At 42.1% G+C, this 115,171-nt stretch overlaps 3 protein-coding genes across 4 annotated transcripts in view; all 3 read left to right on the top strand.

The window, feature by feature from the left end:
- Positions 1–13,947, top strand: part of sycp2l (synaptonemal complex protein 2-like) — a 34,776-nt gene extending 20,829 nt beyond the window's left edge. The window contains exons 25-33 of the mRNA XM_070435673.1: positions 4,449–4,525; positions 4,953–5,007; positions 5,328–5,441; positions 10,028–10,137; positions 11,681–11,775; positions 11,967–12,066; positions 12,403–12,461; positions 12,587–12,659; positions 13,307–13,947. Coding sequence (XP_070291774.1) covers positions 4,449–4,525; positions 4,953–5,007; positions 5,328–5,441; positions 10,028–10,137; positions 11,681–11,775; positions 11,967–12,066; positions 12,403–12,461; positions 12,587–12,659; positions 13,307–13,321 — 698 coding nt within the window. The 3' untranslated portion in view covers positions 13,322–13,947. The remainder of the gene's footprint in view (positions 1–4,448; positions 4,526–4,952; positions 5,008–5,327; positions 5,442–10,027; positions 10,138–11,680; positions 11,776–11,966; positions 12,067–12,402; positions 12,462–12,586; positions 12,660–13,306) is intronic.
- A 19,190-nt stretch (positions 13,948–33,137) lies between these two features.
- LOC111953575 (guanine nucleotide-binding protein G(olf) subunit alpha) lies at positions 33,138–91,022 on the top strand. 2 transcript variants are annotated; one of them, XM_023972949.2, is made up of 12 exons: positions 33,138–33,678; positions 48,588–48,660; positions 49,831–49,885; positions 50,036–50,155; positions 61,216–61,313; positions 78,876–78,930; positions 79,174–79,247; positions 86,740–86,798; positions 89,008–89,128; positions 89,645–89,775; positions 90,302–90,369; positions 90,496–91,022. In XM_023972949.2, exons 1-12 carry the CDS (start codon positions 33,237–33,239, stop codon positions 90,640–90,642), a joined length of 1,443 nt encoding a protein of 480 aa, XP_023828717.1. In that variant the 5' UTR covers positions 33,138–33,236; the 3' UTR covers positions 90,643–91,022. The 2 variants fall into 2 exon arrangements, with proteins under 2 accessions (XP_023828717.1, XP_023828718.1); XM_023972950.2 differs by lacking the exon at positions 33,138–33,678 and adding an exon at positions 48,056–48,357.
- A 7,852-nt stretch (positions 91,023–98,874) lies between these two features.
- impa2 (inositol monophosphatase 2) lies at positions 98,875–104,499 on the top strand. Its single transcript, XM_023973195.2, has 8 exons — positions 98,875–99,086; positions 100,002–100,135; positions 100,917–101,021; positions 101,206–101,251; positions 101,335–101,443; positions 102,615–102,723; positions 103,201–103,352; positions 104,272–104,499. Exons 1-8 carry the CDS (start codon positions 99,009–99,011, stop codon positions 104,400–104,402), a joined length of 864 nt encoding a protein of 287 aa, XP_023828963.1. The 5' UTR covers positions 98,875–99,008; the 3' UTR covers positions 104,403–104,499.
- The last annotated feature ends 10,672 nt before the right edge of the window (positions 104,500–115,171 follow it).

Here is a 115,171-nt window from a genome sequence, read left to right as displayed (position 1 = left end):
ACACAATGAATGGTCTCAGGATGCTTTACTGTTGGCATGACACAGGACTGATGGTAGGCTCACCTTGTCTTCCCGGACAAGCTTTTTCCCGGATGCCTCAAACAATCGGAAAGGGGATTCATCTCTTCTTCACAACAGAAATCAGATCACTGGTCATTTTCCGGTCACAACTTGCAGACTTGTTTACGTGTTGCTGTGCGTTTTGTTGCCAACCTTACTTTGCTACCTGACAACTTTACGGTTTTTACTTTTCAATTACTGTTTATATTTTTAGTTTTTCCCTCACTCAACTTTTTCACTCCGGACTCTTTATCTGGACATGGTTCAATCAGGACTTCCAACAGCCGAAGCTAAGTAGTAACATTAACATGATGCCTTCTAATTGCAGTCGCTGTACTCATATATACAGGAGAACGATCGCCTTACGGCGAGGATAGCTGTGCTGCAAGCCCAGCATCAGACGCAATCGTTAGGCAAGGGTCATTTCAGTGTAGGGAAGGATGAAACAGCGTCTGTGCCACCAGTAAGTACAGATAGTAACGTTAGTACAAATCCCCTCGCACGGTCCCCGCAGCCGGACAACTTTCTCATGGCTTCTGGAGGGAAATGCTGTAGGAATGCTCAACCGGTGTCGCTCATTCAGCCAACAAACTTTCAACCGGTTTTCCTCATTAAGCAGCGAGTCGGAGTCTGAGGCCGAGCCTTCTCTGGCTCTACTGCTCCCGTTACGGGGTCTGAGACGCCGAAGCTTTCCATCATTAGCTCTGACAATTGAAAACCTAGTCATTGGCGACTCCATTACCCGCAGTATTAGATTTAAAACGAATCATCCAGCGATCATAAACTGTTTACCAGGGGGCAGGGCTACCAACGTTAAGGCTAATCTGAAGATGGTGCTGGCTAAAGCTAAAACTGGAGAGTATAGAGATATTGTTATCCACGTCGGCACCAACGATGTTGGATGAAAGTCAGGGTCACCAAGCGCAACATAGCTTCAGCCTGTAAATCAGCTAGAAAGTGTGTCGGCATCGAGGAATTGTCTCTGGCCCCCTCCCCAGTTAGGGGGAGTGATGAGCTCTACAGCAGAGTCTCACAACTCAATCGCTGGTTGAAAACTGTTTTCTGCCCCTCCCAAAATATAGAATTTGGTAGATAATTGTCCCTCTTTCTGGACTCACCACAACAGGACCAAGCCTGACCTGCTGAGGAGTGACGGACTCCATCCTAGCTGGAGTGGTGCTCTCATCTTATCTACAACATAGACAGGGCCTAAACTCCTCTAGCTCCACAATGAAATAGGTGCAGTCAGGCAGCAGGCTTGTTAGCCAGCCTGCCAGCTTAGTGGAGTCTGCCACTAGCACAGTCAGTGTAGTCAGCTCAGCTATCCCATTGAGACCGTGTCTGTGCCTCGACATAGGTTGGGCAAAACTAAACATGGCGGTGTTCACCTTAGCATCTCACTAGAATAAAGACCTCCTCCATTCCTGCCATTATTGAAAGAGATCGTGATACCTCACATCTCAATAGGGCTACTTAATGTTAGATCCCTCACTTCAAAGGCACTTATAGTCAATGAACTAATCACTGATCATGATCTTGATGTGATTGGCTGACTGAAACATGGCTTAAGCCTGATGAATTTACTTTGTTAAATGAGGCCTCACCTCCTGGTTACACTGTGACCAATATCCCCCGTGCATCCCGCAAAGGCGGAGGGTTTGCTAACATTTACGATAGCAAATTTCAATTTACAAACGCCCCCCCCGACGTTTTTCGTCTTTGAGCTTCTAGTCAATGAAATCTATGCAGCCTACTCAATCACTTTTTATAGCTACTGTTTACAGGCCTCCTGGGCCATATACAGCGTTCCTCACTGAGTTCCCTGAATTCCTATCGGACCTTGTAGTCATAGCAGATAATATTCACATTTTTGGTGATTTTAATATTCACATGGAAAAGTCCACAGACCCACTCCAAAAGGCTTTCGGAGCCATCATCGACTCAGTGGGTTTTGTCCAAATATCTCTGGACCTACTCACTGTCAGTCATACTCTGGACCTAGTTTTGTCCCATGGAATAAATCTTGTGGATCTTAATGTTTTTCCTCATAGTCCAGGATTATCGGCCCACCATTTTATTACGTTTGTAATCGCAACAAATAATCTGCTCAGACCCCAACCACAGGGATCATCAAAAGTTGTGCTATAAATTCTCAGACAACCCAAAGATTCCTTGATGCCCTTCCAGACTCCTCTGCCCTACCCAAGGACGTCAGAGGACAAAAATCAGTTAACCGCCTAAGGTTAGGAACTCAATTGAGGAACTCAATTTAACCTTGAGGAACTGAATTAAAAGATTCAGGCAAGCAATACAGTGCCTTCGGAAAGTATTCAGACCCCTTTTTCCACATTTTGTTACGTTACAGCCTTACTCTAAAATTGAATAAATAAGTAAAAATCCTCAGCAATCTACACAGAATACCCCATAATGACAAAGTGAAAACACGTTTTTAGAAAACAGAAATACCTTTGTTACAGAAGTATTCAGACCCTTTGCTATGAGACTCGAAATTGAGCTCAGGTGCATCCTGTTTCCATTATCATCCTTGAGTTAACCCACTGTTCCCCGGTAGGCCGTCATTGTAAATAAGAATTTGTTCTTAACTGACTTGCCTAGTTAAATAAATGTTACATTTTWAAAAATATATTTTTTATCTACAACTTGATTGCATTCCACCTCTACCCAAATCAGGTCCAATCAATTGAATTTACCAGAGACCCACCTGTTAATATAAGGTCCCACAGTTGACAGTGCCAGAAGGTCAGAACAAAAACCAAGCCATGAGGTCGAAGGAATTGTACGTAGATCTCCGAGACAAGATTGTGTCGGGGCGAAGACCTGGGGAAGGGTACCAAAACATTTCTGAAGGTCCCCGAAAACACAGTGGCCTCCGCCAAGACTCTGGCCAGGCGGCCAGCCCTATGAAAACTAGCAATTGGGAAGAAGGGCCTTGGTCAGGGAAATGACCAAGAACCCGATGGTCACTCTGACAGAGCTCCAGAGTTCCTCTGTGGAGATGGGAGAACTTTCCAGAAGGACAACATTTACATTACATTTACATTTAAGTCATTTAGCAGACGCTCTTATCCAGAGCGACTTACAAGTTCTGGAGCACTCCACCAGTCAGGCATTTATGGTAGAGTGGCTAGATGGAAGCCACTCCTCAGTAAAAGACACATGAGAGCCCGCTTGGAGTTTGCCAAAAGGCACCTAAAGCATCTGACTATGAGAAACAAGATTTTCTGGTCTGATGAAACCAAGATTTAACTCTTTGGCCTGAATGCCAAGCATCACGTCTGGAGGAAACCTGGCACCATCCCCACGGTGAAGCGCGTTGGTAGCATGCTGTGGGGTTGTTTTTCAGGGACTGGGAGACTGGTCAGGATCAAGGGAAAGATGAACTGAGCAAAGTACAGAGATCCTTGATGAAAACCTGCTCAGGACCTCAGACTGGGGTGTAGGTTCACCTTCCAACAGGACAACGACCCTAAGCACACAGCCAAGACAACACAGGAGTGGCTTCGGGACAAGTCTCTGAATGTCCTTGAGTGGCCCAGCCAGAGCCCGGACTTGAACCAGATCTAACATCTCCTTAGAGACCTGAAAATAGCTGTGCAGCGACGCTCCCATCCAACATGACACTGTTTGAGAGGGTCTGCAGAGAAGAATGGAAGAAACTCCCCAAATGCAGGTGTGCCAAGCTTGTAGGATCATACCCAATAATTGATGCTGTAATCACTGCCAAAGGTGCTTCAACAAAGTACAGAGTAAAGTGTTTCAATACATATGTAAATGTGATATTTCAGTGATTTTTTTTTTTTAATTATTATTTTTTAGCAAAAATGTCTCTGTTCTTGCTTTGATGTTATGGGTATTGTGTGTAGATTGACACAAAAAACAACGATTTAGTACATTTTAGAATAGGCTGTAGCATTACAAAATCTGGAAAAAGTCAAGGGGTCTGAATACTTTACGAAGGCATTCATCGGAACAAGGCTGCATCTGAAATGGTACCCTATTCAATATAGTACAGTTGACCAGGGCTCATAAGGGCAATGTTAACTATGTTTGAATTGATTTTATTTTTGTCATTTAGCAGACACTTTTTTTATCCAGTGTGACTTACAGGAGCATTCGGGTTAAGTGCCTTTCTCAAGCTTGGCACATCGGCAGATTTGTTTTCACACCTGCCACCCACATCGCACATTGTGGTATACAGACATGTTTCTCATGGATAATGGGGCTATATTTAGACCTGTAGCTGATGTGAAACCTGTATGGGATTTTCCCTTCAATACAGGTATACAGCGTGTCAAAATAAAAGTCCCATACAGGTCTCACATCACATACAGGTGTCACATTAGCTAACAACATTGCATTCCTTGTAGGCTTCCAAGATGTGACTGGGGAGGACTGGGATGAATCTGTGTTTCACCGGGAGGAACAAGATGAATCTACACCTACTGTAAGGTACTCCGTAGTACTTGCCTGGTGCCAGATCTGTTTGTGATCTTTAGCCAACGCCATAGACTATGACCATAAGCATTGGCACAACAGCACAAACAGATCTGGCACCAGACTCATGATACATCCCAATAACACATGTTTCACCTCTCCAATAGGAGAATCCCTCTCCTATTCCTAAGTCTTCTCTTGGAAGATTTACTAACAGAGAACCTCCATTTGTACCCTGGTGCTAGTTATTCTATTGTTTTGTTGGGTGTTTASTGTACTGTTGTTTCTAAGTAATGTRTTATAACATGTATAGATTTTAATAATATACACATAATCTGTCATAATGCTCCTGCACCTAAATATAAACAGTACTGGCACACAAAATGAGTACCAGCACCTATTTCAGTCCAGGTCATAATGTAAAATTATTATTTCAGGACCATGTTCCCAATCAGGAGGCTGGAATTCATAGGAAGAGGCCTTGGGCCTCAGGTATGTCTCTGAAGTCTCTCTGCAATGACTTGACATGTACTGTTGACCAATCTGGTCTCTTAAAAATTCTAAAAGAGCATCTGTTTTCAAATACTTACCGTGGTCGTATTCATTAGGCATCAAACTGAATTTAAAGTATTAACTGGGAGGGACTACCTGAACTTGTCCTATAACAAAAGTTTGTTCGTTTTCAGTTGCAAAATGTTTTAATATGATAGAACACTTGATAAAACATGGCCCTCAGTGAAGGATAAATTACCATAAAGGTGTGGACTGGAGCTGACCATGGTCAATGGCCATGTTGTGGTCATATTACTCAGCAGAGCGTGCTGACTCGGGAGGTGCAGCGGAGAAGAAGAGTGTGCCGCTAGAAAGTGATCCAAGGCAAAGACCCAGGGCCTTCTTTCCCTCAGAACCTCTCGAGGAGGCTGCTGGTAATACATACATACCAGTACAGATTGAAGTTGGAAGTTTACATACACTTAGGTTGGAGTCATTAACTTTTTCTCAACCCTCCACAATTTCTTGTTAAAACAAACTATAGTTTTGGCAAGTTGGTTAGGCATCTGCTTTGTGCATTGACACAAGAACCCACAAGTAATGTGGTCCCGTGTGGCTCAGTTGGTAGAGCATGGCGCTTGCAACGCCAGGGTTGTGGGTTCATTCCCCACGGGGGACCAGGATGAATATTGTATGAACTTTCCAATTTGTAAGTCGCTCTGGATAAGAGCGTCTGCTAAATGACTTAAATGTAATGTAAATGTAAATGTAATGTAATTTTTCCAACAATTGTTTACAGACAGATTATTTCATTTATAATTCAATGTATCACAATTCCAGTGGGTCAGAAGTTTACATACACTAAGTTGACTGTGCCTTTAAACAGCTTGGAAAATTCCAGAAAATATGTCAATGCTTTAGAAGCTTCTGATAGGCTAATTGACATCATTTGAGTCAATTGGAGGTGTACCTGTGGATGTATTTCAAGACCTACCTTCAAACTCCGTATCCATGGGAGCAATTTCCAAATGCCTGAAGGTACCACGTTCATGTGTACAAACAATAGTACGCAAGTATAAACACCATGGGACCACGCAGCCGTCATACCGCTCAGGAAGGAGACGCATTCTGTCTCCTAGAGATGAACGTACTTTGGTGTAAAAAGTGCAAATCAATCCCAGAACAACAGCAAAGGCCTTGTGACGATGCTAGAGGAAACCGGTACAAAAGTATCTATATCCACAGTAAAATGAGTCTTATATCGACATACCTGAAAGGCCGCTCAGCAAGGAAGAAGCCACTGCTTCCAAATCCGCCATAAAAAAGCCAGACTACGGTTTGCAACTGCACATGGGGACAAAGATCGTACATTTTGGAGAAATGTCCTCTGGTCTGATGAAACAAAAATAGAACTGTTTGGCCATATGACCGTTATGTTTGGAGGAAAAGGGGGAGGCTTGCAAGCCGAAGAATACCATCCCAACCGTGAAGCACGGGGGTGGCAGCATCATGTCGTGGGGGTGCTTTGCAAACCTGACTCAGTTACACCAGCTCTGTCAGGGGAATGGGCCAAAATTCACCCAACTTATTGTGGAAGGCAACCCAAAACGTTTGACCCAAGTTAAGCAATGCTACCAAATACTAATTGAGTGTACAGTCGTGGCCAAAATTTGAAAATGACACACGAATCTTCAAAGTCTGCTGCCTCAGTTTGTATGATGGCAATTTGCATATACTCCAGAATGTTATGAGTGATCAGATTAATTGCAAAGTCCCTCTTCCATGCAAATGAACTGAATCCCCAAAAAACATTTCACTGCATTTCGGCCTGCCACAAAGAACCACCTGTCATCATCATGTCAGTGATTCTCTCGTTAACACAGGTGTGAATGTTGACGAGGACAAGGCTAGGAGATCACTCTGTCATGCTGATTGAGTTCGAATAACAGACTGGAAGCTTCAAAAGGAGGGTGGTGCTTGGAATCATTGTTCTAACTCTGTCAACCGTGGTTACCTGCAAGGAAACACGTGCCGTTGTCATTGCTTTGCACAAAAAGGGCCTCACAGGCAAGGATATTGCTGCCAGTAAGATTGCACCTAAATCAACCATTTATCGGCTCAGCAAGCGCCAAGAAGACTTTTGGAGGATGGCCTGGTGTCAAGAAGGGCAGTAAAGAAGCCACTTCTCTCCAGGAAAAACATCAGGGACAGACTGATATTCTGCAAAAGGTACAGGGATTGGACTGCTGAGAACTGGGGTAAAGTCTTTACCTCTGAATCCTCTTTCCAATTGTTTGGTTCATCCGGGGAAAAAAGCTTGTCCGGAGAAGACGAGGTGAGCGCTACCATCAGTCCTGTGTCATGCCAACAGTAAAGCATCCTGAAACCATGTGTGGGGTTGCTTCTCAGCCAAGGGAGTGGGCACACTCACAATTTTGCCTAAGAACACAGCCATGAATAAAGCATGGTACCAACACATCCTCCGAGAGAAACTTCTCCCAACCATCCAGGAACAGTTTGGTGACGAACAATGCCTTTTTCCAGCATGATGGATCACCTTGCCATAAGGCAAAAGTGATAACTAAGTGGCTCGGGGAACAAAACATCAATATTTTGGGTCCATGGCCAGGAAACTCCCCAGACCTTAATCCCAYTGAGAACTTGTGGTCAATCCTCAAGAGGTGGGTGGACAAACAAAAACCCACATTCTGCCAAACTCCAAGCATTGATTATGCAAGAATGGGCTGCCATCAGTCAGGATGTGGCCCAGAAGTTAATTGACCGCATGCCAGGGCGGATTGCAGAGGTCTTGAAAAAGAAGGGTCAACACTGCAAATATTGACTCTYTGCATCAACTTCATGTAATTGTCAATAAAAGCCTTTGACACTTATGAAATGCTTGTAATCATACTTCAGTATTCCATAGWAACATCTGACAAAAATATSTAAAGACACTGAAGCAGCAAACTTTGTGGAAATAAATATGTGTCATTCTTATAACTTTTGGCCACGATTTGTATTTAAACTTCTGACCCACTGGGCTGAAATTAAGCTGAAATTAATCATTCTCTCKACTATTATTCTGACATTTCATTCTTAAAATAAAGTTGTGTTCCTAACTGACGGAATTTTTACTASGATTAAATGTCAGGAATTGTGAAACACCTTAGCCAAATACATTTAAACTCAGTTCATGTAAACTTCYGACTTCAACTGTGCATACGTACGTACAAGTCAAAAGTTTGGGCACACCTACTCATTTCAAGGGTTTTTCTTTATTTTTACTATTTTCTACATTGTAGAATAATAGTGAAGACATCAAAACTATGAAATAACACACATGGAATCATGTAGTAACCAAAGAAGTATTAAACAAATCAAAATGTTTTATATTTAAGATTCTTCTCGAAGCCACCCTTTGCCTTGATGACAGCTTTGCACACTCTTGGTATTCTCTCAACCAGCTTCATGAGGAATGCTTTTCCAACAGTCTTGAAAGAGTTCCCACATGTTGAGCACTTGTTGGCTGCATTTCCTTCACTCTGCGTTCCAAMTCATCCCAAACCATCTCAATTGGGTTGAGGTCGGGTGATTGGAGGCCAGGTCATCTGATGCAGCACTCCATCACTCTCCTTGGTCAAAAAGCCCTTACACAGCCTGATGGTGTGTTTTGAGTCATTGTCCTGTTGAAAAGCAAATGATAGTCCCACTAAGCGCAAACAAGATGGGATGRCGTATTGCTACAGAATGCTGTGGTAGCCGTGCTGGTTAAGTGTGCCTTTTGAATTCTAAATAAATCAGTGTCACCAGCAAAGCACCATCACACCACCACCTCCATGCTTCATGGTGGGAACCACACGTGGAGAGCATCCGTTCACCTACTCTCTCACAAAGACAGTGGTGTGAACCAAAAATCTCAAATTTGGACTCATCAGACCAAAGGACAGATTTCCACCGGTCTAATGTCCATTGCTCGTGTTTCTTGGCCCAAGCAAGTCTCTTCTTATTGGTGTCCTTTAGTGCCAGTAGACCATGAAGGCCTGATTTCACGCAGTCTCCTCTGAACAGTTGATGTCTGTTATTTGAACTCTGAAGCATTTATTTGGGCTGAAACCTGAGGTGCAGTTAATTGCCGATTTCACACCTTTTATTTGAAATGCATTCCAGGTGACTATCCCATGAAGCTGGTTGAGAGAATGCCAAGAGTGTGCAAAGCTGCCATCAAGGCAAAGGGTGGCTACTTTGAAGAATTTTAAATATATTTTGACTTGTAAACACTCATTTGGTTMCTACATGATTCCATATGTATTATTTAATTGTTTTGATGTCTTAACTATTATTCTACAATGTAGAAAATTGTTAAAAAAAAAAAAAAAAACTTGAATGAGTAGTGTATTCAAACTTCTGACTGGTACTGTACATACATACAGTGCATTCAGAAAGTATTCAAACCTTTGACTTTTTCCACATTTTGTTATGTTACAGTATTATTCTGAAATTGATGAGGAAAAACATTTAATCTATCTAAAACAACCTTATTTACATAAGTATTCAGACCCTTTGATATGGTACTTGAATTTAAGGTTAGGTGCATCCTGTTTCCATTGATCATCCTTGAGATGTTTCTACATCTTGATTGTGGTCCCCMTGTGGTAAATTCAATTGATTGGACATGATTTGGAAAGGCACACACCTGTCTTTATAAGGTCCCACAGTTGACAGTGCATGTCAGAGCAAAGACCAAGCCATGAGGTCGAAGGAGTTGTCCGTAGAATATTTGTATAAATTAGACTTCTGTATTTCATTTYCCCAAAATTTGCTAATGTTTAAAGAAAACAACATGTTTTCACTTCATCATTATGGGGTGTAGATGGGTGAGATTTTATTTATCCAGTTTTAAATTCAGGCTGTAACACATCAATGTGAAATAAGTCGAAGGGTAAGAATATTTTCTGAATGCACTGTATGCTACTGGTTGTGCAGGCGTTCATTCCAACCCCATCTGTTTCATGCTTTCCAGAATCAATGAGCAGAGTGCTGAATGAGGAGGTGGAGTCTGAGATGGAGATGGGCTCTGGAGTCATCGCTGCTTTCCAGACCTTCAAGAGCCAGCTGAGAGCACACTTCTCGGTGATCACATCACACAGACTTGTGCAACAAACTCAGCAAAAAAAGAAACGTCCTCTCACTGTCAACTGCTTTTATTTTCAGCAAACTTAACATGTGTAAATATTTGTATGAACATAAGGTTCAACAACTGAGACATGAACTGAACAAGTTCCACAGACATGTGACTAACATAAATGGAATAATGTGTCCCTGAACAAAAAAGGGGGGGGGGTCAAAATCAAAAGTAACAGTCAGTATCTGGTGTGGCCACCAGCTGCATTAAGTACTGCAGTGCATCTCCTTCTCATGGACTGCACCAGATTTGCCAGTTCTTGCTGTGAGATGTTACCCCACTCTTCCACCAAGGCACCTACAAGTTCCCGGACATGTCTGGGGGGAATGGCCCTAGCCCTCACCCTCCGATCTAACAGGTCCCAGACGTGCTCAATGGGATTGAGATCCGGGCTCTTCACTGGCCATGGCAGAACACTGACATTCCTGTCTGACACTGACATTCTTGAGTACAGGCCTTGGTGTAACGCTCATTCCTTCGACAATAAACTCAAATCTGACCATCACCCTCTTGAGACAAAACCGTGACTCGTCAGTGAATAGTCCTTTTTGCTAGTCCTGTCTGGTCCAGTGACGGTGGGTTTGTGCCCATAGGCGACGTTGTTGCCAGTGAGGATCTGCCTTACAACAGGCCTACAAGCCCTCAGTCCAGCCTCTCTCAGCCTATTGCGGACAGTCTGAGCACTGATGGAGGGATTATGCGTTCCTGGTGTAACTCGGGCAGTTATTGTTGCCATCCTGTGATGTTTGGATCTACCGATCCTGTTCAGGTGTTGTTACCCATGGTCTGCCACTGCGAGGACGATCAGCTGTCGATCCTGTAGCTCTGTCTTAGGCGTCTCACAGTACGGACATTGCAATTTATTGCCCTGGCCACGTCTGCAGTCCTCATGCCTCCTTGCAGCATGGTAAGGCACGTTCACACAGATGAGCAGGGACCCTGGGCATCTTTCTTTTGGTGTTTTTCAGAGTCAGTAGAAGGGGCTCTTTAGTGTCCTAAGTTTTCATAACTGTGACCTTAATTGCCTACCGTCTGTAAGCTGTTAGTGTCTCAATGACCGTTCCACAGGTGCATGTTCATTAATTGTTTATGGTTCATTGAACAAGCATGGGAAACAGTGTTTAAACCCTTTACAATGAAGATCTGTGAAGTTATTTGGATTATTTTGAATTATCTTTGAAAGACAGGKTCCTGAAAAAGGGACATTTCTTTTTTTGCTGAGTTTACAATCATGGTCCCTACTGTTACCCTGGTCCTGGAGAGCTCCAGCTTGATCCATTCTAATCTCCAACCCAGAATTATCTTGCGTGCGCTGACCAGCTACTGCCACCAGAGACCAGCCCGGCACTAACACACGATTCCTCCAATCGCTTATCCATCAAGACCTTTAAAACTAGACACTAGGAAACATTTGACCATGGAGCTATTTGATAAAGGTTGCTACCATTCATGTTTCAGATGACTAATCCCCCTTTCCTATTGTTCCTACAGTCCAGATACAAGAAGATTGAAGCCCGCTCCCTGCAGTCTCTGATGGACTGTCAGAAAAACGTCACCTCTCTCCTGGGTGCTGTCCACGACAGCAGGTAAAAACCATCACCTGGACCAGTCTTAAATAATAATGGATTCATTAATAATTGATGTAGTCATTTAGATGACTCAAGTCACTTTCCACTTGGGAACTCGCCTCATCCATTCTTGTCTTATGATTGTTGGAAGGTTCCGCAGAGGTTGGTTGAGGATGTGGTTTACAGTGACATTCTTCCTGTTTGTGCAGGCTGGTCCACCTGGAGCGCTTCCAGGCCACCGTAGTCCAGGAGCTGGGCCGCCTGGAGAATGACTGCATCTCGCTCAAAGAGATCGAGGGGGAAACTGTGGTCTGTCTTCTGTCTCTCTGGCTAGCACACCATTCTCATTGAAACGCGTTACTTAATTTGATGTTACCATTACTAAAACCTGGGCCGTGTGTTTGTTAGGGCAAGCAAAGGAAAAGATTTGTAACAGAATTACATGTCTTATGGACGGGTGGTTCAACTTCTGTTTTCTGCCTTCCGGTGCCTAATGAACACGACCCAGGCTGCCTTATGTTCACTAGGGTTCACTCTTGCTTCTACTACACCATAATGCTTTCTGGCCCACTCCTAGGAGTTAGGGTTTGGTTCAAAATGATTCAAAGGGTTCACATTGTTTTGTTAACTCCTTTCATTTTTCAGAACTTTTGGCAGAGCGAGTCTCAGTCCGTGCGGTCGTTCTGTGACCGACAGCAGCAGAGGTAAGCAAGCACTAAACGGCAACTGACCTAACCTCAATGTAGGGATATAGTACATGTTACATCACATGTATCTAATAATAATAGCCATGTCAGATTGAAAGTCATGCTCTCCCATGTCCTTCCAGGTTAGAGTCACTAGGAGAGCCCAGAGATGGCTGGAGCAGCATGTCACAGAGGGAGGAGGCTGCAGCACCACCGGTACACTTCTGACCCACACAATGTATACCATGCATCACATGGCACGTCCCGTGGAATAGTCTGTCCACCCTGCCCTTGGACATCATTCTTGTATTTTCAAATGGCAAATGAGATATTGTATTATAACCTATAAACGCAGACACGGGTCACCCATCTATTGTTTTTTTTGGGGGACGATGTCTGTGAAAACAAGAGTTAAAACACTATGTACACTGTAAATCTAGCCAGGGTGAAGCAGGAGAACCCGTCATCTCTGTAGCCGTGCTCTTGGTTGTGGTGTGAATCATGGTCACAGAGTTACTGTGTTGGTGGACTTCGGATGTACTCGGGCTCCCCCAGGATGAGCTACAGCCCACACTGAACCAAGCAGAACTGAGCCAGCAGCAGCACTTCGTAACCCACCGGACTCCTAGAGTATCAAAGACAATATTCCCAGCCTGAGCACAGTCAGTGTAGAATATGGCTGTTTTGGATTTCTAGGTCTGGCAGGATGCCTGTAACAATATTCAACATGGGATTACGTTGGCGTAAAGGGATAGGTCACTTTTTGAAGTTGGGAGATTCTGCATGTGGCTAAATAACCAGACTTTTAAAAGTCTCTCTTTTTACAATTACAATAAAGATGACTTCTCTCTTCCTCTCCTCAGGAACCTCCAAAGTAGAACGCTGGTGACAAAGGAAATAGAAGCTAAGRCTCTCCAGTTCCTGATGAAACCAACACCACTTTGGACCTTTATACTGACATTGAACCATGAGTGACGTCGTACAGACACGTAATGGCTGATAGACCGTGAACAAAGTTCTCACACAGGCAATGACCTACCTTGCTCATTTATTTTTTTCTGCCATTGTTCAAAATACACTCAATTAGAGCTAATACATGAATAGCTGAAGGATAATAATAGGCTGATGAATTTCAGGGACTTGGTTAGACATCAGAGAGCAAGGCAGACCATGCGTGTTTATTTTTTTAATTAACTTTTGTCATGTTTGTCGATAGCCACTCAAAGACATTCAGTGATTGATTGAGAAATGCAATGTATGAAGTCTACGAAAGTCATCAGGAAAGCCTGTAAAATATAATTTTTCTAAAGAACCAGTCAAATGTTTACTATGTTTTGCACCCATAAACTTGCATTCAAATACAGTGGGATATATCAGGTAGGTTTAGCAGTGTTTCTAAAGCATCTTTAGTTTAACAATGATTTGAGTGAATGCTCTGGAGGGATATTTTTAGTGAGTACATACCGGAGGCTATATTCAATAAAGGCATAGTTGTGGCCAAATATATATTGGCACTTTTCTTAAATAATTCCCTCTAAAATAAGTTAATAACTTTTGCAATGTTCAACCCAGTGATATTGGATTTAACATTCCAGAAACAATTTTTTTGTGAACTTGTTTATAAAAAAAAGTGTTTAGAAAATACAGGCAAATGGCATGGACAAAATGATTGCCACTCCGGAGCTAGTACTTGATTGCACAGTCTTTGGCCAAGATAACGGCAGACAAATGCTTCTTGTAGCTATCAATAAGCTTGCTGCACCTTTTCTACTGACAATTTGGCCCACTTTTCAGCAGCAAATGGCTCTAATTTGTCAATGTTTGAGGGGTGCCCTCCWCCAACTGCTGTTTTTAGATCTCTCGTAGGTTTTGGATGTGATTCAAATCTGGACTTGTCACTGGCCACTTCACAACAGTCAAGCATCTCTTTTCCATTCCTGGGTGCTTTTTGTGTGTTTGGGGTTGTTGTCGTGCTGGAAGATCCACAACCATTAATGGAGACCCTGTTTTTGGCTACTGGGTTGAACATTGGACTCCAACACCTAATCTGCTGATTTCATGATGCCTTGTGCACATTCAAGGCCCCCAGTACCAAAAGCAAAGTAACCCTGCAGCATTATCAAACCCCGTCTTTGATTGTACGGAGGCTGTTCTTTTAATTGAATACTTAATTTGGTCGTCAGTAAACAGCGCTGATCTGTATTGCCATAGAACTCATTTTGTTTCTTTGGTCCACATAACAATGAAGTGTTTAGTAGTTTTTGTGTAGTTAAAGCAGGCTTTCTTGTCTCCATCAGCAGTGTGGTCTTCCTATGTTTACCATCAACCAAATAAAGCGTTCAAAGAAAAGAACACCTTTCCTACAATTTATTAGAACGAGGTTTGATAATGCTGTGAGGTTGCTTTGGTGCTGGGGTCCTAAATGTGTGCAAGACCTCGTGAAATCTCCAGTTTGAGTTCAACGTTCAACCAAGTGTCCAAAAATGCTCTTTGAGCAGGACAACCTAAAACACAAACAAAAATCTCCCTGGAATGGTTCAAGAAGAAACACTGGACTGTTCTGGAGTGGCCAGTGAAGAGTCCAGGACATGGTTTCCCAAAAGCATCTTCAGGTTAAGTTCATTATAGAATTGATGGTTCTAACGACTTGAGCCTTAAAATGCAAATGATAACCGGGCTCAGATTCCAATCCATAAAATCTAAGATGGCAGCATGTCAATGTTTGACTGTGACTATTAGATTTTTAACCTAATAACCTATTAGTTTATGGTGGAGCAAATCTACAATTTCCTTGTGTTGTGCAAACGATTTAGTTTTGCTGGTGTGAAGCTCGCGGGTCTCCAAATCGGATACACTTTTTTGACATTTATTTTTCGCTATTTGCACTTGTTTACTTGACGTTTACCAAAGTAACCCTCTCTGGCTGGCCTGGGTTCTATCCTCAGATTTACATTAGCGGAGTATCTCGTCCAAGCGGCTCCTCTTCGCTCTCTGCCTGGCTGTCAGAGGCAGCTCAACAACCCCCAATCTACTCACGCGCACACACTCACATACAGACTGATACATGCACACAGTCCCTCCTTACCTTTCATTGGTCACCATTTCTTACATCGCTCAGAGAAAATGACAATTTTCGTGGTATTGCTTTATGCACTAAAATGCGGTACTACRGGATATTTCTTAACGTAGCTCTTTATTAGCTACGTTAAGAATGTTCACGTATCTCCAACCATGATCAACTGCCCATGACCTAACCATCTGGGTGGTCTTAACCAATCATAGCACAGTATGATACGGCGGTAAAATGCATCTAATTATAATTCAGTATGTTTACACATATGAATATTACAGCACTGACTTTACTGAACTCTGGAGAAAACATTGTCGCTGGGTGAGTACATCTGACAATGTGCTCTCCCGTCCATTAGACATTTTGTCTGCGGGAACTCGCTCTTTTTCACTCGGTCCACTTGTCCAAGTGCCGATGCATTTGTGGCATGATGTGACCAGTACGAACTTGTCACAACCAAAGTCTAATGGTTTTAAATGACTGTTTTGTATTGTCTGGAAACTCGTAGAATTCACTTGCAGTAGGTCTCTTAAAAAAGAGAAGCCGTGCAAGGTTATTAGAGGTGCCTAGTTATTTTGTTGATATCAGGTAACGTGCAACCTGGCCCTTATATGCAATGTCTCCAAACCCCCTCTGATTTTAAATCTAGATCTGGTTTTGGTAATTTTAATTTAAATGTACGCAGCCGGTTGTAAAAATGGGGTTAGGATTTGGCCAAAATCAACAGATGCTGATGTAATTGTGTTTTCTGAAACCTGGCTCATAAAGTTTGTTCTTGATAAGGATATTTGAAATGTTCACACTGATCGAGTTAAGGTGGGGGTGCGGCTATATATGTAAAGACTACATTCCTTGTAAGYGTGCCAAAGTCTGAAACTATTTGTAAACCGTTGGAATTTCTTGTTTTGAACCTTGAGGTTTCAAAAGGTCTGTTATTGACCCACCTCCTGCTATCGGTGATGCATTTTCTTCTCTGATGCACCTTATGTCTAAACGTGTTTACAGTGAAATTATCTTGATAGGTGAGCTCAACTGGTGTTGGTTAAAACCGGTGTCTGATTTGAAAATGTATTGTAATTCTATGAATGTTACCCAGTTGATTAGCTCACCCACCCGCCCAAATCTCAAATGTCCAGAGAAATCTACCCTGATTGATTTGATATTGACAAATGTTCCACATAAATATTCTGCGGTTGGTGTTTTTTGTAATGACCATTGTGCAGTTGTTGCTGTTCCTAAGGTTCCTAAAACAAACCCACGCTTTATTCGTAAAATACRTTTTTAGATTTTTAATGATCAGGCTTTCTTTCATGATTTTGTTTTATTTTGACTGGAGAAAGATTGAGCTTATTCCTGACGTGGAAACTGCCTGGAAGTTCTTTTCATGAAGGTTTTTTCCCCAAATAGTAAACAAACATGCCCCATTCCGCAGGTTCTGAGTTAAAAGGCAGGATAATCCATGGTTTTCTTCTGAGCTGTCTTGCATTATTCACTAACGTAATCTAGCCTGGGCTAAAGCAAGGAAATCATGTTCTGATTGGCTTCTTTTTAAGCAGCTGTGAAACAAGTGTTATGTTCTTCTCATGAAGGCCAAGTCTGAATATTTTATGTCTGTTACCACTGATAACCTGAATGACCCTAAAGTTTTGGGAGGCTATTAAATCGATCTGGTAACAGTAATGTTAATGAATTACCGTCATGTGTATTGAAGGACTCTGTTGCTGTATATGACAGCTGAATTGTTTCAATGAGCACTTTGTATCATTTGGTAGGCTGCTTAATTCAGTATCCTCTGGCTCTGTACAACCCTGTGTGCATGAACCAGTGAGAGTTGGTCAAACTTTTTGCTATTCTTAGTGCCCTGAAATCCTTAGATCAGAGAAAGCCTGCAGGTCCTGATCATCTTGATCCCTGCATTTTAAAACTGGCAGCTGATTTCACAGCTGAACCACTTACGTATTTGTTCAATCTAACCCTGGAATGTAATGAAATTCCAAAGATCTGGAAATCAGCATTTGCCCTACCACTTTTAAAGGGGGGAGATCCAACTCTTTTAAATAATTATAGTCCAATCTCAAAGCTGTCACCCCTGGCGCAAATTCTTGAAATGTTTGTTAGTGAACAGCTAATTGTTTTTATATACTATAATTTATCAATGTACCAATCGGGCTTCAGGAAGAAGCATAGCACAATTACAGCAGCCATTAAGGTTTAAATTATATCACTGAAGCCCTTGACAAAAAACAGCACTGTCTCACTTTTTATTGATCTCTCTAAGGCTTTTGATACAGTTGATCATGCTATACTGAGGCATGGTTTGCTAACTGCCTGATAGAACTCAGTGCACTCAATTTGATGGGCTCATGTCTGTTAAATGGTCTGTCTAATGGTGTGCACCAGGGCTCTGTACTTCACTATTTATATAAATAATTAAGACAAATTTGCAAAATGCGCAACTTAACTTCTTTGCTGATGATACTGCTCTTTGTTGTGCCTCGTCTCTCTCTGCAAAATGCGCAACTTAACTTCTTTGCTGATGATACTGCTCTTTGTTGTGCCTCGTCTCTCTCTCAAGCTTTCAAGAACTTGCAAACTGCTTTTTATACTGTTCAACATACCTTGTCAGTTAAAGCTTATCCTCAATACTGACTAAACTAATGGTATTTTCTAAAGCAAGAAATAGATCTCTGAACCTTTCACCTATTACTACCTGTCAGGGTAATGAGATTGAGACTGTAACCTGATATTTATATCTTGGAATTTTAATTGATGACTGCCTCTTTTTAAATAAGGCCTGAAGTAATTCATGGACACTAACTGACCATCATATCATACAACTCATTCCCTTAGAAGTTGGATGAGGTACATTAGCAGCATGAGCATGTACAGGTAACTGCCAAACTAGAGGAAACACTATCATAGTGTCTTAATAGGTCGTTGGGCCACTACGAGCTGGCAGAACAGTTTCAATGCGCCTTGCCATAGATCAGGGATCGTCAACTATATAGATTTAGCTGTGGGACAATTATTTTTCTTGAGTGGATGGTCGGGCGTCAGGAACATAATTCTTCAGAGTTCAAGTAACAGACACATCTCAACATCAACTGTTCAGAGGAGACTCAGGCCTTCAAGGTCAAATTGCTGCAAAGAAACCACTACTAAAAGGACACCAATAATAAKAAGAGACTTGCTTGGGCCAAGAAACACGAGCAATGGACATTAGACCGGTGGAAATATGTCCTTTGTTCTGATGAGTCCAWATGTGAAGTTTTTGGTTCCAACCGCTGTGTCTTTGTGAGACGCAGAGTAAGAGAACGGATGATCTCCGCATGTGTGGTTCTCACAGTGAGGCATGGAGGAGGAGGTGTGATGGTGCTTTACTTGTGACACCATTTGTGATTTATTTAGAATTCAAAGCCCACTTAACCAGAATGGCTACCACAGCATTCTGCAGCGATACGCCATCCCATCTGGTTTGCACTTAGTTGGGGACTATTATCTGTTTTTCAACAGGACAATGACCAAACACACCTTTTTTAAGCTGTGTAAGGGCTATTTGACCAAGAAGGAGAGTGAAGAGGGCTTCATCAGATGACTTGGCCTCCACAATCACCCGACCTCAACCCAATTGAGATGGCTTGGCATGAGTTGGACCGCAGAGTGAAGGAAAAGCAGCCAACAATTGCTCAGCATATGTGGGAACTCTTTCAAGACTGTTGGAAAAGCATTCCTCATGGTTGAGAGAATGCCAAGAGTCTGCAAAGCTGTCATCAGGCAAAGGGTGGCTTCGAGAAGAATCTCAAATATMAWATATATTTTGATTTGTTTTTTGTTACTACATTATTCCATTTAAGTTATTTCATAGTTTTGATGTCTTCACTATTATTCTACAATGTAGAAAATAGTAAAAATAAAGAAAAACCCTTGAATGAGTAGGTGTGTCCAAACTTTTGACTGGTACTGTATATATTCTTTTGTAATTTTTACCCCCTTTTTCTCCCCAATTTTCGCGATTACGATCTCGTCTCATCACTGCAAGTCCCCAAAGGGCTCGGGAGAGGCGAAGGTCGAGTCATGCTTTCTCCGAAACATGACCCGCCAAGCCGCGCTACTTAACACCTGCTCGCTTAACCTGGAAGCCAGCTGCACCAATGTGTCGGAGGAAACCCTGTTCAACTGACGACCGAAGTCAGCCTGCAGGCTAGAGCTCGATGAGCCAAGTAAAGCCCTCCCGGCCAAACCCTCCCCAAACMCGGACCATGCTGGGCCAATTGTGCACCGCCATATGGGACTACCGGTCACGGCAGGTTGTGACGTAACTAGGTATCGAACCCCAGGCTGTAGTGATTCCACAACATTGTGATGCAGTGCCCTAGACCGCTGCGCCACTTGGGTGGCCCTGGCATACACTACCGATCAAATGTTTTAGAACACCTACTCATTCAAGGGTTTTTCTTTATTTTTTCTGTTTTCTACATTGTATAATAATAGTGAAGACATCAAAACTGTCATAACACATATAGAATTATGTAATAACCAAGAAAAGGGTTAAACAAATCAAAATTGATTTGAGATTCTTCAAAGAGCCACCCTTTGCCTTGATGACAGATTTGCACACTCTTGGGAATGTCATAATTTGGTGTTTTGTTGATGGTGGAAAACGCTGTGTCAGGCGCCACTCCAGAATCGGCAAGTCTGATATCGCGAGCTTACATAAATGATTTGCTATACTGTGTCTGTGTAGCGAATCATTTATGTAAGTTTGCAAGATCAGGCTGGTTGTACGAGGCTAAACAAAGGGCTTTAACATAATTTACTTGAGTCATGGAGAACTGGTTCATACAAGCTCCATAGTTTCAACTCATATTGAACTCGTATATATGACGCTTTATATGTGAGTGCAGGCTACATCAAATTTTATTGGTCACATACACATGGTTAGCAAATGTTAATGTGAGTGTAGCGAAATGCTTGTGCTTCTAGTTCCGATAGTGCAGTAATATCTAACAATTCCCCAACAACTGCCTAATATATACAAATCTAAAGGGGTGAATGAGTATGTACATATAAGTATATGGATGAGCGATGGCAGAGTGGCATAGGCAAGGTGCAATAGATGGTATAAAATACAGTATATACATGTGATATGAGTAATGTAAGATATGTAAACATTATTAAAGTGCCATTATTTAAAGTGGCATTGTTTAAAGTGACTAGTGATCCATTTATTAAAGTGTCCAGTGATTGGGTCTCAATGTAGGCAGCAGTCTCTCTGAGTTAGTGATTGCTGTTTAGCAGTCTGATGGCCTTGAGATAGAAGCTGCTTTTCAATCTCTCGGTCCCAGCTTTGATGCACCTGTACTGACCTCGCCTTCTGGATGATAGCGGTGTGAACAGGCAGTGGCTCAGGTGGTTATCATCCTAGATTATATTTTTGGCCTTCCTGTGACAWCAGGTGCTGTAGGTGTCATGGGGGGCAGGTAGTTTTCCCCCAGTGATGCGTTGTGCAGACTGCACCACCCTCTGGAGAGCTTTGCGGTTGAGGGCGGTGCAGTTGCCGCATCAGGCTGTGATACAGCCCAACAGGATGCTCTCGATTGTGCATCTGTAAAAGTTTGTCAGGGTTTTGGGTGACAAGCCAAATTTCTTCAGCCTCCTGAGGTTGAAGAGGCGCTATTGCGCCTTCTTCACTACACTGTCTGTGTGGGTGAACCATTTGTTTGTCTGTGATGTGTATGCCCAGGAACTTAACTTTCCACCTTCTCCACTGCTGTCCCTTCGATGTGGATAGGGGGGTGCTCCTTCCTGAAGTCCACGATCATCTCCTTTGTTTTGTTGACATTGGGGATCAGGCCCACTACTGTTGTGTCGTCTACAAACTTGATGATTGAGTTGGAGGTGTGCATGGCCACGCAGTCATGGGTGAACAGGGAGTACATGAGAGGGCTGAGCACACACCCTTGTGGGGCCCCAGTGTTGAGGGTCAGCGAAGTGGAGATGTTGTTTCCTACCTTCACCACCTGGGGGCGGCCCGTCAAAGTCCAGGACCCAGTTGCACAGGGTGGGGTTGAGACCCAGGGCATCCAGCTTGATGATGAGCTTGGAGGGTACTATGGTGTTGAATGCTGAGCTGTAGTCAATGAACAGCATTCTTACATAGGTATTCTTTTTTCCCAGATGGGATAGGTCAGTGGGCAGTGTGATGGCGATATGCGTCATCTGTGGACCTGTTGGGGCGGTATGCAAACTGAAGTGGGTCTAGGGTGGCCGGTAAGGAGGCGGTGATATGATCCTTGACTAGCCTCTCAAAGCACTTCATGATGACAGAAGTAAGTGATACGGGGTGATAGTCATTTAGTTCCGTTATCTTTGCCTTCTTGGGTACGGGAACAATGGTAGTCATCTTGAAGCATGTGGGGACAACAGACTGTGATAGGGAGCGATTTAATATGTCCGTAAACACACCAACCAGCTGGTCTGTGCATGCTCTGAGGACGCGGCTAGGGATGCCATCTGGGCCAGCGGCCTTGCGAGGGTTAAGTTAACCCTTTTAGGTTCTAGATAGAAAAAAAGGTGCTAAGAGTGTAGTTAAGAAATGCAATATGTTGTACCCACTGTGACTATTAAAACCTACCCTAACCAGAAACCGTCTTATTGGAGAAGTCTAGGTAATTCCTGTTTGTCTTTTTCTTCCGTTTGATCCCTAATTAACATGACCCAGGGTATCAAGGCACTCAATAGCCCCAACTCATCCATAGAAATCTCTCTTCAGGCGATTTGTCTTTGAACAACTTACCTCAACAAGCATATAGAGGGAGAGCATGAATACAGAGAAGTTGTACACTAGTAAAACACCCTTGAGTGAGTACGATGGCCTGTTCCTCATGTATTTTGGTSCCAGGTATACTATGAGGAGGTAGATGATGGTGAAGGAGAGGGTGGGGAGGTACGAGTCCAACAGAAGCCATCCTCGTACTCTGGAGTCTAAGGAAAGGAAAGAGAACACAGTGAACGATCGCCGCTTGCCACACCCTAATCTGTTTCACCTGTCTTTGTGCTTGTCTCCACCCCCCTCCAGGTGTTGCCCATCTTCCTCATTATCCCCAGTGTATTTATACCTGTGTTCTCTGTCTGTTGCCAGTTCGTTTTGTTTCGTCAAGCCTACCAGCGTTTTTTCCCGTGCTGATGTCTGTCTCGTGCCTGTTTTCTAGCTCTCCCGGTTTTTGACCATTCTGCCTGCCCCGACCCTGAGCCTGCCTGCAGTTCTGTACCTTGTCACACCACCCTGGACTACTGACTTCTGCCTGTCGTTTACCTGCCCCCCTTTTTTTGTAAATGTTGTTTCATTGAAACTGTCTGCATCTGGGTCTTCTCCTGAGCCTTGACACCGCTGGTATCATCATCCAATCACATCTCATTATTACTCCATTGAAACCGTGACTGCTCAACGTGTCATAGGCAATAAGATCTGATATTAAACTCTATTTGAACTGATTATAAACATATATAGTCTGTTGTTAATATGATTTTTATATGATTAGAGTCCCTTATAGTAGCCTAGTTAAATGGTTTATAACTAAATACAAGATAATGCTATAAAGGATAACAAGACTGTTGACGAATTGTTAACAAACTGAAATGTAAATAGACTAGTGTTTATACATGATCAGAAACGTCCTACACATGATCTATGATCCAGATAATGTACATTCAAATCAGTTTATTGAATTTCACTATGTCCTTGTCTATGAACTTAATGGTTCATAAACTGAATATGAGAAGAATCTATAAAGAATAACAAGACTGTTGACTAATTGTTAATATAAATAGAGTATGTCACCATGTTCTTGAACTAATGGGGTGTGAACAAGCTGCTTTGCAAGCTGTCACTGCTTTCATTTTCATAGTTAAGGGTGTTGTTTTTCTACTATGGGGTGGCATTTCTTTTCCATTCCAGCTTCGGCTTGACTCTGGCCAATGGATCTTGTGAAGCTGAGTAGAGGCTATGACTAGAAACTAATTACCATCACAACTTTAGGGCAGCACTTCTATCGTAACTTACCTTGAACCTGTTATGTGCAGATAGGTAGTTACAGATTACGTCTGTATCAAAAGTTATAAGTATTCCATAAGTGTATGTATTTACTAATCTATTAGAGTTATGACATAGGCTATTACACCTTAATTACACAGGTGTAAATCCTAATAGGCTTACTTAACAAGGTGATAAGGCACCGCTGTGGAGATTCCTAGTATTCAGAAGGGCCATTCTGATGACATACAGTTTCCTGGATCTAGACTGCTACTCTCCTGCATGTGGTGAGCCTTGAAGGACTCTGTAATGTCAGTCACACGTCAGCTGATGCTACGCTGTAGTCTGAGCAGACTTATTTTTTCAAAAAACATATTTGTAGTTTTTCAACAGCCATATTTGCCGTCTTCATTGGGAAGTACATACCTCTCGCTCCAAACACAGTACAAAAGCGTGTTTAACCGCTGGTCCAAACTTTCTAAATGGTTCTGAAAGCAAAAAAAAAATGAAGTCACTTGCAATAAATGTGTGTGTGCGTATGTGCCACCGTGTGTCCGGTTTTCTATGGCATTTATCAAAATAATGCACATTACATCATAGAACCCATTTTCATGTAAACAGTCTGATTTTAGATGACACATCAAGGTCCTCAAATGCATGGGATAAACGCCTAAAAAGTGGTCTATGTCACATTCAATGATGACTCCTGTTCTTTAAGCGTCTTTGGGTTTTAGCAAAGCACTATATAAATACTATGTATTATCAAGCAATGGACAACATGGACTCCTTAGCCATGCAGGAGAAGGAAGTCCTTCCTTCCTGTCTGACCTCCCACTCCTCTCCTCCGCTCTCCTCTCATTTCTTCTCCTACCATCTCCTCCACTTTACTTTCCTCTCCTCCACTCTCCTACCCTTTCCTCCACTCCTCTCCTTACCTTTCCCCTCCTACCCTCTCTTTTCCTCTCCTCTCCTACCCTCTCTTTTCCTCTCCTACCCTCTCCTTTCCTACCCTCTCCTACCCTTTTCTATCCTCTCCTCGCCTCTCCTCTGCACTCCTATGCTTTCCTCTCTACTCCATTCTTGTCTACTCCTCTCCTCCTCTTTCCTCTGGTCCAGGAAGCTGGCCAGACTAGGCCTACACTCTGGACAAGTGACCTTCAATTATCCATTGATCTATGGCCCCCAGCGCTGACATGAACATAATCAGGTTAAAACACCTGCTTATTTCCATGAAAACGATCTCCCACGTGTAAGTGAAGTGTTATCAGAACAATGCATTCCACCTCCTGTGGGGAGATGACCCAACAGACCAAAGCTGTTATGGGGTGATGGATTTCTGATACAGAGGTGAGGAGTACAACTTGTGGCCTGTCCTCGGCTCTTTGGTGTCACCATATTGACAACTCCTGTCMTGTCCTGTCCAGCAGCACTTAGTGTCTCTTATCTCATTAAACTAAGCTGAGAGGTAAAACTATCCCTTAGGCCTATAGACAGACAGACAGACAGRCAGGCAGGCAGGACTGGCCACTTAGATAGAGAGCCATCAATGAGAGTCAGAGCACATCATTAATTTTACTTTCTCTGAATAACCATCTTTCATATTGTTGATAAGCCATAACACCGTTCTGCAAGAACTATTGAGCATTTTGTGAAGAAAACAACTGGGTTATTCAAATAATATATCAATGAGAAATGTCATCTCAGCACCCAGAAACAAATCAGCTGTGCAGTCACGAGGAGATAGGAGAAAAGTAACTTTTTCATACATTTTGGCACACATACCTGTGGTATTGGCCTGAAATACATAGCTTGTTGTGAAGTAGGTCTAGGTATGAAACTTTTCCATATGGTATCCTCTTTTGCTCTCAGATTCTTTACATTGTCACCTGGCTGTCTTGTCTACTGTCTTTTTTTGACCTGGCTTAGCTTCAGGCAGGTACTCTAAGCTATAACTACTCAAATTTGGTTCAGATTGTCAGTGTCTCTCCCTACACTAAGTGCAGTGTCTCCTTAAGAATTCCCCCATGGACATTGACAAGGTTATAGTTAGCCCAATTTGTTCCTTTGTATTTTTAATCAAGGAATGAAATGGTGGTATGTATTGGTAAGAACCTGAATTGGTGGTCACATCAGAAGGGCCAGGATTTAGGATTAGCTGTGACTGGAAGGACAGGAAGCATTTTAGTGTGCATCTCAGTAGCCCAGAGCAGCGTTGTAATTCCTGATATTCCAGCTCCTGGCTGACGGCATCTACAGTATGAAGTCACTCTGACTCTTGTTTAAGATGTTTAATAACTCATTCAGATGGATTTGGAAGTATTGTTGTGTTTGAACAGGGTTTGTTGTCAATGGTCAACCAGGCCATAACCAACAAAAATGTAGATTCCTTTAAACAATGTAATTGGTTCTTGCTGATAGAAGCACTCAACTAAAAGTGACCAACAAGCAATATATTGCAAGGCATTAACAAAGTACAAAAGACAAAAAATAAATAAAGGTCTGAATGATAAAAAAAAACCTATTAAATGTTTTCATCATCAGCTTATATCTGACAGAAGACTAGTTCTTGACAGTGAGCACACTGCACAGATTAATAGGCTACATGCCTCATCAAAATACATATGATCTATGCGCCATGCAATAATAGCAGGCTACAACATACAGGTCTTTCAAATCAAATATGAATAGGCTAATATATTTTTTATATGTTCAGCCATCTACAGTAAACAAAATCAGTGCCAATGTAATAAACATGTAGCTAAGTATTGATTCGAGTTTGCAATTTGCACTTCCTATTACCTGCTTCCCATTGCACTGACCCTCTTTCAATTCAAATGGGAGGTCCACATTCCTTGCTGTGACATTCAACTTTTCCAAGGGTTAAAAAGAGATACTGACTCTAGTTCAAGTCAGACAATACTTCCACCTATTCAACGCACATTTAGACAAGCACAAGAATCCAGAGCAACCAAATCCCTTACACTCTCACATCAACAAGGGGTACTGTATCTTCCCTRGAATATGTGGTAAGTCTGTGCCAAACATCACTTTACGCCTAAACATTTCCAATAGATGCCGACAGTAGGCTATAGCCTATAGGCTAGTGTGCTTACCATCTCTTTTTGCTGGGTGTAAGAAGACGAGTATTTGGTACAGCRGAGGTCAAATAGCGTTAAGATTGTGAGGCACGTTACCCTGAAGAGAGACAGATAAGCTAGAGGAAACAGAAGGTGCGCTGTCCGGGGTATCTCGGGATCCGCCTTTATAGCTCGCTGTGGCACGCTTCCACAGACCCTACAAAGTATGGCCCGTCATATGCCGGTCTGTGTAGCCACGACAAGGCGGTTGGGGGATGCTGAAATGACCGATAGGGACTGTGACCAATCAAGGCGCACGCCAGCGTGGGCGCGGTTCCAGCAGCGGCGGCAAGGCAATCTAATCATACATTGGAGGCTGCGGGTGTTGAACATGACGGAACAGAGGGGATGGATGGGACGRCATTGTTTTTGTATTGACGACGATGATGCTACTGAATCGGTGTGGGAATCGGTGTGTGTGAGAGAGAACCACTGGATGGATGACACCTGAGCATAGGCTGCGGGCAGGAARAAAGCAACCTTATTGACCCGACAAAGACAGGACACTTTGCGGGATCAACCTACTATGCTCATTTTCTGCTATGTGGGATGTGAACGGCTGTATCTCCCCTGTAATGCAAATAGTGCATTCAGATGGCCTTATCCAGCAATGTAATAGAATATATTTTTTCAGTGCATTCAGGCAGCTTAGCGTTCATACCTCCAAATGCATTTCAGACTGTTTTTGACTGCTCGGGGAATGAGTGGAATATGAAAAATTAATGGAGAAAACATGATGATGATGTGGGCTATTTTTGCAGTAGGAATATTTTTTCTAAATTCTCTTGCACACACACACACACACACACACACACACACACACACACACACACACACAACATGGCCATCATATCCCTTTGATGGTGTTATCGCTGTATGAATGTTCCTCAAAGACCAATATGCAAACTATTTACCTTCTCCTTTGTATAAACATACAATTTCCTGTGTTTATGTGACCATTACAACACCCTCCACTCTGCAAGAGAACACCTGCAAACTTGCTCTATGTGTACACCATTGCATGGCTTAATACCTTCCTTTGGGATTCATTTGAATAGGCAAACTTCCCAAACATGGAATCTTTACCCATGACACACAAAATGTCCATTGACCAATGCATCCAACTTCAAGGTGTGGTTGTTGATTTGAAAACACTTTGCATAGTGCCAAGTGTTGCCATAAACCCATTCTCAATGCTGTCAGTCAGTGTAGTTCTACCCCGACAAGACAATTACCAAGGTTTATAATATATTAGCCTAATATGATTGGTATTAGTATATATGTTTAGAGTTTATGATTTATTTATGAAATACAAGACTAAACATAATGGAGAGTGCATGAGAAAAAATTTACGAGAAAGTATGTTCCACTAGGGCAGGGCTCTCCAGCCCTGGTCAGGGATAACTAACTTCCTGTAGGTTTTCACTCCAAGCCTAATCTACCACACCTGATTCTAATATGTAGCTGGTTGATAAACGGAATCAGGTTAGTTACAAATTGGGCTGGAGCGAAAGCCTACAGGGCGGTAGCTCTCCAGGAATAGGGTTGGAGGAACCTGCCCTAGGGCCTATGCACGGAGGCAAGATCTTCATTTGCTGTCTTTTGTTGCTGAAAATGATCCTGCACTGCAGGAAATGCAGATGAGCGTTGTAATTTACATAAATGAACTGAAAACCCACACTCACACACTGTTGTATTAACAGTATTGCACTGTTCATGTAGTCTACTTTTGGCCGGGTAATAGCCTAACCACCAAAAAAAGCAACATTGTGGCCTAAACGTTCAAATCCTGTTGGTGTAGGATTATTTTGCTGTGACAATATAGGTCAAATTAAGATCCCACACCTGTAAATGCTGCAGTGCAGGCTGGGCTGAATTGTGTGCGAGCTGATCATAATGATCTGAACGATCTGGGGGAGCATATGATCTGTAGCTTTGGTGGTGCTGCCACCCTGTGGATATGCAGCTGAAGGTCTTGTGGTGGTTACCAGTTGACAGTCACATGCATTGGAAGTGAGGTGTTTGGAATTAAACTGTTGTCGGTCAACTTAGCCTGGTCCCTGGTCCGTTTGTGCTTTTGTATACTCCGCTGTCATTGTCAAGCCAAACATGTTAATTGACTACAGCTCAGCATTCAACACCACAGTGCCCTCCAAGCTAATCACAAAGCTAAGGCCACTGGGACTGAACGCCTCCCTCTGCAACTGGATCCTGGACTTCATGTTTGGCCGCCCTCAAGTGGTGAGGGTAGGCAACAACACATCCGCCACGCTGACCCTAAACATGTGGCCTCTCAGGGGTGCGTGCCCCCTCTACTCCCTGTTCACCCACGACTGCATGGCAGCGCACGACTCCAACACCATCATTAAGTTTGCTGACAGCACGACGGTGGTAGGTCTGATCACCAATGACGATGAGACAGCCTATAGGGAGGAGATCAGAGACCTGGCAGTGTGGTGCCAGGACAACAACCTTTCCCGCAATGACAGCAAGACAAAGGAGCCGGTCGTGAATTACAGGAAACGGAGGGCCATTCACATCGATGGGGCTGTAGTGGAGCTTGTCGAGAGCTTCAAGTTCCTTGGTGTCTACATCATTTAGGATCTATCATGGTCCACACACACCAACATAGTCGTGAAGAGGGCATAACATGGCATATTTCCCCTCAAGAGGCTGAAAAGATTTGGCATGTGCCCTCAGATAGCTGCACCATTGAGAATATTTTGGCTGGGTGTATCACCGCTTGGTATGGCATCTGCTTGGCATCCGACCGCAAGGCGCTAAAGAGGTTAGTGCGTATGGCCCTGTACATCACTGGGACCAAGCTCCCTGCCATCCAGGGCCTCTATACCAGGCTGTGTCAAAGACTCCAGCCACCCAAATCATAAACTGTTTTCTCTGCTGTTGCATGGCAACCGGTACCGATGCACCAAATCTGGAATTAACAGGACCCTGAACCGCTTCTACCTCCAAGACTGCTAAATAGTTAGTTAAATATTTTGATGTACAATATGCAGAAATCACCCCTCCATTTCATGGTTGCTAAAATTCGAATAGTTTGCCTAGTTTGTGACAAAACAAGCAATGTAAAGTGTCGAGAATCATTGTACCATCTAAATCGCTGTGAAATATATTTTCAATAAGCAAACATATTGTATTTTCAGCTGTTTAAAGCTTGTGTACAAAACCGAAAGTAAAAGAAGCAAAAACGAAACTTAAGAACTGGAAGCATAGAAATAGCGCACATAGAACAGATCTACAGCTTCTTAGACTTGCGCACAACGAGAATGACAGATCGGGTCGCCCAAAAAGTTACATATTGCAGCTTTAATCAAAAAGCTACCTGGACTATCGGCATTGACCCATTTTGCACTAACTTTTTTGACTCATCACATACGCTGATGCTGCTGTTTATTATGTATCCTGTCGCCTAGCCACTTTATTCATAGTGATGTGTACATATCTACCTCAATTGCCTCGTACCCCCATGTATATAGCCAAGTTCTCATTACTCATTGTGTATTTATTATTACTTTTATTATTAGGTTTTATTATTTTTCCATTATTGCTCTCTGCATTGTTGAAAAGGGCCCCCAAGTAAGCATTTCATGTGACAAATACAATTTTATTTTATTTGAGTTGGCAGGAGAGCAGAAACAGACTGGCACCCAGGCTAATGTAAACTCTCATGAGTAATTCATTTTTGTTTACTTTTGACAGTTATTGTCCTCCATTGCGTTCAATGTGTTGCTTACAAGAAGAAGTGTGCCTTGACTTGCAGAAACTAGGCTTGCATGTACAAAATTTCTCCACAAGGTGACAACAATGTATCGTTTTAGAGCATGCACCTGTGATGGCCTCACCACAGACACAGCATAGCCATTCCATGGGAATCCCTTTATGACCTTTGTACTGTGACACACCTCACTCTCTGCACTGCACTGGCCCATCCATACAACATTGTTTATTTCCCAAGATATGAGTTATGGTTACCAATCAACAGGACTGTATACTGTCTAGTCATGGAACTGTTTCGATAAGGAAGCTACCGTGCCTTCGGGAGGTATTCATACCCCTTGACTTATTCCAAATTTTGTTGTGCTCAAAGGGATATTCAATGTCTGCTTTTTTGTGTGCCCTTCTTTGCGAGGCAAGGGAAAACCTCCCTGGTCTTTGTGGTTGAATCTGTGTTTGAAATTCACTGCTTGACTGAGGGACCTTACAGATAATTATATGTGTGGGGTATAAAGATGAGGCAGTCATTAAACAATTGTGCTAAACACTCTTATGCACACAGAGTGAGTCCATGCAACTGTGACTTCTTCAGAATTATTTTACTCCTGAACTTAGTTATGCTTACCATAACAAAGGGGTTGAATATTTATTGACTCTCAACATTTTGGTTTTTCATTTTTAATTCATTTGTAAAAAAATTGAAAAACATAATTCCACTTTAACATGATGAAATATTGTGTGTAGGCCAGTGACAAATCTAAATTTCCTTWAAAAAATTATTCAAGCTGTAACACAACAAAATGTGTGTGATGGCCCCATGGACTCAGTTGATTATTCTTTCTGAAGTAACACAAGATATCTAGAAAGATGACGTTTATTTTTCTTAGTGATATGATATCATCATAGTCTTATAAAACACCCCCAATTAATGTATGGTCTTATGTGGATAATGCATTGGTGCCAACCTCTCACTTATTTTCTGAGTGCTTAAATTGCATATCCAAAGAGATCAATCACCCCGATGAAGGCTTTAATACCAAAATGTTTTTTAAGTTAATAAAGAAGGACTTTATATTTAATTTCAATTGTCCAATTTTTGGAACATTCAGTTTATTATTCAATTCATACACCTTGGTTGGACTGTGAGGTAGAGGCAGTATACTTTCCCCATTGCTACACAGACCGACTGAGTAGAACATCTATTCTCAGAGCTGTGGGTGTCACACCTCTACCAGGCAATACCAATCTCTTTGGCTCCAAGTTGCTCTTCTTATCTGTTCAAGAGTCTACTGCCCTGCGTTACACAACTAGTTGCACACACTGTAAAGAGTCAAGGTAGTACATATGTGGGATCATAATTTGACCTATTTTGTCACAGCAAAATAATCCTGCAGCAACAGGATTTAAATATTTAGTCCATAATATTGCTTTATTGGTGGTTAAGCTAATAGCTGGCCAAAATTATAGGCTACTTTAGGTGCAGGAAAATTCTCAGCAACAAAAGTGTGATCAGATTAAGATCCTGCACCTGTAGACAGAACATTCTGGATATCTCCTTTGGGGAAAGTTCACAGACAATTCAGGCAATCAACACCTATCAGTATTTGGTGCTGACACAATGTTTTATTACCCCTGCATTGTAGAGTCTACTTCAGCCCTGTGGTATCAAATAGGCTTTATTGGTGAACTGCCCAATAAATGTTGAGATCACCATTCAAGGCTGACAGCCTGTGCTGGGCTGGAACCTTTGGTCATTGCTGCTGTAGGAATGGTGTAGACCTACACAGGAATCTACACTCATATGTGTAGTGAGAAGTGCCATTTTAGTTTTCTGGTAACATTTTACTTTAAGCTGACATGTATAATGCATTGGGATGCTGTTATCTGCATTGTAAAACTTGTCATAAGCATGCATGATCCCCATAATGTCTTAAATATCACCTCATAATGTGTTAAATAACATCTATTTTCAGATTTCTATCTTTGGGCAAGGTACAAATGGAAACTAAACCAGCAACCATAGAGCTGATGGTAGGACCCTCATCCAAGATAGCCTACCAATAACTGCCATTGTGCCCTTGAGCAAGGCACCCTACACTTTATCCTGAAATGTGTGTGTGGTTGGGTATTGTGACAGCAAAATTATAAATTTCCATTGAAAAATGGGCAGTAAAGTATATATTCWGTTTTATTATAAATGACCTATTATTTCAGCATATAATAAGATCATATGGGCTCATACAAATAACAAGTAATAAATCATATCTCTTGATAAAGTGTTACCAAAATATTTAGGTTAGGCTATTGTAGGAGAGAATTTGAAAACAATTCTAACAACTGAGCTTTTACTTTGTCCTGGCACACGAATAGTTAAAGTCCATGACTACACCAGTAGTGAATTTAACGCTGACGCCTCACCATGAGGGGGATGCACATACTACTGGCGCCCCTAGAGAGTGTTCTGGTATAAGAATTCGAGAGCCAGTCCTGGGCGCACACTCTCCCTTGTGTATTTTTTAGGTTGTACTTTAGATTTATTTACGGTAAGGTGGACCAGCGGTGGCCACTGTTACAATCAGGTTATCCACCAACTACAGGCTGGCATTGACAGACGGGACAAAATGCAAAATGGCTCACATGRTGGCAAGTCCAGAACCGTGATTAGATCCCCTCTGCAGTTTGAATTCAACAAGCATCCCAGGACAGGGGAAATGCCACAATGAGTACAGGCGAGCAGGTAGGCCTACCATCTCTCTAGGAATTTTGCGCTTTTCACCTGAAAATTTCCCTTCCATTTTACTAACGGAACAAACCCCACAATGGGACTGTGCTACAGCCTGCGTCTTAGTCTTGACGAATCCAGTGACACCGAGAAACCGGCGGACTGCTCTGTATCGTTACGTTCCAAGGACCTTGACCACGAGGATACAGAGGCATATAATGACATGACACTGCTCAGTGGTTGTTGGTGTCGCCGCGGGGGCCCTAGCAAAGGCAAGCCGAATGCACGAGATGCCSGTAGAGGGGACACGACTAAAGGCGTGCCCATACAGAATGGGGACAATGTTGGAGCTGACCGCAGCCAGCGGCAACATYTGCTGCAGAAGAAGCTCAGCAAACAGAAACAGAAAACCTTGGACAAAAAGTTATCGGAGGAGAAGGAGGTCAAAAAACAGGCGAAGAAAGTCAGTAAACATATTGACCGAACTCTGAAGGAGCAGAAACGGGAATACGAGCAGACGCATCGTCTGCTTTTACTCGGTAGGTGTGTGAGATAGATGGCTGGGACTAATACATTGACCAGCCCAGGCTATGTTATCCTTCTACAAACCAATGAGATGTATGTCAGGTCATGAATAGGCTATAGGCTAACTTATTTAATCTATTCACTAGCTTTATCAAAATAAATACATTAAATGAAATAGGCTATGTCCGCTAGGTTCGAGAACCCCTCATACCTCAACCTTGTATTCCCGCGCTATGAAAAAAACGGCCAGTGTAATTAACCCTCTACTGCGCACATTTCTTTTCTTCTGGAAAAATATATATTCCATCCTATTTTAATTTAATGTATCAAAAGTAATAAAATACTTTTACCCCCCCACACCCAKAATTAGTTTTGCTGTGCCATAAGGGTACTAAAAAAACAAAGAACATCTTGATATTTTAATATCTAAATTCAAGTTGGGCATAAACTAGTATTTCACYTCCTCTCAATCCTGATTCTGGGGCCCATTCTTCCTTGCTGCCACTGTAGTCAAGCTCACTGTTCTTACTATCAGAGGATATGAGCCTCCTAACTGCTTTATTAGGGTCCTATCAACCATAGAATGTCCCTGTGTCCACTGCCTGTGAATGTCAGTGGATATGTTGGCAAAAACATTGACCAAGGCCATAATTTTACATCAAATTGCTTTCAAATGGTATTTCATCGAGCATGATATTTCCCTGAAATGTAGCCTAACTGCACAATGTTGCTCTGAATATATATATATATATATATATATATATATATATATATATATATATATATATATATATATATATGTGTGTTCAAAACCTATCAAATATGCTTCTTTAGAGGTTACTACACAGCTTGACAATAGAAAATGTGTACTTATCTCTAATTAAACATGTAATATAATGAAATGTGTTGTACCCTTCACTCACACCATGCTCTAACATTGCTCTGCTTCCTGAAAGAAGGTCCCTGCCCCAATTGATACATCATACCAACTTCTGCACCTCATTGGATTGTTTACAGACATTTCATCACATATTGTCATGTGTAGGATATTTTTATATGGTGGGTGGGTGGGTGAGGGGAAAAAAGGTTTTCTGTTGCCTGAGGGCGATGATGTGCAGTAGAGGGCTAATGCACGRCATACTTCCAACACGCGTCATGATGGTCCCTGAGGGCTATGGTCTAGTTGTCCTCTACCAATTCATTCAGCTGTAATATTTCATATATATTTGCATTAATGAATGGACATTGGTCATTAGGCCTGACAATATAGCCTACCAGTGATTAATACAGTCACAGGAGTATGGACAATAGTGCATTGATAACAGAATATTAAGTAGGCTACTGGTTCTCATTCCAGGTTGAAGCATTATATGTGCAAAATGTCCTTGAAAATGCACTTGGACTATAGGACAACAGATAAGCAATGGGTTAATCATTATAGCACAATGCCGTACAAGACACACAGAAGATTTTAAAGGGACACTTCACCCCAAACCTTCAAATGATATTTTCAGTCACTAAAGGAAATTCTACCCTAGGCTAATGCATGTATGCTAACATATGTAWTCCACATTTTGTTGTGTTACAGCCTGAATTCAAAATTGATTAAATATATTGTTTTCTCTCACCCATCTACACACAGTGCCTCATAGTGACAAAGTTAAAACATGTTTTTAGACATTTTTGCWAATGTATTGGAAATGAAATACAGATCTCTAATTTACATAATTATTCACACCCCTGTGGCAATACTTTGTAGAAGCACCTTTAGCAGCGATTACAGCTTTGAGTCGTCTTGGGTTTGGGGATTTTCTCCTATTCTTCCATGGAGATTTTCTCAAGCTCTGTTAAGTTAGATGGGGAGCAGTTGTGAACAGCAATCTTCAAGTCTTTCTACAGATTTTCAATGGGATTCAAGTCTGGGCTTTGGCTGGGCCACTCAAGGACTTTCACATTCTTGTTCTGAAGCCATTCCAGCATTGCTTTGGCTGTATGCTTGGGGTCATTGTCCTGTTGGAAAGTAAATCTTCGCCCCCAGTCTAAGGTTGTTTGTTCTCATCAAGGATTTGTGTGTATTTTGCGCCATTCATTGTTCCTTCTATCTTTACCAGTCTCCCAGTCCCTGCCACTGAAAAGTATCTCCAGAGCATGATGCTGCCACCACCATGCTTCACGGTAGGGATGGTGTTAGACAGGTGATGAGCTGTGCCTGGTTTTCTCCAGACAACGCTTTGCATTCAGGCAAAAGAGTAACATTTTTGTCTCATTATAAGGCAAAAGTTGATGTGGTCTGATCTCAAAATCTTTCACGTGCCTTTTTTGCAAACTCTAGGTGTGCTCTCGTGCCTATTTCTCAGGAGTGGCTTCCATTTGGCCACAGTCCCATGAAGCCCAGATTGGTTTAGTGCTATAGAGACTGTTGTCCTTCTGGCAGATTCTCCCATCTCAGCCAAGCAACTCTGTAGTTTTGCCTGAGAGGTCATTGGGTTCTTGGTCACCTCCCTGACCAAGGTCCCTCTTGCCTTGATACAATTGAGACATGGATTGTGTATTTATTCCATTCAGAGGGTGAATGGGCAAGACAAAAGATTTAAGTGCCTATGAACGGGTTATGGTAGTAGGTGCCGGTAGTAGGTGCCGGCACACTGGTTTGAGTGTGTCAAGAACTGCAACACTGCTGGGTTTTTCATGCTCAACAGTTTCCCATTTGTATCAAGAATGGTTCACCACCCAAAGAACGTCCAGCCAACGACAGACCAGTGGACAAAAACAGGTAATTGATGAAAGATGACAAAGGAGGCTGACACGAATTGTGCAGAGCAACAGACGGCTACAGTTAGTCAACTGACAGTCCAGTACAACAAAGACCCATAAAAGAATGCACAACCCGTCGTGCCTTGACACAAATGGGGTATGGCAGCCAACGACCTTAGAGTTCCACTTCTTTCAGCAAAAAACAAGAAACTGTGGTTATAGTGGGCTAATGAACGAAAACACTGGACACTGGAGAATTGGAAAAACATTGCCTGGTCTGGTGAATCCTGGCTCTTGCTGTTTCACGCTGATGGGAGAAAACCACATGAGTACATGCATCCATCATGCAGCGTGTCAACATTGCAGGCTTGTGGTGGTGTTATGGTGTGGGGTGTGTTCAAATTGGAGCAACGTTTGAGTGCCACAGTATATCGGAACATCATTTACCAATCAGGTGCATCCCATCATGACAGCAGGGTATCCATTTGCAAATAGATTTATTTCAGCAGAATAATGCCCCATGMCACAAGACTAGGATGGTCCAGGAATGGTTTCACAAACATGACAGTAGAGTCCATGCCCCGACGAATTGAGGCTGTTCTGMGGGCRAACTCAATATTAGGAAGGTGCTCCTTATGTTTTTACTGTCAGTATATATGACTCATCACAATTCTATCTCAGAGATCTACAGACAGTTCCTRGGACTTCATGGTATAGTTTCTGTTCTGAAATCAATCAATAAATCAAATGTATTTATAAAGCCCTTTTTTTACATCAGCCGATGACACAAAGTGCTATACACTAAAATGCAGATGCACTGTCAACTGTGGAACCTTATGTAGACAGGTGTGTTTCTTTCTAAATCGTGTCCAAAGAATTGAATTAGCCACAGGTTGATTCCAATCAAGTTGTAGCGACATCTCAAGGATGATCAAAGGAAATTGGATGCACCTGTGTGAATACTGTAAATGAGATATTTCTGTATTTAATTTTCAATAAATTAGCTAAAATTTCTAAAAATCTGCTTTCACTTTGTCATTATGGGGTATTGTGTGTAGCTGGATTAGAAAAACAAATATGTAACCCATTTTGAATTCAGGCTGAACACAACAAAATGTGGAATAAGTCAAGGGGTATGAATACTTTCTGAAAGCACTACATGSTACCCTGAAGTTGTGGCACACAGGCGTGAAGCACACCAATGGCAATATGCAGTCACTAGTCATTCGTTAGTGACAGTTATAGCCTACCTCACATCCCAACTCATCATGAAACCTCTGATGTGACATGAGGTCATGTGTGTCAGACTATTTCAGGCAAAGAAGAACAGAAGAACAGATTTTTTTTCAAGGCTAGCCTACCACATGCATCCACAGGGATGGCCTACGTTCATCCAGGACCATTTATTCCAAATCAAGCATGGAATCAGTGTTGTCTAACCATGTCATAATGACAGCCCCTAGGTTACCTAGCCTGGCCCCAGATCTGTTTGTGATGTCTTGCCWTGGCGTGACAATTATCATATAGCTGTTGCAAGACTGCGGTAACAGATCTGGGACCAGGCTATGTGTAAACGTCACAGTGGTAGTATCTCAGCATTCCAAGAACTAGCTTATCAAATACCAAGAAGCACACATCAAGTGCTGCTTAACTAGCTGTGGCAATAGGCTAGTGCATGTGACCTGCTAGTGTCCTGGAACATGGCAATTGGTCAGTCAGTCAGTTCCCCTTATGACCTCAGATGGAGTCTGGATTTTAAATTAGGGTAGCAATCTGTATTTACTGTTTTTGAATAAAAAATTGAGAGCTGGCAGTGAATATTAGAAAATACTTTGCTGACTATAAAACTCACATGGGCTATTGAAAAATGAGCTATACCATGATACAGTCATCTGTAGCTCAGTTGGTAGTGCATGGTGCTTGTTATGCCAGGGTTGTGGGTTCAATTCCTTGGACAACCCATATGTAAAATCTATGCTTATGACTGTAAGTTGCTTTGGATAAAAGCATATTCTAAATGGTTTATATTATTATATACTGTATATATTATACAGTGCATTTGGCAGGTATTCAGACCCCTTGACTTTTTCCCCATTTTACAGCCTTATTCTAAAATGGATTACATTTTTTTTTGACACACCATGACACACAATACCCCATAATGACAAAGCGAAAACAGGTTTTAGAAATGTTTCCAGATTTATTAAAAATAAAAAACAGAAATACCTTATTTACGTAAGTATTCAGACCCTTTGCTATGAGACTCAAAATTGAGCTCAGGTGCATCCTGTTTCCATTGATCATCCTTGAGATGTTTCTACAACTTGATTGGAGTCCAGCTGTGGTAAATGCAATTGATTGGACATGATTTGGAAAGGCACACACCTGTTTATATAAGGTCCCACAGTTGACAGTGCATGTCAGAGCAAAAACCGTGTCATGAGGTCGAAGGAATTGTCCKTAGAGCTCCGAGACAGGATTGTGTTGTGGCACAGATCTGGGGAAGGGTAGATTTTTTTTTTGCAGCAATGAAGGTCCCCAAGAACACAGTGGCCTCCATCATTCTTAAATGGAAGCAGTTTGGAACCACCAAGACTCTTCCTAGAGCTGGCCGCCCGGCCAAACTGAGCAATCGGGGGAGAAGGGCCTTGGTCAGTTAGGTGACCAAGAACCTGATGGTCACTCTGACAGCTCCAGAGTTCCTAATGGAGAGATGGTTGTCCTTATAGAAGTTTCTCCCATATCTGGAGAACTCCACCAATCAGGCCTTTATGGTAGCATGGTCAGATGGAAGCCACTCCTCAGTAAAAGGCACATGACAGCCCGGTTGGAGTTTGCCAAAAGGCACCTAAAGACTCAAATCATGAGAAACAAGATTCTCTGGTTTGATGAAACGAAGATTGAAATCTTTGGCCTGTATGCCAAGCGTCACGTCTGGAGGAAACCTTGCACCATCCCTAYRRTGAAGCATAGTGGTGGCATCATTGTGTTGTGGGGATGTTTTTCAGCGGCAGGGACTGGGAGACTCGTCAGGATCGAGGGAAAGATGAACAGAGTAAAGTACAGAGAGATCCTTGATGAAAACCTGCTCCAGAGCGCTCAGGACCTCAGACTGGGGTGAAGGTTCACCTTCCAATAGGACAATGACACTAAGCACACAGCCAAGACAATGCAGGAGTGGCTTCGGGACAAGTCTCTGAATGTCCTTGAATGRCCCAGCCAGAGCCCGGACTTGAACCCAATCGAACATCTCTGGAGAGATGTGAAAATAGCTGTGCAACGACGCTCCCCAWCCAACCTGACAGAGCTTGAGAGGATCTGCAGAGAAGAATGGGAGAAACTCCCCAAATACAGGTGTGCTAAGCTTGTATCATCATACCCAAAAAGACTCGAGGCTGTAATCGCTGCCAAAGGTGCTTCAACAAAGTACTGAGCAAAGGGTCTGAATGCTTATGTAGATGTAATATTTCAGTTTTTTATTTAAAAAAAATTTGCAATGTCTAAACCTTTTTTTGCTTTGTCATTATGAGGTATTGTGTTTAGATGGATGAGGGAAAAAACTATTTAGTACATTTTAGTCAGGCTGTAACGTAACAAAATGTGGAAAAAGTCAAGGGGTCTGAGTACTTTCCGAATGCATTGTGTGTGTGTGTGTGTGTGTGTGTGCTTTATTTATATATATATTGTACTTCATTTTGTTATACAGTGCAAGCTGTAGCATTTTATTGCTGAGACTATAAGGACACTCGATATGACACCATTCCTCTGCTTTYTATGCATAATGGAAGTCGAAGGAAGTTGACAACTTCAGCTAGGTTTATATGACTGGCGCCTAGCAACCATGGGTATCAGGACGTTAGCATATGGAATTTAACGTTGAGGGTGGTCAGAGTTCTTGTGTGGCTCAATTGGCAGAGCATAGCACTTGCAAGGCCAGGGTTGTGGGTTCGATTCCCATGGGGGACCAGTACAAATTGAAATGTATCCACTCACTGCTGTTAGTTGCTCTGGATACATGACCCTTTCCACACTACTGAGTTAAGCCAAACAGAGTTGTACTGTGCTAGCCTGGTTACTCATCTACCATATTGCTTACCTGTGGTGAGAAGGGAAATGTGAAAAGAAAATATCAGAGCCAACACAGTATGGGTTGTGTCTCATAATAGTTAGAGAATGGTACATACATGTTGGTACTCATATCTCTGGGTTGCCTGTGTGCATCTAAACCAAKTTCTAACCACAGATGTTCTTTCAGGTGGGGGACCAAGGCCACAAATGCAGCCTCTAGGAAAACTGACTGAATTGTTTATAATACTTCCTTTTATCTTTTATTTGAACAACTAACAATTTTATCCTATGTGGGTAGTGTATGTTACACATTATCTCCCACTCTGTCTTTCTCTCACACGCACACATCGCCCTGTCCCCATTCTACTACTCTGAAAAACTCTATGATTTTGTATTTAGGCATTACAGATGTAGGATCTTAATTTGATCACTCTTTTGTTGCTGAGAATGCAGGAAATGCAAACTTGTATTAGAGTTTTAAAAATCCTTCTAAAGTTTGTAATTTCCACTTTCAAATGTCAGACTTGATTTTGCCATAGTGAAACATTTATCAAACCCTACAAAAATGTCCATTAATTATAATCCACATAATAATTTACAATTCCTGTTGCTGCAGGATTATTTTCCTGCTGTAGCAACCTGGCTCAAATTAAGATCCAACATATGTACCCTTCACTGCATACAGTACACTTGTCCTGGTGGGTATGTATCAAAGTTTTACAAATATTTCTACTTTACCTTGCTACTGCTAGCATACTTTACTGCTGGCATGCGGGTCTGTCTGTAACCAAATAAGGGCTGAAATGATTAGGATTAGCCCTATTCTTTCCTTGACTAAGAACTCCAAACTCTCATTCTGTAATGCATGTGTCATTCTTATGATATTGTGTTTATTGAGAGTGGGGTCCATCCTTGTGTCATGTTGCCATATATAGACTCATGTGTGAATAGTCCAAAGTCTGTGCTATTTTTGCTGCCGGCCCATCCCATAAAACCTTCCCCACCTTGCTTTCTCAGTCTCATGACCTGATCATAGCAGCCACGTTTTCAGCTATTGTAATCTTTCATATCTGGGGTGACCAATGGCCAATGATAAGAGATTGAGGGGAAAGGCTTGGCCTCAGAGCGCCATAGTGCATGTTCATTGATCATTCATACAATACATTTTCCTTCGTTATTAATATGGAGTTTGAGTTCAAGTGTGGTGTGTGTGTGTGTGTGGTGGAAGATGTTTGTGAGGCAACAAAGGGATGAGTAAATACGTCTGAGTGCAGTGTAACMCGTCTGTCTGCAGTGTAACACGTCTGTGTGCTGTGTAACACGTCTGTGTGCTGTGTAACACGTCTGTGTGCTGTGTAACACGTCTGTGTGCTGTGCAACACGTCTCTGTGCAGTGCAACACGTCTCTGTGCAGTGCAACACGTCTGTCTGCATGCATGTGTAACACGTCTCTGTGCAGTGTAACACGTCTGTCTGCATGCATGTGTTTTTCTGCACGCTAAGGGGCAGGTTGGCTCTGTTATCATTCCATATCAGAGCTGCAGAGAGAGGCACAGCGAGAGCGAGAGAGATGCTCTCTGGGAGGGCTATTTTTAGCCCATATTCAGATGGAATCTGGGTTACGGAATTTCAAGATATGGAACAGAGATGCTCTCAAGCAGGTTCAGGTTCCATCCCAATATGCAAATGTTCAGAGATCAGTTGGGAAAGATCCTATCCCCTCAAGTAGCTGTGATTTACCTGAATGGATATAGCTGCCATCTTTTGAAAAGTAACACCAAACTCATATACATTCAACCTTCTAAGTGAGTAAGTAATCAACAATTGAGAGCTCTTAACAACGCCACATTGTCAGGGCTAGGCTAGCTAATCAGTTCCGTGTTTCCCGGTGTCACTTAATTGCAATATTCATTAAGGATAGTTCTGAGCTAAGAACTTGCCATGTGAAAAGGCAAAATATGTCTCCAAATGGTTTTATCTATTGTTCATGCCTTCTGTGTTTGGTAATAGGAAAAATAGCACTGTCATTTTATTTACATTTTTATCGGCATGTACTGCCGGTCTGGTCATTGGGACAAAAGCCTCCTTCTCACTGCTGACCTCTTCTAACGTCCTTTAATGTTCTTTGACGTCAACGTCCCTAATCAGTTTTCACCCTCAGTCACTAGACCAGTAGACCTGACCTGGGAGTTTACTCAAAATCAGAGCTATAGAGTGCCAGAGTCGGTATCCAAAAATGTTATAGATAATTTAGTCATCTATTTAGGCTAATTATCAAGGCTGACAGACATGCACACAGTTTAATGTTATTGTCTGTGTGTATATATTGAAACGTCTGTTGGTTACACTTAAGTGGAAATCTAAGGGTTACATACAGAAAAACAACATGTTTTCACATTTTTATTTAGAACACTTCACATGTTTACACATGTAGCTTCATGTTATCACATTTTGCTTTACATGTTGTCACATTGTGATCACATGAAAATGTGTTTTTGGAACACTTCACATGTGTTCACGTGAAATTCATGTGTTGTTCCATAAGGGGTGCTTATGTCAACTGACTTTACTCGTGACATAAAATAGCACTGAGGTAAGCAAGTTGGCTAGCATTAAACTTTGGGATTAGTTCTGTTTGTAAGCTGACAGCAATCCAGCAGACAGATATATTTATGACATCCGTTACATAATTACTATGTCAGTGATATGTAGCCCTTTCTATAACGGGTTCAAGTTAAGGTGACTTAATTCTGGATGGACTTTTTTGTAAAGTTATGTCGTCCCTGGAAATGGTTTCACTTTCTCAGTCCTGTGCCACTCTGGTCAGACAGACAGTGGCGGTGAACCTACCATCCAACCCACCAACCAGCAGCTATGGCCTCATCTTGACCTCATCAGACCTCTCTTACACCTCCCGTTCTCTGGGGAGAAAATGTGCGTCCTGTTTTTTTTACTCTCGCTTTCTAAATCGGGCCCCACGTCCTACGGAAACTAGCCCGGGGCTGTCCAGCGGGGTTGAAAGTTCACCCCGAACCAAAACAAAACAAAAGATCACGCACCAGGAATGTGTGACAAAGGACAGTAATATCCCAAATTCACTCATTTGGCCACCAGCCTGCTGACAGACTGCCCTACTATAAAAAAGGAATGATTGTCTTAGATGCACTCTCAACTCAGTTGACCGAAAGCAGTTGCTTTTGCAAGTTTATCCGGTCAATACTAACCTGCAGATCTCCTCGGTCATGTTCAGTAGGGCACACCATAGCAAAGTGTTTTGAAAACCGAAAACAAAAATGACTGTTTGTTATCGTACAAGTCCAGGTAGTCCCTCCCCTTGTCAAGCCGTTTTATTCCATTTAGTGCCTAATGAACATGACCCTGCACTGGGCCTTTGGGAATACCATGTTATGACTACGGAGAGCTTTTAGAAAGCTAGCTACCATTCCAGGTATCTTAATCTCTAACCATCTCTGTGTACTCACTGGAAAGAGAAACTAGAATACCAGTTTTCCAGCCTAAGTATGACCTGAGCTATATACTAACTTATCATACACAAGCTATTTTTATCCAGGCAACAGGGTACAAGGAGGAAGGGTGAAAGTCATACAGTCATAGCTTTCTAGTAAAGTACGCATGTATTCTTGACCATTCCTTTGTTGTACATGCATATTGTCATCAAGCATACACACACACACACACACACACACACACACACACACACACACACACACACACACACACACACACACACTGAAGTGTATAGTATTAATCTAAACCACAAGAGGGAGACCAAAGGCAATGTAAGACGATAGTCAATGGGCTGCTCTAGTTGACACTATAGAAAGAATTAGATAAGATGATGGTGATCATTTCTACTGACTTTAAACAATATGTTTGTTACTTAACTCCTTGTGCCAAACAGGGGAATAACTTTGGCTCTGTAGTTCACATAGTTGTGACTGGGCGCGATGCAAACAGGTGACAAAAACCAAAACAAGTGAAAGCAAAGATTGTCTTAACTCCCCATGGCATTGTAKGGAGACATACAGTAAATGACTAATTTCTGAATAGTAGAGAGGTAGGTTAGCCTCGTACGAACCATCCTGATCTTGTGAGTTTATATTCTGTAACAGAGCGTAAGCTCATGAGATCAGGATGGTCTGTACGAGGCTAGAGGTAAGTAGAGCCGACACTCTCAACCAACACACAACATTAACAGTTAGGAAGCTCCGCGGGCTAGATTTGCATCCAGAGGAGCCACACACTGGCCAACTCGACCTATAACATCACATTTGCATCATGTTTTCATATTTTTCTTGTACTGGAAAATCTTTCCATTGTTCTGGAGGCTGCTAATGTTCCAAACAGTGACACATCACGACAGATAACCATCTCATATGGTCCCTCAGTTGCCAGTTTGCCTCACACTACTTTTGATATAATCCATGTTTTGATATGTCTGATTTATTTTTGTATGTTTTGAAATCAATCAATCGTTCAATTGATGTAAATAATTCTAGTCCTTCCGAGTCTGGTTTGCCACTGAAATAGTCAAACACATCTACCTCACTTACTTTACATTTTAGTCATTTAGCAGACGCTCTTATCCAGAGCGACTTACAGTAGAGTGCATACATTTTATTACATTTTACATACTGAGACAAGGATATCCCTACCGGCCAAACCCGGACGACGCTATGCCAATTGTGCGTCGCCCCACGGACCTCCCGGTTGCGGCCGGCTGCGACAGAGCCTGGGCGCGAACCCAGCCCAGCCTGGGCGCGAACCCAGAGACTCTGGTGGCGCAGCTAGCACTGCGATGCAGTGCCCTAGACCACTGCGCCACCCGGGAGGTACTTTAGATCACAAAGTACTACTTTAGTCAGTGTATCTGTCATCTTTGAATTAGTTTACAACATCTTATTGGGGTTTGAAAGGACTTCTTTAATGATTCATTTTCTCAACAATGCTTTACTTTGAGGATGGCTTTTATTGGTTGTCARGGCATTTGTCTGTTCATCCACACTAACCTTAAAATGACCCAGACAACAYCTCCATCCTATCATATTGGGAGATTGTCTTTGGCTCTCGCTCACTACATGGATATACTCTCCACTGTTGATGGAGGCACTGCCCAGCTGTGCTGCTAGGACATGGATGCTGATATGCAAACACATGAACTCGTTTGCATATATTCCATTGCATTTGCATTGTGCCTTTTTTTCTCAAAGCTTGAGGTGCTGTTATATTCACACCTTTGGATTCTCTACTAAACTCAGCAAAAAAAGAAACGTCCCTTTTTTAGGACCCTGTCTTTCAAAGATAATTAATAAAATCCAAATAACTTCACAGATCTTCATTGTAAATGGTTTAAACACTGTTTCCCATGCTTGTTCAATGAACCATGAAAAATGTATGAACATGAACCTGTGGAACGGTCATTGAGACACTAACAGCTTACAGACGGTAGGCAATTAAGGTCACAGTTATGAAAGCTTAGGACACTAAAGAGGCCTTTCTACTGACTCTGAAAAACACCAAAAGAAAGATGCCCAGGGTCCCTGCTCATCTGTGTGAACGTGCCTTAGGCATGATGCAAGGAGGCATGAAGACTGCAGATGTGGCCAGGACAATAAATTGCAATGTCCGTACTGTGAAACGCCTAAGACAGCGCTACAGGGAGACATTACGGACAGCTGATCGTCCTCGCAGTGGCAGACCATGTGTAACAACATCTGCACAGGATCGGTACATCCGAACATCACACCTGCGGGATAGGTACAGGATGGCAACAACAACTGCCCGAGTTACACCAGGAACGCACAATCCCTCCATCAGTGCTCAGACTGTCCGCAATAGGCTGAGAGAGGCTGGACTGAGGGCTTGTAGGCCTGTTGTAAGGCAGGTCTTCACCAGACATCACCGGCAACAACGTCGCCTATGGGCACAAACCCACCATCGCTGGAGCAGTCCGGGCTTGGCAAAAAGTGCTCTTCACTGACGAGTCGCGGTTTTGTCTCACCAGGGGTGATGGTCGGATTCGTGTTTATCGTCGAAGGAATGAGCGTTACACCGAGGCCTGTACTCTGGAGCGGGATCGATTTGGAGGTGGAGGGTCCGTCATGGTCTGGGGCGGTGTGTCACAGCATCATCGGACTGAGCTTGTTGTCATTGCAGGTAATCTCAACCCTGTGCGTTACAGGGAAGACATCCACTTCCCTCGTGGTACCCTTCTTGCAGGCTCATCCTGACATGACCCTCCAGCATGACAATGCCACCAGCCAGACTGCTCGTTCTGTGTGATTTCCTGCAAGACAGGAATGTCAGTGTTCTGCCAGGGCCAGTGAAGAGCACAGATCTCAATCCCATTGAGCACGTCTGGGACCTGTTGGATCGGAGGGTGAGGGCCAGGGCCATTCGCCCCAGAAATGTCCGGGAACTTGCAGGTGCCTTGGTGGTAGAGTGGGGTAACATCTCACAGCAAGAACTGGCAAATCTGGTGCAGTCCATGAGGAGGAGATGTACTGCAGTACTTAATGCAGCTGGTGGCCACACCAGATACTGACTGTTACTTTTGATTTTGACCCTCCCTTTGTTCAGGCACACATGATTCCATTTCTGTTAGTCACATGTCTGTGGAACTTGTTCAGTTCATGTATCAGTTGTTGAACCTTATGTTCATACAAATATTTACACATGTTAAGTTTGCTGAAAATTAAAGCAGTTGACAGTGAGAGGACGTTTCTTTTTTTGCTGAGTTTCTTATTGTAGTGTGGCATTTTGTATTGCTACAGATGAAAGAGAACCTACTAGGCTATAGAGTAGGCTATAGTAGGCCTATGTCAAGTTAATAGGCTATTTCAGAGAAATTTGAATAGCAGAAAACAACTAGTTTTTTAATTATCTTTTGTATAGAGTTTAACAGTGTTATTAGTTGGTTTTGTAATATGATCCATATGGTTTGTGTGATTATAACGCTGGTGCGCGGCCCTGGTTAACCTCCATTTACCGGTGTTTGCAAGCACCTGTGAAATGATTTACGCACGCAAAGTGGATAGGGAAATGATTTGTGTAGGAAACGTGATTAAAGTGTCTGTCTGGATCAAACATAAACCCGTTTTTGGAAACAATTGTACTATATTATTCACCAATTATTTTACACTGAACAGCCTATTGAAACGAAACTTTTCGGCGCACATTTTATTAGATAAACGCAGCCTATCTTTTTGTTTGTTGTACATGTGAAAGTAAGAAATGTTGTTTTAAACTGGGTATTCAAACAGTGGTAAGGTGGCGCGCGCTCTGTGAGGTGTTTCTCTTTCGGTGCAGTGTGACTTCCTGGTGCTACAGAGAGAGGCAGTGCTGAGTTAAAGGGACCGAAACACAAACAGAATTTTAGACCGGAAAAATAGAGAGTGGGAAGCAGGAGCGAGAGAGAAGAGCAGTTGGCTGGCTTCCAGATTCAGCCCCGCTCCACTCTTTGCATATTTATGAAGTCAATGTATCTTTTTGTTCTATTTATGATGCACATATTTATTAGAATCGACTGAATCCACTGGGTTGGGTTTGACAAGGGGTTAAAACGAAATTGTAACGGGGAAGATTTTTTTCTGAGCGACGGAGAAGTGGCGCACGGATTTTTCGCCCTATTTCTTCTCCTTTTATATTGAACGTAGGATTTGCATTAGCTGTTATTTTATACTTTCTTTTTACGAGAAGAGCTCAGCGGAAGATGGGGTGTTTGGGCAACAGCAAGACTGAAGATCAACGCATCGATGAAAAGGCACAAAGAGAAGCGAATAAAAAAATCGAGAAACAATTACAAAAGGAAAGACAAGCATATAAAGCCACACACCGACTGCTTTTATTGGGTAAGGTCCAGAAGGTGGATGTGATAACGGATATGTATCATGTATGTTTTCAGATTCGCCCCCAGCCCACATATGTTGACAGGTCTCGCAAGCGAGCGCTGACTGAATCGTCAGATGGATTGTACAATTGGCATGGATTTTAAACACCAGCATATGCGGCACTCAAGTACATTCTTATATTTTAGCAATGGCTCCATTTCCTTATGCTTCATCTGTGTTTTATTTCGAAGGGGCCGGAGAGTCTGGGAAAAGTACGATTGTCAAGCAGATGCGGATTCTGCACGTCAATGGCTTTAATGCAGAGTAAGTACCCGTTATTTCATTTATTTAAAATTATTTACGTGCAAAATTGGACATATTCCTGTTCTGTTTTGATAGTGTTGAGTATTAAAATATATTTTCTTGTTGTCATTTTGATTTGTTTGATGTAAGATAAGAAAAGGATCGAGGATTGGGTAGACGTTTCTTTGCTCTGTAGCACTGCAGTGTCCATCGGGCCCAATGGTTTAGCAACAGCATGGCAACAAGCCTGCTATGTCCAACTGATTTCTAATAGCTGTCACAGTGATAAAGACGACATAGTAGCAGATTTAGGCCTACTTGTGGTCGAGATTATGCGTGTCAAAACACTGACAGATACATGTTACGCTGTATTTACAGTTGCTATTGCATTATAATGTGGACCCCCAAAAAATACATCTCAACTGAATTCATGTGTTGAAATAAAAACCTTCTGCGACAGTAATGTGTGCAGTGGTATTTTAAAACGGTGCTAAAACGATGTATCTTTATATGTATGTGTCAATGTATCCCACTGGACACAGGCGTCAATTCAAGGTCTATTCCACGTTGGCTCAACGTAATTTCATTGAAATGACGTGTGAACAATGTTGATTCAACCAGTGTGTGCCCAGTGGGATCTTTCTATGGTTTATGATATCCTACTATATTCAATCTAGACTTGGTTACATTGTAGTTTGATTTGGTTACATTGTGCACTGTAGTATATGCTTCTGTATAGACTGTAGTGTATTGACTACGTTTTTTAGGAAATTAATGATACCCAATCGTAAACTGTCCTCAATATTTATATCTTTAATAATACATTTTATATTATTTGAGAAAATGGACCAAGTAAATACAGTCTATGCTTAATTTCCATCCACCTTTGGTTCTAAATGAGACGCATCTCGTTGAATATTGGTGTAGCATAGGCTAGCCTAATGTAATAGCTTAAAAAGTAAACTTTCAAATAACATYTTAGCACAAAACATCATTACTGTTAATTTACAAATTGTGAGTATTACTTAATAGGCTATTAGGCCTATGATGGTTTGCATTAGTGGTGATATGAGACAACCTTTCCTTTCTGTGGGGCAGCATAAAGATTCCTTTAATGAATCCAATTATAATTTTTAAGGTATTTAATTCATGTTTAACAGACCTATTTGTATATGTTGTTTCTCCACCCAGGGAAAAGAAACAGAAAGTCCTGGATATTCGGAAAAATGTGAAGGATGCCATTGTGGTAAGTTGATGATGTGCTGAGATTTGTATGATAGAATATGGTCACACCCTATGAGGTTGTTTCCTGCAATCCCATTTTACTGATTAGACTGGCTTATCCCACATTTATCCAGCTTAATGTCTAATGTTTTTGTTTTTATCCGCTTTTTAGACGGTAGTTTCGGCGATGAGCACGTTAATACCCCCAGTTCCAATAGGCAACCCAGCAAACGAGTCCAGAATTGACTACATCAAAAGTATAGCACCTCTCTCGGACTTCGACTACACAGAGGTAAGAGCGACTGACCGACCGTCAAACACTGTCATTAATGCTTTATAGTCTTTGACGCTGATTTCTGTCTGTCTGTCTTTGTCTCTCTACAGCTTGTTAGTTATGCCCTGAGAAGCAACTTTAAGGCATTGATCAGGCCTGCTATTGATAGACTATCCAACTGATTGAATTTACTCATTCAGTGGACACTCTAACACAAATGTTTTCTAAGTTTATTTATAGTCAAGTTGTTCAATGTGGAGTCTAAATGCTGATGCCAAATATACGGTCACCATGAAAAAGCGGTTATGTAGGCCTATACTCAAATAGCAGTAATCTAAATTAGCCACATTCACTAGTGTCCTTTTTTAAAGCTGTAATCAGACTAGTTTAGTAGGCCTGGTGGATGGACATTTTTGCCAATGGGGAGGAGTCATATGCTTCAGACAATCAACCACAGCACTATTTGCAATTACTTCCTTGAGGAAACAACGAGAAGCGAGTTATTCAAGTTTGTACTGAGAAGTGTTCAGATCCTACTCACAAAGGATAAGATTCCAGTCAAAACCACAAACTACTGAGCCATAAGCTACATGATTAGGTCATTTATAAATGTATGAACCATTGCAGGGTTTAATAATAATAATAATAACAAGTTGTAAATGCTTTACTGAATTGTGTAATATGAATGACTACCTGAGCTCTGCAACAGGTTCTACAAATGCCCAGTAGTAGGCTACTGTTCATACCTTGGATGTTTTCTTTACTTTGGATTTGAATGAAAGGGCCTGATGTGGGCAAATAGATGACATCACTCCTGGTGTTTGCTTTCAATGATATCTCCCAGCTATGAAATTAATTGTTGTATGAAGTTAACAGTACTTTGTATGAGCCAGAGAAAATAGATAGACCTGTATTTGACTCCCTGGAAATATATGATATTTTAGAAATATGTCATTTTAGAAGATGCTGTTATCCAGAGCGATGAGGGGTTATGTACATTGCTCAAGGGCACATGGAGGGAGGGGGGGGGGGGGGGGAGAATCACCTTGTCAGCTCTGGGATTCAAACCAGCAACCTATCAGTTACTGGTCCAATATTCTTAACCACAAGGCTACCTGCTGCCTTATACACAGTATATACCCTATAACGTAGGGCCCAGGGGTTTGTTTGATCATGTCACATGACCTTGAGCTTACCCTTTTCTTTAAAGCTTTTTCATCGAGCTGTTCACTATTGCTTTCATAAAAAAAATATGTCACTCTGGATTATAGCATCTGCTAAATGTAAATGTTATTTTGTTGTAATTCTCATTTCTTGAAAGGCTTGAAATAAAAAACCGTAACATGACATGATTTAACTAAAACAAGAGAGTTACTATTGGCTGTGATATTTGTTGTTACGTCCTCCCATTGGAATGTCCACAAAATAGGACATAGGTCCAAAAGTTTGCTCCAATCAGTAACCTTGTTTTTTCAGACAGTGAGTAAGGGGAGGCTGGCCCAGTGTGCAAGCTGGGCACATCTGTTGGACTAGATAAATACTAATCAACTGTTACATGATGAGTCTGCTTCCTAGAAAAAGCTTTTAGTAACCTAATTTAGTTTTTTTGGAGGAGGGGTGAGTTTGGGGGAGTGCATCGTTAGACATTTAAATTAAAGCGTCCCTTCTTCCTCACAAGGAATTGTTTGATGCCTTCTCTGCGTTCACTGGGTCAAGGCAAGGCAGACAAAGCGTTGGTCTGTTGGTGTTGAGGTGTTACGAAAGAATCCAAACAGTAGTTTCTTTTAGTGTTTTAGATTCCCTGTGTTGGTTCTGAGACGTTGCAGACGACATGAAACGGATGACGAGAATATGGTTCTGCTCCAGGATGTGTTGATGCTGAGTTATCTAATGCTTTTAACTTTGTACTGTACAAGCCCTGATGAAGGCCGTTGTGAATTTGACATTGGCTTGCTAATGATAAGCAGTGGTTGTGATTGTCCGACAAACTTGAAATATGGGACTTTCAAAAGTTTATTTGACCCCAAGATGTGGATATTTCAAGCTTTCGTTTCCTTTATTTAGTGTTTTCAATTTGTTTTTATAACGGGACGTTGTAAAGAAGAGGTGGTACATAAAGTTTATTGCATTGCGTCTCAAACATGTCCACGTTGTTCAGGTCAGACATTTTGAGTTGGATCTGATATTTCAACCGAGTGCTTTTGCTTTAGCGTTCAAATTAAAGCTGATTAGAACGCCATTTCAGTCCTATTCTCTCGTGTTGCCCAGTTGTTGGAGGTGTCGGTCCGTCCGTCTGTGTATTTATACTAGTGGAGATGCATACTGTATACTAGTCTGTCAAAACATGGACAGTAGGAACAGTAGATGTTTTGGCTGCAACACACAGGCTTCATTAATTAGGCCTATTATGTAATGGCGCATCGATTTCTGTTAGTAAACATGTTGGCTAGAGGCTCAGAGACAAAGAGAGGCCCTCGCAGCAACCAAACGACTTAATAATTTCCCTCTAAAGCAGGTCTGTGTTTTATGTCTGGCCTCCCATGTCACATGTACGGCCCTGTTTCTGCTGGGACTCAAAACCCTCTTTGTCTACTACAGCAGAGATTCAAAATGCAATTTTTCCTCAAATCGGATTTTAAAAAATTACAATAATACATTTCAGCATTGGCCTCCGCTGAAGATTTGACATTTGATGTGATGTCTTTACTTCCATGCTAGGCTATATAGGCCTTTAGGTAAATCATATCATCCAATTAGCTTCTTAATGTTGCTAAAAAACAGACTTTAAAAAGTGTCCGGTGTTGAGAAATAAATGGATTTATCCACGTTTTTTCTAATTTAAACCTGAATGAATGAAATTATGCCTTCAACTAAATTCACAATGCCCACACACACGCACTTTCAAAATGGTTCCTTTCAGATTATTAAAACAATAAAATGCAGAGTCTGCATACCATACGCTTTAATCTCTACCCACCCGCATTCGTTGATAATTGAGTATCACAGTAGTCCATTTTTTCATACTGCAATATGAAACCGCGAATAGACGTGTTTCTTTTTTTTCAAAGATTGTTCAGTGATTTATTTAGGGGGGGAAAAAATATATGGCTTGTGTTGCTGTGGCCCTGGCTCAAATGCTTATATTGGCAGCAGGTGACATACACCCTTGGTTAAAAACCACTGCTTTAAAGGCCCAATCAACAGTTGAACAATAATAAAGTGGATCACCCCACATCTGTTTTGGTAAAAAGCTGAAGGATGGGTCTGGAGAAATGTAATTACTCTCAAATTCATAGATAGCGCTATGGACTGACCATCCATGATATCAAACATTGGAGTAGAACAATCTTATACCTTGGGTTCTGACCAGGTGCCACAGTTGAACTAAGTTCATGAGGAATTTATAAGTTATATATATACCCATTTATTCTTGAAGAATATATCATTCATTTATAAGTTTAAAAATGGATGTAGCAACTACAGATTTCCCCTTTCTCAAAATAACGCCTCAGCAGTTGAGCATTTGATTGTGGTTACATAATTGAAGAGCATTAATTTTTTTTATCCATTCCAAGATTTCTTGACATGGTGCCAGTAGCGGCTAGACTAGAATAATCGTAGATAGTATTTTGGGCCTGCGACTTGGCTCCAATGCATTCTCGTGTTCAGTTTGCTCTGCTTTTTGCATTTGCCCGAAGTTGACATGTGATACTTCATTATGCAACATCACGACTACACTTTATCTACTTGTCTATCTATTCTATTTAGCGGGAAATATTGATGGCAGATGCAGGTGTTAAGCGGAAACTATCAATGATATAAAACGCACGTTAATATCTCCTGTAAATTGCGGAATCTACCAATGAATACATCTATCTGAGACAACTACAGAATTGTCAATACAAAACATACGAATGGGTTTGGCCAATATGGTGAGAATGCGGTACCTGGCCATAGGTATGAAACGGTTAAGGAGACGTAAGCTAAGTACACATCGTTCCGTTTGCTGTCTTTCACGGGCTCCTCCATTAGAGACCGTAAACTGTACACTGCGTTTATTCAGGCTGTGTCACGAGCATCCCTAAACCCGAGCCCTGAGGAGTGTCTCCTGCTTCTCTACACACACACACACACAGCTTGATCATATTAGGCCTCCTTTGTTAAGCCATCGGAAGAGGAGAGAGAAGCGCCAGTGGGTTTTTAGATTGTCGGCTGGAGGGACGCTCCAGAGTGTAATGGACGACAGGGCTGGAATGGTGGACGGGATTGATACCATACAGTACGATATGGAGTAAACTGCCTCTCTTTAACTTCATTAAGCCTACTTAGTATACATACAGTATATTGGGCGTTGGCCACCATGAGCCAGAACAGCTTCAATGCACCTTGGCATAGATTCTACAAGTGTCTGGAAGTCTATTGGAGGGATGCGACACCATTGTTCCACGAGAAACTCCATAATTTGGTGTTTTGTTGATGGTGGTTGAAAACGCAGTCTGAGGCACCACTTCAGATTGTCCCATAAGTGTTCAACTAGGTTGAGATCTGGTGACTGAGATGGCCATGGCATATGGTTTACATCGTATTCATGCTCATCAAAGCATTCAGTGACCACTCCTGCTCTGTGGATAGGGGCATTGTCATCCTATGGGGGCTTAGCCATGGTAGACAAAATAATGGCCTGCCCATTATCATTATACATGACCCTAAGCATGATATTAATTGCTTAATTAACTCAGAAACAACACCTGTGTGGAAGCACCTGCTTTCAATATACTTTGTATACTCATGTGTTTCCATTATTTTGGGGCAGTTACCTGTAGTATGTGTAAGCCGTCAGATCAGTCCTACGTTCTTTAGTAGGCCAATGATGGCAAGTTGAAGACCGATATGCTTTAAAATCCAAATAAAATGATCATATGAGACACAGACCTCTAGTCTTCAGACATGCATAGGCAATGGCGTTTTGTAATGCTTGTTGAAGACACTGAATACTACTGTATAATTGTGTGCCCTCCCGAACTTCCTTAAACTGGATTAAAAGCGACCATTGCTAATTGTGGATTAATCCTGAAGTGCTGTGTGACATGTTAGTAAAATGTTACCTCATAGGGCTTTTTTTGGTCTAAGGAGTGTGTAAGTCAGGCTAGCATTTCAACACATTGTCACCGACAGATCCATTTCAGTGCTGTTCTTCTCTTTGTCTGCCAGTGAAAAATTCATACATCAAGAAGAGTTGGTAACAAGACCAGATGTTCTCTTACTCTCTTCTCTCGTTTGCTCTCTCTTTCTCTTACTCTCTTCTCTCGTTTGTTCTCTCTTGTTTTCTCTCTTTCTCTTACTCTCTCCTCTCGTTTGCTCTCTGTTTTCTCTCTTCTCTTACTCTCTTCTCTCGTTTGTTCTCTCGTTTTCTCTCTTTCTCTTACTCTCTTCTCTCGTTTGCTCTCTCGTTTGCTCTTTCTCTTACTCCTCTCGTTTGCTCTCGTTTTCTCTCTCTTTCTCTTACACTCTTCTCTCGTTTGCTCTCTGTTTTCTCTCTCTCTTACTCTCTTCTCTCGTTTGCTCTCTCGTTTGCTCTTTCTCTTACTCCTCTCGTTTCCTCTCGTTTTCTCTCTCTTTCTCTTACTCTCTTCTCTCGTTTGCTCTCGTCTTCTCTCTCACGCGCACGCTCCCCTTCTCTTTTGCGCTCCCCTTCTCTCTAGATCTCTTCCTGTTAATCCTTTGTCTAGGGCTCCTTTGCTCTGGCCTGCATCACCATTTCCTGACGGCAGCCATTTACACCAGATTATCTTAGTGACAGACTGACAGACAGGCAAAAGGGCAGAGAGACAGTTGTGTGTGTGTGTGTTTGACAGGAAGGGGTGTTTTGAAGTGTAACAGGACGTATCTGAGAGACGCAGGATCATGCCTCGCTGGCGTTGTGACCAGCATTATGTCTCCCCTGACGGTTTTGTCTGAGGGTGTGTGTTGTGTTCGAGAACTATTAGGTGCTAAAAATATCCTCTTCATTTTGTTGATGACTCATCGTAGCTTTATGTGTGACAGGAAAGCTAAACCTGGGGCAGAAAAGCAGGCTCTGTGATAGAGTGGGATTCCTGAGAAATTGCATAATGCATAGTTGTGCGTTGACAAATATATCTAAGAATCCTTTGTCTGATTGTACTCTGAAATTTGGTTTCTGAGCAGAAATTCATTCAAGGGAGTTGTTTTTGGGACTTCTTGTTTTGATGTTGTTTTCATTAAAGTTGATTAAAAAAAGGATGGCCATGACTAACAATGTGGAAATTGCAACGTGAGTTTTATGGAACATGCATACAATTGTATTCAACCCTGCATCCATACGCACAAACAACTGAAACACTTGAACATTTAATTGAGCGTTTAGTGACAGCAAACCGTAGCTGACAGGCAGGCTACCAAAAAGGCTTTTTATTTCATTGTAAGTGTGCTCATTACTTGTTACACATGGCTGAGGATGTCGTCTCACCAGAATGTAGATTTGTCTGTGAAGGTTACCATAACATTGTTAGTGTTGCAGAAGACACGGCTAGTACCCCCCTCTCTCCCTCCAACCACCCACACACACTTGTTTTGAATGGAACATCCCCAGTGAAAACATGGCCTTCCTGGGTTCTAGGTCAGGTACCAGACCACAGGCGCTGCCTGAACCCTGCCTAACCCATCACTTAGCACCCACCTGGACAGAACTGTGGCCCTAAAAATGAACAAACACGCCATAGATTGAGACCCTACCCTGGGAGCTCAAATGTTGTGGCACTAAAGACAGTGGTATCCTAGCACAATCTCCCTCACTGATCCACTGGAGGGTATACAAGGGGGAGTGTTGATAACTAGGGTAGCGGTGTGGAGGGACTGGAGGAAGCCCCAAAGTGGCCAGGGGCGCCATTAGCCAAAGCCCCTTGGCACAGGACTAGCTCTGTTTAACACACTCCTAATGACTCTTTTTACCATCGCTTCATCGCTTATGAAGGCCTAGGTACAGTAAAGGACATACTTGTTAAATGGGCATCAGGGTTTTGTTAACGTGTTTTTGTGTCACCAGGTGTTCCCCAGGGCTCAGTGTTGGGCCTTGTGAGTTTTGACTGTGGGGACCCACAGAGCCGCTTTAGTGATCCCCAGCCATGTGATATGCTGCCTGTCACAGGCTACATACGTTCTTTACAGTTCCTTTGGTTTTAGCTCGGGTGATTTTCCAGCAATTTAAACTGGTGTAAATTTGGATTTCATTAACAGCGTTTAGATAGGCAGCCCAATTCTGATAATTTTTTCCACTAATTGGTCTTTTGACCAATCAATCGCATTAGATCTTTTCACGTCAGATCTTTTCAGAGCTGATCTGATTGGTCAAAAGACCTTTTAGTGAAAAGAATATCAGAATTGGGCTGCCTGTCTAAACGCAGCCGAAGTCGTGGATTTCACTTATTTTCGAAGTGGATTTAACTAGGCTGGGTACCTCCTCATTTCTACACTCCACAATGCTCAATCATTCACTTGCTAAGTCAAAAACAATTTGACAAAATTGTAGAAACAGATGGGCTGGGTGTTTGTCACTTGGAAATAGTAGTTCTAAGACATTTTAGAGCACCCTTGTTGTGCTCCCTGTTTTGGTCCAGTGCAAGTAATAACTCATTAATTTGGGGAAAAACAACTAATTTTCCTGTCACAAGACAGATAGTACCTGGCTCAGTGTTGCTGTAACATAATAACATGGCACACGTTAAAGCAACATCCCTGTATCTTCTCCATTCTCCCTGTAAACACATAGTACAGCAGCATCTGGGCTGATATAGGCAGCAGAGCATATGAACTGGCTCGGTGTCCTCCCGCTTCTTTCCTCCTCTCCGCTTATCAACTTCCTGTTCCCGCGGTAAGATCATCAGCCTTGACTAGGAAACTGCCCTGGCAGAGAGACGCACTCTGCTTTGTGGAGAAAGAGAGATCCTGACTCTGCTTTGCATGTGGAGAAAGAGATCCCCACTCTGCTTTGTGGAGAAAGAGAGATTCTGACTCTGCTTTGTGGAGAGAGCGAGACATCCTGACTCTGCTTTGTGGAGAGAGCGAGACATCCTGACTCTGCTTTGTGGAGAGAGCGACTCTGCTGGGTCAGTACATCAAAATGTCACCTGGAACTAATGGGGGCAAAGAGGAAGTCCGAGAGGTGCAGTTGTGATCATATACAGAGCTGTATTTCAGTGGAGACATTAAACCTGATAAGTGACGCTTAGTAAGTCGTTTTGGAGCGTTTTTTATTTGGTATGAAATATCATAGGAACTATGTAAGAATTTTTTTCTTGCAATTTGCACATTCCAGTGTGTGGAAGGATGATTTTTCCCTCTGATGGCAGCTTTGAGGCGTGCGTGGTGAAAACCTTTCTCTACCACCGTATGAAAGTAAACTATGACAATATGACTAAATGTCCTACTGTGTTGGGTTTCTGGAAAATGGTTGACACATGGTATATAGTAGGGATGTCCATATTTTCCTTTTAAGACCAATCGATACGTTTCTAGATAGATGGGCTCTGATATGATACAGGAACGATACGTTTTATACTGAACGAAAAATATAAACACAACATGTAAAGTGTTGGTCCCATGTTTCATGGGCTGAAATAAAATATCCCAGAAATGTTCCATAAGCACAAAAAGCTTATTTCGCTCAAATTTTGTGCACAAATGTGTTTACATCCCTGTAAGTGAGCATTTCCATCCACCTGATGTGTGTGACATATCAAGAAGCTGATTAAACAACAAGATCATTACACAGGTGCACCTTGTGCTGGGGACAATAAAGGAGACTCTAAAGTGTGTTACACAACACAATGCTACAGATGTCTCAAGTTGAGTTAGCGCACAATTTGCATGGTGACTGCAGGAATGTCCATCAGAGCTGTTGCCAGAGAATTGAATGTTTATTTCTCTACCAACATCGTTTTAGAGAATTTGACAGTATGTCCAACCGGCATCTTAACCACAGACAACGTGTAACCATTCCAGCCATGACATCCACATATAACTTATTCTACTGTGGGATTGTCTGAGACCAGTCACCCGGACAGCTGATAAAACTGAGGAGTATTTCTGTTTGTAATAAAGCCCTTTTGTGGGGAAAAAGTCAATTTGATTGGCTGGGCCTGGCTCCCATGTGGGTGGGCCTATGCCCTCCCAGGCCCACTCATGGCTGCGCCCCTGCCCAGTTATGTGAAATCCACAAATTAGGGCCTAATACATTTTATTTAAATTGACTGATTTCCTTATAGTAACTGTAACTCAGTAAAATCTTTGAAATTGTTGCATTTATATTTTGTGCGATTCGTTTTGATTAGAGAACGAATCGATGCGATATGATTTGATGCACTAACATTTGTTGCATAAACACATTTTCCATTGTACAAAAACATCTGTGGCTGATGGAGCTCATGAGCTGTGCCTCTCTGAGCTGGGTCTGTCTGAGCTGACCTCTCTCTGTGTGTGTGTGTGTGTGTGTGTGTGTGTGTGTGTGTGTGTGTGTGTGTGTGTGTGTGTGTGTGTGTGTGTGTGTGTGTGTTTGTGTCTATGGTGTGTGTACTATGTAGGCAACTGATCTGAGCTATAAGGTAGACTAGGGATCTACCAACCCACTACCAATAAGATTAGCGGGGGGCAATGTTTTTTTGTCCCACGTACTTTGGTATCACCCACTAATATGTAAATATTTATTGTTTACAAATTAGCTATGACATATGAATATATAGCACAACTTTGGATTTCACCCCCCCATCTCAAAATCCAATTGTTTTGACCGTTTGGAAGTTATAATGAAGTGATCTTCTACTCTCTCCCTTCGGCCATGCAGTGTGCCCTTGCAAAAGTGATTGTGTTCCCCATTAGGAAATTATAAGCTTTACCTTGTACAGTATATCTAAAAATAGCATATACACTGATTTTGTTTAAAGAAAAACTACCAAAACTATTGCCTATGGTAAACCTGAACAATCAAAATAAAATCAAAATTGGGTGTTGAGAATTATTGGGACAAATGATCTTGTTGGGACAAGTAACTTTCGAAAGTGAATAATCTGTCCTACCTTGTTCGATGGACAAGTAGATAAAAAAAGTTAATGTCAAGCCCTGTTTAGCATTTGAGTTTGTTTTGAGTGTCTGTTGCCATTTGTTTGCCTGTGTTGTGGTTATTATGTGATGACCCCACCAGGGGACTAATTATTGTATACCCATCTCTCGACTCTCTCTAAGGAACGAGCCTCTGTTTCTCAGAACCTCCCTCTCTCCTCTGTTCGTCTTCCTGCCTCCAATCATCCCTCCCTTCTCCCTCCCTCCCTCTTTCCTATTGGTATACTTCTGAGGCAGAAGACAGCGAACAGTGTGTTTGTGTTGTGTCCAAAAAAGCGTTTTGGATTTTAGCGCTGGTTTGTCCCTAAAAGTTCAGCATTATATTGTCTTGTCGTTCTCGGTTTGGATATTAAAAGTTCATCTTTATACAGTATGTCTCTCTGGCTCTCTAAAAGCCACCAGTATCATGTGAGATTAGCCCTGTCCTCATATGATACAAGTTCCCTTCCCAACCTCCTCCACCACACACCTTCTGTCCTTACAAACCATAGACTGCTTCTCCACTCACTAGCCCCTCATTGAATTGGTAATTATGGGGATGCTCTTTTTCCGCGAGCGGTATCATTTTACCCCCCTTTTTCTTGTTTTTGTGTTCACGCTGTGGATGGATCAGACGTTTTCCACCTTAGTTTTATTTATTTCATCCCTTATGACCAATCTTTTCACGTGGTGCATCACATGAATAATGTATAATGGAAGACACTTGTGATCATCTAACCTGCTGCTACAGAGGGCACTTACATGAAATGTACTTTAATCTATCATGCAAATATACATGGAACTCAAAGTGATGATAAGTTGGCTCTCTTGTCTAAAAGAAAATCCCCTGTTGAAGACACTCTGCTTTGACAACACAGGTTTCTCCCTGGGCTGTTACGTGTCTCTCCTCCTCCTAACCCTGTCCCTCTCTGTTCTTCCCTCTTTTATTTTCATTCGTGGAAAAACAGGAGTTCTTCGAACATGCCAAGCAGCTCTGGGACGATGAAGGCGTGAAGGCGTGCTTCGAGCGCTCCAACGAGTACCAGCTCATCGACTGTGCACAGTAGTGAGTAACCCCCCCATCCCTCGTGCCCTCCCTTTCTCCCATCTCATCCTTCTTTCTCCATCCATCCCTCCTTGCCTCTTTCATCCTCCATCCCAATCATTCTCCCCCCGTCCTCATCCTATCTCCCCTCTCTCTTGTCCCTGTGGACTCCCCATCTCTCCACTGACGTTGCATGCAAACTATTTGAATTTTATCAACCAGGAAATGGAGAAGCGATTTCTACATAGTGCAACTTCAATTAAGCCGGTCCAATTGTGTTACGGGTGAGAATATCCATTGTGTGCATGAGTGTTACTCAAGCATCCTCTTTAATGAAAGCTGGGTCCTTACAGATGTAGTAACTTAATTTGAGCTAGTTTTCTTCAGCAGGAAAATAATCCTGCAGCAATAGGAAATGTGCATTATAATTGATGGATCTTTTTGTAGGGGTTGATACATATTTAGTAAGGGAAAGTTCTCCACGTTGATCCAATTAAGATCCTACAGCTGTAGAAGAGTTCTGCAGTTTCCATCCAATCACAGCCCTGGTTGCTTTCTCAGCCAATGACATGTCTCCGTTGACTCTCCTCTTGTGTCCTGGGCCCTCACGGCATTCTGATTTGGCCTTTTAGACCTCACATAAGCACCCAAGTCCTCAGAGGTGCTCCTTAGGGATTTAATGGAGCATGATGTTTTAGGCGTTTGTGTCAGTGTGTGTTTGGGCACGTGTGTGTATACAGTACCAGTCAAAAGTTTGGACACACTTACTCATTTCAGGGTTTTTCTTTATTTTACTATTTTCTACATTGTAGAATAAGACATCAAAACTATGAAATAACATAGATGGAATCATGTAGTAACCAAAAAAGTGTTAAACAAATCAAAATAGATTTTATATTTGAGATTCTTCAAAGTAGCCACCCTTTGCCTTGATGACATATTTGCACACTCTTGGCATTCTCTCAACCAGCTTCATGAGGTAGTCACCTGGAATGCATTTCAATTAACAGGTGTGCCTTAAGTTAATTCATCGGATTTCTTTCCTTCTCAATACGTTTGAGCCAATCAGTTGTGTTGTGGGAAGATAGCCCTATTTGGTAAAAGACCAAGTCCATATTATGGCAAAAACAGCTCAAATAAGTAAAGAGAAACAACAGTCCGTCATTACTTTGACTGACCTTCATGTCTTAATCTGGAACATGTCTTCAAGTGCAGTCACAAAAACCATCAAGCGCTACGATGAAACTGGTTCTCATGAGGACCGCCACAGGAAAGGAAGACCCAGAGTTACCTCTGCTGCAGAGGATAAGTTCATTAGAGTTACCAGCCTCAGAAATTGCAGCCCAAATAAATGCTTTACCTAGTTCAAGTAACAGACACATCTCAACATCAACTGTTCAGAGGAGACTGCGTGAATCAGGCCTTCATGGTTGAATTGCTGCAAAGAAACCACTACAGCATTCTGCAGCGGATACGCCATCCCATTTGATTTGCGCTTAGTGGGACTATCATTTGTTTTTCAACAGAACAATGCCCCAACACACACGCCCATGCTGTGTAAGGGCTATTTGACCAAGAATGAGAGTGATGGAGTGCTGCATCAGATGACCTGGCCTCCACAATCACCCGACCTCAACCCAATTGAGATGGTTTGGGATGAGTTGGACGGCAGAGTGAAGGAAAAGCAGCCAACAAGTGCTCAGCATGTATGGGAACTCCTTCAAGATTGTTGGAAAAGCATTCCATGTGAAGCTGGTTGAGAGAATGCCAAGAGTGTGCAAAGCTATCATCAAGGCAAAGGGTGGCTACTTTTGAATAATCAAAATATAAAATATCTTTTGATTTATTTAAAAAAAGAAATAGGTTACTACATGATTCCATATGTGTTATTTCATAGTTTTGATGGCTGTACTATTATTCTACAATGTAGAAAATGGTACAAATAAAGAAAAACCCTTGAATGAGTAGGTGTGTCCAAACTTTTGACTGGTACTATATGTGTGTACAATTTTTTGTGTGCACTTCGCAGAACCCGACCCCTTATTTGGCCTTTATTTGACCCTCATTAATAAACATACCATTTCCATAGGCGACGGTACAGCCCATTATGCAACATACATATTATGCAACATACATGTTGATGATGTGCTTGAATGAGAAGCACTCCTTTGTTTAGGAAAAACGCTACGGACGCCACTTGGCTTACCGCGGTCTAGTCTCTGTGCTCCCCTCTTCGCTGTGAAGCAGTGTATTATACCCCTGGCAAATACTGTGACTGTGAAATACACACAAGTTGTCCTCTTCTAATCTCCAGTCATTCTGTACATGGCAGCGGGTTGTGTCGAGTGGAGTGAAATATGTGACGTCAGAACCCCTTTTTGTTCCTCTCCCAGGAAGTCACCCATTATGCTGAGGCTTACTGAAGGCAGACACACACCCATCTGAGTGTTTGCTCTGGCTGAGTGTGTGTGTGAGTGTCTGTGTGTCTGTGTGTGCGCACGCACATATCGCTCAATGCCATGACGCACAGTAGCTCCACTGTATCCATGTTCAACTGCTCACCGGCTATCTCGTTTCCATTGACACCCATTGGGCTAGGAGGAGGAAACTGCCATCTGTGAGGGCCCATAACTGATGGTTAGCGCTAAGTTAGCACAAGCTGGCATTTCAACCTCCTGTTCCTGTCCATTTAGCCGTAGCTAGTATGATAACATGTTTCTTCTAGTCCGCTCACTTTGTTTAGCTTTAAAGGTAGATTTAGCAATATTACATCATTATACTGAAGTCAAATCTGGCAAGACTGCCACTATTGGCTGTTTTAAAATCTGTTGTTGATGACTGTAAGCAAGAAGTTGCCCTTCTGTTATGATTGTCATATTGCTGAGTCTTTAAGTTGTGATCATCCAGTGGTAGCTGGTTCAGAACACATATTGATCTAGGCAGCCAGCATAGCCTACCCTCTTCTCTGTGCTGCATTTAGCCTGTGTAGTATCCAGGATGGCTCCATGGTGCTATTCTTAAGTCCTCCAATGACCTATGTAAAGCAATGGAAAATGCTCAGTAGTCAGTGTCCAGTAGCACCCCCTTTTCCACTTAGCTTTTTCACTTAGCCGCTGCTATCTCTCAACCCCAATTTAAACTCTAAATGATTATGGGCAGATAGACAAGTCGGCAGGTCCAAGTGCTTGTGTCAAAGAGGAGGACCATATTGACATTCCACAATCCTATAAGCCAATCAATACCGACTGTACATTGTACATTTAGACTGTACATAGTGCATCTAGGGTTTTTTTGGGAGGTGGGGGAGATCCGTTTTCTGTTTCATTTAAATTGATTTCAATGTTCTGTTCCGTTGTACAGTTCAGAGCCGTTGGGCCTTGCATTGATGCATCGTTGTGTGCCTTTTGAAAAGCCCATAAATGTCATGGAATGGCTAGTTTGTTTCATTCCACTTTGTTTATCCATTGGAGTGTTGTCAGGAGATTGCCTCAACTTGTTGAGAAGTGTCTTGTTTAGTAACAATAGTGTTACGTATTTACTTTACTTCCTGCTATATCAATCCCAAAAAACGGTCAGTTTGTAGGCGTATCACACTGCATTGAAACTACAGTGACCTAAATGCCATGTACAAAACGACCAAGCAACTGATATAGGGGGGCAGTCCAACATTTTGACGACTTGCCAACAACTATACCAAAGATGATATTTTTCTAGTTTTCTATATAATTTGTGAGCACACTGTACCGTAGCTTGAAGGCTAGCATCTAGACACACTGCCGTTTGTGTACCATTGAGTTTATCCATTAGCTTGCTGTATATTTCAGTAACTGATATCATACCAGCACAAGTACACAGAGGGTCCTCTTCCTCTCAGTCTCTGGTAATGTTAGCTTCAGGCTAGTCGATTACTTTATCCTAATATACAAAACTCTGAGATTTAAGCTCGTCGAAATGGACCCCGTCTGTGACTTCAGGTTTGAATTTGCATAAAAACAACCTTGCACAATAGTTACTGTAAGAAAAAGAAATAAGAATTGGCATATGTAGAATTAAGACTTTTGTGCTTTATGACACATTGAATTCCTGACACTCACTGAACGTCTTAACTTTTGTTTTATGCTTTTCATCTTTTATTGTGCTCTTTTACTTTTCATTGTAGACATCTTGCATATTCACACTGTTAATTAGTGGTGGCAACTATGTACATTCTATGCATGGACTTGGTGGTGTGGGGTGGCCCTGAGGACTGTGTTGCATAACTGGACTTGCTTATGGACTATTGCTGATCTATGGATTGGTGTGAGAGAAGTCTCCATGATAATGTGAAAATGTCATGTGTGTCTGAACCTTGTTTTTCCTAAATAAAAACATAATTTCCACAACAACATGTATACAAATATACACATAGCAACCGTATGTTGTACTCTCAAAGCTACACAGCAACTCCCCTTGAGTATGTCACTGATGCTCAAGTAGTCATGTATTTAATAGCTACCATCACCACAATAGCAACAGCATCGCCACCTCAAAAACATTAGCATTAGCACGATAAACGTTAGCGTTAGCCTAGCACGCTGAAGCTGTCTGCGCTAGCTGCATATCCTGGTTTGTGTGCTCAGTGGGCAGTAGGAAGCAGAGGACACTGTTGATGTTGCAGGCTGATAAGGCCTTAATATAGTCCTGTGGGAGCACAATAGGAATCCTGTTCTGACTGGCCTGTTCTGTTCCTAGCTGGGGAGAGCATTGGGCATACACAAATGCTCGCGCACGCTCTCGCTCGCTGTCTCTTTTTTTCTGTCCTCTCTCGCTTTTTTTCTGTCCTCTCTCGCTTTCTTTCTGTCCTCTCTCGCTTTCTTTCTGTCCTCTCTCGCTTTCTTTCTGTCCTCTCTCGCTTTCTTTCTGTCCTCTCGCTTTCTTTCTGTCCTCTCGCTTTCTTTCTGTCGCTCGCTCTCCCGGCTAGCCTAGTTAATCTAGTTTGTCCTATGTGGAGATTGTTTTTCCTTGCCTAAACCAGGTTGGTATAAGGCCTTTAGTTGAGTTAAGGTTTCTGTCTCAGCTGTATTTCACCCTTAATTCTGGTAATCCAGTGAGTTTGGTATGAACTTTGGCTAAACACGTATAGCCTACATTGTACAAAAGAAAAATATCAAAACACAGTTTTGAGATTTGAACTTCAGATCAAGTATTGTTTTTGTTGAAGTGGGTGCGATTGCTTGTTTTCTCAATGAACTCAGGAATATCAGGTTTCCTATGCAAATATTTGCCATACAAGGCAGGGTCGGAACAGTCCCAGTAAGCAAAATGACTTTGAAAATACGTATTTTACAGACGTTGAAGTTGGGTTCAATTTCAGTTCTGAATTAAAGGTATTTTCTGTATTTTTTAAATACATATTTTACAGGACGTTGAAAAGGCATCTTATCCGGATGTTAAAAAATGCGTATTTCCCGGACATTTTTGGTTTTGAATGAAAGTTGAAAATAAGTAATTTATAGACGTCTATGATTGGACCAAATCAAGGCTGGCCTAGACCGGACAAAATCTGAACCAAACATAAATGGACCAAAAACAAATATCCGTGGATGTGGATATCAAGGCCGGTCCTGAGCTGCACCAAAAAATATGTCCAAAAGGCATCGGCCCGTGCTTACTGAGGTGTAGCCTACAGTGTTGCCTGAAATAGAATTTTAGGAATGCCCATATATCTACTGTATGTGGTAAGCCTACCGGTTGTAAAACACCAAAAAGCGACTTCTGGACAGGACCAAAAAAAAGACGTCGGCTCGTGCTTACTGGGGTGTAGCCTACCATGTCGGACCGCAATATAATTTTATGAATGCCCATCCATGTGGTAGGCCATTGAATTGGCTTTATTAATCCTGATTCCTGTGACTAATCAATTTGGCTAAATAAGCTCTGAATATCATCTACCTAACTTTATCAGGAGTTATCACAAGCATATTTGTGTTATGTGTTTACACAGCGGGAAATGCAAGAGTATTTTCTTTTTCACTATGATCAGCTTGTCAAAAAATGTACAGATACAAACTTGAAACCACTGATCATGACAATGAGGTGAAACTTCTGGACAAAAGTTGATTGTCCATTCAACTTTGACCTGTCCTGTTTTTAAGATATGTTTCTTAACATGACAGTACATTTTTTTATTTGATTGAGTGCCATTAAGGTTAGGCTATTTGATCAGAGAAACCTGCATGATGTAAAAAGTGTAATTCATACAATGTATCTCCAGCCTGTAGGCTACAGAAAAGGTCACATACTCTTTCTACCATATCCTAGATCTGCTACATGATTTATGTTTGATCATCTTTTTTGGCGGAACATTGGCGGAGCGCTGCAGAGATCCCGAGTGGCGCAGCATCTCAGTGCTAGAGGCGTCACTACAGACCCTGGTTCGATTCCAGGCTGTATCACAACCGGTCGTGATTGGGAGTCCCATAGAGCGGTGCGCAATTGGCCCAGTGTCGCCCGAGTTAGGGTGTCATTGTAAATAAGAATGTATTCTTAACTGACTTGCCTAGTTTAATAAAAAAAAAAATATGCATCTCTCCAACAGCACCCTGGAGAGACTCGCTGGGAATAGACAAGCTAAATCATTTCCCCCCTGTCTTTGACAAAGTGGGCACTGCTTATCAAAGGCCGGCATCAGTGCTCACCTAAAAAGCCCACATGCCACTGGTTGAGAGAAATTGTTATAGACAGAATTTTGTGAGGTTTATGTGTTGTTTGAGGTGCATCTTGGTCAGTATAGCTCAGAAAATGCCGCCCTTGTCAATCTGCCACCATAGACGGCCGCCTAATCCTACCTAATGAGCGGACCAGCCGTGATACAAGGGCTCCCTAGCATGTGCAATGCAGCCCAATTACTCAGTACAGTTGAATTCAATCACACTATGTCATTGTTCTACCATACTGTTCATGTGGTTCTGCCGTTGCACTGGACTTCTTCCAGATTATACAAAGAGGTGGCACTCACACAAGTGTGTAGCCTACACACCGGAGGTCCTCTGTACAGTAGCTCGTTTGGTAGAGCATGGTACTTGCAATGCCAGGATAGTGGGTTCGATTCCTGGGACCACCCATACGCAAAAAGTGTATGTACACATACAAGTAAGTCACTTTAGATAAAAGCATCTGCTAAATGGCATATTATATTATTGCACAGTGCCCTTATACTGCCTGACTTGTTTTAAAGACCATTGAGTTGCAGTTGCAGTAGTTGTTTTTAATTCTGATTGGACCATGGTGCTTGCAACAGCTGGCTCCTGCATAGGCCACATACTGGATATACAGTTAAATACATCAAAATGACCATATATCATGATAATACTGTTCATGACAAACTGTTCCCACACCTCTTGTTGGTGGAGAGAATTTTGCAGTTTTAAAGCTAATTTTTTTGCAATTCTATACATTTTGCTATGTCTAATGTGTATTCATGTGAAATTTGAGTAACAAAAACAATTATATGGATTTAATATTTGTCCAATTATTGGGTATTTGCTCAACTCATAAGCATCAGAAATTGTCCTTATTTAGCATATCAAGATCCTGATATGGACCTCAGTCAGGAGCATATGTATTGTATGTGCTGAGAAAATATACTGTGTAGGCTGAGTGTCAGTGTCATTCCTCATATAGGCCTATCTGGACATTGTATGTTCTCTATCTCAGGATATCTAATGAGTCAATATCCAGCCATACCATGTATGATATCCAGACGGAATCCCCCAAAAGATTTGTGAATAATAAAAATGGATTTTATTTTTGACAAATTATTGAGTATGTGCTGAAAACTCCGAAATTATCCTTATTTTCAGCAAATCGAAAATCCTATCAAGATCCGGATATGGACCGCAGCCAAGAGAAGCGTATCTGAAATCAAAATAGCTTCATATCTTGAATGTGCTGAGAAAACACATATGTGATGTATACAGTCCGTTTTTGTCAACATGAAGAGAGAAAATAGGATGTCACATATAGGATATGGAATGAGTCAATATCCAGCCATAGGAAATGTCCATGTGTAATATTCTGAGTAATCCCAATATCATACAGTGCCTTCAGAAAGTATTCAAACCCCTTGACTTATTCAACATTTTGTTGTGTTACAGCCTGAATTCAAAATTGATTAAATATATGTTGTGTTGTTGACATCTACACACAATACCCCATACTGACAGTGAAAACATGTTTTTAGAAATTTTTGCAACTGTGTTTTAATATGAAATACAGAAATATTTCATTTACATAAGTATTCAAATCCCTGAGTCAATACATGTTAGAATCACCAGCAGCAGCAATTTCAGCTGTGAGTCTTTCTGGGTAAGTCTGTAAGAGCTTTGCACACCTGGATTGCACAGTATTTGCACAATATTATTTTCAACAAATTGGTTGTTGAGCATTGCTAGACAGCCATTTTTTAGGTCTTACCATAGCTTTTCAAGCAGATTTTGAGTCAAACTGTAACTCGCCTACTCAGGAACATTCACTGTCTTCTTGGTATGCAACTCCAGTGTAGATTTGGCCTTGTGTTTTAGGTTATTGTCCTGCTGAAAGGTGACTTAATCTCCCAGTGTCAAGTGGAAAGCAGACTGAACCAGGTTTTCCTCTAGGATTTTGCCTGTGCTTAGCTCCATTCCGTTTCTTTTTTATCCTTAACTCCCCAGTCCTTAACGATTACAAGCATACCCATAACATGATGCAGCTACCACTGTTTGAAAATATGTAGAGTGGTACTCTGTAATATGTTTGGTGCAAATCCAAAACAACACTTTGTATTCAGGACAAAAAGTTAATTGCTTAGCCACATTTTTTGCAGTATTACTTTAGTGCCTTGTTGCAAACAGGATGCATGTTTTGGAATATTTTTCTGTACATGCTTCCTTCTTTTCACTCTGTCAATTCGTTATTATTGTGGAGTAACTACAATGTTGTTGATCCATCCTCAGTTTAATTGCTGTGATTGGAGAAAACTATGTAATTGTTTTAAAGTCACCATTGGCCTCGGGATGAAATCCCTGAGCGTTTTCCTCCCTCTCCGGCAACTGAGTTAGGACACCTGTATCATTGTAATGACTGGGTGTATTGACACACTATCCAAAGTGTAATTAATAACTTCACCATACTCAAAGGGATATTCAATGCCAGGTTTTTTTAGGTGCCTTTCTTTGCAAGGCATTGGAAAACCTCCCTGGTCTTTTTGGTTGAATCTGTGTTTGAAATTCACTGCTTGATCTTACAATTATCTGTATGTGTGAGGTACAGAGATGAGGTAGTCATTTAAAAATCCTGTTGAACACTTTTATTGCACACAGAGTGAGTCCATGTGACTTGTTAAGCACATTTTTACTCCTGAACTTATTTAGGCTTGCCTTTTAAAAAGTATGGCTGAATGCTTATTGACTCAAGGCATTTTATGCTTTTCATTTTTAATTAATTAGTAAAACTTTTGAAAAACTTCCCTTTGACATTATGGGGTATTGTGTGTAGGCCAGTGACATAAAAATCTCAATTTAAAATGTAGAATGTAACAAAATTTCGAACGTCAAGTGGTGTGAATATTTCTGAAGGCACAGTACGTGTATATGTTAAAAGACACATCTGGATTCATAATTTGTAAGGATATGGTGCAAATCCACAAAACTCTAAATATGCATTTGGAAATGGTCTGTATCTTCTAGAATATCAAAAACATGTCATGTAAAGATATCCCCTGATATGGATCCTTTTTTGACAAGTGAATGCTTACTGTATCAACTTATGACATCCTATGACAGTTTAGTACAGCTTAGGACTACAGAAGTTACACCTGCACGATACAAGCTACAGGTGTAAGACCTTAATTTAACCAATATTGTTACAGCAAAATAATCCTGCAGCAACAGGATTTGAACATTTTAGTTCATAATGTTGCTTGATCAGTGGTTAGGATATTAGCTGCCCAAAAGTAGGCTACATGAAAAGTGCAATACTGTTAGTGTGGGTTTTCAGTGATTTTATGTTAATCACGATGCTCATCTGCATTTACTGCAGTGCAGGAAAATTCTCAGCAACAAAAGGGATCAAATTAAGATCCTATACCTGTAGTTTGGTTGATTGGTACTTTGACACATTAGTGGTGTGTGATTGGTTGTGCTTAGCAGCAGAGGAACATATCACCATAAGGACAGACTAGGGGCTCGATTCAATCAGATCAGCCTTAGCCAACATCCGCGTAGCGGTGCTTTTGGAGGTGTCTGAGGAGGAACTGAGTTAATCCACAAGTGGCTCCCGGCATTATACCTAAAGTGGAAATTGCCATTGGCTGTACGCAGTCGCATTAACAGAAATCCCATGCAGCGTTCTTTACAAGTTTGAACACTGGAATGTGAGATGTAATCTATACCTTGATTAGGATGATAGAAATTCTCATTGTTTTGTTGAATTAATATTACATTTGAGCATAATTATTTCTACAATATATAGCCTACACTTTCTCGTTCTGAACTTCTAACGCAAGTGGGGCGGGTGTGGCTGTGACATTGATCAGGAGTAGCTGCTCTCTGATTTGTTGGCTCCAACACCACCTCCGACAGCCAAAACATCCACTATGTGGGTGTCTGCTATCGCCCGTGAAAACTTGATCTGATTCAATCTAGAACTAGGTAATGCCTACTGTTTCAAAGCAGCTATGTTAAATGAGGTCAAGTAGAGCACCTCCCTATAGCGCTAGCTAGCACAAGGTACAGAGGCACAGGCAGCAGGGTGTCTGCATCTAGAGTGTGTATGTGTTTCTGTGTCAGTCTGTACGCGTGCGTACACCAGGCCCCAGCCCAGGAGTACAGAGAGAAGACTGGAGAGAGGGGGAGAGCGAAAAATAAGGAGGAAGGAAGGAAGAGAAGGGCAGAGCAGTCGGCAGCAGCGCTGCATTTTAGGCCCCAGCCAGCGCCTGTGGACTTCTGTACAATGCTCCTGTCCTCCCTCATCCCCTTCTCCCCTCTTCTCCACGGGGTCTCTCCTCCCCCTTCCTCAGAGCTTATGTAAACGAGCCGTGGAGCCGGGGCAAGCTGGAGCTATTTTTAGCCACTCGGTGCTGCCAAGCACAAACTGGCTACAGGGTCACATGGCTGCATGGCCAAATCAAAGGGAGAAACCCACCAATAGGCTCTAAACAAAGGAAGGTCAGCCACAGAAGGAGAGAGAGAGAGGAGGGAGGGAGGAACTATGCCACCGAGGTGGTCTGCACACATACTAGATAGTATTCCATGGTGTTTGGGCAGATTAACACACACACAGACTGTACTACTTACACACATGAGGTGGTCTGCAGTGCACACACTAGCATAAACACACACACACCTACACTCAGACGGAGAGACATGCACATACACATAGCTTGGCTTGTGCACTCACACAGTCCTGCCAAACACTCCAACCCTACGGTTCACGGAACCTTCTTCTGTTCACGGGCAGAAGGCCTTGAGAGGATCTCATTGTGACACCATCTCTGATTATAGCAGCACAGGCACACGCACATTTGTGATGGTAGTGAAGAGGGATCGGTAGGCCTTTTGAGGTGTGTGTGTGTGCTCACAGTCTGCTCATCCTTGTGTGAAGCCTCATCAGTGATAGGGAGCCCCCAGTGCCTTCCACCCCCTCCTCTGTCACTCAAGAGTGCGACGTGGTGTGTGTGGTGTGTGTGTGTGTGTGTGTGTGTGTGTGTGTGTGAAGGAGACGTGAAAGCTAGCTGTTTTAGGAAAGTGGAGGGGACGGCCCCACAGACTACATACACAGAGCATTTGCTATAGTCATATAGCACAGGCAAACACACACACACACCTACTGCATGCTCAGAAGATATGCTGCGCTTTAGGATTATATACATATATATTTGACTGGTTTGACTGTGTACGGCAACTTCTGTATATAGGCCCCAAAGGGCAACTATACTATATAGCTTCTTTTCACTCTGTCAATTCTTTAGTATTGTGGTGTAACTACAATGTTGTTGATCCATCCTCAGTTTTCTCCAATCACAGCAATTAAACTATGTAATTGTTTTAAAGCCACCATTGGCCTCATGGTGAAATCCCTGAGCGTTTTCCTCCCTCGACGGCAATTGAGTTAGGAGGGACACCTGTATCTTTGAGGTGACTGGGTGTATTGATACACCATCCAAAGGTTAATTAATAACTTCAAAGGGATATTCAATATCATGTTTTTTTGTGTGTTTTTTTACCCATCTACCAATATGCAAGGCATTGGAAAACCTCCCTGGTCTTTTTGGTTGAATCTGTGTTTGAAATTCACTGCTGGTAATCCATCTAAAATGGAGGATAGAGTAGGCCCGTCCTTCTTCTCTACCATTTGGTCCTCGTCAGTTCATTCCTTCTCTAGTTTACCTTCATCATTCCCTACATATTTTTTGGTCGTTGTTTGTCCATGTGCAGATGTTTGTAGCCAGATCAAATCGGAAGACAGTGTGTGTGATGTACACTGTGATTCTTTGGCTAGTTTATGACTTCTCTCCCCAGTCAGCTAGGCCCAGCTGTTATGGCTTCTTTTCTCATATTGTTGGACTGAATTTTGACATACTTGCATTCCTCCCGAGGTGGAGTAGGAGAGTGTGGTGCAGGGCAAGAGATGTGTGTGTACTCGCGAGTGTGTCTTTGTTTACATTTGATTCTGATCTAGGCTATTGTAGACGTGTGGGTTTGTTTGTGATTGTTTCATTGCCTATGGTTGTGTGAGTGAGCGAGCGCAAGCCAGCTAAGGAAGAGGAGGAGCGCTCTCTATCGACCCAGCTGACAGAGGTTGCCACGGCAACCCAGCTGCAGCTCAAAGCAGGCACAGTCAGTCACTAAAGGAGGTGCTCTGGCTTCACCCATCTCAGAGGGGGTGCCACCCAGTGGCCACTAGAAGAATAACACAAACAGAGCCTAGCCGTCTGCCGGGTTCGGTCAGTTAAGAGTCAAGAAGCTGGCCCTGTTCCTTTTGGATAAATCAAACATCCTATCACGGCTCTGCTTCTATTTCCGTCCCTGTTTTATTTATGGAAGTTAGTGATTGGACCAACTGTAGAGATACAGACCTCTCTCTCCTGCTCTCTCGCTTTTTCTCTCTCTCCATGAGCAGTTTCTCAAAAGTGTGTCTATAAATCTAGTCGTTTGTGTGTATGTGTGTCAAACTGGTGGGGCCTGCGCAGTGTATGTGCTGAGCTGTACTTCCCTAAATAGAATATGTTTTATAACATTAATGTGCAGTGCACAAATTATCCTTTAAACTACTACTACTTTTTATTTGACCATTTTTTTGGGGGGGGGGGGGTAGTCAGCTTTAAAATTGCAGATAAATGGTGGTTTCTATCAATGTAATTGTCTGCATTTCCAATCCCCTATATAATATTTTATTTTTTTCTTATTTAAAAAAAATGTTTTCTTCCTTTATTATTTTCCCCTAACCCTACCACCCCTCCCCTAATTGGAGTAAACTAATGGACAACAACACTTAGGCTTCTACTTCCAGCTTATACATACTATATACATTTTACGGACACAGTACATATTACACTAGTAATCAATTTTTTTGTCCCACCCTTCGGCTACCCTCAACCCCTCCCATCTATCTCTGAAAACCATCCAGAGTTGATTTCCATTTGACATATATTTTTTCAAATGTTCTGTGATGTTTCACAAAAGTTCTAAACCTTTCTATTCTCAGTTTCTACAGATTGTAAATTAAAGATGACAATTTTTACTAAGAGTATTATTATATTAGTGATCAAATGACTATGGCTTTTCAAGTCACCCAGCTGTGGTATTTGCAGAGTTAGCTTTAGGTAATTGTTGTGTTGTATCTACCATATACATAACGTTCTATTGGTTACAATAATTTTTTTATAATTGAAATTGAAAAACGTATTTGTGTATCAGTTCATAAACCATGTGCGATGGAATCGGCACATTGCAAATCTCTTTCAAACTATTTTGCAACTTGTATGGCGTAGCGGTCATTTTTATGGTCTTTATATGGAACTGGTATGCTTTTTTATTTATCACAACAAAAACATTTGACCAATGTTAGTCTTTAATGCAGGGCTGACAAGTTCATTAGCTTCTCCCACTTTCCTCCTCCTTTTTTAGCTGCATGCCGTGACAACTCCAACAGTCTTATTTATGATATAATTGAGAGATTTTACAGTAAAAAAAAAAATATCTAAAAATAATGTTTGATAAAAAAAACTATTAGTATATTTGAGTTTAACCATAATAATTGTTGCAATATTTGTTTTGTCTTTTCTGGTGGATTAAACTGAAATTGCAACCAGCTTTTCTATGGCTTGTTTTAAAAATAGCTGTATTTTGGAGATTATTTAATTGTCAAATTAAGTGAGAGGTTGTAATCTGAATGAAGGGAAAGAGGCTATTTTTGAACCTTAGGTGAGCCATTCGTACTAATCTGCTGGAGAACCAGTTCGGATTAAAGTTTAACTTTTGCATGACTGAAGCTTTTAGTGAGAGGTTTAATGCTTTAATATTTAATCATTTTGGCCCTCCGAATTCATATGCATTATATAAATAGGGCGTTTTAAATTTGTCAGGTTTGCCGTTCCAAATAAAGTGGAATATTTTTGGGTCATATAATTTTAAAAAGTTGTTCCGTGTAGGCAGGGCCATAAGTAAATGAGTAAACTGGGATATGACTAAAGAATTAATCAGGGTGATTTTTCCACAAATAGACAGATATTTACCTTTCCATGGTAGCAAGATCAACTACTACTACTAGTTTGATGGTTTTCGCCATCAATTGTCCCATTAACAATTTCCCTAGCATAAAGCTACTTATCGTAATGAACAATATCAGCAAAATGCCTGTGATAAGTGATGGTCCGTGTCGAAAATGTTCAGTTTATTGTCCCAGCTCTAATATGTGTGTGTGTGTGTGTGTGTGTGTGTGTGTGTGTGTGTGTGTGTGTGTGTGTGTCTGTGTTTTTATATGCCCGCTCGGGGCTTGTATAATCTGTCTTTTTCGGAGCGGATCCATTCCCAGGGATATTTTTAGCCCCAGCTCCCCTGCAGCTGGGTGGGTGTGTGTGTGTGTCTCTGTCTGTGTGGTATCTGTTAGGATGCAAAATGGCCCCGTCTTTCCTCGTATAAACTCTCTCCATTGCCAGGGAGAACGAGAGCTCCTATCATAGCTTCTAGTAGCACTAAGAATCCTAACATCAATCTAGTCAACTAAATCTTCATGTTCTTCCCTCATTTCCCCCCTAGACATCAATGGCAACCTATTTCAGGTTAATTTCAGACACAGACCTGGATGGAGATAGAGTTCGTAATGTTAAACGACTGCTGTTACCAGGAATATAGGAGTTGTGTAAATTCCTGTCGTTTTCTGGCGGAGCCAGAGATAAGCAGGCCAGACTCACACACATAAACACCCAGCAGCTATTCAGACATGTAACACTAGACAGACAGAGCTATTTTAGTGTACTGCTCTGGTGTGTAACTGAGAACGTGTGTGTGTGTGTGTTGGGGGGGGGGGGGGCTCAGTTGGTAGAGCATGGTGCTTGCAACGACAGGGTTGTGGGTTCGATTCCCACGGGGGACCACTACGCAAAAAGTATGAAAATTTATGAACTCACTACTCTAAGTTGCTGTGGATAATAGCATCTACTAAATGACCGAAAGTACAAATGTAACATTTCAGCATCCTAGTGTTCCTAGTGTGAAATGGGTTCAAACTCGTCAAGCTTACATATTTGCCTTTATACTACAACTTGTGGTGTAAAATACAGCCATTTTCTTCAATTTATTAATAGAAGTAGAAAAGACTACAGTATAGGCCGTCCAGATCCATTGGGAAAATATATATATTTCTCTGCCTGTTATTTGGAACTGTCAGGTTCCTCTGATAAAGCCATTCCCTGTACGTTGTGTTGTTGTTTTGGTGACTGACCAGATTTTCACATCAACCACAACAGCCACTCAAAATGTGGAAACTATTGATCCCATCTTTCCATTCAACCAATTAATAGCATCAGTCCAGTAGATCTAGGCTATGGACAAGTCTGAGTCAAAAAAGCAGGGCAGCATTGGTCTGTTTGTGGATTAACAGGTCAACCTTGCATTTAATAGCGGAGTGTTGGTAGCAGGGGATGGTGGGGGCGGGTCACTTACAGTCATGGATAATTAATTATGAAACTTGGCTGTGTTGCTGTAGCGTTTACAGGCCCAAACTCCAGAGGGCACTTTTTTGTTTCAGTGTTTTTTGTGTAAAGAATCTGGCACTTGTACCAGAGGTTTGTTAACACTTTATTAACTATGGTACTTGCTAAAGAATTCTATTAGTAACTGCCTTGTACCAAATGATGCCGACTGGTGCTAGTTTGAATAATTCCAATATAAACCAAAAGGTAAATGTTATTACCTTTTATATCATACGCTGTACATTCTGAAACTCAGTAACTACCTGGTTCTTTCTTTACTGTAAAATAAAGGTTTTAGTGGATCCAACTGTCTATGAACAGTGACTGGTTAAATAGACTTTATAATTGACCTGATTGGCCCTTTTCTAGGTACTTAGAGATGAGGACTGAGTCAGTTGGACTTCTCTAAGGCTCATAGTGTGATCATTGTCATCACACAAAGACCTACATATCAGTCAGTTCCTAGAACTGAATTCTTCGGTAAAAACACAATGTCAAATAAACCTGTACAGAACAGCTCTGTGCTGTGATTGGTGCCTAGAATACAATAGACCGGAACAGAATAGAACAGAACAGAATAGGCATTTGTAGTGTGGTATCTGCTGGTTTAGACTAGTGACAGTGCTGGTGATATCACCATGCCTGTCTCTTATACACATCTAGATGTGTATAAGAGACAGGTGTGTGTGGTGTGTGTGTGTGTGTGTGTGTGTGTGTGTGTGTGTGTGTGTGTGTGTGTGTGTGTGTGTGTGTGTGTGTGTGTGTGTGTGTGTGTGTGTGTGTGTGTGTGTGTGTGTGTGTGTGTGTGTGTGTGTGTGTGTGTGTGTGTGTGTGTGTGTGTGTGTGTGTGTGTCTTTTCCCCCGTCTCTTCTACCGCGGGGACACACACTCACACACACCCAGGGAACATACAGCTCATGCACAGTGCACACCAGAGCGAGAGGCTCTCGTCTAGCTCTGGCAGGAACTAATTGCGGTCTTATGTAATGGGACAGGAAAAGGGGGACATAAATAGGCGGGGGATGTGCTCTGATGCCCTCTGTTGGGGAAGGATGGTGCAGTGCTGGGATCAGCCCTACAGTAGTATTATAGTGCGTTGTCATAGAGATATAGCTATGTAGTGAGGTGAAACATTCAAAGGCTACAGATAGAAATGCAGTGGAAAGATTGGGCCCCATTCTATATCTTACAATATAGCTCTGCTCTATGTGATGAGACATTATGATTGCTCTATGCTAGTGCCTGCATTAGTTCCTTTTCTTAGTTTAAATGTGTAGAGTCAGATCTTAAGCTATATCTACTGTAATGACAGTGATATTTACTGTTCTTAAGATCCAGGCCAGTGTCGTATAATGATGTTTTGTGTTTTGCAGCTTCTTGGACAGAATTGAGTCGGTGAGGTCGAATGACTACACACCAACAGATCAGGTAAGATGACTTTTCAACGCTCTAGAGCATGGCTAAAAATGTAGTGATAAAATGACATGCCAATTGTTACCAACCATAGCTGTAACTGTATTGCTTAATCAATAAGCACTGTGTAGGAAAACATCATACACTTTTAGTCTCTCCGTCTCTCGCTCTCTCTTTCAATCTCTCGCTACCTCTCTTTTCTACTCATTCCTTTAGTGCATATCTTCATCTCTGTGCTCCTCTTGTTTTAAACCCCAGGACTTGCTTCGCTGCCGAGTTCTGACTTCAGGGATTTTCGAAACAAGATTTCAAGTCGACAAAGTGAACTTTCAGTAAGTGTCCCCATCATTGTGATGTCATGGTGCCCATTGTTGTCTGTTGTATTAACTGTATGAACAGTGTACTGTAAATGGACATTTTGGTTTCATATTATATTGGAAATGTCCCCACCTTTTGGTCACTTAGGGTCGTTTTTCATTTCAGTTTGTTACGAACCGGCTCGTATTCCGTAACAAAGAGAGAGAAAACGCAGAGATAAAGAAGTAACAGAAATATATTTTAAAAAGTAAACTATATACAATTTTGTGTGTGTGTGTAGTGTAACTGAGTGGATGACTGCATAGATGGTGATAATGAGGGGTGTTGAGGTGCCAAATCAAATTAACACAAAGAAGCCCCAAAATGCCAAAAACAACAGCGCGTCTGCGTGGAGAGAGTCTCCTCAATGTATGGGGGGAAAGGTGTATTTATCCCCGGGACAGACCCGAGCCCAGGTAAACGCAAACAAAATACTGCCCTGGTAAACGCTACCCCACTGCCCCAGCCAACCTCAGCCACCCAGACCTCAGCAACCATTGCGCACAGGAAGCAACCTTTAAGAGGAAAGAAGAAAATGAGGACAGCAGGGAACAGAAGACAGGCACAACAGGACAACACAAAATAAACAGTGGCCGGTCACGTGGACGACACGCATACACTCGGGGACAACGCGTATGAGAACGCATGTCCACCGATCAATAGGACCAGAGGCGTTCAGGAACAGAGCGCACGAGAGTGTGTGTCAGCAACGACATTATCAGACCCCCTGATGTGCCGCACATCGAGATGGAATGCCTGTAAAAACAAAAACGATCTCATTATCCTCTGGTTAGGACACATCATAGACCTCAAGAAGGTGAGATGGTTATGGTCAATGTAGACCACAATAGGTACTACACCCAACCTGACCTACACCTCGAAGTGTTGTAGCGCCCATATGAGTAGTTGAACTGATAACGATTAAACTTATTGGAAAATTAACTGACAGGCCTCTCAACACCGGACACATCTGCTTGCAGCAAAGCTGCACCTGCCCCCACGTGACTGCAAGGTAAATGACAAATCCACACGAGGAGCAGCCAGCACAGGAGTTCAGGTAAGTGACCTCAATGCCGAAACTCATAACCAAATACGTGTACAGACCTGAAGGTGTAACAAAGGCAGAGATTTCACATGCCCTATGCGTCAGTGGCACCAGCCAATAGCCATTTAATAGGTCAAACTTGCTCACAAACCTCGCTGCTCCGACCTGATCAACGCAGTCCTCCATCCGAGGAAGAGGAAATGAATCTGGCTTAGTGACACTGTTTACCTTATGGTAGTACGTACAAAATCTGTTTGCCCCATCCGGTTTACTGAACAAGATACAGGGAGAAGCCCAGCTGGAGAAAGGATGCTCTGCAATTCCATTCTCCATCATGTACCCGATCTCAGCATCCAGATAACGCCGTTTCTCTGAAGAAACTATAGAACTGCTGACGGATGGTGTCAGCATCCCCAACGTCAATATCATGTTCGATTACGTTTGTACATGTTGGTGTATCAGAATACAAAACTGGAAATCTCAGACTGACCAATTCGTCTCGCCTATCAGCAGGTAGACGAGCAAGAAGGCTATCCAAAACATCCAGTGACTCTGTATTTTTCTGTATCTACCCTGCAGTACACAATAGTCAGGACCAAGGACATCCTCCTCACCATGCACGGACATAGCATGACAAAAAGAAGGACCCAGCAATGTAACAGTACTGGCCAAAATAACAGGTTTACCGTCCTCTGCGGACTCCTACTCTTCGTCCCCAGAGGAACGTGTGTAGTAGGGTTTCAGCAGATTGACATGGCACAGATGGTGCTTTTTTTCCTCCGTTCCCGGAGTGGCAACTAGATAGTTTTGCTCAGTGCACTGGCGCACAACCGTATATGGACCTTAAACTTGGCTTGAAAAGGAGAACCAACAATTGGCAGCAGAGCAAGAACCTGGTCACCTGGACTAAAGTGACGAGGCTCAGTTCGGCGATCAAATATTCCTTCCCTGTGAAGATGATAGCTTCTCTTTGGCCATCTCACCAGCGGCATACAGGCGGCGCCGGAAATCACACACATAAGATAACAGGGACTGTGGCTTAGGAGACTTCCATTCATCCTGGAGCACTGCTAGAAGCCCACGTACACTATGTCCGAACACTAGGTCATTTGGACTGAAACCTGTGCTCTCCTGTGAAACCTCCCTGGTGGCTAACAGTAACCATGGCAACCCCTCCTCCCAATCCTTATCCATCTCCGTACAATAAGCTCTCAACAAAGACGTGTTTGATGGAAACGTTCCAGCACTCTTTGACTCTGCGCGGGATAGGCACTAGACAAATTGTGTTTAATATGGAGCTGTTGGAGAACCAAACATATTAGAGGTGAAATTAGAACCTTGGTCACTGAATAACCTTATGGATTCCAAACAGCGAGAAACTGAGTCAAAGCTTTTAGCACGGACTTAGTTGTGATAGACCGGAGAGGATAGGCAACAGGAAACCTAGTGGTCTGACACACATCACAGTGAACAGGTAACTACTACCTTTCTTAGAGCGAGGCAGAGGGCCAACACAGTCAACAATCAGATACTCAAAAGGCTGGCTGACTACGGGAATAGGAAACAGCAGTACCGGCTTAATAGCTTGTAGGTTTACCCGTTAATTGACAGGTTTTGATGAACACAGAAACATCCCAGAAACATCCCTCTTTAACCTAGGCCAAAAGAAATGTCTCAGTATGCGATTGTAGGTTTTCCTCACGCCCAGATGACCAGCAACATCGTCGTGGGAAGTTTTCAGCACCAACTCACACAACTTAACTGGTATAACAACCTGACTAATAGCCTCCCCCACAAAACTACTATGAGGTACCCACTTTCTCATCAGGACATCATCCTGGAGAAAATAGCCATGGTCAAATTTGGTCACGCAACTCTTCTAATGTGGGGTCAGACCGTTGCTCCTTGATTAGATTACCATTTTGTTTAATGTATGCACGCTAAATAGGAAAGCAGTATCTGCTCTAAAACATCACGACACAGGAATTCAACATACTGCCAGGTGGTTTAGTGTAGTGGTTAACTTTACCCACAGGAGCTCTGCTTCCATCATCACTCCATGTAGAAAACTAGCCTAATCAACTGTATTGCAAGGTCTTTATTTTGAAATCCCTATTCTATAAGACCTACAGTGCATTTGGAAAGTATTCAGACCCCTTGACTTTTTCCACATTTTGTTACGTTACAGCCTTATTATAAAATTGATAAAATTAAATGTTTTCCGCATCAATCTACACACAATACCCCATAATGACAAAGCGAAAAGAGGTCTCTCGAAAAAAAAATCTAATGTATTAAAAATAAAAAACAGAAACCTTATTTACATAAATAGTCAGACCCTTTGCTATGAGACTCAAAATTGAGCTCAGGTGCATCCTGTTTCCATTGATCAACCTTGAGGTGTTTCTACAACTTGATTGGAGTCCACCTGTGGTAAATTCAATTGATTGGACATGATTGGGAAAGGTGCACGCACACTTGTCAATATAAGGTCCCACAGTTGACAGTGCATGTCAGAGCAAAAACCAACCCATGAGGTCGAAGGAATTCTCCGTAGAGCTCCGAGACAGGATTGTGTCGAGGCACAGATCTGGGGAAGGGTACCAAAACATTTCTGCAGCATTGAAGGTCCCCAAGAACACAGTGCCATCCATCATTCTTAAATGGAAGAAGTTTGGAACCACCAAGACTCTTCCTAGAGCTGGCCGCCCGGCCAAACTGAGAAATCGAGGGAGAAGGGCCTTGGTCAGGGAGGTGACCAAGAACCCAATGGTCACTGACAGAGCTCCAGAGTTCCTCTGTGGAGATGGGAGAACCTTCCAGAAGGACAACCATCTCTACAGCACTCCACCAATCAGGACTTTATGGTAGCGTGGCCAGACGGAAGTCACTCCTCAGTAAAAGGCACATGACATCCCACTTGGAGTTTGCCAAAAGGCATCTAAAGACTCTCAGACCATGAGAAACAAGATTCTCTGGTCTGATGAAACCAAGATTGAACTCTTTAGGCTGAATGCCAAGTTTCACGTCTGGAGGAAACCTGGCACCATCCCTACGGTGAAGCATGGTGGTGGCAGCATAATGCTGTGGGGATGTTTTTCAGCGGCAGGGAGACTAGTCAGGATCGGGGTAAAGATGAACGGTGCAAAGTACAGAGATCCTTGATTTTTTTTTTTTAACTGCTCCAGAGCGCTCAGGATCTCAGACAGGGACAAAGGTTCACCTTCCAACAGGGCGAAGACCCTAAGCACACAGCCAAGACAACGCTGGAGTGGCTTCGTGACAAGTCTCTGAATGTCCTTGAGTGGCCCAGCCAGAGCCCGGACCTGAACCCGATCAAACATCTCTGGAGAGACTTGAAAATAGCTGTGCAGTGACGCTCACCATCCTACCTGACCGAGCTTGAGAGGATCTGCAGAGAAGAATGGGAGACACTCCCCAAATACAGGTGTGTCAAGCTTGTATCATCATACCCATGAAGACTCAATGCTGTAAATTAGCTAAAATGTCAACAAAGCAATTTTTTTGTATTTATGGGGTATTATGTATAGATTGATGAGAAATATTTTCATCAATTTTAGAATAAGGCGTAACAAAAGTTGGAAAAAGTCAAGGGATCTGAATACTTTCCGAAGGCACTATATTCAAGTCCAATCAAGTCAAATTGTATTGGTCACATACACATGGTTAGCAGATGTTAATGCGAGTGTAGCGAAATGCTTGTGCTTGTAGTTTCGACAATGCAGTAATATCTAACAAATTCACAACAACTACCTTATACACACACACATGTAAAGGGATGAAAAAGAATATGTACAGTTGAAGTCGGAAGTTTACATACACCTTAGCCAAATACATTTAAACTCAGTTTTTCACAATTCCTGACATTTAATCCTAGTAAAAATTCCCTGTCTTAGGTCAGTTAGGATCACCACTTTATTTTAAGAATGTGAAATGTCAGAATAATAGTAGAGAGAATTATTTATTTCATCTTTTATTTCTTTCATCACATTCCCAGTGGGTCAGAAGTTTACATACTTTCAATTAGTGTTTGGTAGCATTGCCTTTTTAAATTGTTTAACTTGGGTCAAACGTTTCGGGTAGCCTTCCACAAGCTTCCCACAATAAGTTTGGTGAATTTTGGCCCATTCCTCCTGACAGAGCTGGTGTAACTGAGTCAGGTTTGTAGGCCTCCTTGCTCAAAAAAGTTTTTTCAGTTCTGCCCACAAATTTTCTATAGGAGTGAGGTCAGGGCTTTGTGATGGCAACTCCAATACCTTGACTTTGTTGTCGCTAAGCCATTTTGCCAGAACTTTAGAAGTATACTTGGGGCGATTGTCCATTTGGAAGACCCATTTGCGACCAAGCTTTAACTTCCTGACTGATGTCTTGAGATGCTGCTTCAATATATCCACATAATTTCCCTCCCTCATGATGCCATCTATTTTGTGAAGTGCACAAGCCCCTCCTGCAGCAAAGCACCCCCACAACATGATGCTGCCACCCCCGTGCTTCACGGTTGGGATGGTGTTCTTCGGGTTGCAAGCATCCCCCTTTTTCCTCCAAACATAACGATGGTCATTATGGCCAAACAGTTCTATTTTTGTTTCATCAGACCAGGGACATTTCTCCAAAAAGTACGATCTTTGTCCCCATGTGCAGTTGCAAACCGCAGTCTGGCTTTTTTATGGCGGTTTTGGAGCAGTGGCTTCTTCCTTGCTGAGTGGCCTTTCAGGTTATGTCGATATAGGACTCATTTTACAGTGGATATAGATACTTTTGTACCTGTTTCCTCCAGCATCTTCACAAGGTCCTTTGCTGTTGTTCTGGGATTGATTTGCACTTTTTACACCAAAGTACGTTCATCTCTAGGAGACAGAATGCGTCTCCCTCCTGAGCGGTATGACGTCTGCATGGTCCCATGGTGTTTATACTTGCGTACTATTGTTTGTACAGATGAACGTGGTACCTTCAGGCGTTTGGAAATTGCTCCCAAGGATGAACCAGACTTGTGGAGGTCTAAAAAAATGTTCTGAGGTCTTGGCTGATTTCTTAGGATTTTCCCATGATGTCAAGCAAATAGGCACGGAGTTTGAAGGTAGACCTTGAAATACATCCACAAATACACCTCCAAATAACTCAAATGATGTCAGTTAGCCTATCAGAAGCTTCTAAAGCCATGACATCATTTTCTGGAATATTCCAAGCTGTTTAAAGGCACAGTCAACTTAGTGTATGTAATCTTCTGACCCACTGGAATTGTGATACAGTGAATTATAAGTGAAATAATTTGTCTGTAAACAATTGTTGGAAAATTACTTGTGTAATCACAAAGTAGATGTCCTAACCGCCTTGCCAAAAGTATAGTTTGTTAACAAGAAATTTGTGGAGTGGTTGAAAAACGAGTTTTAATGACTCCAACCTAAGTGTATGTAAACTTCCGACTTCAACTGTACATATAAATTTGGAGGAGCGATGGCCGTGCGGCATAGGCAAGATGCAGTAGATGGTATAGAATAGTTTTACTTATGAGATGAGTAATGTAGGATATGTACACATTATTAAAGTGGCATTATTTAAAGTGACTAGTGATACCTTTTATTAAGTCTGTTTATTAAAGTGGCCAGAGATTTGAGTCTGTATGTAGGCAGCTGCCTCTGTGCTAATGATGGCTGTATAACAGTCTGATGGCCTTGAGATAGAAGCTGTTTTTCAGTCTCTCGGTCCCAGCTTTGGTGCACCTGTACTGACCTCGCCTTCTGGATGATAGCGGGGTGAACAGGCAGTGGCTCGGGTGGTTATTGTCCTTGATGATCTTTTTGGCCTTCCTGTGACATCGGGTGCTGTAGGTGTCATGGAGGGCAGGTAGTTTGCCCCCGGTGATGCGTTGTGAAGACCGCACTACCCTCTGGAGAGCCTTGCGGTTAAGGGCGGTGCAGTTACTGTACCAGGCGACAATACAGCCCGACAGGATTCTCTCGATTGTGCATCTGTAAAAGTTTGAGTGATTTAGGTGACAAGCCAAATTTCTTCAGCCTCCTGAGGTTGAAGATGCGCTATTGCGCCTTCTTCACCACGCTGTCCATTTCAATTTGTCCGTGATGTGTACCTCGACTAACCTGTACCCCGTACATTGACTCGGTACAGGTACCCCCTGTATATAGTCTTGTTATTGTTATTTTGTAAAAATGTTTACTTTTGTTTATTTTGTAAATATTTTCTTAACACTATTTCCTTCAAACTGCATTGTTGGTTAAGGGCTTGTAAGTAAGCCTTTCACGATATGGTCTACACCTGTTGTATTCAGCGCATGTGATAAATAAGATATGTTTTGAGATCAAGACATGTTTGAGTTAAATAGGCACCTTCACACATTGGACCATACAGAAATGTGTTAAAGCGTTTTTTCCCTTCCCTCCCAGTATGTTTGATGTTGGTGGCCAGAGAGACGAGAGGAGAAAATGGATCCAGTGCTTCAATGGTAAGTTTATGTGGATTATGTGTACAATTTTGCTGCCCACAATGTTGTTTTGCAAGTGTACTGTTGGTGGTTCAGTGAACCATGCTCGCTTAATGAGTAACCTTACCTGAAACCGGAAGACCTGGGACTGTGTCACAGTAGCTCAGCATTGTATACCATCTGGATACACTTCCACATTTTATATGGAAGAATTCATTAAAGTAAAATACGACAAAAAAATATCCTATTTTGGAATTTGTTTAATTAGTCCATTTAAAAATATATATAATTTTACACTTATGTATTAGTTCCAAATAAGACAGTCAACAGTTACAGAAATACAATTATTATTTTTCACCCTACCCAAAGACAAAAACAGAACAACAACCCAACATTAACAACAGATAAACGGAAGAGAAAAAAAGTCCTCACATTATCATGCGGATTACGCTTGAACTATAGCCAATATTCATATCAATTCCTTTAGAATATACAGATGTGCAGTTCCAATGCTTCTACAATATCACCGGTTTGTAGGCGGCTGGTAGCCTAGTGGTTAGAGCGTTGGACTAGTAACCCGAAAGGTTGCCAGATCGAATCCCCGAGCTGACAAGGTAAAAATCTGTTGTTCTGCCCTTGAACAAGGCAGTTAACCCACTGTTCCTAGGCCGTCATTGAAAATAAGTATTTGTTCTTAACTGACTTGCCTAGTTAAACAAAGGTAAAATAAAATTGTAGATTTTTTTTTCTTCTCCCAAATAACATTCAACTCTGGGGCTATCAAGGCACAAGGCGAGACCCAGATGCAGACACAGGAGGAAGATGGTTGGAGTCTTACAATGTTTATTAATCCAAAAGGGGTAGGCAAGAGAATGGTAGTGTACAGGAAAAAGGTCAAAACCAGTTCAGAGTCCAATGGGTACCGAAGGGCAGGCCGATTCAAGGTCAGGGCAGGCAGGATGATCAGGCAGGCGGGAAAGTAGTCCAGAGTCAGGCAGTGGTCAAAACCGGGAAGACTAGCAAAAGAGAATAGAAAAGGAGTACGGGGAAAAACACGCTGGTTGACTTGACTAAACATACAAGACGAACTGGCACAGAGAGACAGGAAACACAGAAAATAAGCGACACCTGGAGGGGGTGAAGACGATCACAAGGACAGGTGAAACAGTAATGGGGCTTTCTTTTTTACTATATAAGTGAATTTTTCAAGAGCTAGGCTTGACGTTAATTATTTTAACCGATGACCAAGTGAGGGGAAACTTACATACTTCCAAAGGAGAGAAATTGAACGGCTAGCTTGTAATAGACAGAGGTCAACCATTTTGTTCTCTCCTATGTAAAGAGATATTCTCTGGGTAAAGATTTAGGTCGCAAAGTTTAGGGATTAATGGTATTGGGGTAATCTCAGAGATATAGCGCCGCACTGAGCTCCAAAATGTTTATCTCAGCACACTCCCACAGGCAATGATACAAGGTGCCTAGATGTGTGTTACAATTTACACACAGGTCTGGGATATTGGGGTGTGTGAACGGGTTGATTAATAGGGGTGATAGTGTATGTTTAGTAACCACAAGGACCGCATTAGTATTTTGTAGTGAGGATCTGTTGAAACAAACATAAATCTATCCTAACAGTAAAACACTGAACCCCATTCCCCTGTCTCCCTAACCGAGACACCCAACGCTTCCTCTTCCACCTCCCTCTAATCGTAGAGTGTAGTCTGGTGGACGACTGATCCGTTACAGGGAGCGGTCTAACCAATGTGACGCTTAACAAAACAGTGTCTCCTGCCTTCTCTTGGCTATTACTCCTCATGAATAAAACAGAAGGCATATATAGCAACTTGTTATGTGAAATATTACTTAGTCTTCGTTTGAAAAGTAGCAAAGAATATCTCCACTTAAAACCGTAACGTTAGTTAGTGAAGCCTGAGATTAACGTTAATGTTACAACTTGGACAGTCCAAAATAGTTGTAAATGATCCGCAACACAGGGTCTGTAGCTAGTTGCTACCAAGTAACAAAAAATACAGAAGGTGTCATAGTATGACATTTTTGGACTGTATCAACAGTGGACTAATGAAACAAATGACTAAAGATAGTCTTTTAGTGGAATTTTCCTTTAACATTACATGGTTTACGATGTCACTGCGTCTGGTCCTCATAATGCACACCATTATGCACCATTCATGCTAAAACAACCCATTTAATGTGCTCTTATTTCTTTTAGACGTGACGGCCATCATCTTTGTGGCGGCAAGCAGCAGTTATAACATGGTCATAAGGGAAGACAACAGCACCAACAGACTCCGGGAATCCCTGGATCTCTTCAAGAGCATCTGGAATAACAGGTTGGTCCTGGTCACCTAATCAGGCTCTCTGCCCTCTCCCGACTCAATTATGGCCTACAGAAAAATGTCACACCAGATTTAGTAATAGGCGAATGTAACGTTTGCATTCCATTTTGTTGTGATTTCAATATACTTGCAATACATTTGCAAACTGAATTAATTTCAAACCAGCTTTGTTTATTTTCGGTAGCAAATTCTTGGTGAAAATTTGTTTTAAAGTACATTGCAACACTTCATGTATAATAATATGACTACTGGAGTAAATATTATTGTAATAGGATGTACTTTTAGCGATTGACAGTAATAATGGTAACAGACTGAAGCATGCTTCCCGTTTTAGTTTGAATCAGTCAAGGTGGTGATATCAGTGTGAATCGGTCAAACAGAAGCAAAACATGACTTGGATAGAGATATTTTATTTTTAAACCCATCCATTCACATTCCAATAACTCTGACACAGTGTCATTGTTTAAATGCCTGTCTAGTCACGTCATTCTTTACAATCTTTCTTTTCAGATTTTTACGGACCATTTCAGTCATCCTGTTCTTGAACAAGCAGGACATGCTGGCTGACAAGATCTTAGCAGGGAAATCCAAACTTGAAGACTACTTCCCTGAGTACGCTCGCTATACTGTGCCGGCCGAAGGTGGGTACTGAGATGTGCGGAAAACACTGTTTTTTAAGTAAAACTTGATCATAATAATTAAGAAGATTTACTAACCTAAGAGACCCACACATTACACTCTTCCAGCAACGAAGCGTGCACCAAATCGTTGTTGTTGCTTCACAGTGAAGGACCTCCAAACCGGTCCTCAATATGTATACAAAGGTTAACCCATTTTGGCGACTCACACTTTTGAAATTTGTGACTCAAATGGAATCATTTCTGCGGGCCCTGGAATAAACCTTTATTTAGACCTCATATGACCCTCTAACTTATAGATATCCCAGGTACTCAATTGCAGTATGTAATAGCATAAACATGCCTTTCTTCCCCATCGTCAAATGAAATCACAGAATAGTTTTGAGCACGGAGAGCACTAGTTAGAGATGCTCCATAAACATTTGATTGCAGATACCGTCATCAGGCACTGCACTACATCCAGTCCTAATGATATTGTATCCTTGTACTGATGAACCTGGATTTCTTCTGTTTGTCTCTTTCTGAACAGCCGTTCCAGACCCCGGAGAGGACCCTAAAGTGACCCGGGCCAAGTTTTTCATCCGAGATGAGTTTCTTGTACGTACAGTTTTCATTCTATGTACTGACTGTAGATGCTTGTTTTGTGGTGTTAACCATTTCAGGTTTGGGGTCATTTCGGTTTCAATTCAGGAAGTTAACAGAAATGTGCATGTCTCCCCACAGAGGATCAGCACGGCGAGCGGCGACGGAAAGCACTACTGCTACCCCCACTTCACCTGCGCCGTGGACACGGAGAACATCCGCCGCGTCTTCAACGACTGCCGAGACATCATCCAGAGGATGCACCTGCGCCAGTACGAACTCTTGTGATTGGTCGCAGCCCACCATCCAGTCGGCTCTGGGCCAATCCCGGTGCAGTTTGTTTCCACTCCCAAAACACAAGTTCCTTTCACCACAGGGACCAGGAGAACTACTGAAGCATCACAATGCTGTCATTTTGTTTGCCATTGTTGGATTTATTTTGTTCTTTAATTTTGGCCCATTTTTTTACTCTTATTTTGTAGGTATAAGTGGGGATGGGAAAGGATGTGTGTGTGCCTGTCTTTTATTTCAAATGCCTTTATTCTGCTCATTCCACTAAGCCTTTTTAGACATCTTGTTTTGTAGTTTTTGATTTGAACTAGTCTTCTGTAGTTTCTGTTGTGGTTGGATCCGGACCAGCTGATGTTGTCAGAGGGTGTGTGTGTGTGCGTGAGAGAGTTGAGGTATCTAATGAGGTAACTCCTGTGTGTGTTGGTTCCAGAGTTGGAATCAACCTTCCGACACTCCTTTGCATGGATTACTCCGCTTTGCTCACTCTCTCCCTCCCTCTCTCGCTCTCTCTCTCTATTCTGCTCTGAGTACTTGATGAAGGAGTGGGGCGGTGGGGCGGGCAGGAGATGTAATGCACTTTGCATCAGGTAACTTAACGCCGTCAAGGAAGTATACACATGATGTAGCACCGAGATATTTATTACTCTGTCACTTTTTATTTGGGTTTGTTTGTTTTTATTGCAACATGATGGAGAGAGAGGCTTTCAGACTGCCTTTGTGTGGATGCTGAGAGCTGTAGAATTAGCATAGAGGGGGTGGGGCTTGTGGGAGGACCAGGAGGAGGCTGGGAGTTTGAGTCCAATGCACCTCCTGCCGTAGAGCAGCAGCAGCATTCTGCCACGTGTCTAGATGGAAAGAGAAATACCACACTCACTTTGATTTGCCCACAGACAGTCCTTTTTGACTTAGATCCTCTTGGGCAATAGTTCTATATATATATAAATATATATATATATAATATATTTTTGTTTTTGTTTATTATCTTGCACACTGTGCAAGGTTGATTATCTTGTACAGACTGCAAAATGTAATGTTATTTTGTACAACTTTATTGAGAGAAACTTATTGTAGAATATCTTTGTGCCTTGATAATGGCTGTACCTGTAAATTGAGCTCTGATGTATGTTGTTGACTGCGCTGTACAGCTTGATGTCAAACTCTCTCTGACAGTAGAGACTGCAGGCAGGGAGTTTCTCTCTCTCTCTCTCTGTAGAGGTTAGTTTTTCTGGTTTATAAAAATGGAAAATGTTCTTTAGTAGAAAACGGCGGAAAAATTTGTGCGGTGTAAAAAAAAAACACACAAATCCTGTATACATTATGCAAATTAACCACTTACCTACCGCAGTGACCCCAGGTCGCAGCCAGAGACATGCCTTCATCCTCTTTCGTTTCGACGGTGAAAATGTATATTTTTATTTCTGATTCTCAGCTTTAATACATTGGAAGATCCATTGACGTGTCCAAATCGCAACCTGGCGTTGTTTTACTACAGTAGGAAGCATCTTTTTAGATATGAAGTGTGTATGAGATGTATACATGCGCGTGCCAGTAAATGTGTGTATGTGTGCTTCAAAGCATGCATGTACTGTAAAACATATATACACACATGTACTCATGCATTGTATATGTACATTGTACATGTGCATTTTATATTAATATATATGTACATATACATTTATAAAGATATACATATATTCTATAAATCTATATGTACAATTATACATAGTAATGTGTGTGCCTATGCGTATACATATTTATGAATGTCTAGAACGTATGTATGCATACAGATGCATAGGCATCAACTTATATAGAATGAGACGAGATGATAAAGTAGTGATCCTTCGGTCATAGAGATCCCTTCACAATGGCACAGGCATTGTGGGCACAGTTAGACAGGATATTCTTTACACTGAACAGAAGCTTTCAATGTGCAAGTCTATTCTGAGAGCGAGGAGGTAGATGTGATAACGTTTGTGTTTTCAGGCCTTTAAGGAATACAAAAAGTATTTTTATTTTAATAAAGAGGCACATCAGAAGACCTTTGTTTTTTTGTTGTTGGTTTGTCTAAACTGAATATGTGGGAAAATGATACTTATGTACACTTTGTATATGCATAAATTACAGTTGCAAGAAACCCAGTTCCGCCGTCTTCCCTCGACTGTTTTCATCCGGGTCACATTTAAAGGTCAAAGATGGCCCTGCCATAGCTTACTCACCGGGATTTTAAAAAAACGAATTGTTGCCAATAATTTATAAAGAGAATGAACGGATAACATATCATTGCACGCTATTAAAATGCACCAACAAAGCGTCACCAATGCCTTTTAAAAGGTGCTGTTGGTTTGGATGTCAGGAGTGTCAACCCTACTACAGCCTCTTTGGTCTCAGTGATGAACATGGTCAGGGTCAGGAGGTCAAAGGTGGTCGGTCACACAGATGAGACGTCCCCTGCCATTACTTTGATTTCAATCACACTTTTGGTTTATTTGCTAACCTGAATGCTACCCTTTTTTTATGTGGCCTGCCAAGGAAATAATTATTTGATCTAAGGAAAACACTCACTATAACAGTCACAGGCCCTTGTGCTTGCCCATGAGGCTGGTGGCTAGGAGCATGAATCTCTTTGAGAAGTGGAGGTGGGCCATGAGCATGAGGGAGACGACCATGGCTGTGGCGCAGTAGATGGCCACCACGCTGCTCTCCTCTAGCAGGAAGCACTTAGCCAACTGGAAGTCCGCGGGAAAGAAGGTGCCCTGCAGAGAGAGGGAGGTTGTGTCCCGATTCTCTACCCTTCTAAAACTATATTTAAATTCATGAAGTAAACTTACATTGAAATGGAATTGAATTGACCCCAACCCTGACAGTTAGTTACTAGGATGAAGCTGGGGTTGTTGCTGTTTCTCCAGCTGAAGGAAGGAACGCTGATCTCTGGGTGCTTGTTGTCATGGACCACCTTACAGGCACTGTGGGTGTGGCCACTCAGGATAAGGCGGGGCTGAAACTAGCAAAGTAACTGCAGAGTGGAACCAAAAGAATCCATCATATTTCTCCAATCACAAGCTTGTAAGTGACAACCTATTATTGTTTTCAGTCAGAAAGATACCCTTCAGAATGATTCTTAGGGATTTATCTCAGTCTGAAGTGGCTTCCTCTGTTGGGACCTTTCCTTCATCTGCACTGATCTGGAAAAAACGACTTATGAAAGCAAGCAGAGGCCACTTCAGACAATAGAGATGAATCCCATGTGTGAGTGATAGTTCTGTGTATTTAAACTCACCCTTTGAGAAGCTTCCTGGTATAGCATGTCATAATGCTCATGGAACATCTGGTGGCGCTCTTCAGGAGAGGCGACATCCTGCCCAGTGCACTCTGCATCATTCAGGTGGTACATAGGGTAGTGCTGTCAACAAACAGTAAATAGATGTTTTATTGTCACATACACCAGATAGATGCAGTGAAACGTGCTGTTCAAAGAGTCGGCCATAGTAGTCAAATCAAACCTTATTTGTCACATGCGCCAAATACAACAAGTGTAGACCTTACTGTGAAATGCTTACTTACAAGCCCTTAACAAACAGTGCAGTTCAAGAAGAGTTAAGAAAATATTTACCAATTAAACTAAAGGAAAAAATGATAAAAGGTAACACAATAACATAACAATAACGAGGCTATATACATGGGGCACCGGTACCGAGTCAGTGATCGGGGGCACATGTTAGAGGTAATTTGTACATGTAGGTAGGGGTGAAGTGACTATGCATAGATAATAAACAGCGAGTAGCAGCAGTGTACAAAACAAATGGGGGGGCAATGTAAGAGTCCAGTGGCCATTTGATTAATTGTTCAGCAGTCTTATGGCTTGGGGGTAGAAGCTGTTAAGGAGACTTTTGGTCCTAGACTTGGCGCTCCGGTACCGCTTGCCGTGCGGTAGCAGAGAAAATGGCCTATGACTTGGGTGACGAGTCTGACAATTTTATGGGCTTTCCTCTGACACCGCCTATTATATAGGTCCTGGATTGCAGGAAGCTTGGCCCCAGTGATGTACTGGGCCATACGCACTACCCTCTGTAGTGCCTTACGGTCAGATGCAGAGCAGTTGCCATACCAGGCGGTGATGCAACTGGTCAGGATGCTCTCGATTGTGCAGCTGTAGAACTTTTTGAGGATCTGGGGACCCATGCCAAATCTTTTCAGTGTTCTGAGGGGAAAAGGTTTTGTTGTGCCCTCTTCACGACTGTCTTGGTGTGTTTGGACCAAGTACGCACCCTTGGAGAAAATTAGGGTTAAATGCCTTGCTCAAGGGCACATCAACAGATTTTCACCTAGTTGGCTCATGTATTCGAACCAGCGACCTTTTAGTTACTGGCACAGCGCTCTAACCGCTAGGCTACCTGCCACACTTTGTACATTACATGAGTGAACTATGCTAATGAATGCTAATGATACAGATGTGGTCAAATACACTGTGGCCACTGTATTATGTACACCCATTTAGTACTGGCTTGGACCCTCCTTCCCTCCAGGACAGCCTGATTTCTTCGGGGCATGGATTCTACAAGGTGTCGGAAACCTTCCACAGGGATGTTGGTCCATATTGACTCAATGGCATCACACAGTTGCTGCAGATTGGACGGCGGTACATTCATGCTGCAAACAGCCCATTCCAACTCATCACAAATATACTCTATTGGGTTTGGTCAGCAACAATGTTCAGATACCCTGTGGCATTCAAGCGTTGCTCAATTGATATCAAGGGACCTAACGTGTGCCAGGAAAACATTCCCCACACCATTATGCCACCAGCCTGTACCGTTGACTCCTGACTCTGCCATCAGAATATGCAATAGGAACTGGGATTCGTCGGCCCAGGCAATGTTTTTCCACCCCTCAATTGTACAGTGTTGGTGATCGCGTACCCACTGGAGCCCAGTGAAGGTTGCTAAGGGGAGGACGGCTCATAATATTGGCTGAAGTGGAGCAAATGGAATGGCATCAAACACATAGAAACCATGTGTTTGATGTATTTGATACCATTCCACATATTCCGCTCCAGCCATTACCACGAGCCCGTCCTCCCCAATTAAGGTCCCACCAACCTCCTGTGCTGGAGCCGCTTATTTTTGAATGTAGCTGATAGGAATGGAACCCGGTGTGGTCGTCTGCTGCAATAGCCCATCCGTGACAAAGATTGACGAGTTGTGCGTTCCAATAGGCACACCACCGTAATACTGTGCCTTAATTTGTCTGTTTGAGGCCCGCCGGTTAGCTTGCACGATTCTTGCCATTCACTTTCGACCTCTCTCATTAAAAAGCTATTTTCGCCAACAGGACTGCCGCCGCACAGATTTTTTATTTTTGTAGCTCCATTCTTGAAAAAGCCTAGACACTGTTGTGCGTAAAAAGCCCAGGAGGGATACTGAATCCGGCGCACCTGGCACCGACGATCATACCATGCTCAAAGTCACTTAGGTCACCATTCTAATGTACAATAGAACAGTAACTGAATGCCTTTGCCTGTCTGCCTGCTTTACAGTGCATTCAGAAAGTATTCAGACCCCTTCATTTTTTCCACATTTTGTTACGTTACAACTTTATTCAAAAATGTATTAAATCGTTTTTTTCCCTCATCAATCTACACACAATACCCCATTATGACAAAGCAAAAGCAGGTTTTTAGACATTAGACAAATGTATTACAAATAAAAAAACTATCAAATTTACCTAAGTATTTAGACCCTTTACGCAGTACTTTGTTGAAGCAACTTTTGCAGTGATTACAGCCTCAGGTCTTCTTGGGTATGATGCATTTCTCACGTTATTTTCTGCAGATCCTCTCAAGCACTGTCAGGTTGGATGGGGAGTGTCGCTACACAGATATTTTCAGGTCTCTCCAGAGATGTTCGATCGGGTTCTGGCTGGGCCACTCAAGGACATTCAGAAGCCACTCCTACATTGTCTTGGCTGTGTGCTTAGAGTTGTTGTCCTGTTGGAAGGTGAAACTTCGCCCCAGTCTGAGGTCCTGATCTCGCTGTACTTTGCTCCGTTAATCTTTCACTCGTTTCTGACTAGTCTCCTAGTCCCTGCTGCTGGAAAAACATCCCCACAGCATGATACTGCCATCACCATGCTTCATCGTAGGGATGGTGCCAGGTTTCCTCCAGACGTGATGGTTGGCATTCAGGCCAAAGAGTTCAATCTTGGTTTCAACAGTTTCTCAGGGTCTGAGAGTCCTTTAGGTGCCTTTTGGCAAACTCCAAGCAGGCTGTCAAGTGCCTTTTTTTACTGAGGAGTGGCTTCTGACTGGCCACTCTATCATAAAGCCCTGATTGGAGGAGTGCTGCAGAGATTGTTGTCCTTCTGGAAGGTTCTCCCATCCCTCAGAGGAACTCTGGAGCTCTGTCAGAGTGACCATTGGGTTCTTCGTCACTTCCCTGACCAAGGCCCTTCTCCCCCGATTGCTCCGTTTGACTGGGCGGCCAGCTCTAGGAAGAGTCTTGGTGGTTCAAAACTTCTTCCATTTAAGAATGATGGAGGCCACTGTGTTCTTGGTGACCTACAATGCTGCAGACATTTTTTGGTACCCTCCCCCAGATCTGTGCCTCGACACAATCCTGTCACGGAGCTCTACGAACAATTCCTTCGACATCATGGCTTGGTTTTTGCTTTGACATGCACTGTCAACTGTGGGACCTTATATAGACAGGTGTGTGCCTTTCCAAATATTGTCCATTCAATTGAATTTACCACCGGTGGACTCCAATCAAGTTGTGGAAACATTTTAAGGATGATCAATGGAAACAGGATGCATCTGAGCATAATTTCAAGTCTCATAGCAAAGGGTCTGAATAATTAAATAAGATATTTCTGGGGTTTATTTGTAATACATTTGCAAACATTTAAAAAATAACCTGTTTTTGCTTTGTCAATATGGTGCATGTTGGTGGCAGAATCATGCTGTGGGGATGTTTTTCAGTGGCAGGGACTGGGAGACTAATCAGGATCGAGGGAAAGATGAACGGAGAAAAATACAGCGAGATCCTTGATGAAAACCTGCTCCAGAGCGCTCAGGACCTCAGACTGGGGTGAAGGTTCACATTCCAACAGGACAACGACTCTAAGGACACAGCCAAGACAACGCAGGAGTGGCTTCGGGACAAGTCTCTGAATGTCATTGAGTGGCCCAGCCAGAGCCCGGACTTGAACCCGATCTAACATTTCTGGAGACCTGAAAATAGCTGTGCAGCGATGCTCCCCATCCAACCTGACAGAGCTTGAGAGGATCGGCAGAGAATAATGGGGAAAACTCCCCAAATACAGCCGTGCCAAGCTTGTAGCATCATACCCAAGAAGACTCGAGGCTGTACTGCGTAAAGTGCTTCAACAAAGTACTGAGTAAAGGGTCTGAATACTTATGTAAATGGTATATTTCCGTAAAAAATCTGTTTTTTCTTTGTCATTATGGGTTATTGTGTGTAGATTGATCAATTTTAAAATAAGGCTGTAATGTAACAAAAGTCAAGGGGTCTGAATACTTTCCGAATGCACTGTAGATAGACTAAATATTTTCGATGCATTGAGAGACCTCACTTTGATCTTCAAGCACAAATGTATGCAGTCTACTAGGCTAGGATACATTCTTGGTCGTGTATACAATTGTAGGCTATCCCTCTAGCAAAAGGGTGTTGCAAGTGACAGCCATTGGAGACCGCGGCGACAGCATGCCAGACATGATCACGTGGTGCAGTGGTAGTTCCGCTTACCTTTCTCACTGCGGCATCTCTTTCGTTATTACTGGAGAAGAATGCGCCTTGCATCCTCTTCTGGATAAATCGTTGTTACCTGCAATATATTTCATTCCACGTGCCGAGCTAACTTGAGTTAAATACGTAAAATACAATATTGTTTAATCAAGAGTTTTCCTCGCCAAATGTTATTTCTTGGATTTATTTATAGGCTACAGGTTGACAATGGCTGTCAATAACATGGAGTTGCTTTTATTTAGTTCCGAACAGACTGGTCATGTTTCATCAGCGTTGACAGGACTATTTTAGAGATTTGTTTTGCGCCTATCAAGGCCCTTCGCATCCGACGTAGAATCGTACATTATTTACAAATGTTGTTGTATCGAAGGTCGGACATATAGGCCGCACAAATCCACTCAATAACAGGACAGTGGAGGCGAGAGCACCCGTCTGCAGCACCGAGTAAGTTGACAGAGGACAACGGCCATTACAGGACCATACCAGAGACCGTAGCCTACACCGCACGCAAGCCACATAATAGGTTATCATTTGCTGACTCTTGGATGTCTAGAATAAGTTGATGTAAACGGAAAAACAATAGCATCTGCTCCTCGTTATAAAATGGCAACATCGGAAAGCGACAAGTGCTGGCAGGAGTGCATGGATGTTGCTGTAGAAGTTGCATGTAGAGCTGGCAAGGTAAATCAAGGGCGCCGAAATCCATCAATTCCATGATGTCTCTATGTTGCTCTTTGTAACGTTTTTTTAATGTAGGTAACGACATCTTATATTTTTGCAAACCTGGCTAAAATGTTTTTAACCTGGCTACATTTCGAACCTGGCTACATTTAACCTGGCTACATACCTTTATTTAACTAGGCAAGTCAGTTAAGAACTTATTTTTTATTTTGTATTGAGGACCTGCAGGGGTTATTTTGCCCCACAGACCTATATATACATATATATATATATTTTTTTACCTACATGGTAACACTGTATTTCAACAAGTGTTTAATCATTTCAATACAGTGCAGACTATTTATCATAGCACACTGATGCATACTTGTAAGTTTATCCATTGCACTTTACTTAGATAGCCCAATTGGCTGGCAGATGGCGCTATTATTCAATTTACGTCCGTTTGGGCTATACTTTAGACACAGCGCATGGTCATGACCTGCTATGCCTCACCGTGTTGACACATTGAGGTTGGCAGAACTTGCCACTCCGATCTTCCTATCCTGTTTAATCAGGCAGACAAAAGCAGACATTGTAACAGTAGACAAGATAACTGGGCTCACTTTATGTGAAGTGACTCTAAGACCACGTTTTTGTGGTACTGCAGTTATAGGTACAGATACAATGTAATTACAGTGTAGGTACACATTGTTACGTATATGATACCTGTTAAAAAAAGTGGGACCAGTAAAGCTTATTGCATAGATTAGAATCTTCAAAATAGGCCTATTCCTTAATATATTGATACTGTATAAACCAGGATTACCCTCAAAATGACTTGGAAAGCCCATGTGCTGTATGTCACAGACAGTCCTGATTCCCAGTCTTGAATGTTGGTGGTGTGTGTTATATGTTACTTGTTCCCGCTCCCTCCAGGTAGTACAGGAGGCAGTGAAACATGAGAAGAGTGTGAGCACGAAGAGCACTCCAACTGACCTGGTGACGGAGGCAGACCAGCAGGTGGAAGAGCTCATCATCTCCACCCTCAGGGACAAGTTCCCCTCACACAGGTACGCAATGGTATCTTCCCCCCAAAATATGTAACCTTTATTTAACTAGGCAAGTCCGTTAAGAACAAATTCTTATTTACAATGACGGGCTACACCGGCCAAACCCAGACGACGCTGGGCCAATTGTGCACTGCCATATGGGACACCCAATCACGGCCAGTTGTGATACAGCCTGGATTCGAACCAGGGTGTCTGTAGTGACTTCTCTTGCCCCCATGAGAAGAGTGCGAGCACGAAGAGCACTCCAACTGACCTGGTATGCCAATGGTATCTTCCCAACACAGGGGTGGTTCCATTTTGGCCCCTAGCTAGCCCCTTAACCTAGTCCCTCTGCGTTTCCAGATCTGAAAGATCTCTGTGTTTACTGAATAAGTGTTAGCAGTATTGGAGGGCTAGGTGGAGCCACAGCCATGTAGCCATCCCTATATTGACAACATCCTTTACAGTCCATTCAGATCTGTGGATTTTGAAGAAATAGGGTCGAGGGGAATTGTCTAGACAATTAAATGGAATGGGTCAAAAATAGTAAGCGTTGGCTTCTCTCTTCACAAGCGAGTGATGGTAAACTGAATCATCAAAAATAATCTCCTTGTAAGTAGTGAGCTAATAGTTAACTTTGCTTTGTGAATTGAAGCATTTTAACACACCAGTGAATTTAGGCATCTCATTCTGACACTGCTGAGTGGTAGTGAATGGTGCTTCCTTACAGCCATGGGGTATGCAAATACATTATTTTTACGTGAATCAAGGTACTCACTCACTGTAAATTGTGACCTGACAGGTTCATTGGAGAGGAGTCGTCTGCAGCTGGGGAGAAATGCATCCTCACAGACAGCCCTTCCTGGATCATAGACCCTATCGATGGGACCTGCAACTTTGTTCACAGGTACAATACAGATTCCTGCAGAAATATATACACAACAGCCATTTCCTCAGATTAGAGATTTGGAACTATACATGTTGAAATCAAGAGAACATAGCTGTTAATAAAAATAAAAGATGAATGCTTAGTCGTCGATAGAATACGATCACCAAAGATGATTTACTGATGATGTACTTGATTTTCTCAGTTTCCCCATGGTTGCAGTTAGCATTGGTTTCGCTGTAAAGAAAGAGGTAAGCATGAGAAATGTGGGTAAACAGAATTTATCAAGTTGAAAATATTCTCATTATTATTATTCATTTGTTTTCAAATGTAGCTTGAGTTTGGAGTGATCTACCATTGCTTCGATGGAACATTATACACAGCTAGAAAAGGCCATGGGGCATTTTGCAATGGTGTAAGGATCCAAGTATCAAAGGAAAAAGGTAAGTCAACTTCTCCTTGTTGTTTTGTGTGACACACCCACATTTTCAGAGTGGATTGTAATGTGTTAAACTACCAAGGGAAGCAACTCAAACATTGTACAATGTAGAATTATCAAAAGCTTGATTGATTAACCTCTCTAGGGTATGTGGGACGCTAGCGTCCCACCTGGCCAACATCCGGTAAAATTGCAGAGCGCCAAATTCAAAATACAGGAATACACATAATAAGCATTCATAAAATATACAAGTGTTATACATCGGCTGAAAGATGAACTTCTTGTTAATTCAGCCGCTGTGTCAGATTTCAAAAAGGCTTTATGGCGAAAGCATACCATGCGATTATCTTTATTGTCTTTATAATCAATAATATTTCAACCGGACAATACCGTTTTCAATAGAAAGGAAAAATAACAAACGGTGCGCCGAATCAGGTCTGCAAAGTTCCTCTGTCCTCTGACCAAAATGGCTGTTTACTCGTCGTTTTTCAAAATAAAAGCCTGAAACCATGTCTAAAGACTGTTGACATCTAGTGGAAGCCATAGGAACTGCAATCTGATTCCTTACCCATTGGATTCTCTATAGGCATTGAGTTGTAAAACAGGCACATGAAAATAATTCCACTTCCTGGATGGATTTTTCTCAGGTTTTCGCCTGCTATATCAGTTCTGTTATACTCACAGACATTATTTTAACAGTTTTGGGAACTTTAGAGTGTTTTCTATCCAAATCTACCAATTATTATGTGTATATCCTAGCTTCTGGGCCTGAGTAACAGACAGTTTACTTTGGGCACGCTTTTCATCCGGAGGTGAAAATACTGCCCCCTACCCAAGAGAGGTTAATTTATGTTTAAAAAAATATTGGTTTACCAAAATGTACAGATATAAAATCTCCATTGACCTATATTGTCACAGCAAAATAATCCTGCAGCAATAGGATTCAAACATTTGTGATTAGGCTATTTACTTTGCCAAAATTAGACTACATGAAAGGTGCAATACTGTTAATATAACTGTGGGTTTTCAGTGAATTTATGTAAATCACAAAGATCTGTCTCCTGCGGTGCAGTAAAATTCTCAGCAACAAAAGAGTGATCAAATGAAGTTCCCACACCTGTACTGTATCCATTATCCTAATCTAAAGCTGTTTTTCTATTCCCAACGACTGTCAGATGTCTCCAAGGCGCTCATTTTGACCGAGATCGGAGCCAAGCGGGACCCAGCAACACTGAACATTTTCTCAGGGAACATCATGAAGTTACTGAGTGCTCCAACTCATGGGTACGAACTGACTGTTTGTTCTCCAATAATGTCAGTGGTCATTCTGGGTCATCTTCATTAGGCACCAAACGGAAGAAAACAGACTAAAACAGGGAGGGATTACCTGGACACTCATTTTCCGTTGTGTTCCCTAATGAACACGCTCCTGGTCTAATGGGCCTCACATCAGGGTCTATGTGGCACGCTCCAAATGTCAATACAGTGATGTATTTTGGCCCTAGACTTTCCTTGAATAGCCTGGTACCAGATCTGTTTGATCTTTCTCGCCAACTCCTATGGCCATTGTCACAACCTGATCTGGGACCAGGGGCCGTACATTTAAAATGTCTCAGAGTAGGAGTGCTGGTTTAGGATCAGTTTTGGCTTTAAGATAACAATGAATAAGATTACATGGACAGGGGGGACCTGACCCTAGATCAGCACTCTTATTCTGAGACGCTTGATACACACGGCCCTAGGCTACTCCTTGTGTTCCAGGGTGAGGATCATCGGCAGCTCCACCCTGGCCCTGTGTCTGATAGCCACGGGGGCGGCTGAGGCCTACTATCAGTACGGCCTGCACTGCTGGGACATCGCCGCCGCAGCTGTCATCATCCGAGAGGCCGGGGGGGTCGTCATAGACACCTCAGGTGGGGGTTCTAGAATAGAATATGTTACTGCTAGTCAATGATGGTCGATGGGTGATGGGGACCGGTTTCACAAGCAGTCAATGTCTGTTTAAATAAGTTGTCCCGTCTGTCCTCTGTTATCTGGTCTCAAACTGAGCTCTCAGCTGTATGGTTCTCCTGGAGGAGGCATAGATGAGATGGATATATTAACTAGAGCTTTCACTTGAGAAAATAACTATTGAGGCCCCACAGAATGCAAAGAATGCATGCTGTTATTATGGAAAAGTCCCTAGAGTATGATTAAAGCAGTTCTTATAGGCTGTCATTATTGTGATGGACACACTTACTTTTAAAAAGAGAATCCATAATGTATTGTATTTCACACGATGGCTGCTATCCCTTGAGTGATACTGTATGAGTGAATGGACTTCCGAAGCCTTTGTGGAGGCTGAGCTTGATATCCGGCTGAAGAAGTGACTGGCTGCCCGGCTCGTTCATCCCTTCCTCCCCAGTCCCGGGGTGTTGCACAAAAGGACCACTGTTGAGAGTGTGAGGGACTGGTCTGGATGTGAGGCCAGGATCATGTGGTCAGCTGCTGGGTGTGCTGCAGTTCAGTCTGGCAGCCCAGAGAGAACAAGGGCCCTCTGAGGCCAGGCGAAGCCAAGCTATCAGTTCCTTCCCTGTAATGTTGGAAGAGACTCCATTCCATCTTTCAACCAGTTCCAACAGTCTAGTAGTGGGTCGCTATGGTGCCTGAATAGAAATGTGATTGAAATAGTTTATTTTTTATTTATTTTTATTAGTGGGGAGGCTTTTGGTGCTGAGGGTTAGGACAGATTAATGTATTTATCTATAGTTTTATTTTTTTATAGTTTATTTTAATATGTGGTTATATGAGTGTGTTTGTTACATAACATATGTATGTGTTTTTCTTTTCCAGGGGGTCCTCTTGACCTCATGTCCCGAAGAGTGGTCGCTGCAGGAACACACGAGATGGCCAATTACATCGTCCAGCAACTGCAGCCAATCAGCTACGAGCGGGACGACAGTGACCCAGGTGTGCAACAGTGAAAATCAACCTCCATCTTTCTAGTGGATTCTCCTCCGCCTTTTACCTCAAATCATGAAATCCTGCAGCACACTGTCCTGTTCACACTGTCTGCTGTGTACTCCGCAAGCCTACTCTTTCTTTCACGAGATTTAGCTAGAAACACAATTTTCCTCCTTCAATATGCAAACTTGTTACAGTTGAACATGTGTGTGTATATGTAATAATATACACGCAGGGACAGTTATACATTTTTGACTACATTTACAGTAGTTATTACCTAGATTGTTTGACCGTCTTTACCATACCTGGTACCAGACCATGATAGAAATGTATTATAGGAAATTAAAGGAATCGATCAGTCATATTCCAAATTGGACCTCATCCAACGCATATATCTACAGTAAAATTCTAGGTATTCATTCAAATGTCCCTTTAATTATGATCCACACACTGTTACATTACGTTAAAACTACTGAAACTCAATGAAACGGTTTTGTATGATTTATCGCTTATTTCTTACGGTTTATACACTGACTGAAGTTTTTAACCGTGTTTAACCTTCTTTTTTTAAACAACTTTTTCTAAATATGGATCCTCATACAGACAAAGGAAAATAGGAAAATGGTGGAAAATGTATAAGTGTTTTCAATGACGTAATGAAAATACTGTAGATGGAGCAGGTCTGTATGGGAGCTAGAGATTTGGCTTGTAGTGATGGTTGTTCATGTTATTAAGACCTAAATCACTGCCAAGGTTATTTTCAGCACCTTTACTTATTCAATATGTAATATTAAATGAATAAATAAACAATTACAGTATGTTTAGATTTTTTCAAGCTGTATTCACCTGTTTTTCATAGTGTTTTTCCACAAGCATCTTCACAAGAAACTTGGATGTTCATTTTACACATTGTCTAATGAATTTTGTGGTTCCTTTCATATGATTGACAAATCTGTTTCTCTTTGATAGAATAGGCCTGATGTACAGTAGTTATCACTGGGAGAATTTTTTTTTATTGGTGCTGTATGCCTGTACAAATATGGATCCACATATGTGTCCTTTGGTTCTACAGTAGCTAGCTCTTTGGTTCTGTTTTTACTGGCCTGTTGTGTGATGCCTTATCCTTGTGCTGATGGCCGTATCTAATTCACTTCACACTCACATGGCCCCTCGCACAGGGCCGGCCCTAGGCATAAGCGAACATAAGGAACTCAGTCGGGGTCTCATCTTACTGTTGAGAGTAGGAATAGGAGAATACAAGGTGTAAGTTAGAATTTTGATAGTGCATCAGTAGTTTTTCTCTTATGTCAGTCACTGACAGTCAATCAATTAGCCCATGTCAGCTAACACACAGTTGAAGTCAGAAGTTTACATACACCTTAGCCAAATACATTTAAACTCAGTTTCTTACAATTCCTGACATTTAATCTTAGTAAAAATTCCTTGTCTTAGGTCAGTCAGGATCACCACTTTATTTTAAGAATGTGAAATGTCAGAATAATAGTATAGAGAATGATTTCTTTCAGCTTTTATTTCTTTCATCACATTCCCAGTGGGTCAGAAGTTTACATACACTTAATTCGTATTTAGTAGCATTGCCTTTAAATTGTTTAATGTGGGTCAAACGTTTTGGGTAGCCTTCCACAAGCTTCCCACAATAAGTTGGGTGAATTTTGGCCCATTCCTCCTGACAGAGCTGGTTTAACTGAGTCAGGTTTGTAGGCCTCCTTGCTCGCACACGCTTTTTCAGTTCTGCCCACAGATTTTCTATAGGTTTGAGGTCAGGGCTTTGTGATAGCCACTCCAATACCTTGACTTTGTTGTCCTTAAGCCATTTTGCCACATCTTTGGAAGTATGCTTGGGGTCATTGTCCATTTGGAAGACCTATTTGTGACCAAGCTTTAACTTCCTGACTGATGTCTTGAGATGTTGCTTCAATATATCCACATAATTTTCCTCCCTCATGAAGCCATCTATTTTGTGACGTGCACCAGTCCCTCCTGCAGAAAAGCACCCCCACAACATGATGCTGCCACCCCTGTGCTTCACTGTTGGGATGGTGTTCTTTGGCTTGCAAGCATCCCCCTTTTTCCTCCAAACGTAACAATGGTCATTATGGCCAAACAGTTCTCTTTTTGTTTCATCAGACCAGAGGACATTTCTCTAAAAAGTAGCATCTTTGTCCCCATGTGCAGGTGCAAACCGTAGTCTGGCTTTTTTATGGTGGTTTTGGAGCAGTGGCTTCTTCCTTGCTGAGCGGCCTTTCAGGTTATGTCGATATAGGACTTGTTTTACTGTGGATATAGATACTTTTGTACCTGTTTCCTCCAGCATCTTCACAAGGTCCTTTGCTGTTTTGGGATTGATTTGCTCTTTTCACACCAAAGTACATTCATCTCTAGGAGACAGAACGCGTCTCCTTCCTGAGCAGTATGACGGCTGCGTGGTCCCATGGTGTTTTTAACTATCTATAGCGTACTACCTTAAGTTAGAGGGAGTTATCTGGCAATGAACGGCTGGTATTTCAGGCGTTTGGAAATTGCTCCCAAGGATGAACCAGACTTGTGGAGGTCTACAATTTATTTTCTGAGGTATTGGTGATTTCTTTTTTGATTTCCCATGATGTCAAGCAAAGGGCACTGAAGGTAGGCCTTGAAATACATCCACAGGTAACCCTCCAATTGACTCTCAAATTATGTCAATAGCACCTCAGCAGCTTCTAAAGCCATGACATCATTTTCTGGAATTTTCCAAGCTGTTTAAAGGCACAGTCAACTTAGTGTATGTAAACATCTGACCCACTGGAATTGTGATACAATGAATAAGTGAAATAAGTGAAATAATCTGTCTAAAAATTGTTGGAAAATTACTTGTGTCATGCACAAAGTAGACGTCCTAACCGCCTTGCCAAAACTATAGTTTGTTAACAAGAAATTTGAGGAGTGGTTGAAAAATTAGTTTTAATGACCCTAACCTAAGTGTATGAACATAATGTGTAGAATTGTAGGAAAATAGCTTTAAACCTGTAAATGTTTCCCTCCACCTTGGCAAAATGTGTAGAATTGAGGAACTTGTGCTTTAAAACTGTTTCTCTCCCTCCATCAAGACGGAGACCACTAATGTTTTACCCGTGAGGTGTGGGGGGCACCAAAAACCTAGGGCTTGCCTTGCTCTCACAAGCTGTATGACAATTTTATTTTGTTTCCTTTATTTAACTAGGCAGAGTCAGTTACACAAATGTTTATTTACAATGACGGCCTACTCCGGCCAAACCGGACAACGCTGGGCCAATTGTGCGCCATCCTATGGGACTCCCAATCACGGCCAGTTATTGTGATACGCCTGGATTCGAACCAGGGTGTCACACCTGATTGTTTACCTGTTCCCTTTGTTGCTTGTCTCCACCCCCCACCAGGTGTCTCCCATCTCCCCTCATTATCCCCTGTGTATTTATACCTGTGTTCTCTGTCTGTTGCCAGTTTGTTTTGTTCGTCAAGCCTATCAGCGGCTTCCCCCTTGCTCCTGTCTGTTTCTAGTTTTCCTGGTTTTGACCATTCTGCCTGCCCTGACCCTGAGCCTGCCTGACATCCTTTAACTTGTCCCACCACACTGGATTACTGACCTCTGCCTGCCCTGACCTGGAGACTGCCTGCCCCCTGTTCTAGTAATAAACGTGTTACTTTGACACTGTCTACATCTGGGTCTTCCCTAAAACGTGATAAACGTAAAACGTGGTCTGTTGTGACGCCTCAAGCACTGAGATGCAGTGCCTTAGACTGCTGTGCCACTCGGGCGTTCCACTTTTAGATGGTCAAGAAGTGGTACAGTAGCATTGCTTAGCCACATTGCTTAGCAACATTAGACTATGCTACTCACAGTCCCTGTTCTCTCACCAAATTACATTCCAAGAAAATACAACTGATATAGATTTCATAACACTAGGTACAACCCATAGGGGGGCGCACAATTGGCCCAGCGTCGTCCGGGTTAGGGTTTGGCCGGGGTAGGCCGTCATTGTAAATTAGAATTAGTTCTTAAATGACTTGCCTAGTTAAATAAAGGTTAAATAAATAAAAACAACTGGATAGGCCTTCTGGAAAGAGAATATCTCAGATGACAGTGACAGGTAGAAAGGTTACTGCTGTCTCGAATCCTTGTGACGTCCCTACCCTAAACCCTAACCTTAACCCTTGCCCCCAGGGCTCTCCAACCCAGTCCCTGGAAACACCCATAGTCTTTTTGGGAGATAGAAATGCCCAAAAGTTTAGAAAAATTACTTAAAGCAACCCAGACATTGAAACTGCATCAATTATGTACTTTCTTTTAATATACATGTCCTGTTTGGCATGTCTCTTGTGATGCAATTCACAGCAGCTCTGACAGATGTGTTGACATGACAACTGCATCAGAGTTTTGAACAACCCTTCCCCCCCTTTTGTTCCATGCTGGTCAGTAACTAGCTAACACCAGACACAGATGAAAAGGGAAACATATAAGTATCTTTGCCATAGATGTATAGTGTAAACTTTTAATTAGTTTTGCTCAAACCCTACAGTCAGATTTTGACACGAGTAGAGTAGCTATTTACATATAAACGACGCCCCTCTGCAAACACACCTTCTCAGATGTTGGTTACAAGGTGGTACTTATTTAAATTAGGTAAGAGAATATCATGTTACCATTGGTGTATTAAAACGAGAGCTAGGGTGATGTCACCATATCCCCTTAATAATCCTGAATCCAAGTCTTTGACATGGGGGAGGGGACCAGCAACTTTATGATCAAACTTTATCAATGTAGAAGCAACTGTAATTTTTCATACTTTGATCTGGTTTCATCCAAATATCACATTTCATGACAGTTCATTACTTTCAACCATTTTAAAATGCTAATTCAACGGGGTAGGGATGTCCCAAGGAACACAGATACTGTAGCAAGGCTCTAAAGCGCTCATGTTGCACCACTCAAATCCCGATAGATGTCGCTGTTGTAGCCTATACATGACTTTCACTATACATGACTATTCTTCTAAAACCAAATAGGCCTGCTACTGCGCTATTTGTTTTAAGTTGTGTAACACAAAGCAAATGCGTTTTAACCTATATCTGTACTCTACTTCAAACAAATTGTTCCACAAACTGTTTTGTAGCCTATAAATACCTCACCTAGATTACTGTTGCTGAGCCATAGGTTAGGCTATGATTGATTGTGTGTAGGTGTAGCCTACATAGGTCTACATGTTGTTATTAAGTACAAAATCATAACCATATGCATGAAGGCCTATTCCTAATATAATCCTCAACTAGCCTATTTTTACACAATTAGTGTAGGCCTAACAATTAATGAATGAGAAAAGTCTGAATATGCAATAACCATAGATAATATGAATCAAATTTTATTGGTCGCATACACATATTTAGCAGATGTTATTGCGGGTGTAGCGGAATGCTTGTGTTCATAGCAATAACTGTGCAGTAATATCTCACACACAAATCTAAAAAGTAAAAGAATGAAATTAAGAAAAATATAGAACATTTAGGACGAGCAGTGTCAGAGTATTAATAAATATCTATCTATGTCAAGTTGTATAAATGATTGGAGACTGGCGCAGGAATACGTAATAGGGGATTTTAATACTCCACCCAAAAATACAACATGCCATGAAAGGCACAGGGACAAGCCCAAAACAAACACATATACATAAACAGGGATGTAACCCAAACAAAAGAGCGAGGTTAAACCTCTAATAAATACATGGGACGAGACCTGTAATAACAAGTGCACAACAATACACGGGACCGTAATAACGAAAACACAATACATGCAGCACGAAAGCCAAAACAACAAAGCACAGGTACTCACAAGATCAACGGACATGGGAACAACGACCAGGACAATGGGATACAGAGGGCACATATATACAACTACTAATCAGGGGAAATGGGAACCAGGAGTGCGTAATTAAACAGTTCAGTGAAGCCTAGAGGCTGGTGATGTAGACCTCCGGAACTGGTGAGCGAAATGAGCAGCAGTACCGGGGGATCCGTGACAGTAACCCGATGCACTGCACTAGCAGCGGAATGACACAGGCCTTGGGGACGACCACAGGGACGCTGTGCGGGTCAGCTGCCAAAGTTGCGGTGGTGTCGGACAGACGGGCCAGTTGCAGCTGCCGAAGTTGTGGCGGTGTTGGACGCAGCGGTGTTGGATGGGCCATTCCCACGGTCTCCATTTAGGGTCGGTTATTCTGTCACGCTGTATAAATGATTGGAGACAGGCGCAGGAATAATATGGGGTTTTAATACTCCACCCCAAAAAATACACAACATGCCATGAAAAGGCACAGGGACGAAGATCAAAATTAACACGTATACAAAAACACAGGGATGTAACCCAAACAAAAGAGCGAGATTAAACCTCTAATAAATACACTGGACGAGACCCGTAATAACAATACACAGGACGAGACCCGTAATAACAAGTGCACAATACACGCACCACGAAAACCGAAACAACAAAAGCACAGGTACTCACAAGACCAACGGACATGGGAACAATAACCGACCAGGACAATGGTGAACAGAGGACACATATATACAATTACTAATCAGGGGAAATGGGAACCAGGAGTGGTGCGTAATTAGACAGTTCAGTGAAGCCTAGAGGCCAGTGAAGTAATACCGGGGATCTGTGAGCAGCATTACCGGGGGATCCGTGACAATATATATATACACAAAACCAGTCAAAAGTTTGGACACACCTACTCATTCAAGGGTTTTTCTTTGTTTTTACTATTTCCTACACTGTAGAATAATACTGAAGACATCAAAACTATGAAATAACACATGGAATCATGTAGTAACCAAAAATGTGTTAAACAAATGAAAAAAAACATTTCATATTTGAGATTCTTCAGAGTAGCCACCCTTTGCCTTGATGACAGCTTTGCAGACTCTTGGCATTCTCTCAAGCAGCTTCGTGAGGAATGCTTTTCCAACAGTCATGAAGGAGTTCCCACATATGCTGAGCACTTGTTGGCTGCTTTTACTTCACTCTGCGGTCCAACTCATCCGAAACCATCTCTGAGTTGATGTCAGGTGATTGTGGAGGCCATGTGTAACATGTACGCTGGGAGTCGGGAAGCAAGTACAGGGAGTGCAAATTTTATAATAAATAGAACATAGTACAAAACAAGAAACACGAAGAGACATGAAAGAGAAACAGAGTCAATAACGCCTCAGGAAAGCACCAGGGGAAGTGAAAGATATAGGGGAGGTAATCAGGAAGGTGATACAGTCCAGGTGAGTGTCATGAGGCACAGGTGCGCGTAACGATGGTGGTAGGTGTGAGTAATGCTGAGACAACGGGCGACACGTCAAGCACCGGAGAGGGGGCCGGGAGTAAACGTGACACCAAGGATGCGTTTCAAACTCAAAGTAGACAGCCCTCGGCCCTAAACCCTCAGCCCTATGTCCTTGGGGGAATCCACGAGGCCATATTTGTCGTCGGTCCAAAAGATTAGCCAAGCAAGGGAAGTTTGCAACGTAAGCCCCTCAGCCCTCGCTTTTAATGGAGTTTGCGAGTGTACAATTAAGTTCACTTTGGGGCCTGAAACGTAATTCAATTCGTGATGATTGTACATCCGCTAAGAAAAGTCAGCCAAAACTTAAAACCTCAACGTCAGTATGGATGTACAAGTGTAAGTAAAAACAAATGTAAATAAGTTAGAAATTGTGCTACTATTGCGCTACTAATGCTCAAATACGTCTCATAAAAGTAACGATGTTTTTGTTTAGTTAGCTAATTCTGATTTCCATTGTAGAAATAAAACATTTTCCTTCTTCAGAAGTAGCGAGGCAGGCTAACGTTAGTTAGCTAATTAATTTACTAGCTATCATACAGTAGGCCTATCTTAATATTTACATAGTTAATATAAGTAGACATGCAATCATAATTGACTGTAATGCATATAAAGCACCCACAAGGTACTGGTGGCTGAAAACACAATCATCACGGGATGATGAACTAGTGACGAATTTCCGGGCAAGGGCGGTCCAATTAAAAATCATTCCTTTCTCCCTCGCCCATTGCCCTGCAAGCGTATACTCATCAGACGTCATGATACGTCATCAGAAGTGTCCACTTAATTTGAGGGCTGAGGGGAGAGGGTGTGTCTGTTAAGTGTTTGGAATGCAGCCCAGGTCTTCTGATGCAGAACTCCTTGGTCAAATAGCCCTTACACAGTCTGGAGGTGTGTTTTGGGTCATTGTCCTGTTGAAAAACAAATGATAGTCCCACTAAGCGCAAATCAAATCAAATCAAATGCTATTAGTCACATGTGCCGAATACAACAGGTATAGTAGACCTTACAGTGAAATGCTTACTTACGAGCCACTAACCAACAATGCAGTTTAAAAAAACACGGATAAGAATAAGAAGTAAAAGTAACAAGTAATTAAAAAGCAGCAGTAAAATTAAAATAGCAAGACTATATACAGGGGGTACCAGTACAGATCAATGTGCAGGGCACCGGTTACTTGAGGTAATATGTACATGTAGGTAGAGTTATTAAAGTGACTATGCATAGATGATAATAACAGAGAGTAGCAGCGGTGTAAAAGAGGGGGGAAATGCAAATAGTCTGGGTAGCCATTTGACTAGATGTTCAGGAGTCTTATGGCTTGGGGGTAGAAGCTGTTTAGAAGCCTCTTGGACCTAGACTTGGCACTGCGGTACCGCTTGCCATGCGGTAGCAGAGAGAACATTCTATGACTAGGGTGGCTGGAGTCTTTGACAATTTTTAGGGCCTTCCTCTGACACCGCCTGGTATAGAGGTCCTGGATGGCAGGAAGCTTGGCCCCAGTGATCTACTGGGCCGTTCGCACTACCCTCTGTAGTGCCTCACGGTCGGACGCCGAGCATTTGCCATACCAGGCAGTGATGCAACCAGTCAGGATGCTCTCGATGGTGCAGCTGTAGAACCTTTTGAGGACCTGAGGACCCATTCCAAATCTTTTCCGTTTCCAGAGGGGGAAAAGGTTTGGTTGTGCCCTCTTCACGACTGTCTTGGTGTGCTTGGACCATGGTAGTTTGTTGGTGATGTGGACACCAAGGAACTTGAAGCGTTCAACCTGCTCCACTGCAGCCCCGTCGATGAGAATGGGGGCATGCTCGGTCCTCCTTTTCCTGTAGTCATCTACTTTGTCTTGAACCATGTGGGATGGTGTATCGCAGAATGCTGTGGTAGCCATGCTGGTTAAGTGTGCCTTGAAATCTAAATAAATCACAGACAGTGTCACCAGTGAATTACTCCCTCACAATCACACCTCCTCCTCCATTCACTGTGGGAACCACACATGCGGAGATCATCCATTCACCTACTTTGCGTCTCGCAAAGACAATGCAGTTGGAACCAAACATCTCAAATTTGGACTCAGACCCAAGGACAGATTCCCACCAGTCTAATGTCCATTGTGCGTGTTTCTTGGCCCAAGCAAGTCTCTTCTTATTATTGGTGTACTTTAGTAGTGGTTTCTTTGCAGCAATTCGACCATGAAGGACTGATTCACGCAGTCTCCTCTGAACAGTTGATATTGAGATATGTCTGTAACTTGAACTCCGTGAAGCATAGTTTTGGGTTGCAATCTGAGGCTGGTAACTCTAATGAACTTATCCTCTGCCGCAGAGGTATCTCTAGGTCTTCAATTCCTGTGGCGGTCCTCGTGAGAGCCAGTTTCATCATGGCGCTTGATGGTTTTTGACACTGCACTTGAATAAACTTTCAAAGTTCTTGAAATGTTCCACATTGACTGACCATCATGTCTGTTCTTGCCATAATATGGACTTGATGTTTTACCAAATAGGGCTAGCTTCTGTATACCACCCTACTGTGTCACAACACAACTGCTTGGCTCAAATGCATTAAGAAGGAAAGAAATTCCACAAATTAACTTTTAACAAGGCACACCAGTTAATTGAAATGCATTCCAGGTGACTACTGTACCTCATGAAGCTGGTTGAGAGAATGCCAAGTGTGTGCAAAGCTGTCATCAAGTGAAAGGGTGGCTACTTTGAAGAATCTCAAATATAAAATATATTTTGATTTGTTTTACACATTTTTGTTTACTAGATGATTCCATAACTGTTATTTCATAGCTTTGATGTCTTCACTATTATTCTACAATGTAGAAAATAGTAAAAAATAAAGAAAATCCCTGTAATGAGTAGGTGTGTCCAAACTTTGTACTGGTAATGTATACGTGTGTGTGTGTGTGTGTGTGTGTGTGTGTGGAACGCACACACACACACACACCACACACACACACAACACAACACACGTATACATTACCAGTACAAAGTTTGGACACACCTACTCATTAAGGGATTTTCTTTATTTTTTTACTATTTTCTACATTGTAGAATAATAGTGAAGACATATCAAGCTATGAAAATACAGGTTATGTAATCATCTAGTAAACACAAAAATGTGTTAAAACAAAATCAAAATATATTTTATATTTGAGATTCTTCAAAGTAGCCACCCTTCACTTGATGACAGCTTTGCACACACTTGGCATTCTCTCAACCAGCTTCATGAGTACAGTAGTCACCTGGAATGCATTTCAATTAATCAGGTGTGCTTGTTAAAGTAATTTTGTGGAATTTCTTTTCCTTCTTAATGCATTTGAGGCCAAGCAGTTGTGTTGTGACAATACAAGGAAACAGTGGTGTTAAAAACAAGAACCTAGCCTATTTTGGTAAAACATAAGTCCATATACTTATGGCAAG

The sequence above is a fragment of the Salvelinus sp. IW2-2015 genome, linkage group LG27 (assembly GCF_002910315.2).
Source record: "Salvelinus sp. IW2-2015 linkage group LG27, ASM291031v2, whole genome shotgun sequence".
Taxonomy (NCBI): Eukaryota; Metazoa; Chordata; class Actinopteri; order Salmoniformes; family Salmonidae; genus Salvelinus; species Salvelinus sp. IW2-2015.
Note: the sequence above shows the minus strand (reverse complement) of the source record. Positions and strands in the feature narration are given on the sequence as shown.

Excerpts from the sequence above, each read along its gene's own strand:
- impa2 (XM_023973195.2), top strand. The coding sequence starts at position 99,009 with ATGGCAACATCGGAAAGCGACAAGTGCTGGCAGGAGTGCATGGATGTT. Across the intron at positions 101,022-101,205 it reads ACCTGCAACTTTGTTCACAG|TTTCCCCATGGTTGCAGTTA; the intron begins GTACAATACAGA and ends TGATTTTCTCAG. Across the intron at positions 102,724-103,200 it reads CTGAGTGCTCCAACTCATGG|GGTGAGGATCATCGGCAGCT; the intron begins GTACGAACTGAC and ends CTTGTGTTCCAG.